Source organism: Monodelphis domestica, chromosome 2 (genome assembly GCF_027887165.1).
Source record: "Monodelphis domestica isolate mMonDom1 chromosome 2, mMonDom1.pri, whole genome shotgun sequence".
NCBI classification, from domain to species: domain Eukaryota; kingdom Metazoa; phylum Chordata; class Mammalia; order Didelphimorphia; family Didelphidae; genus Monodelphis; species Monodelphis domestica.
In genome coordinates this window covers 506,085,054-506,229,232 of record NC_077228.1, presented here as the reverse complement: position 1 = coordinate 506,229,232, position 144,179 = coordinate 506,085,054, and the positions used below count along the sequence as shown (strand labels likewise).

The window sequence follows — 144,179 nt, the reverse complement described above, 5'->3', positions numbered from 1 at the left end:
ACTCTTCAAGGGTCTTCTAAGTCAGTGCCCGAATCTCCAAACGACTATCTGAATGTCTGAATCCGAATGAATGATCTGAATCCGAATATTCTGATTTGATCTGAATCTGAATGATTTCCTTCTGCTTTTTGGTCCTCTTTTTAAAGATCTTTTTCTCTTGTGTCAACTCCCCTAAATTTCACGTCTACCAATCATAGTAGACGCTTTTCTCCAGGACTGCCCATTCTTTAGTTCTCACCTCCTCTGGTTAGATTATATCTTTTTAGGTTATTTAATACCTCTTTTGTTAAGTTCACCTTTTGTAGTTACTTAACACCTTTTTGTAGCTAAAATCTAAAAATAGATTGTAGCTTACAATTCAAGCTTCACTATAAAGAGCTAAGTACCTTCATTGTTACAATCAGGAGATGTTATCTTCACAATAAAGAAAGAGCTAAGCATCTTCATTGTTATATGTTACAATCAGGAGATAGCTAAATCCAATCTTCACAAAGAGCTGGGAGGGACCTTTGGGTTCATCCAGTCCAATGCCTTCAGAATGCCCATGGAGATGTCCTAATCCTATTTCCCTATTTTAAATTTAAGACCCAACATAGAGGAGGAGCAAGGGGTAGAGATCAAGAGGGAGCCTGGATTCCTTTCTGTCTTTAATCCCAGCTTGTGGCCAAAGGACCAAGATATCAACTCTGGATCCTTTCTACAGACCTTTTGTTCACATTGTCCCAGTTCACTTGTTTCCATGAAGGGCTCTTCAAATTCCAATATCTGCCAGACTTTTCTATGCCCTTCCTCCCTTATCATCTCCACTTAAAGCTTCCTAAATTCTACCCTTCCTTCGGTCAGTTTATCTCCTCTACAAAACTGCCCCAACCACCTCAGCCACTCCCCCTCTCCCATTTAAGAAAATCTCCTGCAAGAAATTCAAGTGAAGAGGCAACTAGGTGGCTCAGCAGATATAGAGAGCCAGGTCCATAAATGAGAAGTACTGGGTTCAAATAGAGCCTCAGACACTTTCTGGCTATATGACCCTGGGTAAGTCACTTAACCTCAAATGCCTAGCCCTTGCAGTTCTTCTCTATTAGAATTGATACCAAGACAGAAGGTAAGGGTTGAGGAGAGAGAGAGAGAGAGAGAGAGAGAGAGAGAGAGAGAGAGAGAGCGAGAGCAAAGAAACAGAAATCATCAAATGTCAAAGATAGAAGAGACCAGTCACTTCTTTTTTTCTTTTTTCTTAAAACATTTTCCTTCTGTCTTGGAATCTATATTAATGGTATAATAATGGTTCCAAGACAGAAAAGCAGTCAGGACTAGATGCTACGGTCAGGGTCCAGCCCCACTCGTGACTCCAGGGTTCCCAACAAGTGGTGATCAGTCAAAATAAATAAAATAAAATGAATAACAAATGGAAGACAGCTTAATCATTATGGCCATGGGACTGCTTTGAATCTCCAAGCTGCTCCGACATTCCCAGACTTGGGATTTATTTTATATCCATATTCTTGGCATGCAGATACACAAAATCAAAGAGCGATAATTGGAAAAGTGATACATTAACTTTTAACAAATCACTTGATTAACATTCTATATTTTGTATTGTGATTACAGACAGAATACAAGATAAATGATTTCATCACAGGTGGCTTACTAGGGAGTTTGAGTTACTGATTTGTGTAATTGAGTCACTGAGGCATATTGAAGCTTAGTATACCTGTCCTGTACCTGTACCTATTGTATGGGACTCTATTATTGATTTGTGTGCTGACTTCATGAGAAAGTTTTGGGCTTGGCCTGTAGCTGCAGTTTTGCTGGGAATTATGTACCTAAGTAGTCTTTTTGGGATTGGGTTTAAGGGTCTGATCTTTTGGTGATGTTTTGGAGAATTAGGGTACAGGTGTTTTGCTCTTGCATTATTTCTTTTGAGACTAGGGGAAATGATAATCATGTCAATTCATAGGTAAGGGGCATTTATGAAAGAAGTCATGTAAAAGGGGGTTGGGTGGGCAATCACATGTTGCCAAGGACCACTCTGTGGTCTCCCCAGCTACCATGTGTGACTCTGTCAAGGTGTTGTGGTCTGATGGCCCCCAGCAGCTAGACAAAGTTAAGTGACTTGCCCAGGGTCATAATAATTTTACAAAATTATTTGTTTATTTAGAATTTTTCCCATGGTTATATGATTCATGATTCTTCCCCTCTTCCCTACCCCCTCCCAGAGTTGACAAACAATTCCACTGGGTTATACACATATCATTGTTCAAAACCTATTTCCATATTATTCATATTTGTAATAAAATGATCTTTTAATATAAAAACCCTAATCATATCCCCAACAAACCATGTAATAGATCATATGTTTTTCTTCTGCGTTTCTGTTTCCACAGTTCTTCCTCTGAAGGTAGATAGCATCTTTCTCATAAATCCCTCCAAATTGTCCAAGATCATTGCATTGTTGCTACTAGTAAAAGTCCATTACATTGGACCGTTCCACAATGTTTCACTTTCTGTGTATAATATTCTCCTGGTTCTGTAGAGTACAAACTTGTATGCTTGGAAAGATTGGTAGAAGACCAAGAACGAGAGCCCAGACCAGAGTTCTTGGGTAGTCGAGGCCAGTTTGGGAGGTGTTCACACTTCTACTGTTGTTATATCTTTTTAGCAAATATTTCTTTTGTAAAAGCTATTTAATAGCTAAATGATGGCTGAATGACACCAGAATCTTAATAAAAGGCATTGATGATATTGAGAAGATTTTACTTTAACTGGCAGCTGATATTAGGGAGAACCCACTGAAGGAGGGACTTGAGGGAATCACATTAAAGAAGAATCCCCCGTCCCCCTAAAGGTAACCCTAGAACCTAGAGAGTGCCATGCATGTGGTCTTGTTCTGGTGACCCCATTTGCCATTGCAAGCATCGACATTGTAAGCAACACCCCACGCCCCACTAGCTTATTCAGGTTCCTTGTATAATGGGAAAGTTTTGTTTAGTTTGGGAAACTATACTTACCATATTATGTATGGTAGGTAAATAAAATGTCTATTTTTCATTTATTTATACTTTATAATAAAATTATTTATATCATATATTTCTATACTATATATAATGTATATGATATTTATATAATACAATTATTTATAAATTATATTTTATCTACAATTATATCCAAAATTTTCTTCACACTGAGTGTGTAGTCCCAGAAGGCCTAGATCTGAATCCCAATCTTGCTACAGGCTCCTTGTATAAGTCACTTAAACTTTCTCCATATCTGTTTCCTCCACTGGGAAATAAAGAGGTTGCTAAAGTCCCTTCTAAAGTTCAAACCCCAAGTCAGAGGCAGAATTCAAATGCAGATCTTCCTGAATGCAAGTCTAGTATTCCATCCATCATACTATACCGTTTCATTGGATCCCCCAAAGAAGCTACATGCAGCCCCAACATCCTGTCTGCAATACCACCGAGAGTGTTTAGCTCTTGCTGTTATGTCTTTAAGTAAATCACAGAAAAGGTTCTTGAGAGGCTTTGATTGTTCATTCTGTACTGTGGGATGGCGTGTTGGGGAGGAGGCCCCAGCAGAGTGTCCCCAGCTGCTGTGAGCCAAGTGATCCCCCACCACCCTGGATGATTATCATAAAAGAGGCCCATTGATCTGGCGAATTAGGAAGCCTTCTCAGACACTGGGGTGATTAGCACAATTTACAGCTAAGCAGTTATCAGCTTCATTGCTTAATTAACAATGTAAATATCTTTCTAAATGACATTTTATAATCATGAACAGACCCTCTAGTATTTGCCCTGTTCCGTGCTAATTTCTTCCCAGATGTGTTGATGGTCGATAATCTCTTCTCTGTGCTGACCATCACGCCTTGGATCCTATAGGATAAAGCAATTGTCTGGACTCCACAGTCTCCTCTTTCTTGGATTACCAAAGGTCTGTTCTGTCCTCCTCTCCCCAGGCCAGAATCTACAGTCTGCCGATTGAATTGCCAATTAAAAGCACTTAATTAGTCGTGAAAGGGGTGTTCTGTCATGTTCTGGATTCCCAACTTTTTTTTTTTATTTATGTGCTGAGCAGGATAAGTAAGTCATCTTAAATTAGCGTCACATTTTCTCTCTGCGAGCATGTGAGAAGTGAGCTATTAAGAAGAGAGGTTTAACACAATATTTGTGTACACAAGCCATGGACTCTCTGAGAATCATCGCAGACGCATATGCTACCTTGGCAAATGGGGTTACTTTTCAAATTTATTTTAGTTCCTTATCATTTCTTGTTGAATTGATGTTGAATTAGCTGAGGGTTCTATTTGGCTCAATCATAGAAAGATGGAAGGTATTTGCTGCTAGTTTCATTCTTCTCCTCTTTTTTTAACTTCCAACTCCATCTGTTACTTTGAGTAACCGGGAGCAAACAACCATACGATGCTCTTCATCTGAGATCCAAAGAGTTGACACGCAACAAAGTCTTTTGCTGATTCCTGGATGCTGAAAGGTCAAAGAAATTTACCTTTATTGGAAAAGATTGTTTAATCAACTCAACATTATTCAGAGGCTGATTGTTTCGGCTTATTTCCTTATCCCTGTTAGTCTTTGTCCTTCTTGTTCTAAATGCTCACCTCTATGAATGCAGGCAAGTTCAACAGGCATCTTCAATTCCTAACCCCAAGGAAGACGGAATCCTCAGCTGGAGAGATATCAAGGACCTTAACTATCACTGTGTTCAATCTCATTTGACATTAATAGCTGATGAAGTTGTAGCTTAGTCTAGAAGTGACTTATAGGTAGTAAGTAAGAATGGAAGGCAGCTAGGTGTCACAATGGATGGAGGGCCAGCCCTAGAGTTAGGAAGACTCCTTTTTCTGAGTTCAAATCCAACTTCAGATATAAGCTGGGTGACCCTGGGAAAGAAACCTAACCAGTTTGCCTCAGTTCTCCCTGGGTAAGTCACTTCACCCTGTTTGCTTCAGTTTCCTCATCTGTCAAAAGAGCTAGAGAAGGAAATGGCAAACTAGCTCTGTGACCCTGGGTAAGTCACTCAGTAAATTTCCTCATCTTTCAGATGAGTTGGAGAAGGAAATGGCAAACTGGTCCAGTATCTTTGTCAAGAAAACCCCAAATAGGGTTGTGAAGAATAAGACATGATTAAAAAACAAACAAACAAAAACAAAACTGACAGCAGATTTTTTGAATGAAAAAAAACAATTAAACCCTTACCTTCTATCTTTGAATTAATTCTATCATTTTCAAGGTAGAAGACTGATAAGGATTAGGCAATTGGGTAAGTGACTTGCCCAGGGTCACACAGCTTATAAGTATCTGAGACCATATATGAATCTAGAATCTCCCATCTCCAAGCCTAAATGTCTATCCACTGAGCCACCTATTTGCCCTTCCTCTTTTGTTTCTTTTTATTTTTCTTAAACCCTTACCTTTTTTCAATGATAAATTTATTTTTAAATGAACAAAATAAAATAGTTAACTTGTTTAATATTCCACACATAGGATGGTTTTTTACTTCTCTTTGTATCTTTGTATCTCTTGTTACTTCCAGGATCAAATAAAAAGTCCTCCATTTGGTATTTAAAACTCTATTTAGCCCCTTCCTAACTTTACTGTCTTTAAAAATTCTTTATTTAATTAAAAATATTTTTCCATGGTTACACAATTCATTTCTTTCCCTTCCCTCCTCCCTCCCTGTTCCTGTAGCCAATGAACAATTCCACTGGGTTAAACCCTTACCCCTTCTGTCTTAGAATGAATAGTGTGTATGGGTTCCAAGGCAGAAGAGCAGGAAGGAGTAGGTGATTGGAATCAAGTGACTTACCCAAGGTCACACAGCTAGGAAGTGTCTGAGGCCAAATTTGAACCCAGGACCTCCCATCTCTAGACCTGGATCTTTATCTACTTAGCCACTCAGCTACCTCCTTACATAATAGCTTTTTGAATTGTTTGTCAACTCTGAGAATGGGGAGGGAAGAGGGGAGAGAGATAATATGAATCATGTAACTTTGGAAAATGTGTGTAAATTTGTTATTGGAATAAAAATGAAGATAAAACTAAAAAATAAAACATATATATTTAAATTAATATAATAGTTCCAACACTGCCTTGCTTTTTGGGTCCTATTCTGCATTTTCTTTTGTGTTCTTATTTGTATATTAAATGATTTGTTTTTAAATCAAAGTTCTTTTCTTTCTTTTTTGATATGATTATCACTAACTTTATTTCTTTTCCAAAACTCTCCCATTAAACAAGAAACTAATAAACTTTTTCAAATTATTTTTAAAATTCCACCCTTTTCGCACCTTTCCCCTCTCCCCAAGAAGTCAGGCACTGTGATGTAAGCTGTACATATATCTTCATATTTTCCCCTTTGACATGTTGTCAAAGAAGACACCTATTGCTTACACTAGAGAAAAATTCATGGAGGAAATAAAGTGAGGAATGGTATGTCTTGATCTGCACTCAAATTCCATCTAATCCTTCTAGGGTGGCCTTTTTCATCATTAGTCCCTTGGAGTTGTCCTGGATCCTTGCCTTGTTGACAACTGTTAAGTCATTCACAATTGACCATCATATATTATTTTTGTTTAAGACCTTACCTTCCACCTTAGAATCAATACTGTGCATGGTTCCAAGACAGAAGAGTGGTAAGAGCTAGGCAATAGGGTTAAATGACTTGTCCAGGATCACACACTAAGGAAGTGTCTGAGACCAGATTTGAACCCAGGACCTCCTGTCTCTAGACCTGGCTCTCTGTCTACTAAGCCACCCATCAACCTCAGATCTTCAAATATTTTTTGTTGTCACTGTGTACACCATCCTCCTGATTCTGAAGCTTGCTTTATGTGGCATCACTTCATCTATTCACTTGTCATAAGCTGGGATGTGGAGCTTTGAGCCATGCAGTTCTCTGACAGTTTCCTTGGCCAAAGAATCCATCCCTTGGTGGCTAGTCTGTTGGTAATGGGCCTCTCCACACTTCAGAAGCCAGTCCTTGCACAGCAGACCCTCTTGGTCACTAGAACTATATTCCAAGCCCCTTCATCTTGGTGGAACCTGTCCAATGCCTGGGTTCCACTGATCTAGCCATTGAGGACCTAGAGTTGATGCCAAGCCATGGGAAACCATTATAGTGGGGCTTCTGTAGAGACATCCTCACTAACTAGCTGTCTTTATCACTCTTGTGGAGGATGCCCATGACAGAGTCCAAAGGGTGGTGACACCAGGGTGGTGTCTGGGGGGACAGAGATGAAAAATATTAAAGAAAAAAGGTAAACTGACAGGCGTGGCCAACAGACTGGATACGAAGGACAGGATCATCTAAGTTGTGAGCCTGGGGGCTGGAAGGATGAAATTTGGAACAGACCAATGCATTTCCTGGTCCTCTCTATTGTTAGATTGATCTCATAGCAGTTAGGTGGCAGTTGGAATGCTGAGCCTGAAATTAGGAAGACATGGGTTCAAATCCAACCTCAATACCCAGTGTGACACTGAATAAGTTGCTTATCCTCAGTTCCTTCCTCAGTAAATGGGAATAATAATAACACCTGACTCCCAGAGTTATTGTGAGGATCAAATGAGATAACAATTGTAACATAGCAAGTGCTCTTTACAAAGGTTGATTATTATTAATTGATTATTATTAATTTGTCAATTAATAATACAACAATAAATATGGATATGTAATAATATAATACTAAATAAAAATAATTCATTATAATAATTAATAAATTACTTACATTTATGGTTAATTAATCATTATTCTCTTTGAGATTGCCTTCATTTACATGTAGCAGGACTGTAGCCACCACCATTTTGTTTACCCCACTACAATGTGAGTTGGCATCCCCAGTGCCCATCAGAGTGCCCAACTCATAGTAATTGTTTAATTAATGCTTGTTGACTAATTAGGAATTCTGGTCTCAATCCTAGAGGCTATCTGTTTCATGGTTCCCCTTCCACTCTATCTTGAGCTCAGGTTGTTGGGATTCTGATTGAGGGAGTGTTGACCATTGGTCAATTGCCCTAGAATTTCTGTCAAGGGTGTGGTCACTGGGTGGCCATGACAAGCCAAGCTTGTGCTCCCTCTACTGGACTCTGCGAGGGTTGCAGGCTAGGTTAACCTCTCTTTTTGGCTTCTGGCAGCTCTGAAACCCAGTTTAAAAGACACCAAAGGAACTTGCCAAACCCTCAGGTTGAATTTGACCAGAAAAGCTAAAATAAAGCTTGGGGAATATCATCAGATGGCTTCTGCTCATGATCACGAATGAAACGAGACAGTTTCATCCACAAGGTAGCATGGGACTATATAGCAGACAAAGCACGGAATGTGGAGTCTTGGATTCTGAATTCAAATCCTGCTCTTTCACTCATGAAGTAGATGACTTTGACTAAGTAACCCTACCTCTCTGGGATTCAGTTTTCTGATCTGTAGAATAAAGGGTAGGACCAGATGTTTTCTGAGGTCTCTTCCAGTTCCAGATCCTACTTTCCCCCCTTTGCCACAGATAAAAGATTTCTTTATGTGTGTGAGGGACAGATATTAATTTTAGGAAGTCAAGAGCGGACCAGTTAAGAGATGGTGATCAGAATACAGATGAGTCAGAAGTAGCTAAGAGTGCTTAAATTTTTTTTAATCCTTACATTAGAATCTTTCTAATTCTAATTCTTACAATCTTATCTTAGAAGCAATCCTGTATATTGGTTCCAAGGAAGAAGAGGAATAAAAGCTAGGCAATGGGGTTTGAGTACCCAGGGTCACAGAACTAGGAAGTATCTTTGGACAAATTTGAACCCAGGACCTCCATCTTTTGGCAATCCACAGAACCACCCAGCTGACCCCCCCCCCCCAAGGAGTGCTTTGTAAAAGACAAGGGAGACTGGAAAATTGAATAAAATAAATGAAAGTAAAATGGGATGAATGAAAGGCAGAAGAAATTTGGCCGGAATCATAAGCAGGCAGTAGGGACAAATGAAATGGAAAAGAAAAATTGGCAGTGAGAGATGCTAAGTGATGGAGAGGTCATCCAATCTACTGGTTGGGTTCTAGTGTCAGAATCACCACTTTCGACTGTTTTCTCATTCTGTCTTCTAGAAAGGTGAAGCCACTTAATTTTTCTATGGATTTGGGGGTGTCTCCGCCCTACATTTGACTCCTACCCTTATTATTGTTCAGCGCATCTCTGTCTTTATGATGCCATGGACTGTACTGTCCATGGGGTTTGCTTGCCAATGAAACCAGAGTGGTTTCCTGTTTCCTTCTCCTACAAGGCAAATAGAGGTTAAGTGGCTTGCCCAGAGTCACACAACTAGCAAGTGGCTAAGGTCAGATTTAAACTCAGATCTTCCTGACTCTAGAACCAGAGCTTTATCCACTGGGCTACCTAGCTGCCTTCTCCTGTCCTTCTGGAAAGTACATCAAAACCTTTCTGGCTACAACAGAACTTGGTCTCAAGTGCCAAACATTAGGATATCCTATGTCTGATGTCCAAGCGCCTTGCTTGGGTTCCTGTCCTACCCTTGATGTAATGTTATGACATGATCTCCCCCTGGTAATGCCCTTATTTTGCCATGCCTCTTGGTTCTTTCCGATTTCTGACTCCTTGCCCTTGCCTTGCCTTACCTATAAGTATCTGAATTTTCCTGGTTCCCACCATCATGAGCTTGGGACAATGGGACTGAGAGGAAAAGGCAGACAGTGTCTCTGTGGCCCTGAGCAGGTTCCTTTCCCATCACTTGTTACTGCGACTGTTGGCAAGGTGGGCCACTGATTGCCGTCTCACAGGGGGCATTTAGAAGTGTCAGGAAGCAGCCAGGCTACCTGATGAATGTGGCATGGGGTGGTTGGAAGCCATCCTGGCTGCTATGAGGATGACAGCATGGAAGGAGAGGCAGGGGCTGTCCTGAGGGAAAAAAGCTGAGCTGAGGGAGGACTTTGACTGGGGATTAGGTGCATCAGGGCTTCTTATGCATCTCCTTCCCTTGTAGTCAATTCAATTTTCATTGATTAAGTACCTACCCTGTGCCAGGCACTATATAAAGGGCTGGGGACACAACCGTTAGGAGTGGAAATGAGGGAGCACACTGTCAGCCTGGACAATCAGCCTTATCACACTTAAAGTGACAAGAGGGAGAGTCAAGATGGCTGCATAGAGGTGGCAAAAGTTCAGACCTCTGAAAACCCTTCCTTACTGATTACAAACTAAATGCTCCCAGGGGACTGAAAATCAAACTTAACAAGACAGAGCCAAGAAACCCTCCTGCCAGACTCAACTTAAAAGGTACGCCCCCCCCCCCCCAAGCCTGAATTTGAGAACACTCGGGTTTAAGGGGAAGGAAGAAGGAAGGTGCCAGGCCCCTCCCCCACCTAGAGTGCTAAGCCTCCAGCGGTGGTTGGAACTTCTGGGCAGGTAAGGGTGCTGCTCTGAAGGGAGTACCTTGCTGGCAAAGCTGTGCCAGGCTCAGAATGTCGAACACAGGAGGTGGGGAAGCAGTTGGAGAAGTACAGAGGACAGAGCAGACAGCCTAGTTGCAGCAGCAGAGACACTTGTGAATTTCAAAACTATTCCACCCTAATCAGGCCATTCTTTAGAAGATGTGATTTATCTATTTCCTGATCAGTAATAATGGAGATACTTGGAATAACAGAATCAGGTCTTGGAAACTCTACATTCTTCACCCTACTCAGTTTAACAAGATTTGAAGGTCTGCATCAAACTCAAGATTTAATTATCCGAGGAGATGGCCTTCAACAGACATGTGCAAAAAAAGGACAGACCTCTGGGCTGTCCTAAGTCAAGCTAAGTCCTCATTGGTACAGATGAGAAGCAGAAAAATGATGTAAAAACATCCATATAAGGCACAGCGCTTCATGGCCCTTCCTCTTTTCCTCAGAGAGATGACTCTGACTGGCAGCGTGCTAAGCATTCCAACATCTTGAAGTGTTGGGTGGTGAGTTTTGCCCTGGAGCTGATTTTAGGTTCAGGCATCTTAGCTGAGCCCCTTTGGAGGTCAGGCTGATTCCTTCCTCCTTCATACTCCAAACCCCTACACCCTTATCTCCTGATCTCCCCACCTGATATTAATGGGGGGGGGGAAGAGGGAGAGAAAAAACCTATTCCTTCTTCTTAATCTTCTCTACTATAGCAATTAAATCACCATAAAATTTGGCAGCTGACTTGAGTATTTTATTATTTGGGTTTTTATTAGGATTTTTATAAATAAAACCTTTGTGACCTAAATTAATTATACATTCAGTCTCAGCCATAATTTCACCCTTTGCGTGCTGCCACTCCCTCCCTCCTCTCCCCTCCCCCCACTGTGTTGGACTCAGGGCACATCCAGCTCAACCCAGCTGGACTTAATCCCATCAAAGCCTTAGGAGGGCAGGCAAGCTCAAGCTCCAACACCCCTCCCCCACAGACTGCACTGAGAGTTTTGCTGACTAAGATCCAAGGGTGAAGGCTGACAGAAAAGCCCACAGATCCAACAAAAAAAATGAGAGGAACAAGAGCACAGGCAACTACAGGGAGTAAAGAAGGGGGTAAATATGAGCAAATAACATAAAAAGAAAAAATAAATTACAGTCAATAGCTTCTAGTCAGGCAATGAACAAAGAGCAAATGGAACAAAGAAGGATAAGGGAACACCAAGCAAAAAAACAGAAACCACAGTGAATTGGATACAAGCTTTCAAAGGACTCAAAATACAATTCAAAACACAATTAAGAGAGACTGAAGAAAACTGGGAAAATAACTTAAAAAGCAGGATAAGTCATCTGGAAACAGAAAACAGTTTCTTGAAAGTGTGAATCTTAAAACTACTCAGACTGTACCTTAGAAGATTTGGTTAAGCAAATTCCCTTATTGTAACAATGGAGGTACTTGATCAGGAATGTATTGAGAACTTTTAAAATTACTCCACCCTACTCAGACAGTGCCTTAAGGGAAGATAAAGTTGTAAACTCCTGATGGAACAATGAAAGTCCCTAACTTGTACTTATAGTGAAGCTAAAACCTTAAGCTTGGTCTATTTTTAGATCTAATATAAAAAGGTGCTCAGTACCTATAAAGGTCAAATGAATCACTAAAAGGTCAAGCAACTTACAAAAGGCAAGCTTAACAAAAGAGGTATGAAGTTTTAATCTAACCAGAGAAGGTAAGAACCAAATAAGATGAGAACTAAGAATGGGCAGTCCTGGGGAAAAGCGTCTACTATGATTGGTAGATGTGAAAATTTAGGGGAGGTGTCATAAGAGAAAATTCTCTTTAAAAGGAGGTCAACTAAATTCAGTTGGGACTCTGAACTCAGTTCAGGAGTTCACTGGAGGACTGGAGCTTGCTTGAGACGATCTTGTGGTGAGTGATAAAGACTGACTCACTCTCCCTTAGGTTCAGGCCTAGGCCATTTGGCCTAGGCCCTTTCTACTATTTTCTCTATAATAAACATCCAGCAACTGTTATAAAAAGAATTTTCCTTAGTGGGTTTGGGCTCGAGAAGGAACAAGGAGTCTGAGAAAATGGGTGATAAATAAGAGACACAGACAAGTCAATTTTTAGTAAGGGATGGCATGAATCCCTGATGACATTCTCCTTAGAAAGATAATTAAAGGAAAATGTGAGAAATATGCTGACACGTGGAAATAAAAATTCTGAGATAGAAAGCACATGGCCAAGAGTGGTGTTAGGAAAGATAAAGAGAGAGAGCAGAGAGAACTTCAAGGTTGCAGGAAACAAGAGGAGGAACCACACTCTCACCCCAGGCTTTATTGTGGATTGTGAAGATGAATAAATACATAACAAAGCATAGTTGATTCTCATTGGTAGCATAGATAATGACAAGATCAGAGTAGGTGGGGATTCACCTGACATGCACTTTTCAGAGGAATGAGGTTTGACAAGGTGAGGGCTAAGCCTTTGTGGCTTAGGCCCAGGAATTTTCTTGCCTTTAGAACTGCCTATACATTGATCATTAACTGCTCTGATCAAGTATTTAATACATCAACCATACTTCCATGCCTGGTATGTTACATTCTCTCTCTCTCTCTCTCTCTCTCTCTCTCTCTCTCTCTCTCTCTCTCTCTCTCTCTCTCTCCTCTCTCTCTCTCTCTTTCTCTCTCTCTCTCTCTTTCTCTCTCTCTCTCTCTGTCTCCTTCCCTTAATTTCTTCATTTGTATTAATTAAAATCTCCATAAAACCCAGCTGACTTGGGTATTTTCATATTTGGGAATTTTCCCATGGCGACCACTTAATTTTAGATTTTAAATCAAGACACTAAAAATTATTTTTACAGTTTGGCCGAAACCTTTACAGTTTTGGCAATTCACAGTCTTGACAAAACACATTTTCACGGTTACAAAAGCCAAAATTAATCAGCTTGAAAATGAGGCAAAGGAGATGAAAGATGACCTCCAAAGAAAATCAGACCAGAAGGAGAAGGATGACCCAAAAACCAGGGATGAAATTCAGTCTTTAAGAACCAGAATACAACAATTAGAAGCAAGCAACTTCACAAGGAAGCAGGACACTAAAGAACAAAATCAAAAGAATGAAAAAGTTGAGGAAAATAAGAAGCACCTCATTCATATAACAAAAGATTATAAAATTGTTCCAAGAGAGACAATGTAAGAATCATTGGTCTACAGGAAGACCATGACAAAAGAAAAATCCTGGACACCATACTATTGGAAATTATCCAAGAAAACTGCCCCAATATTCCAGAACAAGAGGGAAAAGTGGAGATTGAAAGAATCCATAGGTTACCTCTTGTACTTAATCCCCAACTGACAACACCCAGGAATGTTATAGACAAATTCAAGAACTATCAGACCAAGGAAAAAATATTACAAGCTGCCAAGAAGAAGTCATTGAGATACCATGGAACCACAGTGGGGAAAACACAGGATCTGACTGTATCTACACTGAAGGACCAAAAGGCATGGAATATGATATTCCAGAAAGCAAGGGAACTAGGTCTACAACCAAGAATCAACTACCCAGCAAAACTGACTATATTCTTACAGGGGAAAGTATGGTCTTTCAACAAAATAGAAGAATTCTAAGCATTTGTAAAGAAAAGATCAGATCTGAATAGAAAACACGTGGTACATTCACAAAGATTGACCATGTACTAGGGCATAAAAACATTGCAAACAAGTTCAAAAGAGCAGAAATAATAAATGCAACCTTCTCAGATCACAATGCAATGAAAATAATAATTAGTAAGGGTACATGGAGAGGCAAATAAAAAATTAATTGGAAATTAAACAATGTGATTCTCCAGAATAGGTTAGCTAAAGAAAAAATCATAGAAACAATTAATTTCATTGAAGAAAATGACAGTGATGAGACATCCTTTCAAAATCTATGGGATGCAGCCAAAGCAGTACTCAGGGGGGAAATTTATATCCTTGAGTTCATATATTAGCAAATTAGAGAGGGCAGAGATCAATGAATTGGACATGCAAATCAAAAAACTAGAAAGTGAATGAATTAAAAACCCTCAGACAAAGACTAAATTAGAGATCCTAAAAATCAAAGGAGAAATTAATAAAATTGAAATTCAAAGGACTATTGGTTTAATAAATAAGACTAGAAGCTGGTACATTGAAAAAAACAAATAAAATAGTCAAAGTATTGGTCAATCTAATTTTAAAAAAAGGAAACAAGAAAACCAAATTGACAGTATCCAAGATGAAAAGGGAGACCTCACCTCTAATGAAGAGGAGATTAAGGCAATAATTAAAAACTATTATGCCCAATTATATGGCAATAAATATGGCAATCTAGGTGATGTGGATGAATGTTTACAAAAATATAAATTGCCTAGACTAACAGAGGAAGAAATAGACTACCGAAACAACCCCATATCAGAAAAAGAAATTAAACAAGCCATCAAAGGACTCCCTAAGAAAAAAAATCCCTAGATCCAGATGGATTTACAAAATAATTCTATCAAACATTCAAAGAACCACTAATCCCAACATTATACAAACTATTTGACAGAATAAGCAAAGAAGTTCTACCAAATTCATTTTACAACGCAACTATGGTACTGATTCCAAAGCCAGGCAGGTCAAAAACAGAGAAAGAAAACTATAGACCAATCTCCTTAATGAATACAGATGCACAAATCTTAAATAGGATACTAGCAAAAAGACTCCAACAAGTGTTCACAAGGATTATTCACTATGACCAGGTAGGATTCATGCCAGGAATGCAAGGATGGTTCAATATTAGGAACACCATCCACATAATTGACCATATTAACAAGCAAACCAACAAAAATCACATGATTGTTTCAATAGATGTAGAAAAAGCCTTTGACAAAATACAACACTCATTCTTATTGAAAACACTAGAAAGCATAGGAATAGAAGGGCCTTTCCTAAAAATAATAAATAGTATCTATATAAAACCATCAGCAAACATCATCTGCAATGGGGATAAACCAGAAGCCTTCCCAATAAAATCAGAAGTGAAACAAGAATGCCCATTCTCACCCCTATTATTTAACATTGCACTAGAAACACTAGCTGTAGCAATTAGAGAAGAAAAAGAAATTAAAGTATTAAAATAGGCAATGAGGAGACCAAGCTATCACTCTTTGCGGATGGCATGATCATCTACTTAACCCCAGAAAAACAACCAAAAGCTATTTGAAATAATCAACAACTTTAGCAAAGTTGCAGGATACAAAATAAACCCACATAAGTCATCAGCATTTCTAAATATCTCCAACACATCTCAGCAACAAGAATTAGAAAGAGAAATTCCATTTAAAACCACCCTAGACAATATAAAATACTTAAGAATCTATCTGCTGAGACAAACACAGGAATTATATGAACACAACTATAAAACACTCTCCACACAATTACAACTAGATCTAAACAATTGGAAAAACATTGATTGCTCATTGGTAGGACAAGCTAACATAATAAAAATGACACTCCTACCCAAATTAATTTACTTATTTATTGCCATACCCATTGAACTACCAAAAAAATTCTTTACTGAATTAGAAAAAAACATAACTAAGTTCACTTGGAAGAACAGAAGATCAAGGATATCCAGGGAAATCATGAAAAAAATGCAAAGGGAAGGAGGACTTGCAGTCCCAGATCTCAAACTATACTATAAAGCAGTGGTCATCAAAACAATTTGGAACTGGCTAAGAGACAGAAAGGAGGATCAGTGGAATAGACTTGGGGTAAGTGACCTCAGCAAGACAGTCTATGATAAGCCCAAAGATCCCAGCTTTTGGGGCCAAAATCCACTATTTGATAAAAACTGCTGGGAAAATTGGAAGACAGTATGGGAGAGATTAGGTTGGGATCAACATCTCACACCCTACACCAAATCCCTTATAATCACAGAAACACAAATCAAAACAACTCTGAGCTATCACCTCACACCTAGCAGATTGGCTAACATGACAGCAAAGGAAAGTAATGAATGCTGGAGGGGATGTGGCAAACTCCAGACATTAATTCATTCTTGGTGGAGTTGTGAATTGATCCAACCATTCTGGAGGGCAATTTGGAACTATGTCCAAAGACGCTAAAAGACTGTCTGCTCTTTGATCCATCCATAGCACCCCTGGGTTTGTACCCCAAAGAGATCATAAGGAAAAAGACTTGTACAAGAATATTCATAGCTGTGCTCTTTGTGGTGGCAAAAAAAAATTGGAAAATGAGGGGATGCCCTTCAATTGGGGAATGGCTGAAGAAATTGTAGTATCTATTGGTGATGGAATACTATTGTGCTCAAAGGAATAAGGAACTGGAGGGATTCCATGTGAACTGGAACGACCTCCAGGAATTGATGCAGAGTGAGAGGAGCAGAACCAGGAAAACATTGTACCCAGAGATGGATACACTGTGGTACAATCGAATGTAATGGACTTCTTTATTAGTGGCAATGCAGTGATCCTGAACAACCCCAAGGGATCTATGAGAAAGAACACTATCGACATTCAGAGGAAAGACTGTGGGAGTAGAAACAGAAGAAAAACAACTCCTTGATTACATGGGTCGAGGGGATATGGTTGGGGATATAGTCTCCAAATGAACATCCTAATGCAAATATGAAATGGGTTCTGATCAAGGACACATGTAATACCCAGTAAAAGCACGGGGGGGAGGGGAGGGAGATAATATGATCCTTGTAACCAAGGAATAATGTTCTAAATTGACTCAGTAAATAAAAATAAAAAATAAAGTAAGTGATGAGATGCTACATACACTTAACCAGAGGGGAGCACATCTCATTTGGTTACTAGGAGTGACCAAGATCTGGATACCTCCATTTAACCAATCAACTATAGTCTTTGACCTAGGGACTTCCTTCCCTTTCTGTGTTTCCTGGAACTCTTGGACAGTGTCTGATGAAATCTATGGACTCGTTCTCAGAATCATGTTTTTAAGTTTATAAAACATAAAATTACAGAGGGAATCAATTATGCTGAAATAGTTATTAGGAAAAATGCATATATATTAATATATTGGTAGATAATATAATAATGTAATATAATATGATATGATACAATATAATAAATATATAATATGATATTATATAAATAAATGAATAATATGATATAATTTATATTATGCCATATCATATCATATCATACATTCCTTTATATTATATTATATTTATTATATTATACATTTCTGTATATTTAGACCTCTGTGGGCAGCTGGGTAGCACAGTAGATAGAGAACCAGACCTGGAGTTGGGAAGACCTGGGTTCAAATCTAGCCTCTGGCCCTTCTTAGCTGGGTGACCCTGGGCAAATCACTTCAGCCCATTGTTCAGTCCTTACCACTCTTCTGCTTTAGAATGGATACTTAGTATGAACTCTAAGACAGAAGGTTAGAGTTAAAAAATAGATTCCTAATTTAAGAATCCCTGCCTTAAACTCCTTGTACAAATCCTTGATCAATTTATGTCTGTGAAATCTATTAGAGAGACTGGAGTGATGTTTCTCAGGAAATCTGTTCCAATTAAGAGATTTGATCACACCCTGTGGAGCTTGTGTAAAACCAATGAGTTGGTTGGAATCAAGAAATCAAGCATCCCATAGCTTAGAAGCCTTCAGCCAAGCCCCTGAGGAAAAAAAATCGCTTAGGTGGGGAAGAGAGCGCCATGGTCTTAGCCTCAGTTTCTCCCTTTACCAGAGGAGAATCTTGTTAACTTCAGAGTCAGAAGATTTGGATTTTTTTTTCATTCCTTTGGTGCCTCTGCTGTGTCTCAGGGACAGTAGTGACTGGTGGTGGTCTCTGTTGGAAGGTGAGGACAGACTTGATTCAAGACTCTACAAGGATTCCATCTTAAAGACTTTAGCAAATGGACTACTAGGAACTATGCATTACCCTTTGCTACCCTAAGCTAGATTCTACTTTCCCTTGGACTCTACTGGTGAGAGTATGCTACACACCTTGAGGGTGAAGGAAATGTCTTATGCTAATTCTTCAGTAAATACTTGTTTTAATAAGCTATATAAAGCTAGTGGACTAATTGATATTATCTGATAATTATGAGGGAGAATGCCAGTGGGGGCTTATTAGCCGTACGTAGATGGAGAGAGAACTTCCAATGCACAATACAGACAAAAATGGGATGGATCTGCTCTCAATGAGCCAACATTCTAACGGGGATGGTGGTGGTGGTCCTCTGACTTAAAATCCAGCACGTAATGCCTGTGACTTGGCCAGCGAAACTTTAGAAACATGTATTTTTCTTCATTGTGGGCAAGCCAGAGTGAAAAATGGAAATCTGTTAATATGAGAAAGGAGTAACTGATCTGGCAATGTCAGAGAGACAGATTCCATTTGAGAGGACAGTGACAGCCTCCCAGCTACAGGCCAATAGACATGAATGAATAAATTCATTTCAGATGGCATCTGTTCTGTTTGATCCTCGAACGTCCTATTTTCTACTGAATATTGGTCTGTAAGAAGAGCTAGGAAGCCAGGGCTGACCCTTGACAACACTGGGAAGCAGATAAAAATTTCCCCTCAGTGCCACCAGCCTCCTACTTTGGTACCTTTTGCCCCCAGCTATCACTTTCTTCTCATCCTTCTCAGGTGTCTGGCATCCATTGCCCTAAAGTCCAACTCTTTGATGGAGTGGAACTGGGCAAGTCAGTTTAGTAGAGCAAATCAGAGCAGAAATTTAGCTAAGGAGAAAAGAGACCAGATTTAGGGAGACAGGAAAGGATAGAGGGCAGCTACTGAAGGTCACAATCACAGGCTTTGGAATTGGCAGGAACCAGAGAAAGAGTCTACTTCAATTGCTTCCATTAATAAAGGAGACAATAGGGAGCAGCTGGGTGGCTCAGTGGATTGAGAGACAAGTCTAGAGATGGGAGGTCCTGGGTTCAAATCTGACCTTAGATACTTCCCAGCTGTGTGACCCTGGACAAGTCACTTAACCCCCATTGATTAGCCCTTACTGCTCTTCTGCCTTGGAACCAATACACAGTATTAATTATAAGACAGAAGGTATATTTTTAAAAAATAAAGGAGAAAACCATTCCCTAGGGAAGTCAAGGGCCCTAAACTGTTTGCCTCAATTTTCTTGTCTTAAAATGGGACAATAATATTACCTACCTTATAGGGTTTTTTTTTTTTAAGATAAAATGAGATGATGTGAAGATAATGTTTTTAGTGTTGTGGATAGGGTATTGGACTTGGATCAAATTTCAGTTACTTCTTAAGTTGTATGATCCTGGGTAAGTCATTTACCTTCTCTGGGACTCATTTTCATCACCTCAGAAATGAGAGGGTGAGGTTTTATGGTCTCTAAGTTCCTTCCTCGCCCCATCTATGATGCTAGGAAATGATCTTCTGAAAGCAGTATGGGGTGGGGGGGATGGGATGGGGGTGGCAATCGACCTTCTGAATCAGAAATGTTAGAAAACCTTCCAAATAGAGGCAGCTGAATGAAGAGTTGAAAGAACCTTTGGGACCATCTAGACCAACCTCCTCATTTTATAGGTGAAGAAACTATGAATTTCAGAGGAAAAAGTGACAGCAGAGTGGGGATTCTTTTTAGATTTCTTCTCTTGTGGGTTCAGACTCATTTTTTTCTCAGGATGCATTGTTCTCTTCTGGGTCAGATTTCTTGTATTTCCTTTTTTCTTCTTTTTAAACCCTTAGAATCAATTCTATATATTGGTTCTTTGACAGAACAGTGGGAAAAGGCTAGGCAATGGGGGTTAAGTGACCTGCCCAGGGTCCCACAGCTAGAAAGTATCTGAGATCAGATTTGAACCCAAGACTTATTGGTAATCTCCAGGCCTGGCTCTCAGAGACCCACTGAGCTACCTAGCTGCTACCCGATTCATTGTATTTTCTACCACATCACACTGTATCTACTGAGAAAGGGAAGGGTTAAAGAGGGTGACAGGCTCAGCACAGTAGAAAGAGTGTTATTATGTGCCTCAAAAGGACATTTAAGATATAATTGCTCAATGACCAATCTTCGCCTTGGGTTCAAACTTGTGACACAGCCTGCAGGACTGACATATGAGCTGAGGTCATTCCGGAAGGGGGTTCAGGCAATCTCCCCCCAATTGATCCAAACCATAGCTTAAATGAGCCACTCTTTCTTAGGAAGACAGATGCTGGAGAAAAAGCAACATTAATTAGGGGAGACCTCATTTTCATGAATGAGGTTATCTCCCGGAAAGAAATGTGGATTCAGGGGGTAGATAATAGACCATTTAAGCTCCCTGTGGCTCAACTTGAAATTAATGGAGAGAGAAGAAGAAATGGTAGGATGTGGCCATAAATAAAATCCAGAAAGTACCAGTCTTGTTGGTGGGGGAGGGAAAGAGACATGGATGAGGGCCTGATAGACTTCAGACCCAGAGTTTGCTATTGCGATCAAAAAGCAAACAGCTGTGAAAAGCATAAAGGGAAAAGATGTATCTGCCCAGCTGTAAAATATACGTTAACCATCGCCTTCTGCCATCAGGGAGATCTGAGCCTAGAAGGGCCACTTCTAGCCTTCTCATCATCACTGACGTTACTCCTTGGTCTAGTCCATAGTTTTGATCCAGATGGAAAGGTCTGTTTTATTTCTCCTAGTCTTGCCCAAGGGAGAAGGTCAATGATGGGTCTGGCGGTTCTACAATGGCACAGATTATAACTATTGGAATCATTGTTCTTAAAAGAAGGATATGGGGACAACTAGGTGGCTCAGTGAATAGAGATGAGAGGTCCCAGGTTCAAATCTGGTGTGACCCTGGTCAAGTCACTTAACCCTCCATGCCTAGCCCAATACCCAGTATTGATTCTAAGACAAAAGGTAAAAAATAAAGCAAAACAAAACAAAAAAGATATTGATAACCTGTTGAGTATCCAGAGAAGAATGAACAGGATAGCAAAAGAGCCTGGAGACCTTGATAGGGGGACCACCTGAAAGTGCTGGGAGTCTTTAGCCTGGAGAAGAGAAGGCTTGGTAGGGATGGGGAACACAGGATGATTATCTTCAGGAAAAAGCTGTCACGTAGGTGAGAAACGAGACTAGTTCTCCTTGGCAGAGCTCTTCAAACGTGAAATGGGCTGCTCTTGGAGGTTGCCACTTCCCCTTACTTGAAACAAAGGCTGGATGCCTCAGGATGCCACAGATGACATTTCATGTTCAGGTCTAGGTTGGACCAGATGGCCTTGGAAGTCCCTTTCCATGTCCAAAATTCCATGATTAGGTAGCCTGGGCTTGAATCTCTTTCTCTGTTATTTCCTAGATGTAGGTAGCTACAAATCACTTGGCTTCCCCCAACATATAAAATGAGAATCGATCAATTATTCATCACCTACTATGGGTCAGACATTGTATTAAGCGCTGAGGGGTACAAAAATGGGCAGCTCCCATCCCCCCCAAAACCAGTCCTTGCCCTCAAGAAGCTCATAGTCTAGTGGAAAAAAGCCTGAACTAGGGGACCTCTAAGGTCCCTTCCAGCTCTGGATTCAATGCAGTTTGCAGCACTCAGCTTCCCGTAGATGCCCCATCTTTCCTTTCTCCGCAGGAATATCAGGGTTTACTCTGTGAGACTTTCCCTAAATTATCTGGACAGGCCCATTTCCTCCAGGAAACAGCTGCCTCTCCACTGCTTTTGGAGAGTCAATAAAATCCACGATGATTTTATTGTGTCCTGCCCATGGGTCACGGATTGTAGTTTTATCATTTATCCCTTTGGATTGTGCTTTCGCCCTGAGCAACACAGCAGAGTGGGGTCCTTCAACGTTAAATAAAAGATGACCGAGAAGAGCTGTTTAATATTCCAGACTCTGGAAAGCCATGCAGGGGTTAGCTGGAAGCTGTCGCTCGGATATAGTTTATTAACCAGAACCCCCTCTTTACTACAGGACTGGGGAATAGCGCGTATGACCTTGAGTATCTGGCGTTTCATTGGCTGGGAACTCCCTCCACCAGTGCTGATCTGTAATTTTGTGTAAAAAAAAATAGTTTGAAGTTCATTGAGATGAAAAGTCTTGCTCAGGGCCCCACGACTAGTAATCATCCAAACTGGGTTTGAATCCAGCCCTTTCTGACGGCGTGTGCTATGGCTGACACTAGACCCCTTTTCCTCATTTAATAGAATTAAGAAAACCTTAAAAATTTTTTTTGTTATTTAATTAAACATTTTTTATTTTCTTGATTGATTTGGAATATTTGTCCATGGTTACAAGATTCATGTTCTTTCCCTCCCCTCCTTCCACCCCCCTCCCATAGCCAACAAGCAGTTCCACTGGGAAAAACTTTTTTTTAAGGGGATAGACGTGAAAAGGGTAGTACACTGTTGCATGCTGGTGGGCAGGAATGGGGACTCTGTTTATGGTTTATTTTTGGTTTGTACATAGGACATAGTGCACAGAGACATGGATGATGTTGGAAGCAGGAAGACTCAGACACAAACCTGTTTTCTGACACATAAGGGCAATGGGATCATTGGGGCAATCATTGAAATCAGAGATTTTGGATGTTTATGAAAAAATAAACTGGAAAGAATATGGCATGGTGGAGACAGAACTGACTTGGAACCAAGAAGACCTGAGTTCAAGTTTATCTCTGGCACATATTGACTTGACTGTGTGTCTCATGGTCAAATCACCTAAATTCTCAGCACACTGCTTGGTGCAATCGAACTCAAATAGAAACCGAAGCCACTAAACCATTCTTGCTGGCCACCTATTGACTTAGAAAACCACATATTGAGGGCAGCTGGGTGGCTCAGTGGATTGAGAGCCAGGCCTAGAAATTGGAGGTTCCGGGTTCAAATCTGACCTCAGACACTTCCTAGCTCTGTGTCCCTGGGCAAGTCACTTAATTCCATTGCCTAGTCTTTACCATTCTTCTGCCTTAGAACCAGTACACAGTATTGATTCTAAAACAGAAGATAAGGGTTTTGGTTTTTTTAACCTTTGCCTTCTATCTTAGAATCAATATTATATATTGGTTCCAAGGCAGAAGAGTGGTAAGAGATAGGCAATGAGGGTTAAGTGACTTGCCCAGGGTCACACAGCTGGGAAGTATCTGAGGTCAGATTTGAACCTGGAACCTCTCATCTCTGGGCCTGGCTCTCAATTCAATGAGCCACTCAGCTGCCCCCAGGATAAGTTTTTTTTTTTTTTTTAACCTAAACTAATTGGGAGAAGAAATTTCCTTATTTGGGATTTCTCTTGAAATATCTAATCCAAAATCTATCCCTTTAAAAATAAAATTTTAAAAAATTCTTGCTCATTTCATCCATTAAATTAGCAAATATTTATGAAGTGTCTATAATGCGTCAAGCACTGTTGAGAAAAAAAGACCTGAAAGAAGCATCGTTTGCCTTCAGTGAGCTTTCATTCTGAGATGCCAATAGGAAAGATACTGGAGTAGACTAGAGATTTCGAGTGATGGAAAAGCCAACAAGGTGTGTAAAGTACTTTCATTTGAGCCTTGTAGCCATCCCATCAGGGTGCCTTATTGTCACCTCCCTTTCCCAGATGAGACTGAGGCTTCAGAGGGATCCGGAGATTTGTCTGAAATCCCCCAGCTAGAAAGAGCTGAAGGCAGGAGTGGAGAGGGTACATCATGGGGATGGAGCAAGACTGGAACCTGGCATCTAACTCATCTTTCCTGGAGCCATTTTCTCTCCTGCCTCTAAGATCACAGCAGTTGGACCTTCCAAACTTGGACCAGGCAAGCCATGCAGATTTGTACTCCCTGGAATTTAGCATCAACAGCTTCACAGAGGACAATTTCTACAAGAGAAAGTGGAGACTAGATCAGCAGCTAAGTGATGCCATGATGCAAAGGACATCAGGCCTGGAGTCAGGAAGACTCATCTGGAGTTCAAATCTGAACTCAGATGCTTACTAGCTGTGTGACCTTGGGCAAGTCACTTAAACCAGTTTGCCTCAGTTTCTTCATCTGTCAAATGAACTGGAGAAGGAAATGGCAAATTACTCCAGTATCTTTGCCAAGAAAACCCCAAATGGGGTCACAAAGAGTCAGACACAACTGAAATAACTAAATAACAAAAAAGCTTTTAGGGCAATGCCTGCCACAGGAGTTCCTTAATAAAAGTATGTTCCTTTTCATTCTTTGGGATATCCCTTTCCCCATTTTCCCAGCTCTGAGGACTGAGAGCCCTAATTGAATCATTATTTCCAGTGTGTCTTCAAAGAATATGCCAATGGATTGTCTTTTTGTTGTTCTACTCACCATCTTGGGGAGAGTTAAACACAAAGTCCCAATTCCTGGCACTCATTCTTCTAGTTGTTATTTTCCTGTTGGAATATTAGCCCCTTCAGAGCAAAAACAGTCCCACTTTTTTATTTGCACCCCTAAAGCTTAGAACATAGGAAGCACTAAATAAATATCTTGTCATTCCTTTATTTCCTCGCTGCCCCTTTTTTATCCTCCCCTTCTCCATTTTACAGATGAGAAAACTGAGCCCTAGGGAAATGAAGTAATTCACCCAGGGTGATTCCAGAGATAGCCCCCCCACCACTGAACACACTGCCTCTCTGACTTGATATCCAGCATTTCTGTGAACGACACCAGCTTGTCTTCTCTTAAATTAAAAAAAAAAAAAAGCTGCTATTTGGGGGGAAAAAATCTTTAGTAGAATCCCAGAATTTTGGAGCCCAGAGAGGTCCTCCTCTAAACGATTTAAATTTGGGGATGTGCCGGGGAAGGGGAGGAGGCACTTAACTGCATGTGTTTTCCTTTTTTTCTCCCCAGTACTCCATTTTGGCACATTCATTCCTCACCCCATGCCCCTTAAATGCCAGGCTCAGGCAAGATCTGAGACATGCAAATTGCAACCGGGTAAATAGCAACTTTGCATAATTTGAATGGGAGAGAGCAACCAGGCTCCACTTCGGTTCCCCGGGAAATCGGAGATCATGGAGGGGGGGCGAAGCTAGGGCAGAAGGAGGGTCTTAAGTGCTTTCGTCAAAGGGTTTATTATGCTTATTAAATCTATTGTATATTGATGAATTCATTTGAATTATTTACTTGGTCCACCTTTGAGACAACAGCCCGGTTTAATCGCTGGATGCAAATGCAGCCTGGCTTCTTTGAAGCTGAAATGTGGATAAGAAGAGAAAAGACAATCGAAACACTTCTGCCGGGAAACATCTCGATTCTTTCTTTTGCTCTAAATGTGCGGCTGTAAACCTGTAGGTGCCAATTTCAGTGACAGTGTCAGATTTCAAGAGAAAGCAGGGACGGACGTTTTTCTTAGGGACGCGGCGTAAGGACGCGACTTGAACACATAACTCTTAGATGACAGATTCCTCAAATTTAATATAAAAAAAAAGATTCCCTTTCTTCTGTTTATGCCTAAATAATGAGGCCAGGATAACCATGAGGGTGTCAGTTTGCCTGATTCGAGGGAGTAATAAAAGAAAAGTGAGCCTCCACAAGCCAGGAATAGCTTGGGCTTGATCCATTAGAGTCACAGGGTGAGTCTGCCACAGTTTGTATGTGATTCTAAGGCAGAGCAGAGGCAGATTGCAGAAGAGCAGACCAAGTACAGCTTGAAGTCAGGAAAGAGGGGGTTCAAATCTTGCTTCTGGAACAGTTGATGATTGGATTATGGCTGAATCATTTAACCTTAGTGTACCTCGAAAAACATCCTGGGAGGGGCAGCTAGGTGGCATAGAGGATAGAGTGCCAGGCTGGCAATCAGGAGGATTCTGGCTTCCAACAAATCTGGCCTCAGACACTTCCTAGCTGTGTGACCCTGAGCAAATCACTTATCCAATTAGCACTCTTCTACCTTGGGACTGATAGTCATGATTCTAAGATGGAAAGGTAAGGGTTTTTTGAAAGAAAGGAAGGGAGGAAGGAAGTAAAAGGAAGGGAGGAAGGGAGGAAAGAAAAAGAAAGAAGGAAGGGAGGGAGAGAGGAAGGAAGGAAGGAAGGAAGGAAGGAAGGAAGGAAGGAAGGAAGGAAGGAAGGAAGGAAGGAAGGAAGGAAGGAAGAAAGGAAGGAAGAAAGGAAGGAAGAAAGGAAGGAAGGAAGGAAGGAAGGAAGGAAGGAAGGAAGGAAGGAAGGAAGGAAGAAAGGAAGATGAGAGGGAGGGAGAAAGGAAGGAAAGAAAGAAAGAGAAAGGACGGAAGGAAGAAAGAAAGAAAAGAAAACCCTGGTATTTATTTACCAAGGAATGAACAATAATAATAGTACTTTAAAGTTTGCAAAGCTCTTTTCAAATATTATCTCATTTGATCCTTATGGCAGTCTTGGAGGTAGGTGCTATTATTATCAATCCTGTTTTATAGATGAGGAAACTGAGGCTGCACAAGTAGATCTCCTATTTCCCCTCCTCTCCATCCTCCCAACACAGAAATGTGGTTGATGAGATCAGTTAGCTCATGCCTTCCTCTCCTGCTTCCAGACCCATTTCTGATCGAAAGTAGGATATGATACAAGATGGTTAGCAGGGCATTTAAAAGTCTCCACAATCAATTCCCAATTCCCAATTCCCTTTCAAGGCATCTTACATATGCCCCTGTCAGCCACTCTTCAGTCAAACAAGCAGCCTGTTAGCGGTTCCCTTAGACTTCCATCCCCCCAACTCCCTAGCCTCTGCATATGATTCCCTGTGTCTGGAATGTTCTTCACCTCTTGCCTCAGAATCCCTAGCTTTCTTCCAAGTCCACCTTAGGGGCCACCTGCAGCATGGGACCTCTCCTGATCTTTCCCACTTATTAGCACTCTCCTCTTTTTTTTTTTTTTAAACCCCCTCCTTCTGTCTTAGAATCAATTCTGTGTATTGCTTCAAGGCAGAAGAGAGGTAAGGGCTAGGCAATGGGGATTAAGTGACTTGCCCAGGGTCACACTGTTAGATGTGTCTGAAGTCAAATTTGAATCCAGGACCTCTTGATCTCTAAGCCTAGCTCTCAATACACTGAGCCACCGAGCTGCCCCCAGTGCTCTTCTTTTGAAACTGTATATATAGTTGGAGCTTAATAAATATTAATAGAACTAAATTCAATTAATATTGCTTTGAAACTATCCTTTAAAACAAAAAGTCCCTGGGTTTATCTTTTTTTTTTATATAAAAATTTGGAGATTGTGTTAAAAACCAAGCTAGTTGGAATGTTTTGGGGAGGGTAATGAAGGGAAGGAGAAGGGCAGAAGTCTGTATCTTTGAACCTGTCTGTAGGAAACATTTTCTCATTGCCCCTGTGTTTTGTGAATGGTAGCATCTCTTGTTTGTTCTGTAATGGCAGACAGGGAGGGCATGAATGACTCTGAAGGTACAGCCTCTCCAAGGTAAAGAGAACAGCTTGCTTCCTGAATATTTTATGAGGTTTTGGTATTAGAACAACATTTCTGATTCAGGGACATGATGATCTGGGAACAATAGAAGTAAGGGATGAAAGAACTGATGGCAAAATTTCTTGCGAAATATTAAGCTTGATTAAATAACAACAGAAAAGAGATCTGGACACTTTCCTGAGGATTAAACAAAAGGGAAGGCAGCAAAACCCGAGGAGATTCCCCTTTACCGCAGACCGTGCCAAATAATATTTTTAAAATCTTAACAATTTTTTGATGGAATCTATTAGGTGTAAATAAGAGGGGTTAATTTGCAGCACAGTTCATTTGTCTGGAAGTTTTAGGTCCATTTGGTTCATTTCTATGAGGAGGGAATGAATAGGGAAGTCAAGCTGAAAAGGTCCTTAGTGAACCACTAGTCCCAAATGGCAGGAGATAGAATTTGGGATTTGGAGTCAGAAAGACTTGATTTCAAATATTGTTTAACTATGTGATCCTGGACAAGTCACTTAAACACTTAGTCTTAGTTTCCTCATCTGTAAAAAGGGGATAATAATTAAAAAAAAAAACTTGTACCATCTATCTTAAAATCAATACTTTGTATTGGTTCTAAGGCAGAAGAGCAGTAAGGACTAGGCAATTGTGCTTAAGTGATGTGCAGCTAGGAAGTGTCTGAGATCAGATTTGAATCTAGGACCTCCCATGTCTTAAGTCTGACTCTCTACATGCTGAGCCACCTGGCTTTCCCCCAACCCTTTTTACCCTTCCTCCTTCCTTTCCCTTCCCTTCTCTCCCCTTCCCTTCCCTTCTCTTCTCATTTGTAAGAATCAAATGAGATAATATAAGTAAAGCCAAAGTGTTCCATAAATGCTAGTTGTTATTATTATTTTACAAATAAGGAAACCGAGGCCCAGAGATTCTAAATGATTTTGCCCATGTTTACAAAGATAGTATGTGATTGAGCAGGGGTCAATAATCATGCCTCCATATTTGGCTAATTTCATCTTCACCCTCTTAGTTACTCAGACTTAAAACCTCAGAGATCATCTGCGACTTCTAAGCCACCCTTCACCCCTGAATCAGTTTGCCAAAGGCCATTCATTCCTTTGAACTTCATAGCATCTCAGGCACCTGCAGCCTCTTCTCTACTCTCACTGACGTCTTACCAACATTCAAGTTCTCACTACCTCTTAGGCTATTGCAGTTGCCCAGGAATTAGTCCCCTGCTCCAGTCCCTTATCCCATCCTTCATTTGATGTTCAGGCCTTTTAGTCATGTCTGACTCTCAGTGACTCCATTTGGGGTTTTCTTGGCAAAAATACTGGAGTCATTTATCATTTCCTTCTTCAGCTCATTTTATAGATTAGGAAACTGAGGCAAATAGGGTGAAGTCACTTGTTCAGGATCACACAGCTATCACACAGCTAGTAAGTGTCTGAGGCCATTTGAATTAGGGAAAATGTTTTCCTGATTCCAGGTCCCAAACTCTGTGCACTATGGTGCCACCTAGCTACTGTCATCCTTCACACTACTGACCAAATTATCTTCATAATGCAAGGCTCTGATCCTGGCACTCATAAACAATTCTACAGTGGTTCTCCATTATCTACCGAATACATCATCCATCTCCTGGTTTTTAAATTTTGTGCTTAATGTTTTCATTCATCCATTCATTTGTTTATCCAACAAGTAGTTAAAATTTTTTAAATTCAGAATTTAACATTAAATAAAATAGGTATTTCCATATATATAGTAGAACAGAAAAATGAGAAACTGAATCTATACTATGTACAACTTGTTCTTCTTTTATAATATAAATATTATGAATTAATATAAGAAGATTAATAATTATTATTAGTCATAATAGTCTTTTATGAGATAAATTTTATAAATTATATTAAATTCAAATGTCAAAGCTTCCCTGTTAGTGATTTTTTTCAGGCCTTCCTTCTATTTAAAAAAATGCTGCAATTGCCTTCTTTTGAGGTGGCATATGGACTTGGTCTCAAAGGAAGAGAAATTTCCTTCTTTCCCTCCCTCCTCCCTCCCTTCCTCCCTTCCTCCCTTCCTTCCTTCCTTCCTTCCTTCCTTCCTTCCTTCCTTCCTTCCTTCCTTCCTTCCTTCCTTCCTTCCTTCCTTCCTTCCTTCCTTCCTTCCTTCCTTCCTTCCTTCCTTCCTTCCTTCCTTCCTTCCTTCCTTCCTTCCTCCCTCCCTCCCTCCCTTCCTCCCTTCCTTCCTTCCTTCCTTCCTTCCTTCCTTCCTTCCTTCCTTCCTTCCTTCCTTCCTTCCTTCCTTCCTTTCTTCCTTCCTTCCTTCCTTCCTTCCCCTCTCTCTCTTTCTCTCTCTTTTTCTCTCTCTCTTTCTTTTTCTCTCTTTTTCTCTCTCTTTCTTTCTTTTTCTTTCTCTCTTTCCTTCCTTCCCTTTTCCCCTTCCTTCCTTCCATTAAAGTTCTCAGTTAGATCTCTCCTTTTCCTCCTGCACTAAAGAAGGTATCATTTGACTATATAAATCTATATCTATATCTATACATGTATGTATATAAAACTATGTCTTGCGTGTTTTTATTGGCTTTCTCTGAAAATGTACACTCACAGTTATTCTTTAGGAAGACAAATTTTCTAAGAAGCAAAGATGAGGAGGGAGTGACTTGCCTGAGATTAGTAAATTGAAGAACATAAAAAGGGAAGAACAGAAAGGCAGCCAGATACTCAAAAGTCAGTTAGGGAAAAATTGTGGTGGTGCTCTCCTTTCTGAAACTTCATCTCTTTGTCTTCAAAAGATTACAACATGCTCATTGAATCCATATGCCACCAGGAAAGGGGGATGGAGGTGTAAGGATCCTTTTCTCTTTTTAAGAAAAGGATACTAAAAGTATACTCAAGTGCACAAGAAGTGGAAATTATTTTCTGGGGAATATATGGCTCTTCATTTCAAGTAAGTTGAAATAACTATAAGGAAGAGAGAACTCAAGAGAAGCAGCAGAGCTAACAACCCTGCTCTTATCCATCTATCTCACCAAGATCTGTGGCATCATTGAGCACTGGATTTGTCTAAGGATAAAGCCTCATCTTTATTTCTTTCAGGATATAAAACTTGCATTTAAATCAATTCAGAGAGGCACTTTAGCTTTGAACATCAGTGAGCTGGGGAGGGCATCTTTAATAAGACAGCATTATTCCATTTTCAGAGAGTGGTGGTGGAGGCAGTTCTGCCTCTGATGAAATCCCGCATTTCTTTCTCTCAATTATAATTATAGATGGGTCTGAAAGGAAAAATAGCTAGTCATAGCTATTCTTTTGACAGGTGCTATGGGACTGCGATTTGATGTAATGACTCAAAACCAAGGAGAGGCACAGAATTCTTTCTTGGCAGATTCCTATCGGGGGATAGGATTCACTCTTGATACAAGAGGATTGGGAGACATGGAGCTCCTCAGGAGTTTGGGGCTCACAAGCGGCTGCTTTGAAATTTTGGTGTTAAGGTTCAAAATATGAGGTGGAATTCGATATAGAGGAAATTTAGAGGGAAGAATTTCATTGAAGAGGGGGGAGGATGGAATTCGGAAGGGGAAAAGTTGGCATGAAGGAAAGTAGGGAAATAGGAGCAAGAAGTTAGCCTGGAGAATGGGAATAGTAGGGAATGTGATGCGAATAGAAAGTTGGTGGAAAAGAATTTGATGAGGGGGAGAGAAAGTTGGTAGGGCAGGAACGAAGGAATTCGTTGGCAAAGAGAAGTTGTGGGATGGAGAAATGGGTGGGGAGAGGTTAGAGGAATGGGAACTGGGGAACTTAGTAGGAAGCGGGAATTGATGGACAAGTTGGAAGAGGAAGAGGGGAACAGAAGAATTAATGGGAAAGATGTAACTAGGGCACACTTTGCCTAGAAAATGCCCTGGTCGTTTGAGAATCTGGAGGGAAGAAGTGGGTGGAGAGAAAACGAAGGTATTGGGTGAGGACTAAATGGAATCAGGAGATTGATGGGAATGGAAAACGGGTGTAGTGGAAGAATTAGGGGGGGTCAGTTGATGCAAGGAAAACTCGGGAATATGTCGGCAAGGAGAATTGATGTGAGAAGTTAGAGGGGCGCCAAAATATGGGGTGCGTTTATACGAAAGGGAACTAGGGAATGTGGGGGGAGAAGTGGTAAAGGGAGGACTCGGGGATGGGACGGGGAGGTGAAGTTGGTGGGTTGGCCAGCCCTAGATCTGATTGACAAGTACCCAGATGGCCCCTCGCCCTGACCAGGGATAGGGCTGACTGGTGGCTGGCGAGCGGGGTGAGGTTCCGTGGTTCCAGCCTGCAGCCGGCAGAGGGCGCTCGCGGCAGCGCACGTGCTTCCAGCTCTTCTCTCTTCCTGGAGCAGGGGCGAGTCCGGGCTCCCGCGCGCGCGCCTGCACGCTCCACGGGACGCGTGCGCAGGCGCGATCTCTCGCGGCCGCCGCCGCTGCCCCGCTGCCGCTGTCTCTGTCGCTATCACAGCAGCTGTTGTTGTCGCCGCCGCCACTGCAGCGACTGAGCCGACGTTCCAAAGTGGAACGCGGTACCTTCAGGCCCCACTGCAGAGCGAGGTCAGAGCTGGGTCCAGGGCGGGCGCAGACCGCAGTGCTGGTGGGGGCGGGGATGGGGGGGGGTTCCCCTAGGTTTCGTCGCGCGCACGCGCAGTGCTGTCCGCATGGCGCTCCCCCGATGAAATTGACCAGGCCCTAGGCCGTGCTGAGCCGCCAACCCTTCTTGCTACACCCTGGGGGGACCCTCCCACCACCAAGTGCGCATCGTGTAGAGTCCTAGACTCCTATAGAGGCCGGCCTTTCATTGCATAGTTGGAGAAACTGAGGCCGAGGGAAGGGACATGACTCCCCAGATCTCAGAGCAGCTATCACAGGCAAGATTTGAACCCGGGCCGCCGCCTCCAGGATCTCTGCGCTTTGCGCTGCACTGTTGCCTTAGGCGCTCTTTCCTTGACCTTGCTGGGACATGTCACCTTGGCTCCTGGTGTAGGGTTTCCAGGGAGCCTGGGTGGAGAAGGTACCTCATTAAAATAAATAAGAAACGAAAAAAAGCCATCCCCGCCTTCACCTTCATTCTGTGCTCCAGCTGCATGAAAATCCAGACAGAGGGCCAGCCACCTAGGCTTGGTGGGAGTCAGTGTTCTCCCAACAGAGATGTATGTTCCTGCTTTCTTTGAATCCTTCCTTTTAGACAAGGGACCTTGGACTGGGAGCCAGAAAGACCTGGGTTCAGATTCTGCCTCCGACTCCACCCAAAGTTAGGAAGGAGAAGGGGTGGGATAAAAGTTAACGTGCCCTGTATGGAGCCACCAGGAGCCACAGAACTGCCTCTTGCCTTTACTTTTTGTCTGTTGACTTAGCACAATGCCTGGCAAATAGAAGGTTATGAATAACTGTTTATGGACTGTCTGCTATGTAGATAGAGGCAGATCCCTTATGGGGAGCTCCCAGGCCCTAATGAAATTATGAGCCTAGTCAGAAAAAAGGGTGTTGGGGCCCTTAGTTGCACTGTGATTAGAGTGGCAGGCCTGGAGATGGGAGGTCCTGGGTTCAAGTCTAGCACTTAGACACATCACTTGCTGCTCTTCTGTCTTAGAACTGATACTAGGACAGAAGGTAAGGTTTTTTTTTTAATAACCCTTCCCTTCTATCTTGGAATTAATATATTATATATTGGTTCCAAGGCAGAAGAGGGGTAAGACTAGGCAGTGGGGGTTAAGTGACTTGCCCAGAATCACACAGCTGGGAAGGGCAGATTTGAACGCTGGACCCCTCTGGTTCTCAATTCACCGAGCCATCTAGCTATCCCCAAAAGGTTTTTAAAAAACAAAATAGTAACAACCACAGCAAAAAAACATACCAAGGCCTGGGCTTGGTTCTGGGGATGCAAAGACAAAATAAAACAACCCCTGCCCGGGAGGAGCTTACATGGGGTGTTGCTGTAACTTGTGTTTTTCCTCCTGCCCAGGTTACCTTGCCAGAGCCCTTCACTACAAAGGTAAAAACTAAGAGAATTGTGGAGGAGATGAGCCAGGGACAAATTCTGGGCACAGTTTGTGAAGCCATTAGGCCCCAAGGCCTTACCCCAAAGCAGGGCTTCCCCAAGGGGGTCTGTCATACCAGCTCATCTGGAGTCAGAGGACATGGGTTCAAATCTCTGGGTGACTGTGGGCAAGTTGTACAATCTCTCTGAGCATAGATTTCCTTATTTGTAAAGTAGGTTTGAAGGAGATGACTTCTTAGGCCCTTTCTAGCTCTAGCTCTATGATCCGATGAATCAGCTTCCTCACCCTACTGTGAAAATCGAGGGAGAGCTCACTTGGGGTTCAGCCACCTACTCACCAGGGAACGAATCTGGGCTGCCAGATAGATTGACGTTTTACTTATTATTAGTACTTAAGTGTTAAAACCAGCTGCTTCTGTGCCTCTGGAGTGCCAGCACCCTCTAAATTTCAATGCCCTAGGGCAAAGTACTAGTTGCCCTGCCCTAGTTATGGGTTCTCGAATCCTTTAAATAAGTCTGAGTGGTTGTGCTCCTATCTTGGAAGAGTAGGAAGATTACTGTAATTTTAGGTTATGATTTGGGGAATGATGCTGTAACATCCAGGGCTACCCAGCTCATCATATGGCCACATATTAAATTAGATGAGCATTTTTTTTCTTTTCTGGTTTAGATCTTTAAGTAAACCCACATGGATCAACTACTGGATATTATTGACTGTGACTAAGTATTATAATTGAGACTAAAATAACCTCCCGCCCATACTTGCTGAATTGGTTACTCAGGCTTGCTTGCATCTTTGGGTAATATTGCAAAGTTACACTCTCTCCAAATGTTCATTTGGAGGGCTACAGATGGTAGCCATCTGTTACATGACTAGCAATTTACAATATTTGATTAGCACTTTATATGTCTAGTGTAGACCTGCCAGGATTATCTTGCAGGCCACTTGATGAAAAAGTTGGCATTGGTCTTTGAGTAGGGCACAGGGTACCTCTAGGAAGTCTCTGCCTGTGTCAGGCTGAAAGCTGGGATGGCCTCCTAGTAACTAGTAGCTGATATGATTAATAGCTATGAGAACTCAGTTAATTCCTGTCCTCTTTCCAGCATTTTCCTTTTAGCTGTCACTGCCCATACCCATTAGGGGGCTGGATTTATAAGACTTAGTGTCAAAGCTAGGACCTGGAGGGCTAGAAAGGCTGTGGCTTTCCATATAATAAAGGTTCTTAACCTTTCTTGTGTCTTGGATGGAGAAGCCTATGATCACCTTCTTGGGATGATGTTTTTAAATGCAGAACTTAAAATGCAGGAGATGGCAAAGGAAATTAATTATATTGAAATGCTGTAATAAAATTACTTTGTTAGTGAAATTAATTTTATTAATAATTAAAAAAATTTTAATTTTATTTATAAAATTTAATTTTAATTAATTTTATTAATAATTTTTACAGATTTTGTAGATCCCAGGTTAATAAGTAAGAGCCCTTGTATGAGTGAACAAATGAAGAGCAAACAAACAAAATTTATAAAGTGTGTGTTGTGTACAAAAGCAGACAGTGCCTGTCATCAAGGAAATTAGAGTCACCTGGGGGAGATGGCACACTAGGTGGCCAGGGAGGGGCACTAGGATCAGGAAAGATACTGGCATTGGGAGGAGTGTTTTGGGGAAATGGATTGACACATCTTAACCAAGAATAACGATGGAGTTGGGGTTAGAGTGGCCCAGGAGAGGCTGTCACCATTCAGGGCACTGGCAACCCCAGGGCAGAAGGCTCTTCTAGATGGCAGGAGGTTGGCGAGGCTTTGAAATAGGTGGCCCAAGAGGACCAGTGAAATAGCCTTCATGATGCTGGATGAATTGAATATGACTGAGTATGGAGAGAGGTTTCTGTATAATGTAAAGTCCTGGAAGACAGAGAGGTTTTGTTTTTGTCTTCCTTTATTATCCCTGGGAATTTTCAAAACAAATACCCCTCATATCAGGGTGTCTTCTTTTAGAACAGCAGCTTCTCAAGGGCAAGGGCCTTCCTGGATTTGTATTTGTAGCCTCAGTTCTTAGCCTAGTGCTTGGCCCTTAGGAAGGACTTAATAAAAATGCCCTCCCTTACTTTCCCCCCTCTCTCCTTTCTTCCTTTCTCTTTCCTTCCTCCCTCCCTCTCTCTCCCTTCCTTCTATTCCTCTCTTCCTCCCTCCCTCCCTCTGTTCATTTATTTACTATAACCCAGAATAGAACCTGACACATAGATGATAGATGGCATATAATAAATGATTTTTGGAATTGAATGAAATTGAATTCTGAGAGAAGAAAAAAATGCTTTTGAGGTAGATGGTTTTAAGGGGCCCCAAGCGTTATATAAAATTGGAAAAACAATCACTAGACCTTATATCTTCATTTAAAGCTGACTATTGGATTGAGATCTTATCTCTCTTTTGCTACTGTCTATACAGTCACTTAATATCTGGCCCTCAATTTCTTTTACTTTAAAATAGGAAAAATTACTCTCATGGGATGGGAAGAGAGAATAGCAATTAAATAGGAACAAATTTTTTTGGTGGGGTCCCCAAATGCTTCTATATAGAATCATGTTATTGACATTCTGTTATTGTCTATATCCCCTACTAGAATTTTCTCAAGAATCCTAGGGAGGGCTAAAAATAAGTCTCTTTGCCAAAAGTTGTGGGTTTAACTATCTCGTGGCATGTTAAGAGAAAATAAATTCTATTATTATTTGCTTTTATTAATAACAATAACTAGATTCAACTATTCTTAGACAGAGAGTTTAGTTTCCCTGCTCACAAATTACTCCCTGAGTAGTATGGTCTAATGGCTAGACCTGGGTTCCAATCTTGTCTCTGACACTTAGCAGCTGGGCACCTTACTTGTCCTCTCTGGGCCTCAGTGTCTTTGTGTGTAAAGTGAAGGGGTTTGGAGGCAGCTAGGTGGCCCAGAAGACAAAGCACCAGGCCTGGAGTTGAAAGGATCTGGGTTCAAATTTGACCTCGGACACTTCGCAGCTCTGTGACCCTGGGCAAGTCACTTAACCCCATTTACCTAGCCCTTTCTAACCTTCTGTCTTAGAGTTGATACTAAGACAGAAAGTAAGGGTTTAAAAAGCAAAAATGAAGGCATTCGACTCTGTGAGCTTTGAGTTACCTTCCAGCTTTTAAGTCCTGATCGGAAGCCGCCTCATTTGCACTTGATGGTCTGAAATCCATGTCTGTCCCCCCTCCCCCCCCAAAGATTTCACACATGGCACCTGCCCACTGCATCCAGTGGGAGCTCCCTGCCCTGGGTTTGGTTTCTCACAGGTGGGGACGGTTGTGCTGGGCTGTCCACATCCTCCTGCCTCCACGGTGGCCGCTCAAACCAGACAGTGGCCATAGCCATGGTCTTCTTGCTCCCGCTTCCCCCTCCTCTCATTATTTCATTAGTTTTTCGCATCCTGTGGTGTGTCAGGCTCCATGCGACATACTTTACAGTTGTGTTACATCTTGACATCATCCTGGAGGCCGGCCTGTTATCTCCATTGTACAGATGAGGACACCGAGGCCCAGAGACTTAAAAAACCCCAAACAAAGGGAGGCAGGCGCGGTTAAGCGACTTGCTTGAGGTCACTCTGCTCGGTAGGAGGCATCTGAGGCCAGATCAGAACCAGGACCTCCAGTCCCTGGGCCTGGCTCTCTTGGCCGCCGAGCCACCTCGCTGCCCTGGTGATCTAATCCAATCCCATTAATTCACAGAGAAGAGGGACGCACGACTCATGCAAGGTCACTTCGTAAGTGGCAGAGCTGAGTCTGGGATCCACTTGAGGGGCTCCGAGGGGCCCAGGGCACGGCGCACAGAGTTCCTATCCGGTTTCAGACCGGCTCCGGGGCCCTGGGCAAGGCGCTTGACCGTCTGCCTCAGTTTTCCCCATTGTAAAATGGGCACCGGACCAGCAGCCTCTGTGGGGGTCGTGAGGATCCAACTGGAGCATCTTTGGAGATTGCCTCACCTTGGATCCCGTCTCCTGCCCTCTAGGAGGCGACGCCGATGGGCCCGTTACCGGGCGCTGAGTTAGTTCAGACGCCGCTCCAGCTGTACCGGTACCTGCTGCGCTGCTGTCGCCGGCTGCCGGCTAAGAACATCCAGGAGCACTACAAGCACGCCATCAAACAGGTGGGAGAAGCCGCCCCCCTCCTGGCCCGCCCCCGCGGGGCCTCTCCTGCCGGCTCTGCCTCCCCCTGGAGGAAGGCCGAAGTGCAGAACCTGCCTCAGACACTTAAGCTGTATGACCCTGCCCGAGTCCCTTAACCCACTTGAGTTCCTCAGTATAAAATGGGGCTATTGTTGTGAGGACCACGTGGGGTCATCATCGGAAAGCGCTCTAGCCTGGTGCCTGGCATGAGCAAGGACCGAGGGAGGTCTCGCGATCTCTGGGGCGGGGCTCTTCTCACAGCTTCCTGTGTGGTCCCTTCCCCCGGGAGCCCTCTGCTGGGGAGTCTGTGGGAGGCGGGGGCGGGGCGGGGCGTGGCGCGGCGCTGTCCTCTGCTGAGTGGGGGGCGTGGGGCGTGGCGCGGGCCTCAGGCTGGCCTCTGGCTGCAGAGGCTGAGCTTCTGTCACATATCCTGGCTGTTAGTGAGGGGGGGGGGGACCTCTGAGGGTGTCCCCCAGAGAGAGCTGGGAATGGCGGCCGCCGCTATGCCCCATGGCCTTCTTTTGGTTTCTCACCGCTCACTTCCCAAGTTCCCATGGGGCGGGGCTCCTCCCCTGCCCCCCCCAATAATCACAATCCCCCCAATACCATCTGTACCGCTGTCCTGTGAGTTTGAGGCACTCCTCCGAGCTGCAGTGCAGCCCCGAGAGACAGCGAAGGACGCCCCCCCTCCCCATTTTACAGGCGAGGATCCCAAGGCTCCCAGGAGGGAAGTGACTTTCCCCAGGGCTGGCCTGCCGAGAAGACCCTCACCTTCTGTCTTAGAATCAATACTGTGTATTGGTTCCAAGGCAGAGTGGTCAGGGCTAGGCAATGGGGGTTACGTGACTTGCCCAGGGTCACCCAGCTGGGAAGTGTCTGAGGCTAGATTTGAACCCAGGACCTCCCATCTCTCAAACCACTGAACCACCCAGCTGCCCCTCAGTGATTTCTTGTTTCGCTCACACTCTCCAGAGTTTCCACGTCCACGCAGATGAAGACAGCCCGGAGAGGATCCGGCAGATCATCCAGCGGGCCATCGAAGATGCCGACTGGGTCATGAAGAAGGTGAGTTCTGGGCCTTGGCTGGAGGGCAGGAAAGCTGGGGGTCCCCTCTGACTCGGCAGTTTCCTGGGCTCCGAGCTCGCAGGGTTTTCTGGGCCACAGAAGGCCTCTGCTGCAGGCCCTGCAGTGGGGAGAGGAGGAAGCTCAGGAGCCCCAGGCAGGACCTAGGCTCGGACCTCTGCTTCCCAGGCCGGCGTGCTTCCCCCGGCCACCAGGGGACGCAGCTCTCGACTCTGAGACAGGAAGGCCGGCGTCAGCTGCCTCTGTCCCCGGGCGGCTCCGGCACCCTGGCCTCTATCTCGGTGTTGTGCTCTGTAAAACGGGTTAAGGATCGCCCTTCCGGCTCATCCTCATGAGGATCCAACGTCACAAGGGAGGCCGAGCACTTGGCAATCCTCCGAGTCCCGTCCTGGCAGTGCAGTGGCTCGACCGGGCGTGGCCTCCGAGGGGGGAGGGTCCGTGTGCCTCCAGTGGCTTGTTGGGAATTGACACAAGCTAAATCCAGGGGTGGGGGAGGGGCCATTTATGGGGCATCTTCTAGTCTATTCATGATTTCCACACAACAGACGTGTTAGGTGTGACTTGGCCTAAGCTCTATCCCGTGTTTGAGCTGGAAAAACGAAGGCTCCAGGAGTGCCTGGTTATGGTCAGCCTCACTTTGCAGCTGGGAAAACTGACTCAGAGAGCTCAGAGCATCGTCAATCCCAAAGAGACCTTCAAGACTGTCAGGCCCCAAACTGGTTTTAAGGATGAGGAAGCCGAGGCACAGGCCCAGGAAATGCCCCGCCCAGGATCTGACGTGGTGCCTAACGTGGGTGTGAACCGGGGTCTGCCCAGCTCCCAGGTCTTGTGCCCTCACTTTCCCCAGCAGAGACCCCCTTCCATCTTTATTCTTTAATAAAGGCGTCTCTGGGCTGCCCTTCAGAGCCGAAGCGCCACCCTTTAATTGTGCTCCGTGAAAGCTGGAGCTCTCGCCCTGCCCAGCGGCCGAGGCCCCCTTCAGTGTCCAGCCGTGAGTCTTGTGGGTTCTGACGGTTAATTAGCCCGTCACGAACAAGGCAGGTCCAAAGGCCGTCAAGGAGCAGGCTGGAACGCTTGGTGACGAGGCTCTGAGGCGTTTGATATCGAGTGATCCTTCCAGTGTGAGTCAGAGGATGCTCTCCTGGCCGCAGTCCTTCCCAGGACCAGACGGCGTCCGGCCCGCCTCCCGCGGCCGGGCTCCGGCGTCCGGCCCGCCTCCCGCGGCCGGGCTCCGGCGTCCCTCCATAACTGCCCACGTCCACGTCCAGCGGAAGCTCTTCCTCTAGTTAGTGAGTTTCTGTCAGGTTCTCGTACACCCAACTACGCGCTTTCTGATACGGCCGTCCCTAGCCGGCTGTTCTATGGCCGTCTTGTACGCGGCTCTTTACTCGCGGGCTCTTTCTAACAATCACAGGGGCGGCGATCTACCTAAAGGGCGTGGGTTATGATGGACAGCATAAAAGCGCCAGAAAGCAGTTTCCCTTTTCTCCTCGGCTTCCGTCGCGCTGCCCTCGCTCGCTCATGTTCTCTCTCCCTTTTGCAGTATGAGAAGCCAAACTAAGGACCGGCCGAGCCCTCTGGAGCCCCTCGGCCGACAGCACGGACACGGCAGGGCAGCCCCCGGCTGACGCAGAGCGCCGGGCCCAGGGGAGGCAGGACGGATATTCCAGAGCCACGTGTATGCCTTCAGCGGCCCCCGCTGGGCCACCTCCACCCCCAAAGGCCCAAGTGGGGGAGGGCGCTTTCTGACATTTGTGCATCATTCGTTTACTCTGTGAACATTTATCAATTGTCTAAATGGAAGCAAGGGTTTCTCGAACCTCTCTCGTGGGCCTAGCCCTGTGCTAAGGGAGAGAAGAGAATTCCAAGTCTCTTGCCTTTTGTTATAGCCAGTGTTTAGCCTCGTGCCTGGCATAAAGCACACACTTAAATGCTCATTCACCGATGGCCTGTGTGTGTGTCTTCTCCCCAAAGAATGCAGACTTGCTACCTCATGCCCTCCTGCCTGCAGAGAGAAATCAGAGGAAAGAGAGACGTTGCCGAGGGCAGCAGGAGCTGAGGGGAAGGAAGTCTGTCTGTCTGTCTGTCTTTAGAAACAGCCCCAGTGAGTGAGTGCACCAGTCGCTTCCATCTGGTGTCTCACTTCGAGATAGAATTTGCCTTTCAGAGCTCCCACCCCCCGTGAGGGACGTCGGGCAGGCATCCTCGTTTCACAGAGGACCACAATGGGCTGGGGCTGAGCAACTTGTTGGAACGTTTTTGGGAATGAGTTTTCTCTTAGTGTTTTTTTTAATTCAGTCATACAGTGTGGCTTTATTAAATAGCGTACAAGGGAAGCTGCATGGGGACTATATTGGATGCTGAGCCAGAGCGAGTCCCTCTTGTTTCAGGGACTCTGTTCATGCAGGAAAATGCTTATTACGATCAGAGAACACGGCGTCAGGACTTGGCGTAGGCGCCGTCATCTTTTTTGGAGTCTGGACCCCCTTTTCAGCAGGCTGGTGAAGCCTGTGGGCCCCTTTCCAGAAAAGTGTTTTCAAATGCATTCAACAAAGATCATCAAGGAAGCCAATTGTGCTGAAATATAGGGATCAACATAGGCAGCAGTCAAGTTGTTTGCATATTTTCTCTCCCATTAACACGAGCTCCTTGAGGGCAGAAATGGTATTTTTGCCCTTCTTTATATCCCTTGCACCTAGTACAGTGCTTGGCTTATAAGAAGGGCTCAATGAATGCTTATTGATGCACTTACTGTTGAGATGCAGAGCTAGAAGGAACCTTAGTAGATCGCCAAGCCAAGCCCTCCTTTTATCCCTGGGAGAAATGAAGGCCAAGTCCCCGGAAGACACAGCTGTGCTCAATACAGAAGTAGTATCAGGCGTGTCCTCTAGCATGTCAAACTCGGTGCAAAAGCTGCTGCCATTTTTAAAAGGTCTACTCTGAAGAGCAGATAGTCACACAATCTATGCCCGGGAAGATCATGGTTATTTAGCAACAAAAAATGGCAGTTTTGACAGTTTGAAAATATATTCTGTGGATTCCTGTGGATGGCTAGGTAGAGTCACACCAGTGGAAGAAAAAAAAAAGAAACCAACAATCTGCAAACAAAGCAAGAGAGGGAAAGAAAGAACTATCATGGCAGTATTGAAAGATTAAAATGATGAACGGTGGAGGCAGCTGGGGAGCTCAGTGGATTGAGAGTCAGGCCCAGAGATGGGAGGTCCTGGGTTCAAATATGGTCCCAGATACTTCCTAGCTGTGTGACCCTGGGCAAGTCCCTTAACCCCCATTGCCTAGCCCTTACCACTGTTCTGCCTTGGAACCAATACATAGGATTGAATCCAAGGTGGAAATTAAGGGTTTGAAAAAAAATATTAAAGGCCATCATTTGATTGGACTGTGGATTAATTGGACCACAGCTGATGGATACCAAGTTGGGTAGGACAAATAAAAAAGCATTTGATGAAAATCCACCATAAAAGAACTCTAAAATCCTATGTTCAAAGGAGTTTGGAAATATTTTTGTCCTCAGTGAGAATTAGTTTGGCAGAGTGGCTTGATGGGCCATATATGGGCCATAAAGGGCAGTAGGAAGGAAGATAACACTGGCAGAGAAAAATTCTGAATGTGAAGGTAGACACATGTTATATGTGTCTATATACTGAAACCAACAAGGATCACTGTGGTAGGGATTTACAAAATGACTGATGGGTGGAAGAAATACATGAATCAGACATGGGGCTTTAGGCAATCCTAAAAGAGTTCCTTCAGTTTCTAAAAGAAGACTGTCTTCTATTACTGAAGTGGGTAATGCCAGAGAAGAGAGAATGTTTGATTATGTGAGGAATAGCTGTTCTCATCTCTCCATCTCCAGAAGATGCTACATGGGAATTTCTTAGACTGATTCTTGATCTTGTGTAAAAAGATTGGAACAAGATACTTTAACAAAATACTTTAGACAGGACAACTGTATCCATGTGAAGCCTTGATTCTGTGAAAAACAGCTTAGCTTGATTATTCTCTGAAATTCTTATTTTTTCCTTCATATTTGGCATTGTGGGTATTTAAATTGTTTGAGAGAAAACTTACTTGAAGATTACTGTTTGCATCTTTCCATCTTGAACTAAACACATTATAATTCTATAATTATTCAAATTAAATTAGGAGCACCCCCCCCCCCAAGGATTTATGGATAGATTTTGAAGAGTTTTTAAAATTATGAGACAGGAAAACCGATAGCTTTGTTTTCACTAACTGCTGGTTTCCTTCATAATCCTATATATGTTATTTTACAAATTAAAAAACATTCAGAAAAATAATCCAGAGACTTGCAGAAGGGTCTAGGATACAAAAAGGAGTTGAGTCCCTGTTCTAGAATGATCTTGAAAGCAATCGTGCTATTGCTTGTGAATTCTTCAAAAGTTTTAAAAATTATTATTTTAATCTAAGTAAAAGATATATTTTGATGAGTTTTTTTGATGGTCAATTTAAATTTGAATTGACTGCAATGCTGAAACTTAACATACTTAACCTCTTAGAATGTGAGTCTTCTCTTTTTCTGTTATAGGTTTTCATTGTGGAATATAGTCTATGAGAGTGTATGAAGGATTAGGTTGGGGGGATTGGGAGGAAGAGGAAACATCTTAGTTTGTTTCTTGTTAACTTTTTAAAAACTTTCATTCTTAAAGGATATCAAGAAATAGATTTTCTTTTCCAAAAGTTGATTCTATTTTAGAAATTGCATTTAAGGAGAATTTTAGGTCAATAACAGTGGTCCCATTATAAAAAGATAAAATAACTTTAAGAAATATACACTCTCTATATGTCAGTTCTGTAAAAATGAGTTCATAGGGAAGTTAGGTGGCTCATTGGATAGAGAGTGAGACCTGGAGTTCAAATCTGGTTCTGAACCCAAGTTCAAATCTTGTCTCAATCAATTCCTAGCAATATGACTTTAATTTAGCAGTCACTTAACGTCAGCCTAGTCCTTGCCACTTTACTGTCTTAGAACTGATACTAAGATGGGATTTAAAAAATAAAAAAATAACAAAAGATCCAAGTTCATACCCTCAAGGGTAATTGTTCTGTTTATGATTTAGTTTCATTAACCACTTTGTATAAGTCTTTCCCTGCCCTCCACACCCATCCCTTCATGTGCTTTAAAATTTTTCTTGTAAACTTGAAGGGAGGTTAGAGAGCGGCTTGTCCTTTGGCAGCATCAAATGGAAAGTGTGTTCCGGTTTCCCTGTTGGTGTGAGATGTTGAAAAGAAGCCCTCTGCTCTCTGTTGCCTCCTCCAGAAGGTTACGGGAGTGTATGGGTTTCAGAGAGTAGTAACTTACGGGTAACTCAGGCTGATGGAGATGTAACAGCAAAAACCAGCTCTCACTTGGACTTTTTGAGGGGTGCTGAATCGTTTCAGAAACTGATGTTTCCAAGTGTGGCAATCCAGAGGTCACAGTACCGAGTTAGCTTCTATTTATTGGGATTCCAAAGTTCAGATTTTTTCCCTTGTCATATTGATATTTTTTTTTGTAAAAAAAATGATCCTTCTGCTGATGGTACCAGTTTGTTTATGGTTGTTTAAGTTGGGGTCCACAGACTTCCAAGCGGTCAATGGATAGATTTCAGGGGGATATATAGGGTAAAAGATGATATAACTAGAACTGTCTTTAACGTAGAAATTTCTATACATTTGGATAGGAAAAAAATATTACATCACTATTTTCACCATCCACAAACTGAAATTTGGCATTTCTTTCATTTGAGCTTTTAAAATACTTCTGCCAAAGAGACCCACAACACACCTTGCTATATAAGCTGACCATTGAAAGTGAGATATTCTGTACCATCTCTATGGAGGGGGAAGGGGGGAACTACTTTTTATGATGCTTGAGGGAAACATTTGAAAAAGCAGCACTCTTCAAGATTCCTTTTATATTCTAGGATGATTTAAAAAAAAAAACCCAAACCCTTACTTTCTGTCTTAGAATTGATACCACTTCTAAGGCAGAATTACAGTTAGGGCTAGGTGTTGAGGTTAAGTGACTGGCCCAGGGTCACACAATGAGGAAGTGTCTGAAGTCATATTTGAACTAAGTACTCCTGACTCCAGACTTGGTGCTCTATCCACTGAGCCACCTATCTTTTCCTCGGGACATTTTCTTTTAAAGGCATGGTGTTTAATTTCTAGGTATATTGAGGTGGGAGAGAGAATATGTTCATTGTTCCCATGGATAAATATATAGGGTAAAAGATGATATTGTAACTAGAACTGTCTTTAACTTAGAAATATTTTTTGTATAATTAAATGGGTTTTGGACAGCCTTTGTACATGAATAAGCATGTCTTCGGAATGCTTGCAGACAGAGGCTGGGTATAATGTTCGCCTACACATTGATACGTGGACATTATCATTATACACACATACAATTATACACACATAATATATACTGATGGCGCTAATGCCAAAATGCTATTTGAACTGGAGTGGAATGGGGGCATTCCACAGTGGAGAACTCACCACCACAATCTCAGAAAAGCAACTTTAATTTTTTTCTTAGTTTATCTGGTGCTGAAGATGGGGTGTGGCCAACATTTAGGCATGATTTTGGCGATCCGATCAGCTTTTTAACTAAAGGGAGATATCCCGTAATCAGTCCAGAGCAGACATCTTACTGCAAGGACAAGTTAAAAAATATGGTGGGTTTGAACACGTGGATCCCTGGAGATTCTGTTCAGTTCCTGGGTGTAAAGGAGGGTTGGGGGTTTGGGGGGGGGAGGAAAGGGGAAATTGTGTTGTGTGAAGTTAATAAATGTTCTCATTGTCTATCATTTTCTACTGTCATTTGAGTGGAGAAAGAATGACATTTGGGCTTTTGAAAATATTTTGTAGTTTCTTTAAAAAGAGACCTGTGAATGCTGACTATTTGTAATGTTTTTTTTGTTGTTGTTATTGCTGAAGATGTTCTGAAGAAGTATTTAAAAATTGAAACACTCATTTAGGATTTATTTTTAATGCTATTGTATAAAATTTATAATCCCATTCTTTCTGTGGATTATGTTTTTGAAGGAACCTACTCTAGTTTTTCTTTTTGCTGCTACTCTTTGTTGAGCATAGAGAACTACTTACCTTTGCCTTTGCTTTTTTTCCCCTCCTTCAAGAAGAATAACCTTTGTACTGATGGTAACAAAAGTGTTTGTGGATGTGTAATTTGAATCTAAAATTATGAGCCCCAGCAAAACTATGACTCCCAGCATCCTACTCACTTCCTGTTGTTACATGCTGACATAGATAGGATATAAATTGGGTGAAGTTCCGTGTCTAGCTCTTTTTCCTTCTTGTTGCAGCTTTGGTGGAGCAGGCTTTTTGAGCAGGTAGAAAAACTTAGTCTTGTCGCTCTGTTTTGTTAAATAATAAACGTTATAAAATATAATACTTGAAGTATTGGATATTCATTTAAATCCTACACGGAGTTGATACCAGCAATAAGTCGAGTTCTGTGTCTAGTTGTCCTGGAGGAGTTCCAAGTCAAGTGGCCCCTTATGAACAAGGTCTCTGAATACTGAAAGAACTGACACAGATGCTTGCTGAGCCTCTGTCAAACGGTATTTGCAAGCGCATGGAAAAGGGCAAGGTGCCGTGAGATTGGAGAAAGGCAAATGTCCTAATTCTCAAAAAAATGAAGAGAACCGAGGCCATGTGTCATTGGATCATGAGCTTGGTTGACTCCAAAGAGTTTGTGTGGTCTTGGGCAGCATTCAGGAGGATGTAGATTCCTGGAAAGGGAAATCTATCCTATTCTCCCTTCAGACCTCATTTGGAATGTCACACCAAGTGCTGGGCACCATGGCTATCTCCACGATGAGCCGACCTCCAGCCATGACAGCCAGAAAAGCCGCTGCTCTCTAAGACCTTATTCAGAGAGGCGCAGGGTCCAGGAGGAGTTGAGCGATGGGCTCACCAGATATCATCCAGAGGACTGGCTTCTGTGCTGCACGCTGTGTTCGAGGAAGGCCAGTGGTGAACTGGAGAAGCCATCCAGTCAGTTGAAGGAACTCTGGCAATGTTTAGCTTAGGAAGTTATAGGAAGCTGTTCTGCATGAGTAAAGCAAATGCAAAACAACACACACTGACTGCACGCAGTTCATAAATGTTTATTAAGTGCCTACTATGTGCCAGAGATTTAAAAAATATGAAAGAATCTGCCTTTGAGGAAGTCACAGTCTAATGGGGGAGCCGGCAAAGAAACATCTTTGCAGAAACAAGCTACAGGTGAGATAAATGAGAGATCACCAATAGTGGGAAGGCACCAGAACTAGGGGGGATGGAGAAAGGTTTCTTGTAGAAGGTGAGGCTTTTGCTGGGACTTGAAGGAAGCTGGGGAAACCTAGAGGTGGAATTGGAGGGGAGCATCCCATGTGGGGGCTGGGGCTGGGGCAGTTGTTGTAAATGCCAGGAGTTGGGAGAGGTAGAATTTTGTCCTCTGAGCAGCATGGAGGCCTGTGTCCCTGGATGGAAGTCTAAGAAGCTTGGAAGGGTGGACGTGGAGGAAGTCAAGATATGAAAGGCTTTAAATGACAGAAGATTTATATTTGATTCTAGTTACCCTTACTAGTTGTGTGACCCTGGACAATTCATTTAACCCTGTTTGCCTCAGTTTCCTCATCTGGAAAATGAGCTGGAGAAGGAATTGGCAAACCAGTCCAGTGTCTCTGCCAAGAAAAGCCCAAGTAAGGTTACAAAGAGTTGAACACAAAACAACTGAACCAACAATTAGTACCATAAGTATAAATATGCAAATTCACCCAAGATGCTGGGATTTCATCTTTGTGGGGGACTTGCTCCACCCCAGCAAAGCACAATCCCTTTCTGGCTTTGTAGCTAAGTCTTATAGAGTTACTTGAGGTGAATTTAGGGGTTGAGCCCAGCACTACTGCCTGGTCTACTGAGTGCCAGAACCCAAGATGCCCTAACTTCAAGCCCAGCAATCTAGCGATGATCATATAGGCATCTGTCTGCTACCTTGATGTAACTATAACAAGACCCAGAAAAATGGGAAAAAAATAGTTGAGAGGGTTGAGGGGACAACAAACAGGATGGTTCTCCTACCAGCTTGTTACTGTTCCTGGTCCCCCTGAAGAAGTGGTAAATAACTTCAGTTTATGGTTTATTATAATTGTTGTTTCTTCTTAATTGTCTTTGTTTGAAGTCTTATTTGTTATATTTGGATGCCTGTGTTTCTTGGTGGTTGCTAAATAAATAAAAAGAAAACAAATATTTCAAGCACAGTGCATGGCACATAATAAAATGTTCCTTCCTTCCTTCCTTCCTTCCTTCCTTCCTTCCTTCCTTCCTTCCTTCCTTCCTTCCTTCCTTCCTTCCTTCCTTCCTTCCTTCCTTCCTTCCTTCCTTCCTTCCTTCCTTCCTTCCTTCCTTCCTTCCTTCCTTCCTTCCTTCTTCCTTCCTTCCTTCTTCCTTCCTTCCTTCCTTCCTTCCTTCCTTCCTTCCTTCCTTCCTTCCTTCCTTCCTTCCTTCCTTCCTTCCTTCCTTCCTTCCTTCCTTCCTTCCTTCCTTCCTTCCTTCCTTCCTTCCTTCCTTCCTTCCTTCCTTCCTTCCTTCCTTCCTTCCTTCCTTCCTTCCTTCCTTCCTTCCTTCCTTCCTTCCTTCCTTCTCCCTCCCTCCCTTCCTTTCAAATGCTGAATGTAGGGCTAGAAAATCTGGGTTCAAATCTGAGCTCCACCACTTAATATTTCTGTGATATTAGCATCTTGGGGCTTTAGCATTCACCTCTTTAAAATGAAGGACTGATCTGGATGACCTCTGAGGGCCCTTCATGATCTAGATCTGTGTTCCTGTGACATGGCGTGTTGTGGTTGGGTTGATTTTGATTACTAGTCCACAAAATCCCTTGACCCTTTGGTATTGTGACCTAAAGATAGCTAACTAGCCTTCATACTTTTCCCCACCTGGGGCTAGGCTCACAGGTTCCCCCCTAGTGGGTTTTTTGCTGCCACAAATTTCTCATATGTTGGGGTCCTCACCTTCTATCCTGTCCTGCTTTCTGACATTAGCCCACAGCCCTTCTTTAAGTTTTTATTGTTTACCAGACCAGGGCTTAAAATAATAGAGCAAAGTGGCTAAAAAAACTGAGGTACATGAAGCTGGCTCTTTAACTTGCCTTGTCTTACCCTAATGACTACTGGTACCTATCTCCTTAGACCTCCACTTCCTATCTGCTGTCAGAATCCCAAGGCCATACTCTGTCCATCTGCTGGTGTGTCTGTGCTTGGCTCTCTGTGATGCTAACTGCCTGCATCTTTTTTACTCATCTTCCCAGACTTGCAGGATCATAGGCTTTAGAGCTGAAAGAGATCCTGGAAATCACCTCGTCTGACTGACCCATTTCATGGAGGTGGATACTGATGACCTGAGAGGAGATACAACTTACCCAAAGCTAACATAGACTCTCAGAGTTGGATGAGTCCTTAGAAGCCATCAAGTTTAACCTGAATATCAAAAGAGACTCCTCAATTGAGAAATGGAATGATTCTCTCCTGTTAAAAGAACTTCAGCAATCAGTGAGGACAGGGATCCTTCTTAGATGCCTCTGAAATATGTGACCCCTTAAGCCAAAACTGTAGGAGCATCAGCACAGTTCGTGGCACATGGTAGGCATCTAATAAATGCTTACCAATGCCAGCAATAAATGGATGCTCTTGTTTTTATACAACCCCACTAGCACAGAGCTTGGATGCTTCTCATTGTTGATGCTTCTCATCATTGTTGATGGCTGAGTGCCATTTCCTTAACGTAGTTTTCATTGGCATCTTTGATTATTTGCATGGCTGAGTGCTTTTCCTCTGATGATGTGTGTTTTCTCTTTTGAAGATTGCTTTTTTTAATCCTTCATTTTGCAAAACTTTCTTATTAATAATAGCATTGATGATAATAGTCAAGATTATACCCAACAGATTCACTAGCACTGGTTTTAGTTCCCATGTGTAAACATCTTAAAAGAGGAAGAGTAGAGAAGCAGTACAGTGACTTAGAGTCAGAAAGATGTCTGCCAGTATTGATTCTAAGATGGAAGGTAAGGGTTAAAAAAGAATTTATTTAAGCTTAAAAAGAAAAAAGATACAAAAGTATAATTATTACTAATGATGATGATGACATTTATATAGCAGTTTACAATTTTAAAAATGCTTTGCAGATCCTATCCCATTGATCCTTATTCCAATTTTATATTAACCCTCCCCCCATTTTATGGGTGAGGAAACTGAGGTTTAGGGCTTAAATGACTTGGTTAAAGTTATACATGGAGTAAGTGGGAGATTCAGAATTTGAACCCAGGTCTTTTGACTGTAATTTATCTTTCAAGTACACTAGTGGGGCACTCATCCCCACCCTGATCAGAGCCTTGGGTGCTAGTAGGCTTTTCTTCCCCTCCCCTTTGTACCATAGGATCATAGATCTGGAGTTGGATTTTAGTGGCCATCTAATCCAACAGCCTTTTTCTGGAGGAGGGAATCAAGGTGCTGTGGGGTGAAATGATTTGCCCAAGGTCACACAGACTGATTCAAGTCCTCTGATTCCAAATCCAGCATTCGCCGTAATGCTGTTGACTGAATTATTGACTTTCCACATTCTACCATGTTGGACTTGTGTTGGTAATCACTGCCTAAAGTAACTCTAGACTCCTCTTAGTACCTTGGCATGCTAACTTCCCCTATACTTGCATTTTTAAGCTTTGGCCGTTAGGTGGCAATACAAAGCAGTTTGCCCAGCCTTTTCTTATGCTACAGCATTGAGCATTTCCCATGTCCCTTAAGAGAATTCGGAGGCTCCAAATGGAAGTAACCCTCTTAGGCACTTTTGGAAGTTGCTGCTTGCTCACTTGAATAAATATGTTTTGGGTTAATAGAAAAGATTGCAGCTGCATGGTAGAGTGCAAAAAGGCTGGATTTGAACTCAGAAGACCTGAGTTCCAAACCCAGATCTGTTCCTGGGCAAGTAACGTTCCTTTTCTTTGGCCTCAGTTTCCCTTTCTGTAAAATGAGGAGGCTGGACTAGATGGTCTGAAAGGTCACTTCTAACTCCTGAACTATGCACTTAAGAACTTTCTGGGTGTCACAGAATCACAGAATCTCAGAGTTGGAAGCAGGGAGATGATGGAGCCAGCTTGACCCTGCTTGCAAGAGCCAATTGTTAAATGTTCAGTATGAGCATTTATACCTTGGGAATCCACAGCTGGTACCAACCAGGGCTTGATTTATTGCTTCATTGATTGTCTAAACTTACGGCAGTGATGGAGAAAACGTTAATAGAACAGATTCGACACTTCCCGTTGTTAGACGTTGGTCAGTACAACCTTGGTTTGGAGGGACTTGGGAGTCTAGTCCAACCAGGACACACTAACAAGAACCTTTGCTCCAATATCCCCAAGTAGCTGTCCAGCTTTTACTTGAAGATCTCCAGTGCATAGATGGATTGCTGCTGCCCTACTAAGAGCACTGGACATTTTGACAGCTCCCATCATCGGGGAGATTTTCTTCATATTGTGTCTTTTGGCCATCTGGGGCCAAGCAATGCAAGCCTCGTCCCTCCTTCACAAAACAGACCTCCAAAGAAGGAAGGCAGATCTCATGACCTCCCCAAGTCCTTTTGTTTCCAGTCTAAACATCTCTATCCCTTCAACCTAGTTTCATATGGCACCTTAGATGAAGGGGAAACATTTGTGGCTTGTCCCAGTTTGTGGAGTTAATTATAATTTTTGTTGTTATTTAATTGTTTCAGTTGAGTTTCAGTTGGGGTTTTCTTGGCAAAAATACTGGGATGGTTTACCATTTCCTTCTCCAGATCATTTTATAGATGAGGAAATGAAGCAAACAGGGTTATGGGACTTGCTCAAGACCACACTGCTACTACGTGTGTGTAGCTGGATTTGAACTCGGGTTTTCCTGACTCCAGGCCCAGCACTCTACCCATTGCATCACCTAGCTGACCATTTATAATTTTGGGGGATTATAATCACTTTGATCAAGTATCTGTGATTAAACTGATATAAGAACTCCAACCCACAAAGATCAAAACCTGCCTACAATTTAGTGAATTAATTATTGGGATTTACCAGAGTCTTAGAGTGGTTAGGTTATTTGGTCATGGTCATAAAGCCAGTGAGTTCCAGAAGCTGGATTTGAACTCAGGTCTATCTTGACTCTAAGCTTAGTGCTCTCTCCATTCCACTACATGGCTTAATAATAGCTAATAATAGCAGCTAGCATTTATGCCACATTTTAAGGTTTGGGACACCCCATACATACAGATGTTTAAGCTTCACAGCAACTCTGTGAAGTTGGTGTAACTTCTCATTTGACAAATGAGGAGTCTGAGGCTGAGAGATGTTAAATCATTTGCTCAGGGTCACACAGCTATTAAGCGTCTGAGGTTAGATTTGAACTCTGGTCTGTCTCTCTGACCTCCAGTCCAGTGCTCTTACCCACTGTGGCTCCTAGCTGCTTCTGATGATTGATTATTGCTTCTTCAATAATTACAGAGCCTTCTCAACTGCCTACACAATGCGATAGGCATTGAATTACGCAGACATCTTCCATCACTATGTCCTCCTGTCCTCTGGACTCAGATAATGAGGTGGCCTTCCTCCTTGCCAATGCACCCCTCTCTACAAATTGTCCCTGTTCCTCTCCTTACTTTCAGGTTCCGTCTCTTCTGACTTACTGGCTCCTTCCTTGATGCCTGCAAACATGCCCATGTCTCCTCCATCTTTGACAGTCACTCTGTTGATCCTATTCTCCCCCGTAGTTATGATCCTTTATCTTTCTTCCCTTTCTCAGACTCCTTGAGAGAGCTGTCTTCACTTAGTGTCTCCGCTTCCTCTGTTCACACTCTCTACACTGGCTTCCAACCTCATCATTCCCTGAAATTCAGCCCTCTCCAAAGTTACCGATGATCTCTCAACTTCCTCACCTCAGTCCTCATCTCTGAAACTTTTGACACTCAGGCCCCTTTCTCCTTATGGAAACTCTCTCCTTCCTGAGTTTCCTTTTCCTTTTTTTTTTTGAAAATTTTATTTAATTAGTTAATTTAGAATATTTTTTCCATGGTTACAAGAATCACATTCCTTCCCTCTCCTCCTCCCATGCCGTTGCGCAATTCCACTGGGTTTTACATGTGTCACTGATCAAGACCCATTTCCCTATTATTGATAATTGCACTACTTCCTGAGTCTTCTTAACCCTCCTGTCTCCTGATTGTCCTGTCTATTCCTTCTCACCCTCTTTTGCTAGTTCTTTATCCATGTCACACCAGTTAACTGGGGGAATCCCTCCAGGTTCTGTTCTGGGTCTTTTCTTTTCTGTATATATCAGCTCACCCTGTGATCTCATCCGCTTTCATGGATTCAGTTGTCATCTCTGGACAAATGATTCCCAGATCTACGTATCTAGCCCTAGCCTCTCTCTTGTATTTTTGGACTCCTCTTTTAGGCAATGGTCTCTTTGTTTTTGCATCTCTCCTTCCACTCTTCTCTCTCCTCCAAGTCTTAAAGGGGTGAAAGGATAAAAAGGCATGATTAGGGTTGGGGAGAAGCTAACATTCTAGCTTCTGCCACTCCAACCTCCACTGATACATACATCACCATTTATCTCTAGTGCTGTCTAGGAAAGTAGGTGGCACAGTGGATGATAGAACATAGGATTTGGAATTAGGGAGATTCATCTTCATGAGTTCAAATCTGGCCTCAGATATTTACTTGCTGTGTGACCCTGGGCAGTTCACTTAACCCTGTTGTCCTCAGTTTCCGCATCTGTAAAATGAGCTGAAGAAGGAAATAGCAAACCACTCCAGTATCCCTGCAAGAGAACCCCAAAATGAGGGTCACAAAGAGTTGAAAACAGCCAAAATGACTGAAAAACAACAGATCCTCTCTTGAGCTTTATTGATACATCCATCAAAATGTCTCGTGCTGTCTACAGGCTGCTATTCTTATCTATTACCACGTGACCAATCACTCTTTTTGAACTTGAATTTCCCCAATGACATCCCTGACTCTTATTTTTTTGAACTCAGATCACATGAACTAATATTTAGTGCCTTCTCCACTTCCCTCATCAGGTTTTTAAAGATTCCCAGCTAGTTCTATGTGGAAGCCTGCTCACTCCTATTAGATACTTCTCTACTCTCTACTACTCCGGGATCAAATATCAAATCCCGTGTTTGACTTTCAGAGCCCTTTATAACTTGGTCCTCCCCTCCCTTTCCAGCCTTCTCTTACCTCACTTCCTTCCACATATCCTGTGATTCAATGACACTGAAGACTCCTTGCTTTTCCTTGCATAAGGCACATCATCTCTCTATTCTGGGGTTCTCACGGACTGTCCCCCATCCAGAAATATCCTCCTTCCTCATCTCCTCCTCCTACCTTCCTTGGCTTCTTTCAAGTCTCAGCTAAAATCTCACCACCTACAAGAAACCTTTTCTAGTTCTCCTTAGTCTTAGTACTTTCCCTATTCAAGTATCTCCAATTTTTCCTGTGTATCTAGAGTGTCCCCAAAGTCTTAGTGCTTTGGTAAGATCTGCTAGGTTAACACTGTACTGAGACTTTTGGGACATCCTGTATATCCTGTTTGCACTTTGCATGTTTCCCCCACTAGACTATGTGCTCCTTGACAGCAGAGATAACCGTTTGCATCTCTTTGTATCACCAGATGTTAGCACATCTGGCACATGGGAGGCGCTTAATGAATTGTAGTTGTCTGATAGAGTAAATTAGAGATGATCACCAAAGGAAGGAAGGAAAGAAGAGAAAACAAGCATTTGTTAAGTGCTTAAGGTATACCAGGATCTCGGCTAAGTGCTGGGGATACAAATACAATAAAAAAAGAATTCCTGCCCGCAGGGAGCTTATTTTCTATTGGCATAAGGGAAGACAGAAGAAAATAATAAAAAGAAACCAGAAGCAACCTAAAAGCCTAGAATGTCAGAGATAAAAGGAACCCCAGACATTGCCTAGTTCAATCAGTAACTTTCTTTTGAAAAAATAACTATTATTTAAAAACATCCTTTAAAACATTTAAAAGCAACAAAACAATTAAAAAATAAACAAAAAACAATTTTAAAACATTCAAATATTATCTTAATAGATAATCTAACCTGCTCTAATAAAGAAGACCCTGAATAAAACCCAATCACCAAGCTCTTCTTTTTTTGCTGGGACCAGGATTAAGCAGGTTGGCAGAATTATATTGCTTTTATTTTTATTTGTTTTTTGTTTTTTTATTTTTTGAAAAATTTATTTAGTCAATTTAGAACATTATTCCTTGGTTACAAGAATCATCTTCTTTCCCTCCCTCCCCTCTCCCCATCCCTTCCCATAGCTGATGGGCAATTCCATTTGGGTATTACATGTATCCTTGAATATTGCTTTTATTTCTATCATTGTAATTATATATATTTTTATTCATTTCTCTCTCATGGCAAAATACAAATTTTCCCAGATTTCTCTGAATGTTTTGTTTTTTTAAGGCAAAACAATATTTGGTTATGGGGCAGGCAGGTAGCACAATGGATAGAATGCCAGATTTGTAATCTAGTTGGACCTGGGTTCAAATTTGGCCTCAAACACTTCCCAGCTGTGTGATCCTGGGCGAGTTGCTTAACTCTGATTGCCTATCCCTTGATACTCTTCTGTCTTAGAATTTATACCAAGACAGAAGGTAAGAGTTATAAAAAAATAATAATACTTCATTACGTCATCTCCCATGATTTGTTCAGTTGTTTCTCCCAACTGATGAACAACCATCTTGTTTCTTATTTTTGGATGCTACAAAGAGTGCTGTGATGAATATCTTGTTATATTTGGGATCTTTCTTTATGTTGTTGACCTTGTTTGGGTTTTAGGATTAGAGGCTTAGATCTGGAAGGGGTCCTAGAAATTATCTAATCCAAACCATCTAACTTCCTGTGATTTTGTTGATAGAGGGAAGTCCTGGATGAGGCAACTCCTCATACCAATGTGAGGATTGTCTTAGAGAGCCACCAAGACCAGTAGGAGGTTAAACAATTTGCTCAGAGTTATATTGCCAGTATGTATGATATGAGAGTTGGGACTTGAACTCAGGGCTTCTTGGCTCTGAGAATAATTCTCTATACCAAGTAAGAAAACAAGGTAATTCATTCCAATCATCAAGCAAGAAGTATTTATTAATAAATACATAAATATACACATACAAATCTCTACCGATATAAATACACATATTGGGAAGTATATTTTTGCATACCATTAATTTCATCTCTTCTATTTATTTTTAAACCAATACCAAATACTAACGCCACCCCCAGCCCCTAAACCTCTTACTTTTTGTTTTAGAATCAATGCTGTGTAAAGGTTCCAAGGCAGACAAGTGAAGGATTTGGCAATTGTAATTATCATATTGGTTCCAAGAGAAAAGAGTGGTAAGGGCTCAGCAATGAGTATTAAATGACTTGCCCAGGGACATATATGTAGGAAGTGTCTGAGGCCAATTTTGAACCCAAGATGTCCCATCCCCAGACCTGGCTCCCAATTCACTGAGCCATCTAGCTTCCCCAAATATCAAATAATTTTGATGATTATCAAAATGTTGTTTGAATATAGACTGATTGGATTATGCCCTGTCTCTTTTATTCCTATTTTTTTCATGATTTGTCTTGAGATTCTAAACTTTCGTGCCTCATAATAAATTTCATTGTTATTTTCTTTGATTTCATCAAGTTTCCCTATAGCACTAAATCTATAAATTAAGTTAAATAGTATTCATTTTTTTTTTTGTATTGGTAGGACCCAACCACAGACAATGAATCTTTTGCTGTTCTTTATGCAAAAGTTTTTTGTACCTTTATTTGTATGACCTGAATGGGCTTTGGTATGTTAATGTAGGTGTTTATGCATTTCATAAACATTTTGAATGAGATTTCTCTTTCTATTTTGTTCCCTTCTATCTTTTGTTTAATTTGATGGAAAGAACAGAGGTCCAGAGAGGGTCTCTTAGAAAGTCACACAGCAAACTATGACAGATCTGACCTCTTGACTCCTTGAAGAACATTCTTTCCAATACATCATGACTCATCCTCTCTGGGACTGCTTCCATGTGAACATTGGAAACCTTCCTATAGGATTTAGAACCCTAAGCTCTAAGCAGAGGCAGAAAATTATCCACTTGGTCAAGTAGGAAAAATACAGCACTACCAGGTGGCATCATTACTTAAGGACTCAAGGCCATTGTTCAGTAGAAACTATTTCAGGAATAAGAAACTTCCCAGAGATTAGCCACCACTGGGGTGGGGTAGTGAAAAGAGCATTGAATTTGGAGTCAGGAAGCTCAGATTTAGATAACAACAACTAGCCTTTATACATTGCTTTAAGGTTTGCAGAGCACTTTATATATGTTATTTCATTGGATCTCTACAAAAACCTTGGGAGATGGATACTACTATTGTTCCCTTTTTTTTTTTTTAAAGATGAAGAGACTGAGGCTGAGATTAAGTGACTTGTCGAGTATCACAGAGAAAGTTAAGATAAAGATACAGGCTCTGTCCCTTGTTGGCCAAGTGACCTCTGGCAATACTCTTCACCGCTCCATGCCTCAGTTTCCTTATTTGTAAATTGATGCAGTGGTGCCCAGTAAACTTTAAGGTTCCTTCCAAATCCTTGGATTATGTTGGTCTGATCTCTCTCTTGCCAAACTGCTTGGAATTTGGTTTCTCTGGTTGGCTTTTGACCTGGAAGCCTCCAGAAGTCTATGGTGACCTTGAGAGCCCAAGCTGTGACCACTGGAGTATGAGATCAGTGCTTGACAACAGGGAGGAGGCAAGGTGAAGGACCCCTTCACTCCCTCCCTGTTGCTTCTTAGAGGATTAATACTGTTCCAGAAGGTATTCCTTTTTTGGCTTTTGTTTTGTCCTTCCATTGGAAGCAGAGTTGGACTTGTAGATGAGAAAAGACAGGGATGGAAATAGTGATTTAACCTGTGATTTTGTTGAGGCAGTCCCTTCTGCCAATGCAGATCTGCACTTATTCTTCAAATATTGTCTTAGAGAGTTGCTTAGAACACTGAGAGTTTAAATGATTTGCCCAGTCACATAGCCAGTACATGTGAGAGGTGGGATTTGAACCCAGATCTTTTAAAATTTAATTAATTAATTAATTGATTTTCTGGGTTATACATGTGTTGTCACACAAAACACATTTCTATATTATTCATTTTCTAAATGAATGATCTTATAAAACCAAATCGTATACCCAAATCATATACTCAAATAAACAAGTGATAAATCATGTTTTCATCTGTATTTCTACTCCAGCAGTTATTTCTCTGGAGGTGGATAGGATAGCATTCTTTTTCATAAGACTCTCAGAATTATCTTGTATTGCTGTCAGTAGCAAGGCCCATTACATTTGATCTTTTCACAATAATGCTGTTACTGTGTACAACGTTCTCCTGGTTCTGCTTATTTCACTCTGCATCAGTTCACATAGGTTTTTCTAGCTCTTTCTGAAAATCATCTTGTTCATCATTCCGTATAGCACAATAGTATCCCATCACCATCATTTGCCACAATTTTGTTCCCCATTCCCAATTGAGGTACATCGCTTTAGTTTCCACTTTTTGTTACCACAAAAAGCACAGCTATAAATATTTTTGTACAAACATGTCCTTTCCCATTTTGAACCTAGGTCTTCTTGAAAACGAGGATAGCTCTCTTTATCCAGGTATTTACCAGGTAATTCAATGCATTCTAAGCAAAAAGCAAAAAAAGCATTTATATTCAGCACCTACCGGCTGTCAGACATTGTTCTAAGGAGACAAATTCTACAGTTCTTGACCTCAAGGAACTTATGTTTTCCTAGAATGGGAGTGGCCTTTAACCAATCAGCAAGCATTTGTTAAGTACCTACTATATTTCAAGTACAAAATGAAACAGTCCTTGACATTATGGAGTTTACATCTTTTTAAAATGAAAATGACCTCCAATTAAGCTGCAACCATTTATTATGCACCAACTATATACTAGGCATTGTGCTAAGTACTGAGGATATAAAGACAAAAATGAACTGTCTGTGAGTCTTATGTTCTACAGGGAAGAGGTAAGAACAGAACCATTTGTATCCCTTTTTATCCCTATTACCTTTGAGCTGAGATTCTAACCCAGGGCAGAAGTAGAGTCTTAAGTTCCTGGGCCCCTAGGAAAAGTATCAGGTGAATCTAACTGAAATGTCCAGTTTGAGATTCCTACTCAGGTCTTTTTCTTTCCGACCTTTCCTTTCCTTTCCTTTCCTTTCCTTTCCTTTCCTTTCCTTCCTTTCTTTCCTTTCCTTTCCTTTCCTTTCCTTTCCTTTCTTTCCTTCTTTCCTTTCCCTTTCCTTCCTTTCCTTTCCTTCCTTTCCTTTCCTTTCCTTCCTTTCCTTTCCTTTCCTTTTCCTTTCCTTTCCTTTCCTTCCTTTCCTTTCCTTTCCTTTCCCTTTCCTTTCCTTTCCTTCCTTTCCTTTCCTTTCCTTTCCTTTCCTTTCCTTTCCTTTCCTTTCCTTTCCTTTCCTTTTCTCCTTTCCTTTTCCTTTCCTTTCCTTTTTCCTTCCTTTTCTTTCTCTTTTGTACTGATACGAAGTGTTTCTTCCAAGGCAGAAGGATGGTAAGAGCTGTAGGCAACTGAATTTAAGAGACTTGCCCAGGTAGGAAGTATGTGAAGCCACATTTGAACCAAGTCCTCCTTTCTCCAAACCTAGCTCCATCCACAGAGCCACTTGTTTGCCTCAATTAGGTATTTTTTGAAGTTCAACTCTACCTCCTGCCACTGTCCTATGCTACTTCCTCTCCCATTCATTCCCCCAAAGCAATCTGGGGACTCTCAATCATGCCACTAGGGGAGGAAAAGGTGATGGACCTTGAAGTCAAAAAAGTGCCACATTACCTTTCCAAATGCCAGTAATAACAGCCTAGGAAAAGCTTTGGAAAATCCCAGTGATGCAAATTCCACTAAATTCTGGTATTATCCTGCCATTGTTCCAGGATCCCTAAATAATCTTAGGGTCATGTCAACCAACCAGTCCATCAATCAATTAACAAGTAATTATTTTTTCTTTTCCTTTTTTTTTTAAACCCAAACTTTCTGTCGTACAATGGATACCAATATCCACTAATAAGGCAGAAGAATACTAAGGGCTAGGCAATTGACGTTAAGTGACTTGGCCAAGGTCATACAGCTAGGTGTGGCTGAGGCTAGATTTGAACGCAGGACCTTCTGTCTCCAGGTCTGCCTCTCTATCCACTGGGCTACCTCAGTGCTCTCAATAAGCATTTATTAAATGCCAACTCTGTACCAGACACTGAGACTACAAAGATAAAAACAATACAGTACTTGTCCTCAAATTGCTTATAATCTATTGGGGGAAGAGAATACACAACTAAATATGTTTATATTTATATACTACAAATATATATATATACTATACCATATATATGTATGTATATATTCTTAGCACAATAGTATATATATATATATAAAATACGCATTTTATAGTAGTAGTCATACTATATATATGCATATATGTATAGGTGTGTGCATAGATATAGAGACAGTATTGGAGTGATGGGACATTACCTTCTGGAAGGATCAGAGAAGGCTTCATGTAGAAGGTGGCATTTTAGCTGAGCTCTGAAGCAAATGATACTCTAAGCAGGGAAGATGAGAAGGGAGTTTATTCCAGGCATGGGAACTAGAAAGTCCATGCAAAGGTATACAGATAGGAGACAAAGTAGTAGATGCAAGGACCAAGATGAAGGCCAGGAATAGCAGTAAGATCAGTTTGGTTCATAGAGTGTGGGAAGGGGATTCCTTTGATCACCCTCCTCCCCAAAGTTTCTGTGCTCTTTAAAGAGGATTATCTCACATCACACTGATTCCAGTCCCCAACCCCTACCATGGACCTCCTTATCCTGAGGGTATTGATGGATGGTTTATCTATGCCCTAATCTATTGGTGGCAGATCATCCAATTATCAAAGCTTATTGATTCCTGGTTGTTTTGACCCAAAGATGCTTCCTAATCAACTCCTATTTCCTCCCCTGGCAGCAAAATCCATTTCTCATAAAGAAAAGAACACTCACCTTAATAGAGTTATTCTAGCTGACATTACTAACAGATAGTGATACACTAGACAATCTTATTTGTTCCTCCTGGCAACCACCCTATGAGATAAATGCTAGAAGTATTATTATCATCTCTATTCCACACAAATGGAGAAACTGAGGCTTTGCAAGGATACACACTTTTTCCAGAGTTGCACAGAGTTCAGAGCAAGGTTTGAATCCAGTCCTTTCCCAATTCCCAATCAGTATCTTACTCAATATACAGTACTTTCCATGTTTGTACCAATTTGTACTGATTTTACCAATTGTTAGTAGATGCCCTTTAGTAGTTTGGTAGTTTGGAGGAAACATTTCTTGTTATAGATTACACATCCTATGTGATCTTCATTTCCACTGTCAGAATCATTGTGTGCATTGTTGCTTTGGCTCTGAATCACTTCATCTAAAACTCATGTTTTCTGAACTGTCTGTCTCTGCTATTCCTTAGAGTATAGCTATATTCCATTGCATTCAAGTACTGTTAAGATTAAAATTTGGGGGAAACTGAGGCAGGTAGAAATTAGTTTCTCTCTGTGAGGAGTATTATATTTTTAGAGGTTTATTAAAGGTTGAGAATTTAAGAAAATACAAGTAAGAAAGGCACATTCTAGGTGGGCTGAGAGGCCCAATTCAATTTCACTCACATCATGAGACCTGTCTGCCGGGCAGCGGAAGTAGAAAGAGGCCTCAGTAGGTGGAGAACTCCTCTAAATAATAATTTGTGTTCTCGCACAGGTGAGAATTCAGTGCGATTGCAAAGCATTCGGGAAGTGAGCAAAGACTTTCTGGGGGACTGGAGTCCTGGATTCAAGTCTCCATTTTTACAGTACCATAGTCTGGCAAGCCATTTTTCTTCTAGACATATGCTTTGTTTCCAGCTTCCTTTACAAGTCAAAATGCTATAAAATTTTAGAGTATATATTGGTTCATTGGTACATTTTAGTCCTTTTTTTGATGTCAAAATTAACATTTTTTTGGTATGAATTCATCTACTCTGTACACTTTCCTTCCTTCCTCCTTCCTTCCTTCCTTCCTTCCTTCCTTCCTTCCTTCCTTCCTTCTTCCTTCCTTCCTTCCTTCCTTCCTTCCTTCCTTCCTTCCTTCCTTCCTCTCCATTTCCTCTCTCTTACTCTCTTCTGCTCTCTCTTTCTTCCTTGATTTTTCCTTTCTCCTCTTTCTTTCTCTCTTTCTTCCTTTCTCCTTTTTTATCTTTCTCTCTTCCTTTCTTCTTTCCTTCCTTCTTCCTTTCTCCTTTTTTCTTCTTTTCCCTCTTCTTTCTCTTCCTTCCCTTTTCTCTTTTTATCTCTCTTCCTTTTAGCTCTCTTTTTGTCCCTCCCTCCCACCCTCTCTTCTCCCTCCTTCCTCCTTTCTTCTTTCTTCCTTCCTTCCTTCCTTCCTTCCTTCCTTCCTTCCTTCCTTCCTTCTTCCTTCCTTCCTTCCTTCCTTCCTTCCTTCCTTCCTTCCTTCCTTCCTTCCTTCCTTCCTTCCTTCCTTCCTTCCTTCCTTCCTTCCGTCTATGTACAAACAAGTTACATATAGAAAAAAATAGCAAAGGGAAAGCACTAGATTTAAAGGGAATAAGAAAGGCTTCTTGTAGAGGTGAGATTTTAGTTGGGACTTAACAGAAGCCAGAGTAGTTGTTGCTAAGGAAGGAGAGCATTCTAGATATAAAGGACAGCCAAAGAGAATGCCTGAGTCCAGAGATGGAGCATCTTGTTCTTGAACAGCTAGAAAGTGTCACTAGATCAAAGAATAAAGACAGGAGTAAGTGGTAAGAAACCTGGGAAGGTAGGTGATGAAGGACTTTGTATTCCAAGCAGAGTATTTTGTATTTGATCCTGGAGAAATAGGGACCTCTGATCTCCAGAGCTAATTACCTTTGAATTTTTAGGTTTGAACATCTCTTTTCAGGTACTCTGGGCATGTGAGAGAGAGAGGAGAGAGAGAGAGAGAGAGAGAGAGAGAGAGAGGAGAGAGAGAGAGAGAGAGAGAGAGAGAGAGAGAGAGAGAGAGAGAGAGAGAGAGAGAGAGAGAAAGAGAGAGAGAGAGAGAGAGAGAGAGAGAGAGAGAGAGAGAGAGAGAGAGAGAGAGAGAGAGAGAGAGAGCGCACAAGAGTGTGCTGCTCTAGTTTAGGGAGGGTGTTGTTTGTAACTACCATTCTAGCTTTACCTTTGCCATAACAAAAGCTCATTTATGTCAACTGGCTAGTTGATAACACCCTGTAACGCACTGGATGGGACCTGTGAGTGAGTACTGGCAGCCCCAGTCCCTGAAGGTAGAATCCTGGGAACTGTGGTTATTTCTGTCTGAGGAAGCACATCTATCTGCCTGTGGAGAAAGGGACAGTGAACTGTAATGTGCAAGAATACTGGAGGGTGAAAACAGTAATTCTCCTGCAACAGCATCCTCGGAAGACAAATTATATATAAAGTAACATTTCTTGGAGGCAGTGAAGTGGCTCAGTGAATACAAAGAATAGAAAGTGAATAGAAAGGTGGCTCAGAGAAGAAAAGACAAGAGGTCCTGGGTTCAAATATGGTCCAGGCACTTTATAGCTGTGTGATCCTGGGCTGTTGTCTAGCCTTGCTATTCTTCTGTCTTGGAACTGATACTTAGTATTGATTCTTAGAACTGATACTTAGTATTGGTTCTAAGACAGAAGATAAGGGTTTAATTTTTTTTTTAAGTAACATTTATGGGATGGAGGCTGAGCAAGCAAGTAGGGCCAAATGGTTGGGTTCTTCTCTCTTCTGCTATTCTACTATCCTTGGAACTTTGTTGCTGTTATTGTTTATGAGACTCATGATTTCTCTACTATTGGGAAATGCCAATGAAGAAACTCCTCCCTACCAGTTCAGACCAGCAGCTCCTTTTTAATTTATAGTCTTAGAGAATTGCCTTGAGGAGGTGGGGGTAGAAAGGGTCTGGAAGCTAATTAATTACGTAATTCACTAAAAAATTACAACTAATTTTCATTAATATCAAAGGTGGCACTTGAGCCCTAGTGCCACAAGCAGGGACCAGCCTTCTTTTTTCCATCCAGCCTGGCTACCTTGCCATCCTCCAGTGAATTACTTTGTATATGTTTTGTATTTACGTGTCTGTGTATATGTTGTGTAAGAGTTAAACTAATATCCAATTTTTATTTTTATAAAGTTTATTATCTGACCAAATAGAACCACATGACTAAGTTAATCTACCTGCTCTAATGGGCATGCTTCACCACAGTCTCCAAAAGGAACCAAAGAGCACTAAACTCGGAACTCCATCCAATTTATCTTCTGTCTACATCAGCAGGTAAGGACAGGAAGTGAGTGGGCTCCTGGGCAATGTAGTTCAAAAGTACAAGATTTCTAATTACACATTTGTGTCCTCAGAAGGATGTAAGCTTCTTGGGGACTGGGATTGTTTGTTTTGTTTTTGTATTCTAGTGCCTAACCCAGGGTCTGGTGCATTGTGGGACCTTGGTGAATGCCAATTGAATGAATGCACACATGCTTGAATGATTTTTTGTTTGTTTGTTTGTTTTTGCTTTTGGATCCCTAGCATGGTACCTGGCACATTGAATTTTATATAAATATTTGGTGATAGTTGGGCAATCATTTTACAGATGAGGAAACTGAGGCCCTCAAAGTATAAATAATTTGCCTCAAGTTGTACCAGTAGTAAATATCAAAGGTGGGGCTGGAGGTTCTTATCACCTCCAAACAAAATCTTGTTTGGAATTCAAAGCCATTCAGATAAATAATAAATTGCCCCTCCCCCACAAATAAAAATAAAATAGGTCTTGATCAATGACACATGTGAAACCCAGTGGAATTGCTTGTTGGCTACGGGAGGGGGGGTGTAAGGAGGGGAGGGAAAAATAAAATAAATAATAAATTACCCAAAGCCATTCAGAGTCCTTTATCACCTAGACCCTTCCTATCTTTCCTACCTTTTTACAGTTCACTTGCTTTTCCTCTTATCTTTTTTTTTAATTAATAAGTATTATTATTTTTCTCCTTCCCACCTTTCTCAATTTAAAAGAAATGAAGAAGGGGCAACTAGGTGACTCAGAGGATAGAAAACCAATCCTGGAGACAAGAAGTTCTGGGTTCAAATCAGCACCTCAGACACTTCTTAGCTCTGGACCCCAGGCAAGTCATTTAACCCCAGTTGCCTAGTCCTTACCACTCTTCTGCCTTAGAAAGAATTTTCAGTTTTGCTTCTAAGACAGAAGGTAAGGGTTTAAAATAAAAAAAAAAAAAACCCAAACCTTTATAATACCTTTGCATAGTCAAACAAAGCAAATTCCCCAGTTGTCCAGATACACGGCTCATTCTGCACCGAGTCCACCACTTCTCTGTCAAGAAGGTGGACAGCAGGGTTCATGAGTAGGTCTCTGGAATCATGGTTGCTCATTGAGTCAATCGGAGTTCTTATGTCTTTAAAGTTGTTTATGTTTACAGTGTTCCATAAGAGCCTACTGTGATGCTTCTTATTTTTATTAGCATCTCTTAGAAGTATATAAATGTATAAATCCAGGGTGGTTGCCATCAGGAGCAAATAAGATGCTGTAAATATTTTTATTAGTACCAATTTTAATCTTACTTTTCTTAGTGCCTTTTGTTTTGACAGCCTCTTAGTTCCCCAATGCATCTTTCCACTCTCTCCTACCCAGCAAGCCATACTGGGTAGCAAAACATAGAAAAGAGAGGGGAGGGGGGCAGCATTTCAGCAAAGCTGGCCAACACATCCACCCAGTATTGTGGGCTTCTAAATGAGGTTCCTTTCTAGTAGCTGCTCCCTCTTTACAGACCATTAGCCTGCGCCAACTCTCAACATGAGATCTATCTTTTCATTTTCTTGAAGTTCAGGCTTTTCTTTTGGCTCTTGTTAAGTTTCTGAGAGACAAGACACACACATCGTTCCAACAACATGCCTTTACAATGAACCCCTTTCTTGCTGGCTCTCACCTTTCCATTATCTCTTCATTCCACTTGGCTCTGTCATTGCTGGACATGAGAATGCAGAGCCACCGAATACCAAAGGGGATGCTCAACCCATGTGGTTTCATGGATTTGTCTTCAGTTACCAATTAGTGGTTTCATTATCATAGATTCCTACAACTCTCTGGTTGGAAGGAATCCCAAGGGGGGATTAGAAGAGAACTTTGAAGGAGGACTTTCTGATTAATGCTAAAATGGGATTGGAGAAAGTTGAGTAAACCAGAGGGGTGGGTAGTACCTAACTCCCATGATTGTTCTGGAGCCCAAAAGAAATAACACTTTTCTGGACAGCTAGGTAGCTCAGTGGGTCTTGATTTCAAATCTGACCTTGGATACTTTCTGGCTGTGTGACCTTAGGTAAGTCACTTAACCCCAGTTACCCCTCTTCTATCTTGGAATTGATATTTAGTATCAATTTTAAAACGGAAGGTAAGGATCTTTGTAAATGCTAGAATCGTATGCAAATAGTGTATCAACTAACATTTATTAAGTACCTATTATGTAGCTCAGGGCAGTTAGGTGGTTTAGTAGATAGAGCCTGGAGTTAGGAAGACTTGTGTTCAAATTTAGACTCAGATACTTGCCAGCTATGTGACCCTGGGCAAGTTACTTTATCCTTTTTGCCTCAGTTTCCTAATCTGCCAAATGAGCTGGAGAAAAATGGCAAACAACTACAGTATCTTTGCCATTAAAGTCCTAAATGGGGTCATGGAAAATCTGGCAGGCCTTCAAATAACTGAATAATAACATTATGTACAGCTGTTCTGGGTGCTTGAAATACAAAGAACAAAACTATTTCTACACAGACTAATGAGCCAACAAGTACCTACATAAGTATATACAGAATAAATGTAAATATAATGAGAATAAATAAAAATAAACATATAGCAGTTAAATACACCTGGGAGAGAGAGAGTACTAGCAGCCCTTGACAGGTCCCCATTCATTTGTCAGACTGATCAATAGGGGAAAATTGAGGAGCTGTGGAAGGGAAAAAAAAAACATTTAAAGCTTTAAAGGACCTTAGAACCAATCAGTCAGTCAACAAGAATGTACATAGGAGGTGTACATTTTGACTGCTGGGGGGGGGGGGAGTAAAATGGCCCCCCTCTCCAGTAGTTTATAATCTATCAAAAATCATTTAATCTCCTTATCCTGATGATGACTCTGATGATTACCTTCAGCTTGTTTATATGTAGTTGTTTGCATGGTGTCTCCCACATTAGACATTGTGAAGATTAAAATTAACTCTCCCCTGATTGTGAAGATTAAAGTTGTAACCCTTGCCTATTTTTAGATTTAATCACCAAAAGTGTAAATACCCTACTTAAAAGTTGAGTATGGAGATCTGCCCATTTTTAGATCTAATCACCAAAAGTGTTAACATCCTACTTAATCATTAAGTGGGAGGTCTGTGACCCACATGGGCAATAGTGGGTGATGAATCAGAATTAAACTAACTGCCCCTGGGTTGTCATAAAGCAAAGCTTCAACTCTGATTGGTAGATGTAAAATTAGGAAGACATAAGAAATGACGCAAAAGAGGTGTCTTTAAAAGGAGCTTTCACTTCCTGTGAGGGAGAGTTCTTCATTCTTTGGAAGTGGAGACTGGAGACAATTCTTCATTCTTTGGAGGTGGAGGCTGCACCTGAGACCCTGTTCCTGGTGAGGCTGTTCTAAAATCTCTTCCTTTGAACTGCCACATGGTGAGTGAAAAGCTGACTCTTAATTGCTGGATTTTCTGAAAAAAACTAACCTCAGGAAAGACTTATCTTATCCTCTTTCTGATTTTCTTATATCATTCTTTCTACATTTTGTAAACAAATTGTAAATAAATCTCTTTGGAATTAAATTCCTGGCAAACACACTCTTAAATAAATCCAGTCCAATCCTTTTATAAATAACCCCTTTCCCCCCTTACAACTCAGAGCTCCTTGAGAGCAAGGATTATCCTTTGCCTCTCTTTGTATCCTTGGTATTTAGCATAGTGCCTGGCACATAGTAGGGACTTAATAATTGTTTATTGGCTGACTGACTGATGTCTATTTCTCCATACTTAGTGATTTCTTCTAAGACAGTGATGGGCAACCTTTTGAGCTGGGTGTGTCAAAATTCGCCAAAAAAAAACAAAACTAGAGCATAACTCAAGAGATGTGTCACTTCGAGAAAAAAAGTCCTTCTCGGCATGCAGCCCCATACTTCTCTGTATGTGGCCACATGTGGCCACGTGTCATAAAAATGGCTATGTGTGTCAATGCTGACACATGTGTCATAGGTTTGCTATCATGGTTCTAAGAGATTCATTTCTTCCCCGGTTTCCTTTTTTAGAACTAGTCTTTTTCTGTCACTGAGAAGAGGAGTTTGAAGCAATTTTGCAGCCATTTCAGTACATGTAGGTGGCATTTGATGACTATGATTAAAGGAGAAGGACTTCATCAATCTATAAGTAAGTATTTATTGTAAGTACTTATTCTGCCCCAGTTCTGTGTTGGTACAGCCTAGAGCAGAGAGATAAACATGTGATATTCCTTCCTTTAAAGAGGTTATATTCTACTAGGACTAGAGTTCTTAACCTGAGGCCATGAACTCTGAAGACAATATATTGCTATACATATGAATTGCTACCTTTTGTAATCTTGTGGGCTTTATTTTATGTATTTTTTATCATTTATTCTTTCTTTTTATTTATTCCAAATTTTACAAAACCAAATAAAATAAGCATTTTCATATACAAAGAAAAAGATTTTATACAAATGAAATCACAAATTTCCTATATGTTTAACTTACTTTTCTTCATATCTATATAATAAAATCTGTTCATAAGTGTCCCAGCCCCTCCCCACATCACACTGGACATAGTTCAGGAAACCAACATGTAGATGTAAATTACATCTTTCATGTTTCATATTTCTGTTCACTTTCTGGAGCTAACATTGACAGCTCATTCTTCCAGCATTAATACTGTGGCTGTGAATAATGGTCTCCTAGTTCCACTCAGTTCCCTGTTTATTATCAAGTGTAATTCTTTCTAAGTAAAAAAAAACAAAAAAAAAAACATCCTGCTCATTTGGAACTGTGCCCAAAGGGCTATAAAACTGTGCATACTCTTTGATCCTGTAATACCACTACTGGGTCTGTTTACCAAAGAGATTATAAAAAGGGGAAAGAACCTATTTGTACAAAAATATTTATAGCAGCTTGTGTGTGTGTGTGTGTGTGTGTGTGTGTGTGTGTGTGTGTGTGTGTTGGAAGGAATTGGAAATTGTGGGGATGTCCATTAGTTGGGGAACAACTGAACAAATTGTGGTGATGGAATACTAATGTGCTATAAGAAATGATGATCAGAATGATTTCGGAAAAAGCTGGAAAGATACACATGAACTGATGCAAAGCAAAATAAGCAGAACCGGGAGAACACTGTATACAGTAACAGCAATATAGTACAATGATCAATTGTGAAAGACTCTCAGCAATATGATGATCTGGAACAATTCTGAAGGACTTATGATTGTATATCCTTCCAATCAAAGCAGACTATCTTCCACATTAGTTTATTTATGGTTTTATTTTGGGGTATGGATTTTATATGAGTATTCTCTTACAACAGTGGCCAATATGAAAGTATGTTCTGCAAGATAATCTATGTATAACCCATGTCAAATTGCTTACCATCTCTAAAAGGGAGGAGGGAAGGGAGAGAGGGAGAGCATTTGAATCTTATAGTTTTGGAAAACATATGTTGAAAATTGTTACTACATGCAATTGGGAAAATAAAATATCTTTGAATAAAAATAAATAAATAAAATCAGTCTGCTCGTCATTTCTTATGGCACAGTAGTATTCCATCACAATCATATTCCAATTTGTTTAGCCATTTCCCAACTGATGGGCGTCTTCTCAACTTCCAATTCTTTGCCACCACAAAGAGAGCTGTTAGAAATATTTTGGAACATATAGATTCTATTGCTTTTTTCCCTGATCTCCTTTGGAAACAGACCCTGGGTCTAAGGGTATATATACAATTTATAACTCTCTGGATGTAATTCCAGATTGCTCTCCAAAATGACTGGATCAGTTAACAACTCTACCAACAGTATGTTGTATTCTCATTTTTCCACATCTCTTCCAACATTTGCTATTTTGCCCTTTTGTCATTTTAGCATTTTGTCATTTAGCATTTAGTCTGATGGGCGTGAATTATTTTGGTTTGCATTTCTCTAATCAGTAGTGAGTGAGAGCATTTTAAAATGTCTATATATGGCTTTAATTTCTTTATCCAAAAATTGTCTGTTCATATCTTTTGCCCATTTGTTAATTGTGGGATGGTTCTTATTCTTATAAAATTGACAAAGTTCTCTATATATTTTAGATATATAAGACTTTCTGAGAAATTGTTTAAAAATTTTTCACTCAGTTTTTTGCTTTCCTTCCAATCTTGGCAGCATTCTTTTTATTTGCACAAAAACGTTTCAATTTAGTGTACTCAAAATTATCCACTTTATATTTCACAATGCTCTCTATCGCTTGTTGACCCATAAATTCCTCTCCTCTTCACAAATTTGATAGGCAGTGTGTTCTCTGTTCTTCTAATTTACTTATATCTCCTTCTATGTCTAGATCATGCATCAATTTTGATCTTATCTTAGTGAATGGTGTAAGATATTGGTCTATACCTAGTTTCTGCTGTACTAGCCTCTAGTAGTCCTCGCAATTTTTACCAAATAGTGATTTCTTCCTCCAAAACCCTGCATCTATGCTTTGTCAAATACAATATTACTATAATCTTTTACTGCTACTTGTTGATGTCTAATGTGTTCCACTGATCTACTGTTCTATTTCTTAGGCCATGTCAGATAGTTTTGATGATTTCTGCTTTATAATAATAAATAATTTAAATTAAACAATAATTTAAAATCTGGTACATTTTCATAATTCTTTGATATTCTTGATCTTTTGTTCTTCCAAATGGATTTTATTATTTTTCCTAGCTTGATAAAATAATTTTTGATAATTTAATTGAAATGGCATTGAATAAGTAGATTAGTTTAACTAGGATTGCCATTTTTTAAAATTACATTGACTCTGCCCATCCATGTGCAATTAATAATACTCCAATTTTTTAGATCTGACTTTATTTGTGTAAAAAGTGTTTTATAGTTATATTTATGTAGTTCCTGAGTTTGTGTTGGCAGGCATATCCACATATTTTATGAATTTCAGAACACTATTCTGAGGAGGAATCCAGACTTCCCAGGGGGTCAAGGATATAAGAAAAATTAAAAAACCTCTAGATCAATGAAAACAGTATATGCAGGGGAGGAACAGCCAGGGAAAGATGTCTAGATCTGAGGTCAGAGCAATGGTGAATGGAGGTTTGAGCAAAATTGATACAACCTTTTCAGAAGTAATATAGTATTGGTTGGATTATTTTTCCCAGAGCCAGAGGTGAATGAATAGTGAGGCAAAGGATGGAAAAAGTGCACATGGAGTCAGGGCAGATGGCAAGATGAGATGTTCATGCTAGGGGTGGTCTAGTGTGGAACTGGCCACCTATTGAGATCTGAGGTGAGGATTGATTCCTAATTTATCCTCAGATCTCAGCAGTTCTGCCTCAGAGTAGAGATTCCAATGAATGAACAAAAAAATATTTATTGAGGGGCAGCCAGATAACTCAGTTGATAGAGAGCCAGCCCTGGAAATGGGAGGTCCTGGGTTCAAATATGACCTCAGACAATCCCTGAGTAAGTTACTTAACCCCACTTGCCTAGCTCTTATCATTTTTCTGCTTTGGAACTGATACTTAGTAATGATCCTAAGACAGAAAGTAAGGTATTTATTGAGCATTTACTATGTACCAGTCCCACTGAGCTAAGTGCTGAGGATACAATACAAAAATACAAACAAACAAACAAACAAACAGTATAAAAGAGTAATCTTTGAAAATCTAGCACTTAGGGGGCAGCTAGGTGACTCAGTGGATAGAAAGACAGACCTAGATATGGGAAGTTCTTGGTTTCACATCTGGTTCCAGACACTTCCGACCTATGTGACTCCCATTGCCCAGACCTTATTGACCTTCTGCCTTGGAATCAATACACAATATTGATTCTAAGATTGAAAGTAAGGATTTCTTTTTAAAGAAAGAAAGAAAATCTAGGATCTAATCACCAAAAAGGAGCTGAAGTGTTAAACTAAGTATACTTGATTTAGATTAGTCCCTTGAATGAATCCAGAATGAAACAACAAATAGGAAAAAGAAGAATGATCATCTTTAATACAAGTCAGTTCACCTGAGCACATGTGGAAAGGGCACCATCCTGTGCCGGTTGCTCCATATGGGAGTTTTGGTTTCAGCTTCTGGTATATGATGCCTCATTGATGGAAGGACTTGGCATTTTCATAAGGTATAAAGAGCCCTGACCTTCCCACGATAGCAGCAGGAGGGGTGGGGAGAGTGGAGTTTCCAGTTCATGCTCTTCCTTCAAATATTCATGTATTCTTGCAACTCTAAAACATCCAGGGAGGAGTAAAGTCTGGCTTTTCTCTATCCTGCCATCATCTTGATCTTGCCTACCATGGCAGCTAGTACAGAAACCTTAAATGTGAACCATATACAGCATGCTATAAAGTAAATTCCTGGGGCATTGGAGTCAGGAATTAATAAACCAAAGAGTAGCAGAACAGACAGGTTCTCTAGGCTACACATGGTCTAAACTAGGTATAAACCAGGAAGTTCCATTGTCATCTCAAAACACAACAAAACAAAAACTGTGGTCTTTCTGGCTTGGGCTTTCTCTGTCTGTTCCCCAGTCATGCCACCTCCTTCTGTTGAAATCCTCTCTCTTTTGCCTTTAGATTTCTCTGAAAGCCACCCCCATATCTGGAAACAGAGAATATTCCTCTTCTGGTTTCTTAGTCAATGGTGCCTTGCCATTTCTGATGTGGGGTGTAAAGATTAAAATTTAGGGGAGATGGGGAGACTGAGGCAAGTAGAAATTAGTTTCTCTCTGCAAGGACTATTATATTTTTTAGAGGTTTATTAAAGGATAAAGATTAAAGAATATACAAGTAAGAAACATGTGCCTAGGCCAGAGGCCTAGACAAAATAACCTCACATCACACAAGAGACCTCCTGCTCCAAAACGGAAGTCCAAAAAGAGCCAAGAGAGAGCCCCTTCAAAAGCCTTTGAATCAGCTTAAATACCTTCTCGATCTCCGCCCAGGTGAGATTACAAGGCATTCTGGGGAAGTGGAGCAAAGGCTCATGGGGATTGTAGTCCTGTATTCGAGTCTATTTTTTACAGGGGAAATCAATCAATTAAACAATTACCAAAACATTAATGAGCTATCCACTGTATTCCAGGTACTGAGCTAAGTGCTAGGGATACAGATATGAGTGAAATAATCCCCCTTTTCAAGGAATTTACATTTTACAATTGGGTTGGCACCTGAGAAAGATCTATTCCTTCCTTATAAAATAGTTAGGCAGCTCTGATCCAAAAACTGCCCTGATCCCCACTTTGAAGCTTGACCTGTATGGGCCATGGTTCACCTGGTGGACATTCTTCTTTTCACAACCAGAAAACCATCATACTGGAGGCACTCTGGTGACATCCCTCATTTCTTCACCCCTTCTCAGTCATGTTTGAGAGGTCTCAGCCTCAGCATGAGGGGTTTGAGGGACTAGCATAGATTGGAAGTGCCAGTCTTGGCCTCAGTAAAGGAGGCTTATTGAGCAATTTCCTCCTTGCCCTTTGCCTATTGCTTACAGGTATCTCCACTTCCCTTAAATTCCAACAAAAAGGGTTTCTTGGTTTTAACACTTTCTGGTTTGTTTTGACCTTCTTCAAAGCCCTTTTAGTCCCATAATGGACTCTGACAAGGGCATATAGATGATCACACACACACACACACACACACACACACACATGCTTCAATTTTCCTTTCCAACCTTTTTATACCTTATTCTCCTTTATGTTCTCTATAGTCCCTACAGATTAGACTTCTTGCTGTATCTCACACTTGGTGTTCCATCTCCTGTCTCTGGGACTTTGCATAAGCCATTCTCCTTTCTTCTGCCTCTGATTGGTATCTGCTTAGTCTTTGTGACCTTAAGTCCCAAAGCCAGGAAGCAGCAGAGGCAGGATCCTTGGATAAGGGTTTCTTCTACTTCCTGACTCTAAACCAAGTGTCCTCCCTACTATCCCCAGATCCTCCCCAGCTGTCCCTGCTCACTAGGAAATGCCCTCTTCCTGAAATAGTTTCTACTGAAAGATGACCTTTAGCTTTGAGTAACAATGCCTCCCGGTTGTGCTGAGTTGTTTCCTGCTTGACATGCCAGACTGAGGATGCCTCCTCCACCTTTAGGATCCTTATCTGGAGGGAGTATTCAGTTCTATTTTATAGATGAAAATCTATGCAGAAAGGATGAGTCATAATGTAATGAAACTATCTGAGGGATTTGGAGGGATCCATGCTGTGTGATGTCAGGTAAATCACTTCCCCAATCTAGGGTCCAGTTTCTTATTTTGTAAAATAAAAATCCTGTAAAAAAAATTCTATAAAATGAAGTCTGTAAAATGTAAAAAAAAAAAATTCTTATTCTGTAAAATGCACTGGAGGAACCCAGGATTTACTAACATTTTTGTCCTGTCACCTTTCTTGGAATAATGTTTTTAAGATGAAGGGAATACCCAGGATTACAAAGGAAACTGATTCTTTTTGTTTTTTATTTTTTAAATCTCATCCTCTGTCTTAGAGTCAATACTCTGTATTGGTTCTAAGGTAGAAGAGCAGTAAGGGCTAGGCAATGGGGGCTAAGTGACTTGCCCAGGGTCACACAGCTAGGAAGTATCTGAGACCAGATTTGAACCCAGTACCTTCCCTCTCTAGGCCTGGCTCTCAATCCACTAACACTAAGCCACCTTGTTACCCCCACTCCTAATTTTTTTTAAATGATCAGAACATTAAAAAATCCCAAATTAATGGATCTCCAGAACCCTTGGATTAGATGATCTTTTAAGAACTTTCTTCTTACATTCTAGAGCAATGGGGTCAAATTCAAATAGAAACAAGAACCACTGAATTGTATATAAGGATTCATTCAGGCCACTTCCAAATTAGAAAATAACATATTAACATTATCTATGCTCTATTGTATTTTTATTTAGTTAAATGTTTCCCAGTTACATTTGTCCAGTGGCACTCTGGAGTGCTGCTGGTTGCATATGGTAGTCTAGTCCACTGGTAGCATGTTTGACAGCTCCACTCTAGACTATCTGACCAAGATCACATAGGAAGCCAGAGTGGAACTGGGATTATAACTGAGTTCTTCTAAAGTTCATGGGTTTTTCCCTATGTTGGGCTCTTGTCTCAACTCTAGTGCTATTCTTTCAGTTTTACAGAGGGGATAATATCTGTTCTCTAGAGGTCACGAGGAACTGAACCTCTGATTTCATTGGTCTATGGAGTTCCCAGTGGAAAAACTCCCTCCACCAAAATAGGCACCTCCGCTCTATTGTAATCATGGAAGGAAGGAAGGAAGGAAGGAAGGAAGGAAGGAAGGAAGGAAGGAAGGAAGGAAGGAAGGAAGGAAGGAAGGAAGGAAGGAAGGAAGGAAGGAAGGAAGGGAGGGAGGGAGGGAGGGAGGGAGGAAGGGAGGGAGGGAGGGAGGAAGAAAGAAAGAAAGAGAAGGAATGAAGAAAAGGAGAGAAGGAATGAAGAAGGGAAGGAAGGAGGAAAAGAAGAGGAAAGAAGAAAAGGAGAGAAGGAGTGAAGAAGGGAAGGAAGGAGGGGATGAGAAAAGAACATCAGGAAAGTAGGAAGGAAGAAAGGATATGAAGAAAATGTTTAAAAGTATTTATTATGTGTCAAGTGCTCTGTTAAGTACTTTATCTCATATTTTCTCACTTGTTCTTCACAACAAAAGGAAGTAGGTCCTATGTCTTCCTGTCTCCAAGACCAACTTTTTCTTTATTATACCATGATGCCTCTCTGGAGGTTATTATTAGGATATAAGGTCCCTTGAAGGCAGAAACTGTTTTTGCCTTCTTTTTTTGTATTCCCAGCTCTCAAGAAAGTGACACATAGTAAACAATAAATGCTTGTTCAAAACTCCTCACCCTATTTTAATTCTGATAACTAAAAACAATCTTGATCAATTAATAATCAAAAAGACCTTAGAATAAGTGTGAAAAGCCTTCAAACTAGAATCATTGGGGTATAAGAATCATGTTGGGATAGGTCAAGGAAACTTGGCCACACCTCAGAGGATCATGTATAAATTATCAAGTTGAGAAGAAGGTGAAATGGAGTGAATATTGATTTCTAGCTGGGTATCCTGAGAAGAAAATACCTGGGAGTGGTGGGGTGGAAGGAGAGGCCTCTGCTTGGATCCTGCCTGTGTCTCCTATATTCCCCTCAACCCACTTGGACAGAGAAAGACCGTGACAGTTTAAAGAGTCTAGAGGATGCTGGATCTTTCCATTTTCCCAACAATGTCCTAACATATACCCAATGACATGAAGGCTTTGAACTCATCTCTGGGTCATCTGGTTGCAGTGTTTGTATCTTTGGGAGCCAAGGACAGACTAGACTTATGGCTCTATTAGGAACCCAGTGACATCACTATTCCATGCCAAAGGGAAATTTCTTGAATGCTCAAGGAGGGGAGCAAAGGACTTCCAGTTAACAAAAATTGTGAATTACCCCTTGGCTACGTGTGCTTTCTAAGCTGAATTTCACTTTTCCCTGGACTGTGTATGCACTGGTGGAAGGGTGTGTCATGAAGATTTTTGGGGAGTGTTTTGTACCAGTTATTTTTACTGCAACACATTAGTAAATACATCTCACTAATTTTAGTCAGTCTGGATGACTAAATTGCTTCTCTCTTTATAGTCTTGGGGGGCAACTATACTGGTGGAGCACTGGTGGCATTAGAAAATGATCCCTGAGCCTTCAAGGTTACCCATAGAACTCTGAGAAGGAGATGTAGCCAGCCTAGCTCTGGGAACCCAGCTCATCAGTTGGAATGGGACTGGGAGGTGGGAGAAGCATCCTCAGAGCCTATGCTGGCCACAATAATATGACATAATTTCTCTTTCTCTACTCAAAAGCATGTGAGAAGCAACAGAAAACAATGAGATGAAGCCAGGAGGATTTCTTGACTTGGAAACCTGAGTTCTTTTCTGTGGATTCTTAAGTCCTGAGGGAAGAACTTTCTTTGGGTCTTGGGGATCCAAATACTTTCAACTCTTCATTATCTGCCTCCAGAGTTCCTACATTGGGGATGGCCAATTTTGAATCTCAGACATTTTTCTTTCCCTTCATCATTCAGCATATCTCCACTAAGAAAAGTTTATTTTCCCTCAAAATATTTATTGTCATCATTGAGATTTCTTTCTCTGTTAAGAGGAAGCATGGTCTGGTGGGGAGAGGTTACAGATGTAGAGCCAGATTCTTGGTTCTGCTGCTATTTGTGTAAGTCTAGACATTGAATACCTCCAGCCATAGCATTCTGTGAAATCTGTAGCTGTAAAAAGGGATGTTTTTAGGCGATTTATTCATTGGGATGATATAGCACTACTTCCTTTCCCTGGGGTTGTTATTCTAGAGCTGAAAGCAGCAAGCTCTCTCTCTCTCTCTCTCTCTCTCTCTCTCTCTCTCTCTCTCTCTCTCTCTCTCTCTCTCTCTCTCTCCCTCACTCTCCCTCAGTCTCTGTCTCTCTCTCATTCTGTCTCTGTCTCTCTCTCTTTTTCTCTTTCTCTCTCTCTCTCTCTTTCTTTCTCTCTCTCTCTCTCTCTCTCTCTCTCTCTCTCTCTCTCTCTCTCTCTCTCTCTCTGTGTGTGTGTGTGTGTGTGTGTAGAAATAAACAATATGGATATGGATCTTGGAAGCATCCCTGTCCCACTCTACTTTGGTGTGGTAGTAAGAGCATCAATTCAGAAGTCTGGAGAACTTGGTTCTGTCACTTTTGGAAAAGTCACTAAGCCTCTCTGAACTTTCTGAGTTTTCAAATTTTTTGAATCCTTTTTCTTCTTCCTACATCCTAGGATTGTTGTGCAAATCAAGAGATAACGTCTCTGTATACATGTTGCGATTGCCAAGTTTTATACCTAGGTGAGCTATTCTAGTTATCTTTAGAAGGGATGACTTAAGGTGAGACTTCTAGAAGGTTAGCACCAACCTTGAAGCATTTTAATTTATTGCCCTGAAAATGGCATGCACCTCTTACATAAGCACATCCCTACAACCGAAGAATGTTAATAGGGCTCAGTATTTGTTCCTAGGCAGAAAAGTGTGCCCAGGGTCACACAACTAGGAAGTGTCTGAGGCCAGATTTGAATCCAGAACCTTCCATCTCTAAGCCTGGCGCTCAATCCACTGAGCCACCCAGTTGCCCCCAAGGAATTTATATTCTTTAGGGGAATGAAAATCTATATACATGTAAGCATGTGCAAAACTCAAAGGAAGTAAAGAGAGAATGGAGAGACTGAGTCAAAATGGGTAAATGCAGTTCTAGATGGTTAAGCACCTCTGGGTACTGGGATTGTTTCATTTGTGTCCTAGTGTCTGTCACAGAATAAATGCTTAATAAATGCTTGTTGGTTGATTATTTTCATTATTGCGATATAAGATATTAAATCTAATTCTATGTAGGCAGATAGGATGGATATAAATAATCACACAGATGAAGGGATTGTGTATATTACACACATACAAATACACATGTAGATAGCATGTAGACATATATTGATTTTATACACACTTTTATAAGTAGATAGGCAGCCATATGTAGATAATATTGGAGATGTATGTATCGAGATTAAATATATGTAGATAGCATGTAATTATACAGAGCTATATCTCAAAATAAGTCCTTCTGTGTCTATGTATTTAGATAAACATGTGTGTTGAATAGTATATTAATCTGGACCCTCAGACTGGTATGGATCCAATTGTATATCTGTAGACATTATATGAATACAGACAAAATACACATAGATGTTATATAATTCTGTAGATAATTGACATCTAGACATATCAACAGTCCATCCCCCTCTTGCACACCTAGATAAATATATAAATGTAAATTTGGTTGCTCTTGGGGATTGGGTGGGAAAAATAGTGTCTGTCCTTCTTGGATGTGTTTCCCAACACTTCCATGTTTTTCCTCCCTCCATTCCCAGCTTCTAGTACTCAAAATGAGCCTCCTCCCAAGGACCCAAGAGAGCACGTGGCTTGCCCTGCTCCATGGCTGCCCTCCAGGGCAGCAATGAGCTGGAATGTCTACTCTCCACCCATCCTTAATGAGATTCCTTCCACCCACATTGCCAGGTTGTGTTGTGCCCTCATCTTGCCCCCTTTGGGGACAGGAAATACATTTCCCAGTTCTTCCCCATCCTCTGACTTGTCACAAAGAAGCAGAGGAATGGGTGCAACTCATGTAAAATGATGATAATGAGTTTGAGAGGGAACAAATAGAGAAAGGCGAGAAGGAACAGCTAACTGTGGGCCATGATGCAATGCTGCTTAGATGCTTTCCATTTGGCTTAGCTCTATTGAGTATCTCCCCAAGGAACCCTCATCCCACCTTTGGAGGTAAGAGGGGATGGCAACAATGAAATGATGAGGGATTGAAAAGTGGGGCACTTGGAGAGGTGAACAGACAAGGGCCAAGCACACCTTCTACCTTCCTCCCTGGGTGCCCAGGAAAATAAGGAATAGGCAAAAAGGAAGGGCAGGGCACCTTTGGAGACCCTCCTCACCTTTCTGCTAGACCAGCTTTTGGTAAGAGAAAACAATGGGTGAGATAGAGTGTTTCATGTTTTTCTTAATACAGATCATAAGAGTCAAAAGGACAGAACCCTAGAGTTGGTAAATACCTTAGAGGTCCTACAGTTCAACTGCAACAGAAACTACAAGACTAAGCTCATAGATCTGGATATGGAAAGAAATGTAGAAGCCATCTAGTCCAAGATGAGAAAACTGAGACCTTACAAGGTGAAATCACTTGCCCATGGACCCAGAAGTAGTAAGTAATGGAGGTAGAATTTGAATCCAGATCCATGGACTTTCAAATCCCACACTCTTACCATTTTACTACACCTTCTCTATGATCTTCTTGGACACCTCCAGTGACAGGGAACTCATTACCCTTTTCTATCCTCCTCCCAGGCAGGCCATTCCATTCTTAGATTGGTCAATTCAATTCTATTAAGCAAGTATATATTAGTTTCCTAAATATGCAAGACACCATGTTGGGCCCTTGGGATACAAAGAAAATAATGAAAAATGATCTTTTAAGAAAATTACAGTCTATGATACTTTTTATTTGTTTTTCTTCAGAATGAGCCAAAATCTGCCTACCTGTGATATTTTTCCATTGGTCCTAGTTCAACTCTATGAGAACAAACAGAAAAAAATATTTAATCACTTTCCCATAGGAAAAACCATTTGAATGTTTAAAGATGTGTTCCTGTGGTCTCCCAAGACTTCCATTCTCTAGGCTGATGGTTACCACTTGCAAGGTCTAGAGCAAGTCCTCTAATTTCTCTGGATCTCAGTTTCTTCTCCTATAAACTGAGGATATTGGAGTAGATATCTTTTTTTTTTTGTAAACCCTTACCTTCCATCTTGGAGTCAATACTATGTATTGGCTCCAAGGCAGAAGAGTGGTAAGGGCTAGGCAATGGGGGTCAAGTGACTTGCCCAGAGTCACACAGTTGGAAAGTGTCTGAGGCCAGATTTGAACCTAGGATCTCCCATCTCTAGGCCTGACTCTCAATCCACTGAGTCACCCGATGCCCCCTGGAGTAGATATCTTCTGATGTACCTTTTATCTCTGTTTCTGATCCTCTAGACCTTGTTCTATGAACCACTCAAATCATGCTCTAGCCACCATGTTGGTTGCCTTCCTCTAGATGAGTTTTATCTTAGGACTTGAAGTCTATAAACCATTTATCCATTTTGACCCATCAATCTCACCACTGAACCAACCAGCTCAAAGAGATCAAGGGCAGAAATAAAGGGTGCATATATTCCAAAATAGTAATTGCAGTCCTTTTATAGGAATAGAGAATGGAGAACAAAGTGAATGCCCACTGACTAGGAAATCATTTGAATGAACTTTGACATATAACTATAATGGAATATTCTTGTAACAAAAAAAGGAACAAGAGGCTAACTCAGGGGAATCAAGTACTAGACCTGAAGTCAGTAAGCCTTGAGTTCAAATCCAAGTTCAGGTACTTGCTAGCTGTGTGACCCTTGCCAAGTCACCTGTTTGCCACAGTTTCCTCATCTATAAAATGGGGATAATAATAGCACCCACCTCACAGGAGTGTTGTGAAGATTAAATGAGATAATATATGTAAACTGCTTTGCAAACTAGTTTTTATTATTAGATATTTGCCACTGTGGAAATCAAGCACAGATTCCAGGCTGAGGAGGCATTCTCGATGGATAGTATAGCCCTCTAGGTGATCTTGTTTTGGATGATATTGTACTGACTACATCAAGCCCCAAATCTAGTCATAGTCTTAAAAGAGAAATGCAATTGCTTAAGAGAGTTTGGCTTATCCATCCATACCAGAAAGACCAAATGAATGAATGCAGAGGGCCATTAAAGCCATGCTGTTTGACACAATCACTCATGGAAATTGTCACAAAGTGGCCTCCAGGAAGGATGGAGATACCCACTCAGCCCTGATCTGTGTGACTTCTCTCACTAACATTTATTATTATTGGAATTGCTCTGATTATTGTTCTCTCCCTAGCCTCAGAAAAAATAATATGAGAACAAAATGATTACAGGATTAATACAGATGTCCCATGTTATTCCCCCAGAATATCACCAAAAGATCATACTTACAAAATCAAACCTAAAGATTCCCATGGGTTAAACTTCTAACAAAACTGCAGTTAAATTTTCCACCCCCATTACAAGCCAGGGACAACAGGTAGATTAATTACCCTCCAGGCAGAGACTGTTACATTACACCTCACTGACTTGTTTTACTAACTAAAGCCTAGGAAATACATCTTAGAAACCTTAGTGAAACATTAGAAAATGAAATCCTGATATGGGAAAATTACTTAAATCCAGGTTATGTTGATTAACGTAGATTTGACAATAATGTTGTGTGTTGATTGTCTTCATAGAAATGTGATTTATTGTGTATTTTATTAAGTAATGAATAATTATTCTTGGCTTAACCACATGTCTGAACCTCATGGGTTAATGGGGAACTGACCCCTAGCCATGATGCCTGTGATGAGGAAAATATCCATCTTCTTTTTTTTTCTTTTTTTTCCTTTGGTCATTTCCAAACATTATTCATTGGAAACAAAGATCATTTTCTTTTCTTCCCTCCCCTCCCCCCCCCCCACCTCTCCCATAGCCCACGCGCAATTCCACTGGGTATCACATGTGTTCTTGATTCAAACCCATTTCCATGTTGCTGGTATTTGCATTATAGTGTTCATTTAGAGTCTCTCCTCAGTCATATCCTCTCCACCCCTGTAGTCAAGCAATTGCTTTTCATCGGTATTTTTACTCGCACAGTTTATCCTCTGCTTGTGGATAGTGTTTTTTAGATCCCTGTAGATTGTTCAGGGACATTGCATTGACACTAATGAAGTCCATTACCTTCGATTGTACCATAACGTATCAGTCTCTGTGTACAATGTTCTCCTCGTTCTGCTCCTTTCGCTCTGCATCACTTCCTGGAGGTTGTTCCAGTCTCCATGGAATTCCTCCACTTTATTATTCATTTTAGCACAATAGTATTCCATCACCAACATATACCACAATTTGTTCAGCCATTCCCCAATTGAAGGGCATCCCCTCATTTTCCAATTTTTGGCCACCACAAAGAGTGCAGCTATGAATATTCTTGTACAAGTCTTTTTCCTTATTATCTCTTTGGGGTACAAGCCCAGTAGTGCTATGGCTGGATCAAAGGGCAGACAGTCTTTTATCGTCCTTTGGGCATAGTTCCAAATTGCCCTCCAGAATGGTTGGATTAATTCACAACTCCACCAGCAATGAATTAGTGTCCCTACTTTGCCACATCCCCTCCAGCATTCATTACTTTCCATAGCTGTTATGTTAGCCAATTTGCTAGGTGTGAGGTGATACCTCAGAGTTGTTTTGATTTGCATCTCTCTGATTATAAGAGATGTAGAACACTTTTTCATGTGCTTATTAATAGTTTTGATTTCTTTGGCTGAGAACTGCCTGTTCATGTCCCTTGCCCATTTATCAATTGGACAATGGCTTGATTTTTTGTACAATTGATTTAGCTCTTTGTAAATTTGAGTAATTAAACCTTTGTCAGAGGTTTTTATGAAGATTGTTTCCCAATTTGTTGCTACCCTTCTGATTTTAGTTACATTGGTTTTGTTTGTACAAAACCTTTTTAATTTGATGTAGTCAAAATTATTTATTTTACATTTTGTGACTCTTTCTACGTCTTGCTTGGTTTTAAAATCTTTCCCTTCCCAAAGGTCTAACAGGTATACTATTCTGTGTTCACCTAATTTACTTATAGTTTCCTTCTTTATGTTCAAGTCATTCACCCATTCTGAATTTATCTTGGTGTAGGGTGTGAGGTGTTGATCCAAACCTAATCTCTCCCACACTGTCTTCCAATTTTCCCTGCAGTTTTTATCAAATAATGGATTTTTGTTCCAAAAGCTGGGGTCTTTGGGTTTGTCAATAAACTGTCTTGCTGAGGTCACTTACCCCAAATCTATTGCACTGATCTTCCTTTCTGTCTCTTAGCCAGTACCAAATTGTTTTGATAACCACTGCTTTATAGTATAGTTTGAGATCTGGGACTGCAAGTCCTCCTTCCTTTGCATTTTTTTCCTTCTTTTTGTCAGTTGATGCCCAATAGATTTGGCTCCACCCTCTTACTTTCACCCTATGTGTATCTACCTTTCTCATATGTGTTTCTTGTAGACAGCATATGGTAGGGTTTTGGACTCTAATCCACTCTGCTATTTGCTTGTGTTTTATGGGTGAGTTCATTCCATTCACATTCAGAGTTATGATTACTAGCTGTGTATTTCCCAGCATTTTGATTTCTGCTCCTTTACCAACCTTTTCTTCTTTCACTATTTCCTTCTACACCAAAGTTTGCTTTTGAACAGTCCCCCTTGTTCCCACCCTTATTTTACTTCCCTTTCTACCCCCCTCCCTATTTATCCCCCCCTTATTTTCCCTGTAGTCTTTCTAAAATTAACCCCCTGCTCCCTCCCTCTCTTGTACTGCTTCCCTCCCCACCAGACCGTTTGTTACCCTTCTACTCCCCTATAGGGTGCAAATCTATTCTCTGCCCCCAATGGATTGGATTGCTTTTCCCTCTTTGAGTCACTTTCAAAGCACGTAAAAGTTGAGTATTTCCTGTCTCTGACCTCTTTACCCTTCCAGTGTATTGATGTTCTCCCCCTCCCACCATGAGCTTCTTTATGACATATAAATTGACCCCCATTTGTTTCTTTTCCCATTCCTTTTAATATTAACCTATTTTAAGCTCTAGTTACATATATATATGCATACTCATGCGTATGTATTTTTGCATGCATATATCTATATACCTATTTATGTCTTGTCCTTTCATCCTATACAGTTTGTTGCTGTTCCCTCTAAGTATACTTCTTTTTGCTGCCCAGCTAATAACAACAGTTTTTAAGAGTTACCAATGACCTCTTTTCTTATAGGGATACATATCATTTTAACTTATTGAGTCTCTTAAAAAAATTTTTTTTTGCTTTTCTTTTCCCCCCTCTTTTTAAATTACCTTTTGATGATTCTCTTGAGTTCTGTGCTTGGACATCAAATTTTCTGTTCAGGTCTGGTCTTTTCTTTACGAATTCTTGAAATTCTTCTATTTTGTTGTTCCCCTGTAAGAATATAGTCAGTTTTGCTGGGTAGTTGATTCTTGGTTGTAGACCTAGTTCCTTTGCTTTCTGGAATATCGTATTCCATGCCTTTCTTTTTTTCAGTGTGGATGCAGCCAGATCCTGAGTTATCCTCACTGTGGTTCCTTGGTATCTGAATGACTTCTTCTTGGCAGCTTGTAATATCTTTTCTTTGGTCTTATAGTTCTTGAATTTGGCTATAACATTCCTGGGTGTTGTCAGTTGGGGATTAAGTACAGGAGGTGATCTGTGGATTCTATCAATCTCCACTTTTCCCTCTTGTTCAAGGATTTCGGGGCAGTTTTCTTTAATAATTTCCTGTAATATAATGTCCAGCCTTTTTCTTTTGTCATGGTCTTCTGGTAGGCCAATAATTCTTAAATTGTCTCTCCTTGAACGATTTTCTAAATCCTCTGTTTTGTGAATGAGATGCTTCATATTTTCCTCAATTTTTTCATTCTTTTGGTTTTGTTTTATAGTGTCTTGCTGCCTTGTGAGGTCGCTTGATTCAAGTTGTTGTATTCTGGTTCTTAAAGTCTGGATTTCATCCTTAGTTTTTTGGTTGTCCTTTTCCTTTTGGTTGGATTTTCTTTGGAGATCATCTTTCATCTTCTTCACCTCATCTTTCATCTGCTTTGCCTCATCTTTCATCTCCTTTGCCTCATTTTCCAGCTGGTTGATTTTGGCTTTCAAGACACTATTTTCTGTTTCCAGATGACTTATCTTAGTTTTTAAGTTCTTTTCCCAATTGTCTTCAGCCTCTCTTAATTGTGTTTTGAATTGCATTTTGAGTTCTTCCAAAGCCTGTATCCAATTCGCTGGGATTTCTGATTTTTCCTTTGCTGATCCCTCCCCCTCTGTTTCATTCGCTCTTTGCTCATTACCTGTGCAGAAGCTGTCTATTGTAATTTCTTCTTTTTCTGTTGTTTGCTCGAGTTTACCCCTTCTTTGCTCCCCATATTTGGCTGTGCTCTTGCTCCTCTCATTTTGTTTTGGTTTTGGGGCTGTCAGTCTCCCCTCTTGGAGCTTTGTCAGATCTCTTGGTACAGTCTCTAGGGGAGGAATGTTAGCTTCCCTGTCCTCTGGAGGCTTTTGATTGGATTGAGTTCAATTGGGTTGGGCTATATGTGGTATGAAGCACTGAGGCTCTGAAGACTCCTGGAAGGCTGGGCTGCCCAGGCTCTCTCCAGTTCTCTCCAACTGCTTCTCCACTGTCTGCAAGTGCCTTTGCCCGCCTCCCTAAACTCTGAGGAGTTCTGATGGGATTAGTTCAACTGGATTGGTCTGGATGTGCCCGAGGCAAATGTGAGACTGGAGCCCGATGGAGGGACCCAGCCACAGCCTATTTCTCCCTGGCTTCCTCCCCACTGTCCAAGCTGGATGCTCTGAGCCCAGAGCCCCACTGCTCCCAAGGTAGACCCTGCAAACCAGCACCTTTGCCCGCTCAGAGGTTCCCGCTGCTGCTGGGGGCTCAGCCCTCTGGGTTGTGGGGGAGGGATCCTGGGACCTTCTCTCTGCCTTCCCCTTAGTCCTGAGTATTCTTGGATTCCGGCTTTTGGGGGATGTACCTTTTGATCTGAGTCCAGAAGGAGGGTTCCCCACTTCTGTCCTGTTGTTCAGATTGAATTTCGGTGCCCTAGGAGCATTCAGTCTGTATCGGTAAGGAAGGGTCTTCCATGAGGTCTGAACTTTTGCTGCTTGCTAAGCTGCCATCTTGACTCCACCCCCGAGAAAAATATCCATCTTCTGTGAAAGCTTTGCATTTGTTGTTGCAATCCGTGGAATCAAAGTATGTATCTGTGGGTATAAAATGGAAACTTTGTACACTGATGGTATAAAAATAAAAATCAAGTCAGAAAAGGTGGAGCATTTCCGTGCAACACCTGCCTTCAGGCTGACACTCTCAACTGTCTTCTCATCATTCATTATCGATTGACACCACCAAACCCAGTCAAGGACTCTCTCAAATTAAGAATGGCTATTGCCCCAATTTCTACATGCATTTGAATGACTGCTCTAAAGAGCTCAACTGACTGTATGGTTGTTGTTGTTTGTCCTTAGTATTGAAGAGGACCAATAGGATCACAGAGTGAGGTGTTGACTTGCATGGGAATTGGATTTAAGTGAGGCAGAGCTGCGCAAAGTCATCAACCTCACTTTTTCTTCTAGTTGTTGAGGTCCAGTGGCAAGCCAAAAGTTAGGATGGCTGCTGATGGCTTGGGATGCAGTGGACGACCTTGGCATCTTTGATGTATAAGCAAACTCTAAGTGCTCCACAGCATCTGCTTCAACAGTTTTCCTGGCCATGGAACAAATTGTTCTTAACCACCCATTCCACTGGGGCAGTTGTCACATGCTTGGGGTATGTATCCTTCTGACTCACTCATGGGTTCAAGCCCTGTCAGTTACCCTTAATCTGGTTTAGTCCATCTGCCAAGCTTTTACCAGGGCATGGCTACTGCACATGCTACAGCTTCCTGGAGCCACAGGTAAGAGTTGGGTGAAAGGTGGACAGCAAAGGTGGATGAGCAGCCCAGGAAAGGTCTCCACAAATCTTGACACCAGAGGTGCTAGTCCTTCCTGATCACCCCGTACACCCCACCTGCCAGTAAACCTACCTGGGAAAGATAGCATAGATGGATAATGAGCTGGGCTCAGAGTCGGCAAAGAGGAGAATGGCCTAGATTGCTTTTGGGGAATTGTAGAGCTCTTTTTCTAACTCCAGCCTTTCTGCGAAGCAAAGGTCCCTATATGTTTTTTTAATTTTTATTTATTCAGCTACAGAGAGAAACAATTTTAAACAATTGTTCTCTGACATTTTAGGATTCCGATTTTCTCCCATCTTCCTTTCCCTTTCACCCAGGCATAAATAGTTTGATATAGGTCAAACCAGTGCTTTCATGCAATACATGTTTCCCCATTGTTCATGTCATGATAGAAGACACATATCACATATACAATAAAAAACTCTTAGGAAATAAAGCAGAAGATAAAGGCCCATATTAACAGTTGATTAATATTGACATATGGCAGGGAAAAATGGAATACTATCATCTCTGAAGAATTAAAGATGAGCATTCCATGGAGGGCAATGGATAGGTGTTTGGTGGATAGGAGCTAGTGGCAACATATAACCAATGGGGGACTCTGAAAAACAAGAAAAATATGGCACCCAGGAATTGTGGGCAAGAGGAGAAGGCCATGGGGCAAGTGCGAAGGACAACTGGGGTAGGGAACCAGGAGGCTAGATGTTAAGAGGAATCAAGAATGGCTTCAAAGTCTTTGAGTGGACCTTCTGAGGCACGCCTCTGGGACAACATGGGTAAGAGTTGCCCAGAGTGGGCAGGTGTGGATGAGAGGTGAACTACATCTCTGCAGGACACTCCCAGACTGTGAGATCACAGATTCCTTTGAGTGAGTGCCAACCACTGTGCTGGGAGCTGGGGATACAACCACAGAAGTGAGGCGATCTCCTGCCTGCTAAATGATGAAAATAATTGAAATAAAAAGACTACTAACAGGTAGCAAAAGTCAGAGGAATTCTATTGTGAGAATGACTCTTTTATGTTCTTTATTAATTCCTATATCTGGGTCCTGGATTAGAGAGACTTCATAACTGTTGACTTTTACATTTCTTTTGTTCTTTTAAGAACTCCAAGGAATGTTCTCCTTTCCTCAAACCAATTACTAGATAAGGAACCTTCTGCTAAGTTCTAGACTGTCTCACATCCTTAGGGACTGAGTCTTAATGGACAGCCTCCCTGTTAGTTATTCACCAGTCAGAGATGTCTTGGGATGCCCAAGGGAAGGCCTGAATAATGAGCTCCCAGGTTGTATTTCTAGACTAGCTTGAAGGAATTTCCAGTCTTTGATTACTGAGGATCACCGAGCTACTAATTTATTGGCTAAATGCTAGCCTAATCAATAAATCAATATTCTTTCCCCAAACCAGCTTCTTGAATATTTTAAAATAAATTATAACATATGCAACATATTTATAAAATATATAACATATGTTTAAATTCTAACATATGCAATATTCAATCTTTGTCCTGGAGGACGTATAAAGACATATCTCTTGGCAGAGTGGTGGGGGACTACGGGGACAGAGTGCTGCATACATTCTTGGACTTGTCACTGTATCACTTGTTTAATTGTATTTCTTTATAGCAGATGTTCTCCTGTTTTTATTTATTCCAAGGGAGGATTCAGTGCTGGGGGTGAGATACCTGGAAAGAATGGAAAGAAAACAAAGAGAAGACATCACTAAAACATGCTTGTACATACATGTTAAATTCATGCATATAACCACAAACATGCATACAGACATATAATCTCTCTCAAGTATATCACTGCATTATACTTTCTTGCCAGAATAAACAGAAGATTCTGACAGTAACAACCTTTAGTGTTGCATAGTTCAACTTTATGAGCTATAAAGTAACAGATTTTTCTTATCTTTCTCAGCTCCTACAGTAACTTAAAATAAATTGATTTGACATTTTCAAAGAGAAATGCAGTGCCAAGAACTAGTCCCAGGACTCCAGATATTGTTTGGTCAATATAGCCTAGAGCAGGCCAGCCATCTTCCTTGTTATCTTTTTCACCAGACTCTAGAAAATGTCCCTGACCTGTGCAATCCAAATGAATGGGTGCATAAAGCATTTATTAAGCGCCGACTATGTACAAAGCACATTAGGGTACAACAATATTATATCCCTGGTTTCTTTTTTGCATTTCCAGCCCTTAGGAAGTGCCTGGCACATAGTAGACACTAAATAAATGTTTAGTGATTGATCACTTGATCCCCACCAAAGCCCTGGTAGATTTGCAAAAAGCCTCTGTTTGAAGACAAGGGTAGAAGAAATTGTAGATGGTAGAGTCCAACAGCATTGCCAATGAGCTTTGTTCCTTAGGTCTTGGCCTCTTCGGAAGATCTACAGGAAGTTCATGTCCTGAAAATCCCTCCCTTATGGATAACACTGTACAAAGAACTGTCTAAAGCAGGAGTTCTGATCACTATCCTGCACTATCATTGGCTTTTTTGGTAATTCAATCTATTTTATGTTATGCATTTAGAAACATTCTTGCTTCCCTGTCAAGCATGTGAAGACCTCCTCTATTGGAATGGGCAGATGAGAACAATTTATTCCAACGGCCATGGGGGCGGCTGAAGTGGGTACTATGAGGCCCTCAGAGCTTAGTCAGACATCAAAGAGGAAAGGGGTTACCCATTGCATCCTGGGCCATCAGTAGTCCTCTTAACTTCTGTCTTGCCCCTCTGGACTTCAATGACTTAGAAGAGTAAGACTTTGCATAACTTTGCCTCATTTAAATCCAATTTATGCTCAAGTCAAAAGATATCAACAGTGATGCCATTCTGGTCTTTGAGTATGAGAATCAACAACCAACTTCAATGTTTGAATCAATCGATAAGATTTAAGTGCTTGATAATGGCAAATGTTTACATCATACTTTAAAGCTTGCAAAGTGCTTTGTATTTGTTATTTTGTTTGGTCTTTACAGCAACCTTGAGAACTAGGTACTACTATTTCCCCTGTTTTACAGTTGAGGAAATTGAGGCAAACAACAGTTAAGTGACTTAAATAAGATTAATTATCTGAGGCTAGATTTGAATGGAGGTGTCTCCTGACTCTAGCTCTAGCACTCTACCCATTTTATTATTTAGCTGCCTCTAGTTAGTTGATGAAGGCCAGGAAGTTGAAGTAACATATCTAAGGTCATACAGATAGGAAGTAGAAAGGTTGAGACTTGAACCAGTGTCCTCTGATTCTCGGTCTAGCATTTTTTCCAATTCATTGAATTGAATAGCAGAGCCAAGATCTGAGTCTAATCCTTTTGGCTCCAGTATCAACCTTACTTTTCTTGCCATGGCTTAAATGATCATTTCCTTGCTGCCAATCTGGCGATGAGTCTTTCTAAATTTAGGCTTATCCTCAGAATATCAGAGTGTTAAAATTTTCCTTTCAACTCTTCGATTCTGAAATTCTGAGTACTGAACTCCCCATCACTGGAAATGTTCAAGCAGAAGCTGGATGACCACTTTTCAGGGATGTTGTACAGGAGACTCTCTTAATGCAGGTACTTATGGTGACCCTAAGTCTTTTGTTTTTAGTTGTTTCTTAACCCCATTTTGTGTTTTCTTGGCAAAGATCCTGGAGTGATTTGACATTTTCTTCTCTACAAAGGAGGAACTGAGGGGAAAAGGGTTGTGACTTGCCCAGAGTCACACAGCTAGTAAATATCAGGAGCCAGATTTGACTTCATAAAGATGAATCTTCCTGATTTCAAGCCCAATGTTCTACCCACTGTGCCACCCACCTGCCCCCTCTTATTTCTCCAGCTCAGATTTGTGTCATCTCAGTACCAAGGATAGTGCTTTGTATGGAATGGGTACTCAGTCCCCATCAGTTGATTCAGCTCAATTTCTACCAACATTCATTAAGACCTGCTAGGTGCTAGGCACTTGGAAAATAAAAATAAAACAAAAAAAAATCATTGCCTTCTGGGAGTTTATGCTTTAGGAAGAGGGGAACCAATATGAACACAAACAAATTAATGGAATAAAATCTGAGGAGGAAGTAAAATGGATCTGAATTAGAATTTTTTAATGCAGTTTCAGAACTTTCTAATACCCATAGTGGAAATGCCAACTATGTAAGGTTTATACTTAGTCTCATTTGTATACTTTTGGCAATGGGCCCAAATCCTTAGAAAGACCCATGTTCCTCGTCTTTAATTGTCTGGGCTCAGAGCAGTTAGAGCTGGAAGAGACTTTGGAGGCCATTTACTTCATCTCCTTGTTAGGCAGGGAAACTGAGACACTGAGTACATCTTTGTTGTTTGTTTTGGCATTTATGATGTCTCTCTCATTCTGATTTAGCCCTTTAAAAGGAAAAAAAAACAATTCCAGGAATCTTTTCTTCACAGCTACCTAGTGGCTGGAGAGCTAGCCTCATAACTAAGAAGGTCTGGGTACAAATCTTTTAAAAATATTTAATTTTATTTAATTAATTAATTTAGAATATTTTTCTATGCATACAAGATTCATGTTCTTTCCCTCCCCTTATCCCCTCCCTTAGGTGATGTGCAATTCCACTGGGTTTTACATGTGTCATTGAACAAGTGGGTACAAGTCTTGCCTTTGACATATATCCTCTGTGCCACCCTGGGCAAGTCCCTTAATCACTCAGTGTTCAGGGGAACTCTCCAAGACTCTGAGTTCCAGAGAAGGAGCTGACCTGCACCAAATAGAGAGATTTCTTCACTGAGAATACCAATAAAATCAGCGCTCAATCCTTGGATCCCTTTCAAGAGTACTAAACTTTTTTTTCTTCGAAAAAGGCATTTTATCAATGTTTTCAAAAACTTTCCAATACCATCTCCCTTCTCTTAGAATCCATTCTTTAAAAAGAAAAACCCCTACCTTCTGCTTTAGAATCAATACTGTGTATCAGTTCCAAGGCAGAAGAGTGGTAAGGGCTTGGCAATGGGGGATGCCCAGGGTCACACAGCTGGGAAGTGTCTGAGACTAGATTCAAACCCAGAACCTCTTGTTTCTAGGCCTGACTGTCAATCCATTTAGCTACCCAGCTACCCCCTAGAAGCTACACTTGCAGCATGTACAAGTCAAACAGAAGAAAAATAACTGCTTGATCACATGGGTTGATGGGGATGTGATTGGAGATGCAGACTCTAAGCGGTCACCCTAGTGCTAATGTCAATAATATGGAAATAAGTCTTGATCAATGACACATGTAAAACCCAGTGGAATTGTGCTTCTGCTATGGGAGGGGAGTGGGAGAAGGGGAGGGAAAGAATACGACTCTTGTAACCAAGGAAAAAATTCTAAATTAATCAATTAAAAAAAAAACCAACAACATGTACAAGTCAAGATGTCACCCCAGGTTGCCATTGGAGCTCTCTGAAAACCAAGGACTACCACCAACAGCAACAACTTTTGTAATAGGGAAAATATTTAAGCAAAATAGACACCCTTCCTCACCATAGCTGCTAATGCCTTCCCTTCTCTAAGATTACCTTTCGTCCACCGTGTAAATATTGTGTGCTTTCATTGTTCATTTTTAGTAACAACTCTAAGACAGAAGAGCAAAAGCTAGGCAATGGGGGTTAAGTGATTTATTTGTCCAGGTTCAGACAGCTAGGAAGTATCTGAGGCTAGATTTGAACTCAGGACCTCCCAGCTCCAAGCCTGGTGCTCTATCCATGGTGCCAACTAGCTGCCCTTGCTTTTATAGTTATTTACATGTCATCTCCTCAAGGGCAGGGAGTGTTTTTCCTTTTCTTTGTATGTCCAGGGCTTAGCACAGTGCCTGGTGCATAGTAGGTGCTTACTAAATGCCTGTTGACTATTGAGTAGTTTGCATGTAGCATTCTATATCCATAATCTGCCTTTGGAAGCAAGATGGGTCTCTGTACTAACCAGTCCTGAGTGTTGTTTCCCTTGACATTATTTGGGGCATATTGTGTGTGTGTGTGTGTGTGTAGGAATGTATATTTATATATAATACACACACACACACACATACATCTACAAACACAGAAGTTGTCTCAGATCCTCTTTTTGCCATGGATCAATTAACTTCAGACTAGGAGAGTCCAGTCTGCCTTTTCCCCATCTTCAAGTTTTACGAGGCTTTGGTGTCTCCTTGCCAGGGCGCCATTTTAAATAGCTGGTGTTAACCCAATGTGCCTTCCCCCCTACCAAATGGCAAGCCCATCTGGACTCCTGGCCTTAGCCTTTGAGGGTGCCTCCGTGTTCTCCGTGGGTTGAAGGAAGGGCCAGGCTCAGGTCCTCTTTGTGGGCTTGACAGTTAGAGCTTTTTATTGTTGTTAGAAAAACAAAAACCCAAACTCAGCAGCTTCCTCCTAGCATTGCCTCTCCTGACGTTTGGTTATCATTTTCTTCTTCCATAGGGAGAAGCCCCAGCTCTTTCCCAGCCTGGGGAAGGGGAAATGCTCTGCCAATACCAGACTAAACTATCCTTTTGCTTCCCTGTTTGCTAAGGGTGCACAAGGCCTGGCATGTGCCCAGGGATGGAGGCACTGCCTTTGAAGATGGGAAATGTGACCTGACCACATTCCCCTGTGATGCTCAGGGTGCTGGGGGAGGTCCCTGGAGGAAGATCATCCCATCCATCACACAGCTAGCCTCAGCCTCGAAGGGAGCTAGAGGAGCCCTCTCCATTTCTGCCGCTCTGTCCTCTCATGGATCTTTCTGGCTGTTTTTGCCAGTCTGTGTCATTTATGCTGGGACCTCTTGTAGCCTCCCCGTGCCCCCAAGTTACCAAATTCAAACTCTATCTGCTACTTTCTGCCTGTGTAAACTTGGGACACCTACTCATTTCCCCCTCTCTACTCTGTATAAGGAGGGGTTGAACTAGAGGACCCTTCTTGGTCCAAATCCAGAGCATAGGGGATAGCTAAGTAGCTCAGTGGATGGAGAGCCAAGGTCCTGGGTTCAAATTTGAGATCAGACCCTTCCCAGTGGTGTGACCCTGGGCAAGTCACTTAATCCCCATTGCCTAGCCCTTATCGCTCTTCTGCCTTGGAACTAATCCATAGTATTGATTCTGAGGTGGAAAGTAAAGGTTTAAAAAAATATTTTTTAGATAAATAAATCTGGAGCATCATCTGGGCAGTGGGGAGAGCCATGTGTTCCTTTTTTACTGTAAACTCATTGAAGGTAGAGACCACAACATCTACATGCTTTGTAACATACTCCAGGACTGACATGGCATAGTATTTATTTTTAAAATTCTCAAGTATGTCTATTTGGTTTCTCCTGATAGAATGTAAACTCCTTAGGACCAGCAAGGTGATTTGGTGGATGGAGAGCCAGGCCCGGAGACAGGAGGTCCTGGTTTCAAATCTGGCCCCAGGCACTTCCTAGCTGTGTGACTCTGGACAAGTCACCTAATCTTCATTGACCACCCCTTACCATTCTTCTGCCTTGGAACCAAAACACAGTATGGATTGTAAGATGGAAGGTAAGGGTTTAGCAAAAAGAATTTAAGTCCCTTAGACAATATTATGTTTGTTCTTGTAGCCCCAGCTCTTAGCTCAGTGCTTGGCACATAGTAGGTGCTTCCTAAATACTTGGTGAATGGTTAATTGATTGGGGCACACAGGGTAGGTTGGGAGATAGGATAAATACCAATCAACCAAATACCTGCTCTTTAAGGAGACTAATATTATTTTCTAGGGCAGAGTTGTTGCCCCTAGCCTGTCTCTAAACCCCCTTTTCTTTGGGAAAAGCACTGACTTTGGAGTTGAAAGACACGGATTCAAATCTCACCTCTATTGCTTACTAATCTATGTGATTTGGGGCAAATTGCTTCACAGCTCCATGCCTCAGTTCCCTCATCAGTAAAATAAGAGGTTGAACTAAATCATCTCTAAGGACTCTTCCTGTTCTAAGTTTTTTTTTTTTAAAATATATTTTATTTGATCATTTCCAAGCATTATTCGTTAAAGACATAGATCATTTTCTTTTCCTCCCCCCCACCCCCCATAGCCGACGCGTAAGTCCACTGGGCATTAGATGTTTTCTTGATTTGAACCCATTGCTTTGTTGATAGTATTTGCATTAGAGTGTTCATTTAAAGTCTATTCTCTGTCATGTCCCCTCAACCTCTGTATTCAGGCAGTTGCTTTTTCTCGGTGTTTCCACTCCCATAGTTTATCCTTTGCTTATGAGTGATGTTTTTTTTCTCCTGGATCCCTGAAAGTTGTTCAGGGACATTACACCGCCCCTAATGGAGAAGTCCATTACGTTCGATTATACCACAGTGTATTAGTCTCTGTGTACAATGTTCTCCTGGTTCTGCTCCTCTCGCTCTGCATCACTTCCTGGAGGTTGTTCCAGTCTCCATGGAACTTCTCCACTTTATTATTCCTTTGAGCACAATAGTATTCCATCACCAACATATACCACAGTTTGTTCAGCCATTCCCCAATTGATGGGCATCCCCTCGTTTTCCAGTTTTGGGCCACCACAAAGAGCGCAGCTATGAATATTTTTGTACAAGTCTTTGTGTCCATTATCTCTTTGGGGTACAGACCCAGCAGTGCTATGGCTGGGTCAAAGGGTAGATATTCTTTTGTCGCCCTTTGGGCATAGTTCCAAATTGCCCTCCAAAATGGTTGGATCAGTTCACAACTCCACCAGCAATGAATTAATGTCCCCACTTTGCCACATCCCCTCCAGCATTCATTACTTTCCTTTGCTGTTATGTTAGCCAATCTGCTAGGTGTGAGGTGATACCTCAGAGTTGTTTTGATTTGCATCTCTCTGATTATAAGAGATGTAGAACACTTCTTCATGTGCTTGTTAATAGTTTTGATTTCTTTATCTGAGAACTGCCTATCCATTTCCCTTGCCCATTTATCAATTGGAGAATGGCTTGATTTTTTGTACAATTGATTTAGCTCATTATAAATATGAGTAATTAAACCTTTGTCAGAGGTTTCTATGAAGATTTTTTCCCAATTTGTTGTTTCCCTTCTGATTTTAGTTATATTGGTTTTGTTTGTACAAAAGCTTTTTAGTTTGATGTAGTCAAAATTATTTATTTTACATTTTGTGATTCTTTCTATATCTTGCTTGGTTTTAAAGCCTTTCCCCTCCCAAAGGTCTGACATGTATACTATTCTGTGTTTACCCAATTTACTTATGGTTTCCTTCTTTATGTTTAAGTCACTCACCCATTTTGAATTTATCTTGGTGTAGGGTGTGAGGTGTTGATCTATTCCTAGTCTCTCCCACACTGTCTTCCAATTTTCCCAGCAGTTTTTATCGAATAGTGGATTTTTGTCCCAAAAGCTGGGATCTTTGGGTTTATCGTATACTGTCTTGCTGAGGTCGTTTTCCCCCAGTCTATTCCACTGATCTTCCTTTCTGTTTCTTAGCCAGTACCAAATTGTTTTGATGACTGCTGCTTTGTAATATAGTTTGAGGTCTGGGACTGCAAGGCCCCCATCATATGTGTTTTTTTTCATTATTTCCCTGGATATCCTTGATCTTTTGTTCTTCCAAATGAACTTTGTTATGGTTTTTTCTAAATCAGTGAAGAAGTATTTTGGTAGTTCAATGGGTATGGCACTAAATAGATAAATAAGTTTGGGTAGGATGGTCATTTTTATTATATTGGCTCGTCCTATCCATGAGCAGTTAATGTTTTTCCAATTGTTCAAGTCTAGTTTTAGTTGTGTGGCGAGTGTTTTGTAGTTGTGTTCATATAGTTCCTGTGTTTGTCTTGGGAGATAGATTCCTAGGTATTTTATTTTGTCTAAGGTGATTTTGAATGGGATTTCTCTTTCTAGTTCTTGCTGCTGAGCTGTGTTGGAGATATATAGAAAAGCTGATGATTTATGTGGGTTTATTTTGTATCCTGCAACTTTGCTAAAGTTGTTGATTATTTCAATTAGCTTTTTGGTTGAATCTCTAGGATTCTTTAAGTAGACCATCATGTCATCCGCAAAGAGTGATAACTTGGTCTCCTCCTTGCCTATTCTGATACCTTCAATTTCTTTATCTTCTCTAATTGCTACTGCTAGTGTTTCTAGTACAATGTCAAATAGTAGAGGTGATAATGGGCATCCTTGTTTCACTCCTGATCTTATTGGGAATGCATCTAGTTTATCCCCATTGCAGATGATATTAGCTGTTGGTTTTAGATATATACTGTTTATTATTTTTAGGAATGACCCTTCTATTCCTATGCTTTCTAGTGTTTTTAATAGGAATGGGTGTTGTATTTTATCAAAGGCTTTTTCTGCATCTATTGAGATAATCATGTGGTTCTTGCTAGTTTGCTTGTTGATGTGGTCAATTATGTGGATGGTTTTCCTAATGTTGAACCAGCCCTGCATCCCTGGTATGAATCCTACTTGATCATGGTGAATGATCCTTCTGATCACTTGCTGGAGTCTTTTTGCTAGTATCCTATTTAAAATTTTTGCATCTATATTCATTAGGGAGATTGGTCTATAGTTTTCTTTCTCTGTTTTTGACCTGCCTGGTTTTGGAATCAGTACCATGTTTGTGTCGTAAAAGGAGTTTGGTAGAACTCCCTCTTTGCTTATTATGTCAAATAGTTTGTATAGTATTGGGGTTAACTGTTCTCTGAATGTTTGATAGAATTCACAGGTGAATCCATCAGGCCCTGGGGATTTTTTCTTAGGAAGTTCTTTGATGGCTTGATGGATTTCAATTTCTGATATGGGATTATTTAAGAATTCTATTTCCTCTTCTGTTAGTCTAGGCAGTTTGTATTTTTGTATATATTCATCCATTTCTCCTAAATTGGTGTATTTATTGCCATATAATTGGGCAAAGTAATTTCTAATGATTGCCTTAATTTCCTCCTCATTGGAGGTGCTGTCCCTCTTTTCATCTTTAATGCTGTGAATTTGCTTTTCTTCCTTCCTTTTTTTAATTAGATTGACCAGTACTTTGTCTATTTTGTTTGTTTTTTCAAAGTACCAGCTTCTTGTCTTATTTATTAAATCAATAGTTCTATCACTTTCGATTTTATTAATTTCTCCCTTAATTTTTAGGATTTCTAATTTGGTTTTCTGCTGGGGGTTTTTAATGTGGTCGCTTTCGAGTTTTTTCAATTGCATTTCCAATTGATTGATCTCTGCTCTCCCTTGTTTGTTAATATGAGCTTTCAGGGATATGAATTTGCCTCTGATTACCGCTTTGGCTGCATCCCAAAAGGTTTGAAAGGATGTTTCGCCATTGTCATTTTCCTTGATGAAATTATTAATTGTTTCTATGATTTCTTCTTTAGCTAAACGGTTTTGGAGTATCATATTGTTTAATTTCCAATTGGTTTTAGATTTGGTTTTCCATGTACCATTACTAATCATTATTTTTATTGCCTTGTGATCTGAGAAGGCTGCATTCATTATTTCTGCTTTTTTGCATTTGTGTGCTATGTTTCTGTGACCTAATGTATGGTCAATTTTTGTGAATGTGCCATGTGGTGCTGAGAAGAAGGTGTATTCCTTTTTATCCCTATTTATTTTTCTCCATATGTCTATTAATTCTAATTTTTCTAAGATTTCATTCACTTCTTTTACCTCTTTCTTATTTATTTTTTGATTTGATTTATCTAAATTTGATAATGGTTGGTTTAAGTCTCCCACTAGTATGGTTTTATTGTCTATTTCTTCCTTCAATTCTCCTAGTTTCTCCATTAGAAATTTGGGTGCTATATTATTTGGTGCATACATGTTGATTAATGATATTTCCTCATTGTCTAGAGTCCCTTTTAACAAAATATAATTACCTTCCCTATCCCTTTTGATCAGGTCTATTTTTGCATTGGCTTTATCAGATATCATGATTACCACTCCTGCCTTCTTTCTATCAGTTGAGGCCCAGAAGGTCTTACTCCATCCTTTAATTCTGACCTTGTGGGTGTCAACCCGCCTCATGTGTGTTTCTTGAAGACAACATATGGTAGGGTTTTGGATTCTAATCCATTCTGCTATTCGTCTACGTTTTATGGGTGAGTTCATCCCATTCACGTTCAAAGTTATGATTGTCATTTGTGGACTCCCTGGCATTTTGATTGCCTTCCCTAATTCTAACCTTTTCTTCTTCGGCTCTACCTTTTAGTCCAGTGATTTACTTTGAATCAGTCCCTCTTGTCCCCTCCCTTGATGTTTCCCTTTTTAGTCCCTCCCTTTTTGTTCCCTCCCCCACCCCCCTCTCTTTCCCTCCCTTTTTGTTCTCCCTCTCCCCCTCCCCCCCTTGGTTTTCCCTTCTCCTTACCCTTGTTGGGTAAGATAGAATTCAAGATCCCAATGGATCTGGATGTTTTTCCCTCTCAGAGTTGATTTCCCTGAGATTGAGGTTTAAGTAAACCCCCCCCTCTCTTCCTCTCCTTCTTATAGGAGTTTTCTTCCCCTCCCCTTCCCCTGTGAATCTTTGTGTGAGAACCATTATTCTATTTGGTCTTTCTTTACCCCCTATTTATACATTACATTTTCCCCACATATTAGTATACATAGGTTGATATAAATGTAGTCCTTATAGAAGAGAGTTTGAGTAAAAGAAGATAACATTTTTTCCCCTTTCCTTAATATTTACCTTTTCAGGTATTCCTTGCTCTTTGATTTTCGGTATCAAACTTTCCACAGAGCTCTGGTCTTTTCTTTGCAAAAAGTTGGAAGTCTTCTATTTTGTTGAATGCCCATACTTTCCCTTGGAAGTATATAGTCAGTTTTGCTGGGTAGCTGATTCTTGGTTGGAGACCCAGCTCTCTGGCCTTTCTGAAGATCATGTTCCATGCCTTACGATCATTCAGAGTAGAACTTGCAAGGTCTTGTGTGACCCTGATTGGCATTCCTTTATATCTAAATTGTCTTTTTCTGGCTTCCTGTAGGATTTTTTCTTTTGTTTGATAGCTTTGGAATTTGGCAATTACATTCCTGGGAGTTGTCTTTTGGGGGTTTAGTGTAGAAGGTGTTCTGTGAGCTCTGTCAGTGGATGTATTGCCCCCTTGTTCTAGAATCTCTGGGCAATTTTCTTTGATTATATCTTGTATCACCATGTCCAGTTTGGTGTTTATTTCTGGCTTTTCTGGGAGTCCAATTATTCTTAAATTTTCTCTTCTCCCCCTGTTTTCCAGATCTATCACCTTGTCGGTGAGATATTTTATGTTCTCTTCTAATTTCTTGGTGTTTTGGCTTTGCTTTATTAGTTCTTGCTTTAAAGCCTGGTTTTCTTTTACAGTTTGGTCAAACTGGTTTTGTAGATGCGTGAATTTCTTTTGCATCATTTCCCACTTTTCCTCCCAGAGGGCTTCCATCTTTTTGGTCCTTTCTGATTCAAATTCTTCATGGGTTTGTGGAGAGTTTCTATTTCCTTTGGAGGATTTTGGAGAATTTTCTTGTATATCTTCTTCTATCTGCTCTGTATTTTGTATTTTGGCTCCATAGAATGTGTCCAGAGTCGCCCCTTTCTTCTTATTTTTCTTGGTATTTTGGGGCTTCTGTGCTTCCGTGGAGTTTGTCATCTCTGAACGTGGAGGATTGGCTTTTCTTGTCTTTGTCTGGTGATCAGAGGCTTTAGTCCTGGGCAGATGTTGGTTCTATGAGCGTTCCCTGGGTTAAACTGAATATGCCTCACTGGAACTGGAATGGAAGGGTCGGACCACGAGGCCACACTCTCCCCCTGGCTCGATTTCCGGAAGTTGCCTTCAGAATAGCTGGCCGTGAGGCTGTTTCGTCGGCCTGCGGGGGGATGGGCTGCCGCTTCCCCAAGCTCCGAGAGCACAGACTTTCACTGAGACTTGGATAGCAGGATCCAGCCCGTGAGGCTGTCTTGCCCGCCCTGAGGGTTGCTGTTGTTTTGACCAGCTCTCTGCAGCGGAGGCCCCAGGCAGTAACTTTCACCCGGACCGACAGGCTCTCTGCAGCGGAAGCCCCAGGCAGTAACTTTCACCCGGACTGGGACTTGGGTAGAAGACCCTGAGGGTTGTTGTTCCTCAGACCCTGCTCTCTGAGCCCGGCGCGGCTGCCGCTTCCGGGAGCCTTGGACTCTGCGCTCCTACCCCTGAGGTCCGAGGGATCTCGGGTTCTGGCTTTTAAGGGGAGCCATACCTTTTGAACCGGGTCCAGGTCCAGGAGGAGGGTTCCCAGGGTCTGTGCTGTTGATCGTTTTGAATTTCGGCGCCTTAGGAGCTTCTAGTTTGAGATCGGTCGGGAAGGGTTTTCCGGAGATCTGAACTTCAGCTTTCTCTAAGCCGCCATCTTAACCGGAAGTCCCCTGTTCTAAGTTTTAAAATTCCCAGGTGTCTCCCTCTTTTCCTCCCCTAAGTAACTCCTGGAACCTCATATCTGTGAGCCCCCACAACCTTCTGCCCCAATCTCTGATCTTCCCCTCGGAGCTCTGTGTTCCTTCTTCCTCCCTCAGTGTCAGCCCCCTAACACTCATCGGTCAGCAGATTGTGTATGATTACCCACAATGGGGGTGACATCAACTGAGCAGGATACAGCCTAAGTGCTCTGTTGCCTAAGCAGCAGCCTGTTGGAAGATGAGGTGAAGAGGGTAGCATGGGTCAGGGCATCATCTTACTCTGGTTATTGGGTGCTGCTTGCCCAGCAGAATGTGCTCATTGTGTTTTGATAATAAAGAACAACACACCCACTGCTTGTAGTCAATAGAGTTACCAGTACAAGATTTTCCCATCGCCATTGAGAACCAACTCTAAACAAGCACGAAAGGCTCATTCAGTGCCCCGGTGCCATGTTAGTCCTGGAGTACATTACAAAGCATGCAGATGTTGTGGTCTCTACCTTCAACAAGTTTACAGTCAAAAAGGAACACATGGCTCTGCTCCCCACTGCCCAGATGATGCTCTGGATTTCTTTATTTAAAATTTTTTTATTTATTTAAATTTTACAAATGTATTTAAAACCCTCACCTTCCACCTTAGAATCAATGCTATGGATTGGTTCCAAGGCAGAAGAGCAGTAAGGGCTGGGCAATAGGAGTTAAGTGACTTGCCCAGGGTCATACCACTAGGAAGGATCTGAGCCCAGATTTGAACCTAGGACCTCCCATCTTTAGGCTTGGTTTTCAATCCACTGAGCCACCCAGCTGCCCCCTATGCTCTGAATTTAGACCAAGAAGGGTCCTCTAGTTCAACACTTCCTTATACAGGGGAGAAAATATGATCAGAGAGGGGGAAATGACTTGGCTTCCTGAGTTTACACTGGTGGAAAGCAACAGAGTTAGGGTTTGAAAATGGTTCCTTTGGGGCAATTAAGTAGCACAGTGGATAGAGTGCCAGGCCTGGAGTGGAGAGGATCTGGGTTAAAAATATAATAATAGACACTTCCTAACTGTGTGACCCTGGGCAAGCCACTTCACCCCCATTGCCTAGCTCTTACCGCTCTTTTGTCTTAGAAGTGGTACTAAGGGGGGCAGCTAGATGACTCAGTGCATTGAGAGCCAGGACTAGGAGGCCCTCATAGCCCAGCCCTTGTTGCTCTTTGCTTTGGAGCCAGTACTTCATATCTATTCTAAGATGGAAGGCAATGGTTCTTTTAAAAGGTGCAAGGGAAGGACTTAAGAAAAAACAAAAGAAAGCAAATGGCTCCTTGGACTTCCAACTTGAAGATCTTTTTCACTACATCAGAACTCCATTCGGTGTAGACTTACTTGTCTTCAGTGATGAGCAACGGATGAGAATATGCTCAGGAATGATACCCAACAGCATTGTGAGTGGTGCTTAAAAGGTCTTCAGGAGCGAATAGAAGGAGGGATCCCTGAATTTGAAGTCTTCTGACTTAGTTCCACTCCTAGTCACTAATGTAGAGTTGAAACATATGACATCAGCTCACTTATTCTCTGTTAACTCAACTGTAAAGTAAGGGGGTTGGACAAGATGACCTTTCAGTATCCCTATGACCACTGGCTCTGGAAACTGAGTATGAGTTCTGATTCTGACTTTCATACTACTCACAGGGCTCGAGCCAGTCATTTAACCCCCTGTACCTCAGTTTCCTCATTTGTACAATGAGGGGGTTGTATTAGATGAAGTCGAGGGTCTCTTCTAGCTATCCCAATAAAACTAGGACCCCTGGCTTGCACGTCTGAGAACATGAGTTCAAATTCCAGAAATGATTTCATGCTTACTACGTATTATTTGTTCAGTTGTGTCTGACTCTTCATGAGTCCGTGAACCATGCTGCCTTGGGAGTTTTCTTGGCAAAGATGCTGGAGTAGTTTGCCTTTTCCTCCTCCATTGAATTAAGGCAAGCAGAGGTTAAGTGACTTGCCCAGGATCACATGATTAGTAAGTAACTAAGGCCAGATTGGAACTCAGGTCTTCCTGACTCCAGATCCAGGACTCTATCCTCCTAGCCACCAAACTGCTCATTTACATGCATTGATTTTAGTTACTTAATCCCTCTGTGACTCAGTTTCCTTATCTGTAAAATGAAAGAGATGAAGTAGATAATCTTTGAAGTCCTTTTTAGAGGTATATCTTTGAGGGTAACCCATCACCATTTGAAGCCATTCATTTAGAGGTGCTGGGAGTATTGGAGATACTTCAGCCCATTTTCCTGTCTGCTGTTTGGGAGGAGAGTGTTTTGGTTTTTTTTCCTGCTCAACAGCTCCTGTCTGGAGTATCTCTTCCTGCTTAATCATTTCTAATTTCTGGGACCTGGCAGGAGGAGTTGTACTATCAGGAACTATCCCAGGATCAGGTCCCCAAAGGTGATTCACAGAAACTGTTTTCTTGGTGTCACCTTCAGAGAGAACAATGACAACACTGAACCACCACGGGGGATAAAGAATGGGTTTAATTATGTGTTTAAAGGCATGTGGCCCTCTGTGTTTGTGGTCTGACTCCTACCCATGCAGGTATAGTGGATACTCCTACCAATTCTCCCTCATTTGTTTAGTGCCTTATAAAATGTGGATAATGCAAATATCATTCACCCCATTTTACAGATGCAGATAATTGAGCGAGTCATCTACCCATATTCAAAGTTAGGATTTTGAGTTAGCATCAAAGCAAGGACTTGAAACACAATGTCAATCACTGATCTTTGTGTGTGTGTGTGTGTGTGTGTGTGTGTGTGTGTGTGTGTGTGTTAAAGGTATTAAAGAGGGGGTACTGTGGATGGAAAGGCCAACTTAAAGTCAGAAAGACTTAAATTCATTCTACCTCATTTTCTCAGTAGACTTCCTCTCCACCCGCCACACATTTGCTGATTTGAATTTGATGACATCCATAGATCCATAGAGTGCTAGATCCTTTGATCCTTTAAAAATCATCTCACTAGAATTCTTTATTTTGTTGTTGTTGTTATTATTATTATTTTTAAACACTTACCTTCCACCTTGGAATCAATACTGTGTATTGGTTCCAAGGCAGAAGAGCGGTAAGGGCTAGGCAATGGGGGTTAGGTGACTTGCCCAGGGTCACACAGCTGGGAAGTGTCTGAGGCCAGATTTGAACCCTGGACTTCCCATCTCTAGACTTGACTCTCAATCCACTGAGCTACCCAGCTGCCCCCTATTATTATTTTTAAAATAACTGAAGAAAGAGAAGTTCTGAGAAATGAAGTAATTTTCTCCAAGCCACAGTGTGGTGGCTGTTTGTTCTTTGTTTTTGATGATGACCAATGGCACGGTGCCTTGACTTGTACATGCATTGGATTGAAGTGAGACAGAGTTGTACAAAGGGGTCAGACCAACTCTCTCTCTTTTGGAGTCATCCAAGTGCAGCGGTGAAACAAAAGTCAGGGCTGGTGATGGCCCATCATGCAGTGGGTGACCTTGGCTTCTTCCTGTTCCAGAGTCCCTGCTTTGGCCACCTTGATGGCCGTTGGAGCAAATTGTTCTCATCTGCCCATTCCATCAGGGCATATCCTCACATGCCTTGGGTAGACGTCCCCCGAATTCACTGATGGGTTCAAGAATTGGTAACCTTCAATGTCTTTCATCCTATCTGCCAAAATAGTTTTTATCAGCGTGTAGCCACTGGCCACACTACAGATTCTTGGAGCCACAGGTAAGAGCTGGGTGGCAGGTTGATACCAAAGGTGGATGAGCAGCCCGGAAAAGGGCTCAGAGGTGCTAGTCCTCCCTGAACATCCCATGTAGCTAGTTGGTGGCAGTAACGGGATTGAAACTCGGATCTTTTGATACCTGGTGTAGGGCTCTTTCCATTGCCCAAGACTACATTTTGGTTAAATCATGGATGAATTTAGTAGATGAAAACTCTACTAAATGGAGGATAACTCTGGCCTCTTTCAGCATTGCAGTGATTGCATAATCTACTTAAGTGCTCAGCCATGTGAGATGCTATGCTGGGTGGGTCTTATTCAAAGGGAACCAAACCATCTCTGTCTTCTGGCATAATACACACGTGCCCGGACAGGGCACGGAGACAATAGAATAAAAAAATTAAATGAAGACTTGAATAGGCAACAAAGCTTCTTGAAAGCTTCTGAGGGAACTCAACTGCTGTTATCCTTACATGATCTGGAGTTCTCCAGATAATGACATTCTTGACTTGACATCAGTGAATGGATTTTATTAGATCACATTCATGGAGGGTTCAAGCAAGTCAGTAGTTCTACAATTTGGTTAAAACTGCAGTGGGAAGGTGGGGAGTAGATCTAGGGACAGAGCATAAAATTCTAGGTTTGGAGAAGATAGGATGGGGCAGCTAGGTAGCACAGTGGACGGAGGGCCAGAACTTGGAATCAAGAGGACCTGGGTTCAAATCTGCCCTCAGAAATGGTCTACCTATGATCCTGGGCAAGCCACTAAGCCCTAATTGCCTAGCCTTTGCCACACTTTTGTCTTAGAACTGATACTAAGATAGAAGGTAATGATTTAAAAAAAAATAGAATAGATAGGGCCCAATCCTTCATTTTATAACTGAAAAGCTGAGACTCAGAGGAAGTTACATAACTTATCGAAGGTCAAATAGGTAGGAAATGGAAGAGTCAGTATTGGATCTCAGGACCACCATCCCAAATCCAACATTCTTTCCCTTATCCCTTACAGCTATAAGCCACTGATTTTCATCATTATAGACAGGAAGCCAAATTGATACATAATTCAAAACATATGTGCCAAATGCTCATTGTAGCAGGTATCTTTGAAGGTCATTTTATTTTCTCAAGTTCCTGATTAAAAAATCAGGAAGGTGCCTTTGGACTGATTAACAAGAAGCTTGTTAATGCTCAGCACAATTAGAATTACGCAACTCAAACTGCTCAATTTTCTTGCCAAACTGCTCACTTTAAAAGCTTAGGCTGTCAGGATCAGTAAAATATTCCTTTCTTGGCTGAATATCATACTAAATACAGATCCACATGTCTTCTCCTTGCCTGCCTGCATTTCTATTAGGTCTTTAATAAAGAAAAAAGAAAAGAATGGGTGTAGCTGGGTAGTACAGTGCCTAGATTGCCAGACCTGGAGTCTGGAGGACCTGGGTTCAAATTTGATCCTAGACACTTCATAGCTGTCACTTAATCTCCATTGCCTATTCTGTGCCACTCTTCTGCCTCAGAACCAATACTCAGAATTGATTCTAAGGCAGAAAGTAAAAGTAAAAAAAAATAATATTGCTACTAAGCCAGAAGGTAAGGGTTTAAGAAAAACAAAAAAGAAGAATATTCCTGGAGATGTGACTCATTTACCTTTTAGCTATGAATTCTTTTGGTGCCACGATTGGTTGCGTAGAGTCATCTTATGTTTTCGTGGGTTGCACCTGGGGCAGGGGTGGAGAGTCGCTGATATCTATGGCTTAGAACTCAACCCTGCCCAGGGTGGCTTCATTTGAGTCAGCTGAAGCAGCTGGGCTGCAGATAAAAAGTAAAGGCATGGTTGGGACCAGGTGGAGACCTGCTAACTTTAGAAGTTAGTCCTGGGACACAGGCACCAAGACCAGAGGAGAATCTGAAGGTATTTGCCAAAGATGGCCAAGTAAACGAAATTCAGGGAAGAAAACCAGCAGTATTTGTCACCATCACCCTTTCCCCACTATAGCAGTCTACACCAATGTGTGGGGGGCTCAGTAGCAACATGAAATACAACCAGAACAACACAGCAACCCAGGATCCTCCCTATATCCCACGTATACCGCAGTGATACCAAAAGGAATCCAATATCCACTTGGTGTGGGGCCCATGTTTTTCAGCCTTTGCTGATTCCTCCATCTCCAGCCGGTTTTTTTTTCTGTTACTCCATCCTACCTTGACCCCACCAATGTGCTGGGTGGTACAGTGGATGGAGTACTGAGCCTGGAATATGCAAGATCTGAGTTCAGATCCCCACCTCAGACACTTATTAGATGTATGATTCTGGGAAAGTCACTTAATCTTTTTCTGCCTCAGTTTTCTCAACTATAAAATGGGGATAATAAGAGCATCTACCTCCCAGGATTGTCATGAAGATCAGATGAGATAAAATGCCTGGCATATATAATAGGTACATAAGTGCTTATTCCCTTTCCAACCTCTTTACATTACAATCTTTCAACCTTCAAGGGTTTTGTTTTGTTTTTTTCACTACCAAATAATAGCTGACTTTTGCATTGCCCACCCTCATATACCAGTCCTCTTCCTTCCCCCTGGGACTCTTAACTACTCACATAGATATGCTGGTGGCTCCCTTCTCTAACCATTCCAATCTGCTGATAAGGGCTTGTTTTAGTGAATCTTCTTCACCTAGGGCAGTGGACAGCACATCCCCTCAGAACAGGGCAGCCTCCTTTGGCTACAGGAAGAGATTCTAGTAGTGTTGGAGTTCTTTCACTACCTCAGAGGTGCTGAAGTTTAGAGCTGATTTTTATATTTATTTCCCTTGGGTATGTAGCCATTTCATTCATGGGGCATTAAAACTGGACCAGGATCATTTTTACCATGAATTCTATTTTTTTTAAGTTTATTTAATTAATTAATTTAGAATATTTTTCTATGGTTATAGTCATGTTATTTCCCTCCCCTCCTCCCACCCTCCTCCTATAGTCTACTCAAAATTCCATTGGGTTTTACATGTGTCATTGATCAAGAGCTATTTCCATATTATTGACATTTGCACTAGGGTGATTGCTTAGAGTCTACATTCCCAATCATATCCCCATCAACCCATGTGATCAAGCAGTTGTTTATGAATTCTATTTTTTAACAATAACTTTCCTTTTCCACGATGAATTTAATAAATATCATTAGGAGTGAACATTTCAATACAGATAAACAAAAAAGAGGACCATTTATGTAATTCTGAACCTTGGTTAATATAGTTTATTTTTTAAAAATTTTTCAAGATTTATATATTTTTAAATTTTTAAATTTTTTAAACATTATTTTATTTGGTCATTTTCAAACATTATTCATTAGGAACAAAGATCACCTTTTTTTCCTTCCCCCCTCCCCTCACCCCTCCCATTGGCTATGCGTGATTCCTCTGGCTATCACAAGCGTCCTCAACCTGAGCCCATTTCCATGCTATTGCTTTCCGGAGTAGGGTGTTCATTCAGAGTCTCTCCTTGATCATATCCCCTCCACCCCTGTAGTCAAGCTGTTGTCCTTCCTCAGTGTTTTTACTCCCACCATTTGTCCTCTGCTTGTGGGTAGTGTTTTTTTTTCTCCTTGATCCCTGCAGGTTGTTCAGGGACACTGCACTGAGACTCATGGAGAAGTCCATTACTTTCGATTGTACCACAGTGTATCTGTCTCTGTGTACAATGTTCTCCTGGTTCTGCTCCTCTCACTCTGCATCACTTCCTGGAGGTTGTTCCAGTCTCCATGGAATTCCTCCACTTTATTGTTCCTTTGAGCACAATAGTATTCCATCACCAACATATACCACAATTTGTTCAGCCATTCCCCAATTGAAGAGCATCTCTTCATTTTCCAATTTTTTGCCACCACAAAGAGCGCAGCTATGAATATTCTTGTACATGTCTTTTTACTTATTATCTCTGGGGTACAAACCCAGCAGTGCTATGGCTGGATCAAAGGGCAGACAGTCTTTTATTGCCCTTTGGGCATAGTTCCAAATTGCCCTCCAGAATAGTTGGATTAATTCACACCTCCACCAGCAATGAATTAATGTCCCCACTTTGCCACATGCCCTCCAGCATTCATTACTTTCCTTCACTGTCATGTTAGCCAATCTGAGGTGATACCTCAGAGTTGTTTTGATTTGCATCTCTCTAATTATCAGAGATTTAGAATACTTTTTTCATGTGCTTATTAATAGTTTTGATTTCTTTGGCTGAAAACTGCCTATTCATGTCCCTTGACCATTTATCAATTGGACAATGGCTTGATTTTTTGTACAGTTGATTTAGCTCTTTATAAATTTGAGTAATTAGACCTTTGTCAGAGGTTTTTGTTATGAAGATTGTTTCCCAATTTGTTGCTACCCTTCTGATTTTGGTTGCATTGGTTTTGTTTGAATAAAACCTTTTTAATTTGATGTAATCAAAATTATTTATTTTACATTTTGTGACTCTTTCTATGTCTTGCTTGGTTTTAAAGTCTTTCCCTTCCCAAAGGTCTGACATGTATACTATTCTGTGTTCACCTAATTTACTTATAGTTTTCTTCTTTATGTTCAGGTCATTCACCCATTCTGAGTTTATCTTGGTGTAGGGGGTGAGGTGTTGATCCAGACCTAATCTCTCCCACACTGTCTTCCAGTTTTCCCAGCAGTTTTTGTCAAATAGTGGATTTTTGTCCCCAAAGCTGGGATCTTTGGGTTTGTCATAGACTGTCTTGCTGAGGTCACTTACCCCAAATCTATTGCACTGATCTTCCTTTCTGTCTCTTAGCCAGTACCAAATTGTTTTGATGACCACTGCTTTATAGTATAGTTTGAGATCTGGGACTGCAAGGCCACCTTCCTTTGTATTTTTTTTTCATTATTTCCCTGGATATCCTTGATCTTTTGTCCTTCCAAATGAACTCTGTTATGTTTTTTTCTAATTCAGTAAAAAAATTTTTTTGCAAGTCCAATGGGTATGGCACTAAATAGATAGATAAGTTTGAGTAGGATATTAATTTTTTTTTATATTGGCTCATCCTACCCATGAGCCGTTAATGTTTTTTAGTTGTGTGGAGAGTGTTTTGTAGTTGTGTTCATATAGTTCCTGTGTTTGTCTTGGGAGATAATTCCTAAGTATTTTATTTTGTCTAAGGTGGTTTTTAATGGGATTTCTCTTTCTAATTCTTTTTTTTTCTCTTTCTAATTCTTGCTGCTGAGATGTGTTAGAAATATATAGGAATGCTGATGACTTATGTGGGTTTATTTTGTATCCTGCAACTTTGCTAAAGTTGTTGATTATTTCAATTAGCTTTTTGGTTGAATCTCTAGGATTCTTTAAGTAGACCATCATGTCATCGGCAAAGAGTGATAGCTTGGTCTCCTCATTGTCTATTTTAATGCCTTCAATTCCTTTATCTTCTCTAATTGCTACTGCTAGTGTTTCTAGTACAATGTCGAATAATAGAGGTGATAATGGGCATCCTTGTTTCACTCCTGATCTTATTGGGAATGCATCTAGTTTATCCCCATTGCAGATGATTTTAGCTGATGGTTTTAGATATATACTGTTTATTATTTTTAGGAACAACCCTTCTATTCCTATGCTTTCCAGTGTTTTTAATAGGAATGGGTGTTGTATTTAATCAAAGGCTTTTTCTGCGTCTATTGAAATAATCATGTGGCTTTTGTTGGTTTGCTTGTTGATATGGTCAATTATGTGGATGGTTTTCTTAATATTGAACCAGCCCTGCATTCCTGGTATGAATCCTACTTGGTCATAGTGAATGACCCTCCTGATCACTTTCTGAAATCTTTTTGCTAGAATCCTGTTTAAGATTTTTGCATCTATGTTCATTAGGGAGATTGGTCTGTAGTTTTCTTTCTCCATTTTTGATCTACCTGGCTTTGCAATCAGTACCATATTTGTGTCATAAAAGGAGTTTGGTAGCACTCTCTCTTTGCTTATTCTGTCAAATAGTTTGTATAGTATTGGGTTTAGCTGTTCTTTGAATGTTTGATAGAATTCACTACTGAATCCATCAGGCCCTGGGGATTTTTTTCTTAGGGAGTTCTTTGATGGTCTGTTGGATTTCTTTTTCTGATGTGGGATTATTTAAGAATTCTATTTCTTCTTCTGTTAGTCTAGGCAATTTATATTTTTATAAATATTCATATCGCCTAGATTGGCATATTTATTGCTATATAATTGGGCAAAGAAGTTTTTAATGATTGCCTTAATTTTCCTCTTCATTGGAGGTAAGGTCCCCCTTTTCATCTATGATACTGTTAATTTGCTTTTCTTCTCTCCTTTTTAAAATTAGGTTGACCATTATCTTGTCTATTTTGTTTGTTTTTCAAAGTACCAGCTTCTTGTCTTATTTATTAGTTCAATATCACTTTCAATTTTATTGATTTATCCCTTAATTTTTAGGATTTCTAATTTGGTTTTCTTCTGGGGTTTTTTAATTTGTTGGCTTTCAAATGTTTTGATTTGCATGTCCAATTCATTGATCTCTGCCCTCCCTAATTTGTTAATATATGCACTCAAGGATATGAATTTTCCTCTGAGTACTGCTTTGGCTGCATCCCATATGGTTTGAAAGGATGTCTCATCATCGTCATTTTCTTCAATGAAATTATTAATTGTTTCTATGACTTGTTCTCTACCTAACCGATTTTGGAGCATTATATTATTTAATTTCCAATTGATTTTTGATTTTGCTCTCCACATACCCTTACTGATCATTATTTTTATTGCCTTATGATCTGAAAAGGTTGCATTAATTATTTCTGCTTTTCTACATTTGTATGCCATGTTTTTATGACCTAGTGTGTATGGTCAATCTTTCTGAAAGTGCCATGTGCTGCTGAAAAGAAGGTGTATTCCTTTTTGTCCCTATTTATTTTTCTCCATACATCTATCAACTCTAATTTTTCTAAGATTTTGTTCACCTCTTTTACCTCTTTTTTATTTATTTTTATTTGATTTATCTAAATTTCATAGTGGTTGGTTCAGATCTCCCACTAGTATAGTTTTATTATCTATTTCCTCCTTCAATTCTCCTAGTTTCTCCATTAGAAATTTGGGTGTAATACCATTTGGTCCATACATGTTGATTAGTGATATTTCCTCATTGTCTATGCTCCCTTTTATCAGGATGTATTTACCTTCCCTATCTCTTTTTAATCAGGTCTATTTTTTCTTTGGCTTTGTCAGATATCATAATTGCTACTCCTGCCTTCTTTCTGTCAGTTGAGGCCCAATAGGTCTTACTCCAACCTTTAATTCTGACCTTGTGAGTTTCTACCTGCCTCATGTGTGTTTCCTGAAGACAACATATGGTAGGGTTTTAGATTCTAATCCATTCTGCAATTTGTCTCCATTTTATGGGTGAGTTCATCCCATTCACATTCAATGTTATTATTGTCATTTGTGAGTTCCCCAGCATTTTGATATCCTCCCCTAATTCTGACCTTTCTTCTTTTGCTATTACCTTTTTAAAACCTGTGGTTTATTTTAAATCAGTCCCCCTAGTCCCCTCCCTTGTTATGCTTCCCTTTCTAGCCCCTCCCTTTTTGTTTCCTTCCCCTCCCCCCTCTCCTTCCCTCCCTTTTTGTGTTCCCTCCCCCATACCCCCTTGGTTTTTCCTTCTCCCTTACCCTGTTGGATAAGATAGAATTCAAGATCCCAATGGATCTAGATGCTCTTCCCTCTCAGAGTTGGTTTTACTGAGAGTAAGGTTTAAGTAATACCAATCAGCACTGTTTTCCTCTCCTTCTTATAAGAGAATTCTTCCCTTCCCCTTCCCGTGTGTATCTTTGTGTGACAAAGATTGTTCTATTTAATTTATTTCTATTTCTGCAAGTATATCTTAGTGCCATCATTGATCCCCCCTTCCTTTTTCTTTCTTTTTTTCTCCCTCCACTCCAAATCATGTTAATGCCCCAATCTTTCCCTATGAATGATTCTTCTGATTATTCTATTAATGCATACAATTTTTGAAAGTCACATATAACATTTCCCCCATATGTTAGTATATATAATTTGATCTAATTGTGGCCCTTATAGAAGAGAGTTTAAATAAAAGGGGGGAAAAAGCAATTTTCTCCTTTTCTCTTTCTTTCACATTTACCTTTTCATGTTTCTCTTGCTCTTTGTGTTTGGATGTCAAATTTTCCACTGAGTTCTGGTCTTTTCTTTTTGAATATTTGGAAATCTTCCATTTTGTCAAATGTCCATACTTTCCCCTGGAAGTATATAGTCAGTTTTGATGGGTAGCTGATTCTTGGTTGAAGACCCAGTTCTCTTGCCTTTCTGAATATTGTGTTCTAGACTTTACAGTCTCTTAGCATGTTTGCTGCTAGGTCATGTGTGATCCTTATTGACGTGCCTCTGTATCTGAAGTTTCTCTTTTCCTAGCTTCTTGTAATATTTTCTCCTTAGCTTGGAAGCTCTTGAATTTGGCGATTACATTCCTGGGGGTTGTCTTTGGGGGATTTAGTATAGAAGGTGTTCTATGAACTCTTTTGATTTCTATTTTGCCCCCTTGTTTGAGAACATCAAGGCAATTCTCTTCGATGATTTCTTGTAGTATGGCATCGAGATTTTTGTTAATCTCTGGTTTTTCAGGTAGACCAATGATTCTTAAATTGTCTCTCCTTCCTCTGTTTTCCTGGCCTGGTACCTTGTCAGTGAGATATTTTATGTTTTTTTCTAATTCATTAATTTTTTGACTTTGCTTTATTAATTCTTGCTGTTTTGCAAGATCACTGTCTTTCAGTTGCTTAGTTCTGGTCTTTAAGGACTGGTTTTGCTTTTCAGTTTGGTCTGCCCTTCTGTTAGAGGCTTCCAGCTTTTTCTCCAATTGTGAGATTTTGTCTGTCAGGCTGAAGACCTCTTTCTGAATTTGTTCCCATTTTTCTAGCCAGAAGGTTTCCATCTTTTGGATAAGCTTCATTTTGAGTTCTTCCAGAGCTTGTGGATAATTTCCATTTTGGGGGGCGTGTTTTGATTTTGTTTGCATTTCATCCTCTTTTTCATCTGTAGCCTGTGTTTTCCCTCCATAAAAGTTTTCAATAGTCACTTTTTTCCCTTTCTTCTTGGAGGGTTGGTCTTGGGCACTCTGAGCCATCCCTTTGGTGGTTTTTCTTTTCCTTTTCAGGCAGAAATCTAAGTGAAACAGGCGGATTTTGATATTTTTGCCTCAGGCTGATTCTTCCCAGCCTCCAAAGTTTGTTAGCACGCCCACCCATGTGATCTGTGGTCTCTTCTCTCCTATGCGTGCAGGCTTCCCCTGTAAAACCGCTCCACAGGGTAGTTCCCTGGTAGTCCTTGTCTGTTCCCAAGGGACCCTGGTGTGCCCCCCCCAACAATGAGGAGTGGAGGAGATTTTGCCTCAGGCCGTTTCTAGAGCCTCCACATAGTTTCCAGGAGCCCCCTCAGTCTGCACACTCTCCAGTGAAACTGGTCTGAGGGACCGGTTCTCTGGAAGTCCTTGTTAGATCCCAAGGACCCTGGAGTGCTCCCCACTCACTGCAGAGATGTTCCTCACTCACTCGCTGTCTCTGGTGAGTGTGCTGGGGTGGGGGAGGGCAGCTCAGCTCAGCTAACACTTGGCATCGAGGTTTCTCTCCCTCTTATAGTGTGGAAGTGTTCAAACCCCATGTACCTTCATTGCTGTGGGCTGCTGGAGAGTCCCTCCAATCTTCTAAAGATGATTTTTATGCTCTTTTGAGGTAGTCTATTTTGTTTGGTATGGGGGAGAGGAAGCAATCCATGGTTAGATTGCTGCCATGTTTACCTGGAAGTCCAATATAGTTTATTTTTTAGCAGACACTGAATATGACATTTAGTCTGCTAGTCTGTGGTCCTTTCTGTCTTTTCTTTTGCCCTATTCTCTCTATTGTTTAAAAAAACAACCTTATCTTGTATCTTAGAATCAACACTATATATTGGTTCCAAGGCAGAAGAGCAGTAAGGGCTTGACAATGGGGATCAAGTGACTTACTTAGGATCATACAACTAGAAAGTGTCTGAGGCCAGATCACTTCCATTATTTATTTATTTTTTAATCTGTTACCTTCCATTAGAGTCAATACTGTACATTGGTTACAAGGCAGAAGAGCAATAAGGCCTAGGCAGTGGGGGTTAAGTGACTTGCCCAGGGTCACACAGGAAGTATCTGAGGTCAAATTTGAACTTAGGACCTCTTATTTATGAGCTTGAATCTCTAACCATTTAGCAATCTTGATGCCCTCCAATCTATTTTTTAATGTTTATGCTCTTTTATTTTCTTCCTCTTTGTTATTTTTTTTTGCATCAGTGTCACTATCCATCTAATATCCAATAAGCTTCTTTCCTTGCAACCAATAAATATAGTCAATCAAAGCAGATTAACAAATTGGGTATATTTCTATTTGAATGTCTTCCTCTGTTCTTCTAGTTCACTTCCTCTCTGCCAAGAGGTAGGACACATGAGTCATCTTTGGTTTTCTGAAGTCATACCCAATCACCACATTGATCCAAATTTTCTGAAGCCTTTTAAGGTTGTTTTCCTCTATATTATGGTGGTCATTTTGACCACTGTTGTTCAGATTCTGCTCTGACTGGTTCCAGGCAAGGATTCTCATATTCCTCTAAAGCCATCATATTAGTCATTTCTTATGGTATGTTCCATTTAGTCGGCACAATTTGTTCAACCATCCTGCAATTGATGAGTAACCCCTTTATTTCCAGTTGTTTGCTATAAAAAAAGCAGTAGTAGAAGTATTTTTTATATATGTGTATCCTTTCTCTACAGTTGACCTCTTTTGGTGGGGATATGCCTAGTAGAAGTAGTAGCAATATCTTTGGTCAAAGGGCATATTTAGTTTTGTGATCTTGGGGGGCATTGCTCCAAAATGCTTTCCAGAATGTTGGCATTGATCATCAGTTTCAAGTAGCTGTCCTCTCAGAGGCATTTCAGTAATTGTACTTTTCCTTTTTAAGGGTCATGTTTTCCATTCTGATGCATGTGTTATTTTTCATGTGCATTTTCCTTCTCTAACGACTCAGACTTTATGTCTAAGACAGAAGGGCAAGGGCTAGGCAAATGAGGTTAAGAGACTTGCCAGGGTTACACAGCCAGGAAGTGTCTCAGGACAGATTTAAATTCATGTCCTTTCCACTCCAGGCCTGGCTCTCTATCCACTAAGTCATCCCATTCTTTCTGTATCCCCAGAACCTAGCACAATGCCTGGTGCATAACTGTTTTGTTGTTTGCTTTGTGTTGTAAAACCCCTGTCTTCTGCATATCATTTCTAAGATAGAAAAGAGGTAAGGGATAGGCAGTTGGCATTATCTGAGTTGTCCAGGGTCCCACAGCTAGGAATTATCTGAATCCAGATTTGAATACAGGTCTTCCCAACTCTGGGCCTGGTGAGCTAACTGGCTGCCTGGGAATTTTCCTTTTTATTCATGATTTGGAACTTTTTTTTTTCATTTGGTTGTTGATAGCTTGCATTTCTTCTTTGGGCCACTTCACTGCTAGCGAAGCCATGCATTTTTCCTGCCTATTTACCAGTACTGGGGGCTATGGGTCAGGAGTATATTTCTATGGACATCATCCACAGAAAATGACCAGTAGAATGCAAAATGGAGTCCCATGGATGAAATTTTCAGCCAGTAGCTGCTAAATTTATTACCTGGAGTTCTAAGAAAGGCCACACAATCAATCAATCAACTCACAAATCTTTATTAAGAATTTCCTATATGAGGGACAGGTAGGTGGCTCAGTAGTTTGAGAGCCAGACCCAGAGATGGGAGGTCTTGGCCTCAGATCTGGTCTCAGACACTTCCTTGTTGTGTGATCCTAGACAAGTCACTTAATCCTTATTGCCTAGCCCATACCACCATTCTGCCTTTGGAATCAATACACAGCATTGTGTATTGATTACATATACAATACACAATATAGATTCTAAGATGGAAGGTAAGGATTAAAAAGGGAAAAAAAAGGAACTTCCCAAATGTTCAGCATTGAACTAAGGGCTAGAGACATAAAAACAAAAGTGGAACTGTCCCTGCCCCTAAAGAATCACAGTTAACTGGAGGAATATAGCAGGCACAAATATAGGCATATACAAGCTGATTACAGCCTGGTCCCAGTTAGTAGAACAAAGAATCCCATTAAGTGGTTGCATTATTCAAATTCACACTGCATATTTAGAAAACAAATACTGGATAATTTTGGGAGGAGGAGGTGCTAACAGATGGAGTGACCCTGCAGAAGGTGGCTCTTGAACTGTCTTGAAAATAAAAAACCCAGGCATGTTCAGACAGAGAGAAGGGGGAGTGTATTTTAGGCAGGGGGACAACCTGTGCAAAGGCATGGTGATGAGAGATGATGTGTCGTATGTGAGAAGCAGAAAAGCCTGGATCATGGAGCACATGAAGGAGAATAATGTGGAATGAGGCTGGGAAGGTAGGCTGGGGCCAAGTGGTGAAGGACTTTAAATGTCCAGCAGTGGAGGAGTTTATATTTCCTCCTAGAAGTAATAAAAAGCCACTGAAGAATACTGAGGATCATTTAGTTCTCTAATTTCCCTAGGGATTAGACAGAACTCCTGTTCTGGGTTGGGAGGCTTACCATATCTCCTTACAAGCAGTGATTCCCCTTTACAAGGGCACAGTAATAATTAGTTCTGGCTGTTAGAAGACATTTTAATAGCTCCCTATTGCCTTCAGTATAAAATACAAACTTTTTTCTTTGACATTCAAAGCCCTTCACAATCTGGCTTCAACTCTCTCTCTCTCTCTCTCTCTCTCTCTCTCTCTCTCTCTCTCTCTCTCTCTCTCTCTCTCTCTCTCTCTCTCTCTCTCTCTCTTTCTCTCTCTCTCCCTCTCTCTCTCTGTCTGTCTCTGTCTCTCTGTCTCTGTCTCTCTCCCTCTCTCTGTCTCTCTCTCTGTCTCTCTCTCTGTCTCTCTCTGTCTCTCTCTCTCTGTCTCTCTCTGTCTCTCTGTCTCTGTCTCTCTCTGTCTGTCTGTCTCTCTCTGTCTGTCTGTCTCTCTCTGTCTGTCTGTCTCTCTCTCTCTCTCTGTCTCTCTCTGTCTCTCTGTCTCTGTCTCTGTCTCTCTCTGTCTGTCTGTCTCTCTCTGTCTCTCTGTCTCTCTCTCTCTCTCTCTCTCTCTCTGTCTCTGTCTCTCTCTCTCTCTCTCTCTCTCTCTCTCTCTCTCTCTCTCTCTCTCACTCTCTCGCCCTCATATTTGTCTACTCTTTCCTTTCTTCTGCCTCTTTCACTCCCGCCTCAACTAATTACACCTAAAGTCATTGATTTTACCTTCAGTACAAATCATTGGCTTAAAATGCACACACAGCCTCTGCTAATTTGAGCCCTGCTCTCTTTCGCTGACACCTGGCAAGGACTTTTCTTATGAGGAGAAACAGGGAATGCCTTCTTGCCCACCAGCCAGTTGGTCTTCCTTTGATCCTTTAGGGGAAAAATCTGAATTTAATTTATCTCATTCTCTTATCAAGCCAGAGTTATGAAATAGTGCTAAGTGAAACATACTCTAGCCAACAAATAATCCTTTCAACTTGAAATTGATCAAAGTGGGCATGGCAGCCCTGGGAATATATGCATGAGCTTGGCTATGGGTATGCCCAATTGGCTTTGATCCCTTTCTCTGGTTTTTCTGTTATTTTAAATATTTTGACCATGGGGATGATTATTATTGCTATTAATAATAAGTGATGATAATGAGAAGTTGAATAATAAAACTTGGAACTGGTCATTTTTAGAATTTTATAATAGTTCTCTGCAAAGAGCTTGACTATCAGTTCAATGATTAATTTAGAGGTTAATATCACAGTTTTTCAACAGGGAAACTAATTAAATGGATTGGGGGAAACCTTGATGTTTTCCTGAGGTCCTATAAAATATCTGGTTTTAGTATAGTTAGGGAGAAGTAGTGAGACCAGTTTCTGGGACATTTCCATTTTGCCCAAATAATAATTTTGGTCATTATCCCTCTGACAGAGGGAATCCCCAATACCAAGGCAAAGGACATAGTTTCTTCAGTGCCCCTTACTTCCCATGTGTAAAAAGACAAGGGAGTAACCAATGAGACTGTATGTCATCACATATGCTCTGCACATTCCTATGGGCAGGGAGATGTAGTTCTGCCACCGTCTGTCATAACTTCCAAGTAGTTGCCATCTTTGGCAAATACCTTCAGATTCTCCTCTGGTCTTGGTGCCTGTGTCCCAGGACTAACTTCTGTCAGTCGCTAGCAGGAGTCAGAATGCCCACTGTTAGTGCTGCACCTAGTAGATTTCCTCATCTGGGGAAATAGATAGATACTGGTGGAAGAGCAACTAAGGTAAGACCTTGGGAGCTTTGTCCCAGTGTTCTAGAATACAAGACTTTACTTCCTCCTCAGTTGAGTTCCTCAGAGGACAGGTTTTCAATTGTCCAAGGGCGCCCATGACAGAGATGGAATGCTTCCCTTCATTCCTTGGAAGGAGGATATACTAGGGTGAACAGGAGCTCGGTAGCACATCCAAGATGAATTGTTATTAAAAAGAATGTTTTATTTATTTTAATCAGACAAGATTTGTCATTCACAAATAAACTTCTATCAACTCCTCTAGGTTTTGACCTACCTGGCTCGCCAACTGAAATATTATACTGAAATTATATATATATATATATATATATATATATATATATATATATACATATATATATAAAATACATAAAATATATAATATAATATAAATACATTTAAGGAAAGCTCCTACTTTCCTTATAACAGCCCTTTTACCTTCTCCCTATCCCCAAATGAGAACAGGAGAAAACCACAACTCATTACAAATATGAATGGTCGAGGCAGGGGCAGGTAGGTGGTTCAGTGGATTGGGAGTCAGGTCTAGAGATAAGTATTCCTGGGTTCAAATCTAGCCTCAGACAGCTATGTGACCCTGGGCAAGTCTCTTAACACCCATTTCCTAGCCCTTACTGCTCTTCTGCCATAGAACTGTCAATATGGATTTTTGGAAGACTCAGTTTACCTTTTGAGAAACCCCAGTCCTAAGCACACCTAGTTTGATTTAAATGTCAAACACCTTTTTGTTAGGGAGGCTTCTCTATCTGTTGAAAGTTTCCTCTCAGAAAGCCCAGCTTTTGAGTTTGACCTTTGCCTTCAATTTGTTACAGCTGACCATTCCCTAATACCAGTGCTATAGAGAGCAAAGAGGTTTACCAACCTGTTTGAGATATTGAATGATCCAGAGGATAGAAGGACTCCCAATGTCCTCTCCTCTTTGGAGAAAGCATCTAGCATGGCGAGGAGCTCCTCCTAGGGAGGAGCTGGTGCAGGGCCTTTGGTTTTGTATGGTGTTTGATGTTTGACTCTGCGTGATGACCTGACACTTGAACATTTTTCCCCTCCTGATTAAAGAGTGGGTTTTCTAACTACTTGGAAGTTCTCTATTTGTTTCCAGGTTAACAGAACCAAGACATAGTATTGATTCTAAGATGGAAAGTAAGGGTTAAAAACCAAAACCACGAATGTAATAAATGAAAGTAAAATATTAAGTGTAATATTGATTTAAAAAAGATTGTGGTCGCCATTTATAAAATTAACTCAAGTCAGGAGACTGTTAATTAAGATCTACTAAGTTTTTAATAAAAATGGAGATGTAGGAAAGGGACAGAAAATATCACCTAAAATACCAGAAGTTGAATAAGGAAGCCTGCCAAGCCAACAAACCCTGCACAAGCCCTCAAGCACACAGCAGGCACCAGACTATCTTCCACCACCATGCCAACCTGGAGAGAGAGCATCCAGCCCCACATCTCTTATCTTCTATGTTGGTACATCCCACAAGGTACACATGTAAAATGGGATGCAGGGTATGCCAAATTTAGGGAGTGATTTCTATCTACATATGAATAGTCAAAAAGACTAAAAATAATAGTCAAAAATAAATCATTCAAAAAAGTAAAAAAAAAATAGTCAAAAAGAAATATCCACATTCGCTTTGTCTAAAGTTGTCCTCTGCATGCAGAATCCTTCACCTCTCTGTCATCCTTTATCATTAGTCCTCTGGAATTCTGGTTGGTCATTATACTAATAATTATTCAGCCCAATGGTGGTCCATTACTACTTGAGGAAGGCAGACCAACCAGCAGGCTATTGCAATTAATTGAAGCATGAGGTGAGAGAACTTTTGCAGAATACTTCCAGATTACTTTCAAAAAAGGATCACACCTATGACCCTGGGCAAGTCACTTAACCCTCATTGCCTAGCCCTTACCTTTTGCCTTAGAACCAATATGTAGTATTGATTCTAAGATGGAAGGTAAAGGTTAAAAAAAAAAAGAAAGGATCACACCAATTTGACTTTCAACTAAAAATATATGAAGTATCCCCATTTCCCTAAAGCTTGTCAGGCATCAAGTCTTATTGCTCTTAATTACTTACAGTGCTGTTAGTTTTTTGGGGGTTGGGGTGAGGGTGAGGTAGTACTTCAGATATGCAATTCTTTGATTATTAGTGAGGCTAAACAGTCTTCTGAAGGATTAGCAATTTGTTTTCTATTTTGCATATTGTCCACTGGATGGGTTTTGTGATTGGATTCATGGATGCAATGGATCTAATAATTGCTGGGAGGAAGAAGGCCAATTTGGATTAACATTGGGAAATTATACAGTATTTTTAATGTTCTCCTTACTATAAAGTTCCATTTTTAAACATCACTTTTCATTGGTGATGGTGTATGCCATGACCTTTGACCATCTGAGACTGGGTGTTGCTGTTGGATATATTTTTGATAGTTTTATTTGTTTATTAAAAAAAAAAACACAGCACCTCACCTTCTAAGGCAGAAGAGCAGAAAGGGCTAGATAACTGATATTAAGTGACTTAACCAGGGCCACACAGTTGGGAAGTGTCTTGAGGTCAGATTTAAACTTGGGATCTTCTGTCTCCAGGCCTGGCACTCTCTCCACTAAGCCACAGAGTTTCCCCTTTCTTGTGCATTTTAAATATAAGGTTTTATTTTTTCCATTGGGCTTTTAAAAATAAATTATTTTTTATTTAGACTATTTTTCCATGGTTACATAATTCATGATCTCCCCATCCCCACTTTCTCCTCCCTCCCTTTCCAAACTAACCAGCAGTTCCCTTGGGTTATACATATATCATTGTTCAAAACCTATTTCCATATCCATATTTGCAGTAGAGCAATTCTTTAACATCAAAACCCTAAACACATCCCTATCATACTATGTGGTAGATCATATATTTTTCTAATGCATTTCTGGTCCCACAGTTCTTTCTCTGGATGTGGATAATGTTCTTTCTCCTCGGTTCCTCTGGATTGTCCTGGGTCATTCCATTGTTACTGGCAGAGAATTCCATTACATTTGACTGTGCCACAGTGTATCAGTCTCTGTGGTTGTCCTGGTTCTATTCCTTTCACTCTGCATCAATTCCTGGAGGTCGTTCCAGTTCACATGGAATCCCTCCAGGTCATCATTCTTTTTAGCACAATAGTATTCCATCACCAAAAGATACCTCAATTTAATCAGCCATTCCCCAATCAATGAACACCCCTCATTTTTCAATTTTTTGCCGCCACAAAGTGTGGCTATGAATATTTTTGTACAAGTCTTTCCATTGGGCTTTTAATTATTTTTGTTTTAGTTAGTACATGGAAATTTTTTCTTATGCAATTGAGACCACCTATTGAGCAATACTTTCTTCTTTATTATTATTTTTGGATGGACCTGTGTTCTAGTCAGTCAGTCAATCAAGAAACAGTTATTAATACCTTATTACAGGGGACAAATACAAAGTATTGATTCTAAGATAGACTTTGTTCTGGTTCAAATCATAAAGATAAGCTTGGAGTCACTTCAATCATGAACCAAAAATAGTCTATTAAACTCCTATTATGCAACAGACACTGTGCTGCCAAGTGCTCAGGCTACAAAGGCAAAAGTTAAAAAAAAATCCCTCAAGGATTTTAACAGAAGAACAATATATACCTATTATAGGGCTTGATAAGCTACTAGGAGCAGAAAAGCTCTCTTGAAGAAGGAAGGATTTGAGCTGAATTTTGAAGGAAACTAGGGGTTCTGAGAAACAAGGGTGATGAGCAGGTACAGACCAGACATGGTAAACAACTTCTGCAAAAGCACAGAGATCGAAGATGAAATACCATATGTGAGGAACACTAAGAAGGCCAATTTAGATGGACTACAGCGTGTGCAAAGGAGATAATGTGAGGTGGAGCCAGGGGTTACAGGGCTTTAAATGCCCAACAGTAGATTTGTTTTTGACCCAAAAAGCAATAGGGTGTTACTGGGGTTTATTGAGCAGGTGAGTCATGTGGCCGAATGGACTTGTGTTTTAGGAATAGATTTGGCATCTGAGTGGCATCAGGAAATCACTTTCCAAAAGCCTATTGACCCACTTTCCTCCTCCTAGTCATCTCTTGGTCTAATTCATAAAATCCCACCCATAGAATCTATAAGACCAAAATGGAAGAGCTCTATGGGTTGCCCATCCAACTGTATACCATGGTCTGGAACAATAGGGAGGCATCATTCATTTGGTTTTCTCTTTGTGGTTTATTACACTGAACTCTTTTGAGCAATCATGGATCAATGCCATTTTTGAGCAGGAGCATTATAAACCTTTGGTGTCTATAGTGATCACCTATTATTTCATATGTAATAGGGTCTTTTCCTTCTTCCTGTTATTCAGGCATTCTCTGCCTGCTTCTGGTGGACCATTTGAGACCTCTGTTAATCTCTGAGAGTCCCCTGATTAGTTGCTAAGCAAGAAGAGCTGATGATATGGAGTGCCAAAAGAGATGGCAGGTTCTTGATGGTGGAGAAAAGATAGGGTCTCTGATTACCTTTGTTTCTCTTATCTGTTTTCCTACTTTATCATTAAGCATCAAAAGAGTTGGAGGGATTGCCCTGATGACAACTAGTGTCTTCCTCTCCCTTGACTCATTAGAACAGGAGGGAGAGAATGTATTTATAGTGGATTAGTACCAAAGGAGGTGAAATGTAACATGGTTAATTTTTGTCAGCCATAACAGTCATGTCTGACTCTCTGTGATCCCATTTGGTGTTTTCTTGGTCAAGATACTGGAGTAGTCTGCGATTTCCTTTTCCAGATCATTTTACATATGAAGAAACTGAGGTAAACAGGGTTAGGTGGCTTGCCCCAGGATCACATAATAATAAATGTCTGAAGTTGGATTTGAATTCAGGTCTAACTGACTCCAGGCATAGCACTCTAACTGCAATGCCTACCTGCACAAGTAGGACAATAGCACCATTCTTGTCTTCCTGGTGCTCTATCCACTGTACCATCTAGCTGCCCAACATGGTCAATTAGCAGTCATAAACAATGTATTGTATTCAAACAAAGCTTAAATGTTAGCATCCCAGCTTTCTGAACTAGTAATAATTCAATACGATACTGAATCCCGTTTAAATCACTCTGTTATGCATGCTTTGATTCCCTAATACTTATCACTGCCCCAAACCCACTTCATTGTTGAATCACATACCTGAGATGGTCAAAAGTGGAAGAGTAGGTTGGCAACTCTCCAATCCTCCAACATATTACTTTTATGGTTCTGCTTATTTTTCTCTGTATCAAGTTCATACTAATTTATGCTCATGGTGCTCATTATTTCTAATAGTTGTAGCAAGGGAATACATAGTGCAATAATGCCTCATTTTGTTCATGTAGCACAATGGGTTTAGTTGCCCCCACTTAATAGATATCTGCTTTTTTTCCCTCCTCCCCCAGTTCTTTGCTACTCAAAAAAATAAAAGATGCTATGAATATTTTGGTGTCTAGAGAATCTTTCTCTCTTTGACTTCCTGGGGACATATCTGGTGGTGATCAAAAGATATGAACATTTTATTCATCTTTTTTTGGCTGGATGAGTTCATAATTCCACTAATAGAATGTAATTTTGTCTACATTTTTATTTCACTTAAAAATATGTCCCCATTGACATTCAGAGGAAGAACTGTGGGAATAGAAACACAGAAGAAAAACAACTGCTCAATCACATGGGTCGATGGAGATATGATTGGGGATGTAGACTCTAATGATCACCCTAGTGCTAATATCAATAATATGGAAATAATCAATGACAATTGATCAATGACACATGTAAAACCCTGTGAAATTGCGCATTGGCTATGGGAGGGCAGTAGGGAAGGGCAGGGAAAGAACATGACTCTTGTAAGCATGGAAAATATTCTAAATTAAGTAAAATTAAAAAAATATATGACCCCATTATTTATATTTGAAACTTTGGTCTTGATGACTATCTTCAGTGTTTCCCACAAATCCACAAGCACTTTTCTAGGGCACATGGAGTATTTAAGGAGAAAGATGATTCTGTTGGCAGTATTTCATTATTATTACTGGGTAGACACTGTCTTGTTTAGAACTACAAAGCAGGGAAATTCCTCCAATAATATTGCATTAAATAAACACACGAGGGAAATATCATGCCCTCGTTAATAATTAAATAAATGGAAACGGGAAGTTATAAAATATGATTTTACACTAATCCCATTAATAAAAATAAATGAAAAGGATAAAATCCAGTATTGGTAGAACTTTGGGGGAAAAAGATGCAATCAGACATGTACTTTTGGGAGCAGACGGTGTTCTGATTCAGGATGTGTTCTCCTCATCATTTCCTTGACCTCTGGGAGCTACTAAGGGTGCAAGAACACATACAAGCATTTTCTCTGTCAGTGTTCCTTTGGCTCATCACCTCTGTCCCAATCTTCTCATTGTTGACTAGTGATGGGGAATTGCCCATTTTTGGGAAAATGGCGCTCCAAGACTTACACAGCAGAGAAGCCAGGAAAGGAAAGTGGCCAGACAGTTGAATCACCTGTCTCAGCATGGTGTGGAAAACCCAAACTAATGTTATGTTTGAGGAAGGGCATGACACATCTACTAATTTGGTAATCTGATGCTCTGGGCAAATTAAAGGAGTTTGTTTCCTGGCCCAAAGGATTCAGTTCCCACATTGACTTAGCCACTGACCCGGAAGGTGACCAGTTCCAATTCTAAATCTAGTCCTTGTTTCCAGAGCCAGGTTGTGTCATCCCATGAACCAAGCACACTGGCACAAGGTTCACCATCATTCTGATCAATCAATTGGTTATGGCTTCTACCATGTGAACAATTGATCTTTCATCTGAAATTCGCCTTTTCTCCCTTCATTTGTCTTACTATGGGAGAAAAGTCCATAGCAAAATGAAAGACCTTATTTAAACAAAACAAAACCAAAAAACTCTTATTTTCTATTTTAGAATCCATGCTAAATATTGGTTCCAAGGCAGAAGAGTGATAAGGACTAGGCAATGGGGGCTAGGTGACTTACCCAGGGTCACACAGCTAGGAAGTGTCTGAGGCCAGATTTGAACCCATGACCTCTCATCTCCAGGTCTGGCTCTTTATCCAATAAGCTACCCTCAAGTAAACTATTCTTTTCAACGGAGAGGACAAGAGGGAAGAAAGTCAAAAGATGGAGGGTCTCTTGCAAATTCGGCATCTGTTTGCATGAGAGATAAAGAAATAGTCAATATTTAGAAGCTCAAAGTTTAGCATCAACATGTTGAAATATGAAGACCACTAAACAGAGATTGGAGTTTCAGATTTTGAGGGTATATAATCAGGAAATTGGGCCACATTTCTCACCCCTCTCTGATTATACCGCCTCTACATAGTAAAATAATATATCTTACACATGGTATAATAATATATCTTCAAGTTTGCAAAGTGCTTTACAAGTATTATCCTCACAAAAACCCAGGGAGTTGGGTGCCATCGTTATCCTAATTTTACATATGAGGAAACTGAGGCAGATAGGGTTAAGTGACTTGTTTAGACTTATTTGAAAAAAAATTTTTAAACCCTTACCTTCTGTCTTGGAGTCAATACTGTATATTGGCTCCAAGGCAGAAGAGTGGTAAGGGCTAGGTCTTAACTTCTGCAAGAAACCTTTCCAAGCCCCACTTAATTTTAGTGCCTTCCCACTATTGATTATCCCCAATTTATCCTGCATAGAGCTTGATTTTTAAAAAAAAAATAACCCTTATCATCTGTCTTAGAATTGATACTAAGCATTGTCTCCAAAACAGAAGAACAGTAAAGGCTAGGCAATGAGGGTCAAGTGACTTGCCCAGGGTCACACAGCTGGGAAGTGTCTGAGGCCAGATTTGAACCTACAACCTCCCATCTCTAGGTCTGACTCTCAATCCACTGAGCCACCCAGCTGCCCCTTTTGTTTAGACTTATATAGCCAGGAAGTGTCTGAGAGGAGGATTTAATCCTAATTTTCTTGGCTCTAGGTTCATTACTCAACCTAATATGCCACCAAACTTATGGGGGTCAAAAGAGTATTTAACTCTTTTCTCCAGCTGAAGGCTGGCCCAGACTACAAGGAAGATCATTTAAACAATTAGTCAGTCAACTAATATTTATTATGCACCTACTATGCACCAGCATTGTGCTAAGTGAGATACAAAGGCAGAAAACCAGCTCTTGCTGTCAAGAAGTTCACAGCCGAATGAGGAGATAACACGATATACAAATAAATTAGGGACAGCTGGGGGCTCAGTGGATAGAGAGCCTGGCCTAGAGACCTGAGGTCCTGGGTTCATATCTAGCCTCAGAAACTTCCAAGTCACTTAACCTCCCATTGCCTAGCTCTTACTGTTCTACTGTTTTGGAGTCAATGCTTAGTATCAATTCTAAGACAGATGATAAGGGTTATTAAAAAACAACAACTCAAGCTCTATGCAGGATAAATTGGGGATAATCAATAGTGGGAAGGCACTAAAATTAAGTGGGGCTTGGAAAGGTTTCTTGCAGAAGTTAAGACGTTAGCTTAGTCTTGAATGAAGTCAGGAAGGTAGGAAGAAGGGATAAAGAAGAAATGTGTTCCATGGGATAGCCAGGAAAAATGCTTGTGTGAAGTCAGAGTTAATGGATTACAGAATATGTGGATGGGGGTAAAAGAGCAGGGATACTGAAGAGGCAGGAAGTTGACGTAATAGATAGAGCAGGGCATCTATAGTCAAGAAGAACTGAGGACATGTCTGGCCTTAGATACTTCCTAAATGTGTGACCCTGGGCAAATCACTTCACCTCTCTTGGCTTCAGTTTCCTAAACTGTAAAATGGGGATAATAATTATCTCCCAAGGGTTTTGTGAGTATCTAATGAGATAATCGTTTAAAGCCTTTTATACACTTATAAGCATTGTTTAAATATTAGCTATTATTGAAAAACAAACAGAGGATTTTATATTTGGTCCCGGAGGTAATAGGGAGTCACTGGAGTTTATTGAATTGGGGTAATTTGTTTTGAGCCGTGTTTAAAAATATCACTTTGAGAGCTGAATGGAGGATTGATTGGAGTGGGGAAAAGAGAGCAGGCAAAGATGTGCAAATAACTTCTGAACTGGAAAATACTCAAAGCGCATGTTTAAAAGAGACCTAGAATTTGGAGTTAGAGGACCTGGATTCAAAACCCACCTCTGAGCAGCCTCATCTCAGGCCAGCTATTTACCCTCTTTGGGTTTCAGTTTCCTCATTTGTAAAATGAGGGCATTGGACCAGATGGCCTCTGAGATTCATTCTAGTCCTAGAACTTTGATTGATTCTCTGACCTAGGTTCAACTACTGATTCTTACTACTTGTGTGACTATGGGCAAGTTGCTTTCCTTCCTGGTGCCTCAGTTTCTCTCTTTGTAAAATAAAAAGCACTAAAGTCTCTGCCAGTTATAAACCTATGATTCCTTAAAAATATTTATTTAATTAATTTAGAATATTTTCCAATCGTTACATGATTCATGTTCTTTTCATCCATTCTTCCCTCCCCCCTCCCATAGCCAATGAGCAGTTCCACTGGGTTTTACATGAGTCATTGATCAAGACCTATTTCCACATTATTGATATTTACACTAGGGTGATTGCTTAGAGTCTGCATCCCCAACCATATCCCCATTGACCCATGTGATCAAGGAAATGTTTTTCTTCTGTGTTTCTACTCCCACAGTTCTTTCTCTGGGCGTGGATAGCAGTGAACCTATGATTCTGGTATTTAATATAGTGCCTGGAACCTAGTTATAAGATTAATAAATGTTTATCAATTGATTTATTATACAATCCAAGTAATTTGGAATGTTGGGAAGGGCACTGACCTTGGAATCTAAAGACCTTGTGACTTTAAGTCTTGGATCTTCCAATTACTAACCATGTAATTTTGGACAAGTCATTCCACTCCTTTGCCTCAGTTTTCTCATCTGTATAATGTGTATGATTATAATGCTTCTATGGCCTACCTCACAGGACTGTTGTAAGAATAAAATAAAATCATTAGTTTTAAAGACCTTGGGAAATAAAGCCCAGTGATGCAGTAGAAAGACAATGGCTCTGGAGATTCAGAAGACTCAGGTTCATATCCCGCCTCTTTTGCCCAAAGTCCACATGAGCTTGGGCAAGTCCTCAGTTTCCTTATCTGTAAAATGAGGAGGTTGGTTTAAGCAGCCTCTAGCTCTAAATCTATGGTGCCAAACTCTGACTAATTTTCAAATCCAGGCTCTGCCACTTACTAGGTATTCAATCATTGACAATTTATTTTCCTACCTGGGCCTCAGTTTCCTCCTATGTAAATGTTGGGGATAGGGAGGTCTTTGGTACTGTCAATGTGGACATCCCTGCCAGCTCTGAAGTCAATGATCCACTCTATGAAATAAGAATCATCATGGCTGAGCCAGTGAAAGCATCTGTATATTCAAACACATACACCATTAGGTCAACATTGACTTTTAATGGAGAAATCCCCAGATATCTGAGGAGGCAAAGTCCAGAACCGAAACTCACTGGCAAGGGGAGGCTTGACAAGGGCGACATGCCTGGATTTTCCACTATTATGGAATCCTCTTGGGTCTGTCCCTTTTTCAAGACAGTATTGACCAAATCGAAGAGGTCTCTAAGGGCTTATGCCCACGCTCTGGTTCCTAACAGGGAGTTTCCAAACCTGAGTTTTCCCCTTGGTTCAGGAGTTTACAGTGATTCCTTGGGGTTGGACAGGTTGGGCCTCTACTGGCGACTGTTTTCATTGGCTCCCCATGGCATCATGCCTGGGTAAATAAGCTATTGAGAAACCAAGGGGAAAAAGAAAGCAATGGGTTTTCCTTGTGGTCTTCTCCAATGTGGCAGGATCACTGCTTGCATCACCTTTTAACTGAATTAGTGTTCTAATGTCCCAGAAATCTATCCAGTCATGGATATGAAACCATTCTGGAACTGCACCTGGCCACCAAAGACAAGCTGCAACCCACAAGTCTAGTCATTCCTGGACTTCTCATCAAAAATGCTCGGTGTTCCTAGGGGCTTACTGATCACACCTACAGAAAAATAACTGGTCACAGAATTGGACTCTGGGTGGAATTTAGCCTATGAATATGAGATATCTGTCGCCTTAGAATTTTGGTTCTAGGGGGCAGCTGGGTAGCTCAGCGGTTTGAGATCCGGGCTCAGAGATGGGAGGTCCTGGGTTCAAATCTGGCCTCGGATACTTCCTAGCTGTATGACCCTAGGCAAGTCACTTGACCCCATTGTCTAGCCCTTACTTCTGCCTTGGAGCCAATACACAGTATTGATTCTAAGATGGAAGGTAAGGGTTTAAAGAAAAAGAATTTTGATTCTAATTGCCTCTTCAATAATGAAGGCAGGGGTCAGCTCATTTAAAAAAAAGTTTATTTATTTAATTAATTAATTTAGAATATTTTTCCATGGTTACATGATTCATGTTCTTTCCCTCCTCGCTTCCCCCATAGCCAATGTGGAATTCCACTGGGTTTTACATGTGTCATTGATCAAGACCTATTTCCATATTATTGATATTTGCACTAGGGTGATCGATTAGAGTCTATGTCCCCAATCATATCCCCATTGACTTATGTGACCAAGCAGATGTTTTTCTTCTGTGGACCAATTCATCTTTAACCTTATCAGAATCCTCAGTACATGTAGATGCCACCTTCTACACAAGGCATTTCCTTATTCCTATCTAATTATTAACTCTTCCCCTGCCAAAAATAAACTCAAATTTTTATATTTAACTTGAATATATTCTATATTTATTTATCTGGATACATTTTGTCTTCTCCCAACAAAATGTAAGCTCATGGAGGGCAGGAACCATATTACTTTTATCTTCATGTGCCTACCACCAGGCACAATGCCTGATACAAAGGAGACATTTCCTAAATACCTGCTCTGAATTGTATTTCTCCTGTGCTTAGTATGGTGCCTTGAAATATAAGAGGTATATACTTAATATCGGTTCAACTGTTGATCAGTAGGATTTTAGGAACACAAGATCATTTCCTGGATTAATATAATGATTTTTGTTGTAACAAAATGGCAAAATAGATGTCTCCAAGGAGGATTTATGTGAATAAATAGGGTTTCCGTGGGTCTGATGTCAGCTCTTTTTTTTTTTCCCAATGGAAGAATGGACTGAAAAGAAGAGGAAAAATTAACAAAATTTGGCTCAGTGACCTAGAATTCGGAGAATCCTGGTATTTAATAATAATAGCTAGCATTTACATTTCACCTTTTTTGGTTTGTGCTTTTCTGAGTCTTTTGAAAAATGATTTGTTTGTAACATTCTTTTCTATTGAAAATTTGAGTTGCAGATTCTCGTCTTCCCTCCTATCCTTCTCTGACCCACTGAAAAGGCAAACAATACAATGTCAATTATACACGTGAAATCATGTCAAACATATTTCCATATTACCCATAATGTAGGAAAAAAATAAAATGAGAAAACTATACTTCTGTTCTCTAGTATTCTACCTCCAGAAATGGGAAACTCATGAAGTTTCCAAGTAGCTTCTTCCATTTTCATCTGTTCTAATTGTTAAGGGGGAGAAATTCCATATGTTGAACGGAAATCTACCTTCCTGTACCTTCTATATTCATTGCTTTTAGTTCCATTCTCTGGGGCCAAAGAGACTAAGTCTAATCACTATTCCATGTGATGGTCATTCAAATACACGAGGACAGCGATTATGTCCTCATGAAATTTTCTCTTCTCTAGGCTTACCATCCCCAACTCCTTTCGACTAATCCTTATATAACATGGTTTCAAGTTTGTTCACTTAACCCTGATCACTCTTTGCTGGATGTACTCCAGTTTATTGATAAGGTGGTACCCAGAACCTAACACAAAACTATGAACTCCCTCATTCTGGGCCCTGAGTTTCTTATTAATTATCCTGAAAACCCATGCTACTTCTCTGAGAGCAAAAGAATGCAAAGGGGTCTCTCTAGCTTCTTGAGAGGGAAGATAATATAATGATCAGAGTCTTCGCCTTGGAGCCAAGAAGACCTTAGTTTGAATCCTACCTCAAAAACTTATAACTGTGTGATCTCAGCAAGTCACTTAATCTCTATCTCAGAATCCTCATCTTTAATATGAGAGGGGTTACACTGTATGATCTCTGGGCATTGGTCTAGCACAGAGTGGGGGATAGGAAATTCAATTTAACAAGCATTCATTAAGCACCTATTCTATGGAAGATGCCAAGACCATCTACTGCATCCTGGGCTCTTACCAGTCATCTTGACATTTGTCTTGACAGTGGACTTCATTGACTGTGGAAGACAAAGTGAGGCCAATGACTTTGCACAACTCAGCATCACCTAAGTCCAACTCATGCACTTGTCAAGACATTATCCTCATTATATTCCTCTTAGAAAAACTAGGGTCAAACAACATTAGTGCTAGATACTGTGCTGAGCACTGGGGCTACAAAGACAAATCGAAAACCAGTTCTTGCCATTGAGGAGTTTACATTTACCTGTGGAGATGTAACCTGTACATGGATAAGTAAATACTAACTGTCTGCCAAATAAATACAAAGTAGTTTCAATAGGGGGAGAACACTAAGAGCTTGGGAAATCTGGAACAGCCCCTTTGGCACCGGAGTTCAGCTCTGAAAGGAACTAGGGAACTAGAGATTTCTAGTCTTCTGGAAAGTCAAGGATCTTCATAAACCTAAAAACTTCACCTCTCCCTAAGTGGTTTCTTCTAATTAAGATGAGATTTCAGAGATATCTAGTATTAATTGGATGGGAGGAAGAAAGTGAAGAGAAGGTACATTCAAGAGAAAATGAAGAGAAGGTGCATTCCAGGCATGAGACCTAGGCTCAGAAGATGGAGGATGCTATACAGCAATCAGCAAAAGCCAGGCTCTGCAATGGCTGATGTTCCTGTCAACTTTTAAGTCTATGATCCTGTGGCCATGAAGATGCTAAGATTTGAAGAGAGTCATATCAAGGACCAGAAGTCCAATGCACAGGCTCTTCTGCATACATCCTCCTTCCTTCCTTCCTTCCTTCCTTCCTTCCTTCCTTCCTTCCTTCCTTCCTTCCTACCTTCCTTCCTTCCTTCCTTCCTTCCTTCCTTCCTTCCTTCCTTCCTTCCTTCCTTCCTTCCTTCCTTCCTTCCTTCCTTCCTTCCTTCCTTCCTTTGTTTTCTTTGTTTTCTTTCTGTTTTAGAATCAATACTGTGTATTGTGCTCAGGGTCAGACAACTAGGAAGTGTCTGAGACCAAATTGAACCCAGAACCTCTCATCTCCAGGCTCTCTATCTACTGAGTCACCCAACCCTCTCCTGCACATTTCAAAGGCACACAAGATTCACTGATGAAAGCAACCAAAAAATGAAGCCCTGAGCTAGAACTGGACATATCTTGAAGCTTCTGCTTTAAATCACTGGACTTGGTGCCCTAGGGAAAGAAATCCCAGACTCCTCGATATTGAACAACTGTACTTATATTGAATTGAGGCCAAGGGTTCACACTTGAACTAAGATGATCAAGGGGCTCAGACCTCAAACTGATTCACACCACCTTAGAGATTCCACATCACAACATCGTAGTACTGTTAGCATCTCTTGTCTTTGTTAGTACAATTACTTTCCTCTATCCCTAGATGCAGATTATAATTCTTATATAATTTGGTCTTTGAGAGATCTAGGGCCAGGAAATGAATTGCCAAGAAGCAAATCTTCCTATAACCTTCTTAGCCTTATTTTGCTTCACCTTATTATGTCATTATTATTATTATTTTATAATTTAAAATAAACAATAACCAAATTAACCCTTAAAATAATTTTAATAACTCTTATGTTGATATTCTTGTGCTATTATGTTACAATTTAATAATTAGCAATTAAATTATTTATTTATTATTATTTTATTATGTTTTATACACTTTATAGTCCTGAAAACTCATCTTGCTGTACCTATTTGTGACCTTTTGTCTCCTTCTTTACTTAGTTGTTCTTCATGCCAGGACTGCACTCTCATCTTAGCTCCACTTCTTAGCATCACCAGGTTCCTTCAAAGCTCAACTCAAGGGGCAGATAGACAGCACAGGAGATAGAGCACCAGGTCTAGAATCAGGAGGACCTGGGTTCAAGTCTGGATTTGGATATTTCCTCATTGTGTGATCCTCTGCAAGTCACTTAACCTCAAACGCCTAGTCCCTGATCTTTTTAGAATTAAGAAAAAATGCTATTTTTATTTATTTACAGATTTAAACCTCTGCTGGTTTGGAATATCTAAAGAATTGTGGATTTTACTTCCTCTCCAGGAAGAGTAGGAAAGGAAAGAGGAGCCCAAGGGAGTGAGAAGAACATTGTGAGAGAGGCAGTAAAGAATAGACTTTTGGATTCTCTTGTGTACTCTCTTGTGTACCAGATATCCAGGGATACTGGGAGTAGTTTACAAGACTAGCCATGATTCTATGTGGGAGTTGAGATGATGAATTCTTTCATAAGCATATTCTTGCCAACAGACTAGATTAACCAAGAACAGACACCACAGATTGCGATGAATATCTCAAGGAAGTCCAGAAACCCTATTAGTCTGTAAGTAATTGGGGTGTGTATGTGTATGTGTATTTTTGCCTTGTTTATTTAAGATTTCACCCCTTTATTTTAATAAGCATAACAATAGTTTGCTAGAAAGTCAGGGATCCTCATGAGCTTGAAGACTTCATTCCTCCTGGATGTGGAAAAATTGGGACATTAATGTACCATTGGTGGAGTTGTGAACCAATCCAATCATTCTGAGGAACAATTTGGAACAAAGTCCAAAGGACTATAAAACTGTGCGTACCTTTTGACCCATCCATACCATTCATTAGAAATGAATCCCCAAAAAAATCAAGGAAAAAGGATGAGGATCTAAACGTACAAAATGTTTAAAGTAGCTTTTTTTTTTTTTGGTGGTAGCAAAGAATTGGAAATTGAGGAGATGACCATCAGGGACTGGCTGAACAAGATGTGGTATATTATCGTGATATAATACTTTTAGGCTATAAGAAATATCAATCAGGATGATTTCAGAAAAACCTGGGAAAATTTACATGAACTGATGCAGAGTGAACAGAACCAGGAGAATATTACATACAGCAGCAGCAGTATTGTAAGAATTATCAACTTTGAAAGATTTAGCTACTTCGTTTGATGCAATGATCCAAGACAATTGTAAAATACCCATGATAGAAACTGCTATCCACCTCTAGAGAGTGTGCTGATGAACTGAGATTATTTTTGCTTTTACTTATTTGTTTTGCAATGTGGCTAATATGAAAATATACTTTACATGACTTCACATGTATAATGATTTATTATTAGTCTTCTCAATAGAGAAGTGTGGGAAGGAGGGAGAGAATTTTGAATTCAAAATAAAAAAAATGTGAAAAAGAATGTGAAAAAAAGATCTCATCTTTCTCTAGCTGGTTTCCTGTCCTTATGATGGACCTACACATTTACCATGGATTCAGCAGGAAAGTCTGCAAAAGGTCAGTGCTTTTCAGAATCTCCACATACCTCACTATTCCTTAAATTAATCCCTCCTCAAAATCATATATCTAGGACTGGAAGGGACTTGAGAGGTCACCTAATATAAAGTATTCTCTTTTTTTCTTTTTTGTTTTTTAGGTATCTCCCCTTCCCTCCCTACATTATAGAAGGCATCACTCAACACAATATACATATATGTATATTTTTACTCTCAGTGTTTCTCTTATTTGTTTTTGTTTTGTAATCAACATTCTTCTAGATTTTTTGGTTTTGATCCATCCTGCTCCCCATTTTTGTTTTAGGGGTGAATCTATCCCATTCACATTCAGTGTTATAATTGCTAGTTGTGCATTTCCTGTTATTCTATTTTCCCTCACTGTTTTCCTTCTCTCTCTTTTGGCCCTATCCCTCTTCAGAAGTCTAATTTCTTCTGGCAGCTACCTTTTCAATCCATACCCCTTCTAAGTCCCTTCCTTCTCTTTTCCCTTTGCCTTCTTAGTTCTAAATTAACCTCTCCTTTATTCTCCCTCTCCCCCTTATCACCTGCTTATTCTGTCCACCCTTCCAAGAGTCTCTCCCTTTACTACCTTATAGGCCTTGATATGAACTTTCTTCTAAGAATCTCTCCTTTATCTTATTTCAACAATCCTTCCCTTATCCCCCACCCAGTCCTTCTATTTCTTGATAAATACTTCCTTCTAAGAATCCCTCCTTTATCTCCTTGTCCTCTTTTTGCTTAATTTACATATCCTTCTTTTAGTCCCTTAGTCTCTTAGGAGACTCTTATCCTAACCTCTCATGTTTCTGTTTCTCTGTAAGCTGAAAAGACCTTTCTAATTGTATATGTTGTTCCCTCTTTAATCCAGATCTGATCAGAATAGGGTCCTCCACTACCAGTCCCCCAGCCCTTCCTCCCCTTCTCTGTGACAGTTCTTCTCAGGCCTCATTTATACAAGATAATTGTTCTATTTTGCCTCTCCTGATCCTGTTTTATTATTGTTTTTTGCCTCATTCTATTATATTCAACTCAACTTCAAGCCTTCTGTCTATACATACTTTTTCAAACTACCCAAGTGGTGATATCATTCTTAAGAGTTATAGATAACATTTTTCCATATAAGAAGTAAATAATTTGACCTTATTAAATGCCTTATAATTGGCCTTTAATATTTATATCCTAATGGTTATTATAGATTCAATTTTCTACTCAGTTCTAGTCTTTTTTTTACCAAGAATAGTTGAAAATCCTCTAAGTCATTAAATATCCATTTTCCCCTAATATAATTATAGTCAACTTTGCTGGGTATATTATTCTTGATTGTAAATTCAGCTCCTTTGGTCTTACAAATATTGTGTCTTTTGTTCTTTTAATGTTGAAGCTGCTAAGTTTTGTGTTATTATCACTGTGGCTTGACAATATTATTTTTTTCTTGTTGCTTGCAGTATTTTCTCCTTAACTTGGGAGCTATGGAACTTTAAAATGATATTCTTGTGATTTTTATCTTGGGATTTCTTCCTAGTGGTGACTGGTGGATTCTTTCAATGTCTATTTTATCCTCTAGATCTAAAACTTCTGGGAAAATTTCCTTAATGATTTCTTGGAATATGTTGTCCAAACTATTTTTGATTGTATCTTTCAGGTAGTCTGACAATTCTTATATTGTCTCCCCTTAATCTGTTTTCTAAGTCAGTTGTTTTTCTTTTCTATTTTTTCATTCTTTTGTACTTCTTGTTTCCTTAAGAAGACAATAGTTTCCCCTTGTCCAATTCTATCTTTTTAATGAGTTATTTTCTTTGGTGAATTTTTGGATCTCCTTTTCTAATTAGGTGACATTTCTTTCATAACTACCTTGATTTTTCTTGCATTGCTCTTATTTTTTCCCTAATGTTTCTTCAACCTCTCTCATTTGGTTTTCAAAGTCTTTTTTGAGCTTTTTGTTGCAAAAAATCTTTTGGGGCTTATGACCATTTGATGTTTCAGAAATAGGTACTTTAACTTCACTGTCCTCTAAATTTGAACCTTGGTCTTCTCTGTTCCCATAGTAGCTATCTATGGTTGGGTTCTTTTTCTCTTTTGTTTACTCTTTTTTGCTTTATGCTAAAGTTGGGCTCTGTTCCCATTGTGTGGTGGATGATATCATGGGCAGTTCTGCCACTGCAAACAATTTTTCTCCCTGCAGGTCCCTGCTATTTGCAAACATCAGCTTGCCTCTGCAAACAGGGACTACACTCTCCTGGGAGTGACCAGAACCAGTGGGACCCTCACCCTTCAGCAAGTGCACTCACCAGCCTATACTCTCTTCTTATTCCTCTTCCCCTGAAGCTGCAGTCTAGGATAGTGGTGACCAGTCAGCATGCTTAGGCTCTGAAGTCTTCACTCAATCCTCGAACTGTGGGTGGATGGGAGTTTCCAAAGCTGAGGCTATCACCTACACAGCTTCCCTCAGTGCTTGCTGCTTCTTGATTCCATGGTATTTTCTGGGTGTGTTTATGCCTCAATCTGGTGAGACCACAGCCAGAGAGGTCAGAGACCTTTCTCCCAAGTTGTCCTTAGCTGCTCCGCTTCACTTGGGACGTTTATCTTTTAGAATTGCTTTTAGAGTTGACTCTGAGTTTTTATTTTTTATTGCTTGGGGGGTAATTTGGAGAGTGAGATAATCTCATACCCTATTCTACCATCTTCCCACTATCCTCCCCATGTTCTCTTTGTACATGAGGAAAGTGAGGCATAGAGAGATAAATAAATTCATCCAAGGCCACACAGGCAGCTAGCATCAGGGATGGGATTTGAAGCTAGGGCCTCTGACTTCAGAGCTAATCCATGTGTTTTCTTCATGATAATTTTAGATCTGTTAAATCTTTGTCTATCCCCTTATATCCTCCACTCTACTGGAATGTCCACCTTGTCTCTCCTTATTACAATGTACAATGTCCATTATATAACTCAAAGTTAGCTAAATCTTTTCCAGGAAATCTTTCCCAATGAGAAGAATCCTCCCAAAGTGAACATAACCTGATCAACATCCAGAAGACACATGAGTGAATGCAGACAGAAAACAAAAATCTCTCCTTACTACCAGACAAAGCTTCAAGGTCTCTACGCCACGGCCAAGGCAGATGCAGAGTGCAATATTCTTTGAAGAGCTCTAGATAAAATTGCTGAGATCAAATCTTTGCTGGAAGAAAGGCATATTGTAGCTAAAATTGTAGGATTATACAATGATTCAGAACCTCCATGGAAAACCACACACCAAGGGGTACTGATGACACTGTTGCAATTGTCAGCCATGACATAGCCCCTGGGAAACCTGGGGACAAACCTCCTCCCCTCTGTGGGGCCATTCCAGCTTCAGGGAACTACATAGAAAAACCAAGTGATAAGGGGGCTGCTCGGGTGAAAGCTATGAATAGGGATGAGGAGTGGATTCTAGCAGAACTGGTCAGGTATAGCCATGCTACCAACAAAGTGGATAACATTGATGAAGAAGGCAAAGAGATAAACACCTTGAGCTGAAGATGCATCATCCCACTATCACAACAGAAGGGCAATCCTGAGACAGATCTTGAAGCTTTATTCCAGAAGGTGTTTGGCACCTGCTTCTACCAGGCTTTGATCCACATTCCCCCACAATGGACCCAGGATGACTACTCTGTCCTGTCTGAAGATACCTCTTATGCAGAAGGCTACTCTTCTCCCTTCAATGTGGCCCAGAGGTGTGTGGTGGCCTACAAGGAACCCAAGAAGAATTGAGGTTCAGTTTGGCTGAATCATGGACTTCCACTGACTTGCCTTTGTTTACCTAACTCATCTGCCATGCCCTCTTCTGGAGGAAATTGATGTATCATTTACTGAGGACAAATAAATATACAGCCCTGTTCTCCCCTGACACCCCAAAAAGTGAGATACATTCAAAAGGCTAGTTGCTCTTGCTTGGCTGTGCTCTAATGAGGAGACCAGGAGTAAGCTTCTGGTTGGGAGAGAAGGCTCAATTTTTACCTTCTCATCAGGGACATGTAGTCTGGGAGCACATAGCCTACTGTTGCTTTTGCCTCTGTTATGTCTATCTTTCCTGCTTTTAGATGAAAGAGATTAGAGAAAGCCAAGACCTTGTGATTTTTAAAGATTGGAAGAGGGAACTACCAGAAGTCCTGGGGCTGGAGTCCAGGAAGGAAGCTCAAAATATTCTAAGGAATGATGTCCTGAGCTATCTTCTTGATTCCTCCCAGTAGGAGCAGAGATGCACACACATCCATCCATCCATCCATCCATCCATCCATCCATCCATGGCATCTAAATTCCATGCTACATTTGGAAGTAAAGTTGGTGGGACTAATGCTATAGAAAAACTGGTTTAATGTGAGCCAATTCTCTAAGGATATATAAGAGAGAATGTGCCCTGAAGTGTTGGGAGTGAGAGGGAATTTTAAACTTCTCTTCTTGCTATAACTTTTCAGCAACTTCTCTGTAACTATTTTAATTGGTTCACTAAAAGTGGGGTGCTAACCACTAGCAATTAATTGTGAGAACATGCTAGAATGGGGATTAGAACCAATACTGGTAGAGAATCACTCCAATTCTTCACAAGTAGCCATAGAACCCTAAGGGGAAGCTATAGTCAACCTTCCTTTAAAAGCATGAGTCTAAGCCCTCTCCCCCCAATATAGAATCTTTTCACGCATTTCCTTAGGGTCTAGATCTAGAAATGGGAAGGAATTTCAGAGACTATGTAGGCCAAACACCTCATTTTACAGATGAGGAAACTAAGACCATGGAAGTTCATAAGATCACAGTCTCAGAATTAGAAGACACATGAGAGGTCATCTGTGATTCAGTCATTTCAGTTATGTCTAACTCTTCATGGTCCCACTTGAGATTTTCTTGGCCAAGATCCTGGAAGGGTTTGCCATTTTCTTCTCTAGCTCATTTGACAAGTCCCAGCTAGTATGTCTCAGAAATGGGATTTGAACCCATGTCCTCTTGATACCAGTGCCAGTATTCTTTCCATTGTATGCCATGAAATGAAATAATGTGTGTAGAGTGCAAATCTTGAAAAAGCACTATACTTAAACTTTCTGGAACTTATTTCTTCATCAGTAAAATGATGGCATTGGTTGGTCAGGCAGGTGCCAGGGTCAAGGAAATTTTTGTTCACATCTGGCCTCAGACATTTCTTAACTGTGTGATCCTGGGCAAGTCACTTAACCATTCTTGCCTGTAATGGAGAAAAGGTTTGGGGATGGTAAAGGAAACATGATCTAGGAGAGGACAGCTGATGTTTAGGGTTGTCTCAGAGAGAGGAGAGGGGGTTTGAAGATTTTCCCCCTTCTGCCTTCCCTCCTTAGCTATGGCTGCTCTCCCATATTTGCTCTTGTCCCTCTTGAACCATCTCTACTACTCGAGATCAAAAGGTTTCTTCTTAAGAAAATGTCTCTCCCCTTGATCTGTTCACTCACACTTGATTCACTGTTTGGGGAAAAGATAACTACTTTAATGTCAATTAACTCAATCAGGGTAATACAAAGGAATAACTGGCAGGGAAAGAGTGGGAGAGGATAGTGGGGAAAAGGGGGTCCCTGTCTCTATCTACAACCCCTTTTCCTCCCTCCTTGACTTTTGGGGGAACTTGGGCTTTGGTAGCTTGAGCCCCCTGAGAGATAGTCAGGTTGACTGACCCTGGGTTTGGCCCCTTGGCCACAGTTCAGACCCAGGGCAACAGGAGTTGAGGTAAAGTCTGCCAGAGATTCAAAATGCCTTTTCTCAGATTTCTCTTCATTGAATCTCTTTAATTGGGAAGTGTTGGGGGGAAGGATTTCCAGTCTCAAGCAGGAAAAGGTGGGTAACCCTCAGGAGAAAATCTTGTTCACCCCTCCCTCTTCAGCTTCTCCAGACTGGGAGACCAACTGCTCTTCCAGCCAGAATCTTCTGGCCCTCAAAATTCCAATCTCCTGGGGCCCCTCCCCCAATGAGATCAGATCCACACATTCTTTAGCCTGGCACTTTTTCTTTAGTGCCAGCCTCTGTCACATGCCTCAGTTTTCTCATCTGTAAAATGAGCTGGAGAAGGAAATGGCAAAGTATTGCAGTATCTTTGTCAAGAAAACCCTAAATGGAGTCACAGAGAGTCAGACACACCTGAAATAACTGAACAGCAAAAATGCCCTGATTAGTCCTGAGGTATGAACCTTCCTGGGTCTCAGTTACCTCATTATTTTGATGCCACAATGAACAATCAGAGATCAACTTTGATGGATGGTGTATTTCATAGAATTATAAAATGTAAATGCCAAGGGACAACTAGGTTGCTCAGTGGATAGAGTAATAGACCTGGACTTGGGAAGACCTGAGTTCAAATCCAGCCTCAACACTTCTTAGCAATATGACCCTGTGCAAGTCACTTAACCCCAATCTTCTCACCCTTACTGTTCTTCTACCTTGGAACCAATACTTGTATCAATTTTAAGACAGAAAATAAGGGTTTAAAAAAACTGTAAATACCAGACTGGGTCTGAGGGGTCATCTAGTCCAGCCCTCTCTCTGTCCAGAAGAGGATACTGAGGCCCAAACAGGTCATAATTTACCTAAGGTCACACACTAGTGCATAGCAGAGTCATGATTAGAACCCAGGACTCTTGACCTACACTACCACCTTGATGGCTCCCTCTTTAAATAGATCCACAGAGATAAGAAAATTATGGTATTTTGATGTAAATTATACAGCCTATTACCAATCATGAGAGGTTGGGAAGAAAGTCAATGAATGCTTCAATGTTCTCTGAGGCTTTTTTTTTTCATGGTTCTGGAGTGAGGAATTATTTAAGAAACATATTTTGAGGGGGCAGCTGGGTGGCTCAGTGGATTGAGAGCCAGGCCTAGAGATGGGAGGTCCTGGGTTCAAATCTGGCCTCAGCCATTTCCCAGTTGTGTGACCCTGGGCAAGTCCCTTGATCCCCTTTGCCTAGCCCTTACAACTCTTCTGCCTTGAAGCCAATACACAGTATTGACTCCAAGATGGAAGGTAAAGGTTTAAAAAAATAAGAAAGAAACATATTTTGGGAATTGCTCCATTTTCTGCATGTTGGGAAACTCCAAGTGTGTGTGTGTGTGTGTGTGTGTGTGTGTGTGTGTGTGTGTGTTGTGTGTGTGTGTGTGTGTGTGTGTGTGATCTCTTGACACCAAGAGGTTTATTTATTTCATGGCAACCAGATTTCTCTTGGCTTTGGAAAAGGTTTGGCAAATGAAAATGGCAACTATTTCACAGCTTATCTTTTATTAGAGAAAGCCAAGAAGTAACCATCCTGGATGCCTTTCCCCAATGAACAGCCTCAACTGCCATCATTCTGGAAACAAAGATTGTTCTTAAGCAAAATGGACAGCCTGGAATTTCTTCCAGAAGGCCTGAGATTTATAGGCAGATATTATAGTTTCATTTTCATCCCCAATACGCAAATGAACAAGGAAGCACAATGCCATTTAAAATACCTTCATTCAAATTATTCCTTTAAGTCA

The 144,179-nt window shown here is 40.9% G+C and overlaps 1 protein-coding gene and 1 pseudogene across 1 annotated transcript; both read left to right on the top strand.

Moving 5' to 3' along the window:
* Positions 1 to 32,122: 32,122 nt before the first annotated feature.
* On the top strand, positions 32,123 to 46,488 carry LYRM9 (LYR motif containing 9). The gene is made up of 4 exons (XM_007485587.3): positions 32,123 to 32,351; positions 37,814 to 37,951; positions 38,943 to 39,035; positions 40,597 to 46,488. The coding sequence occupies exons 2-4, from the start codon at positions 37,826 to 37,828 to the stop codon at positions 40,612 to 40,614; spliced, it is 237 nt and encodes a 78-aa protein (XP_007485649.1). The 5' UTR covers positions 32,123 to 32,351; positions 37,814 to 37,825; the 3' UTR covers positions 40,615 to 46,488.
* Positions 41,395 to 140,692, top strand: LOC100024295 (SAGA-associated factor 29-like; annotated as a pseudogene).
* Positions 140,693 to 144,179: the final 3,487 nt, after the last annotated feature.

Excerpts from the sequence above, each read along its gene's own strand:
- LYRM9 (XM_007485587.3), top strand. The coding sequence starts at position 37,826 with ATGGGCCCGTTACCGGGCGCTGAGTTAGTTCAGACGCCGCTCCAGCTG. Across the intron at positions 37,952-38,942 it reads ACAAGCACGCCATCAAACAG|AGTTTCCACGTCCACGCAGA; the intron begins GTGGGAGAAGCC and ends CACACTCTCCAG.